A 138,091-nucleotide genomic window follows, 5' to 3' on the forward strand; every position below is an offset into this window, starting at 1 on the left:
GGTTGCTATGATATCCTGGGTCTCTAAAGCATCTCCATTTTCTATTTCTATTCTTTGGCTTTTTTTCAACCATAAGCATGCTACCTCACACTTTCCCCACTGAATTTCATGCTATTTCTTCAATACCATCTTTCTGTTTTATTAGGGTCACTGAGTTTTATTTCTGTATTCCAAAGTGTTAGTAACCTTTCCAAGCACAAGAACTGACCCTATTCATCCAGTTCCAAAATAGTTCTATTCTAGATAACACGAAAAAACAAATAATTCATCTGGAAGCTCATATCAGGTTATCTGCTTGATTGACCTAGATGTCCATCATTGCTGCTTCTCTCAGCTGAACACTATATAGATATAGATATATAGATATCTATATATATAGTAATATACATATCTATCTATCTGTCAATCTCTCTCTCTATATATCACCATCCTCTAGCAGTGTACATCCAGATCTCTTACTTGAAAGTGAGCATAGTTTTGAGGACAGAAATATCTGTTACTTGCTAACTGAGAAAGATGAAGATGTAGTATCTGGTGGATCACTAGGCAATCAGCTTAGGGAGTAGTAGGAGGGTCCAAACTAATGCCTCCGTTAAATTTGTCATCCTAAATCCAGACCTCATTGGCCAGTAGAAAAGTATGTCACTGCTAAGCCTCTAGACTAAGTTCCTTGTGGACAGGAAATGTGTCTACCAACCCTGTTGTATTGTACTCCCCCAAGCACTTAGTACAGTGCTCTTCTCACAGTAAGCACAATATATGCCTTGATTAATGAGCAAAAGGATACTTGCTCCCTTCAGTATGGTAAAATATAGCCAGTCAAATCTTCTAGCTACACCTATTTGATGCGGGGTTACCGAAAGGTTTGTTCTGATGACAAGATATGAACAGCAATCCTTCCAGAGTTGAAATTTAAGCAACTAAAGCTTCTTTTAGGAAGAAGAATATGGAAAAAAGATGTGGGAAAAGAAGACCTAATATATGTTTAATATGTTTCTACTTAAGGGACTGTTGAAGGCACTCAAAGAATAGCTACATTGAGCAGTGGAAATGAAAACATTAAGGGAAATTTTATAATGCTCCTAAAGAGAATGTGAGTGTAGCGATTTGATTCAAGTTAAGCTAAAATGATAGGTTTGGTGTTAAGCATAATTTGCTGAAGTGACACTTACAAACAGCCATATTTTTGAGGTAAAATTTTATTTTAACTTCACATCTTTCCTCCTACACTGTATGAGAATGAATGTATTTACATTTTCACTCCAAGTCCCTAAAACCTACCTATGGAGCCAATCTCTTTTGAATGCTGTATCTACAAAGAAAAGATGGATGAATAGAGGAATTATTCAGTAAATGAAATCAATGTAGGCGATCAGCTTGACAATTTAGAGTAAGTAAAACTCATTGTCCTCAATGCCAGATTTTCTGACCTGAACAAGATTGGTACAAATTTCCTTTTAAATTTGCCCATTCAGACACAGTCTTCAGTTAGGTAATCACGAACAGATTTTCCAGATAATTACCCAGATAAAGCATATTTTAACTTCTGTTGGATTTTTTTCAATGGTATTTGTTAAGCACTTACTATGGGACAGGCACTGTGCTAAGCATTGGGGTAGATACAAGCTAATCAGATGGGACACAGTCTATGATCCACATGGGACTCACGGTCTTAATCCCCATTTTACAGATGAGGTAACTGAGGCACAGAGAAGTTAAGAGACTTGCCCAAAGTCACACAAAAGACAAGTGGCAAAATCGGGATTAGAACCCATGACCTCTGACTCCCAAGCCCTTGCTCTTGCTGAAATCTCTTGCACTTCCAAAAATCCTACCACTGAAATCAATCATATGTAATTATCCCAAAAATGTTCTCCAGGCTCCAGGAAAAGGAAAATGATAAAAAGAGAAAATGCTTATCAATTGCTCAATCAATAGTACTTATTGAGCGCTTACTATGTGCAGACTTTACTAAGCACTTGGAAAAGTACAATACAATAGAGTTGGTAGATATGATCCCTGCTCACAATGAGCTTACGGTGCAGAGTACCTAGTACACTTATCATCACTCCCTCCTCCTCAAAACTTTCTCAGGCCTAGGTCTTGCTGATACAGAACTAACCTGATTCTCCACCCACCTCTCTGATAATCACTGGCTCCTCTTCTGTCTCTAATCCTTTTACTATGGAGATTCCCCCCAAATTTTGTTTTTTGTCCCTTCTCTTCTCACTCTATACTCACTCTCAGAAGCTCTACGATTCACATGGCTCCAACCACCACCTCTATGTAGACAAGTCCTCAATCTACCCGTCTTGTTCTAACCTCTCATGTGGTCTGCAATCTCACAACTTTTGCATTCAGGTCAGCTCCCCCTTGGATCGAGCAATTAATCAATGGTATTTATTGAAGACATTGGGCCAATGTCCTTCTTCCCCCTCAAACTCAACATATATAAAACAGAACTCCTCACCTATCCCCCTAAACATTCTCTTCCCCATAATTTTCCTATTTCAATCTATAACACTACCATCATCCCTGACCCAGAAGCCTACCCAATTCGTCCCTCATTAATTGTAATAATTGTGTTATTTGTTAAGCACTTACTATGTGTCAAGCACTGTTCTAAGCACTAGGGAAAATACAAAATAATTAGGTAGACACAGTCCCTGTCCCCCACAGAGCTCACAATCTAAGAAGGAAGGAAAATGGGAATTGGACCTCCATTTTACAGATGAGCTAACTGAGGCATAGATAACTTAAGTGACTTGCTCAAGGGCACAGAGCAGGTATGTAGCAGACTTGGGATTCAAACCCAGGTCCTCTGACTCCCAGGCCTGTGCTCTTTCCAATAGATTATGCGCTCCTCATTACCTACCTGCTCACTCAAATCACTATTCACTAACTCAATCTCTTGGTTTTTCCCCAAGCTAATCTTGTTGCCATCCTTATTCTCATCTCTTCTGCCTCCAACCCATCAGTCATATGCTTCCTCCAGCTAGGAAGTTCCCTCTATTCACAATTCTGACAGACATCACAGACATTCAGAGGCCTCATAAAATCCCATCTCTTCCAGTAAGCCCTTCCTAATTAATTTACCATCACCCTAAACCATGTAACACCACTGGCCATCTCTAACATATCTGAACTTTTTTCCCATTCTCAGCAGTCAGGTTAATTTGTTTATTCAATTTATTTTGGCCACTCTGGTTATAAATATTTTTATGTTTATCTTCCCCCGTAAGGGTGTAAGCTCCTTGTGGGCATTGCACTTATCACTGTGCTTTTCTGTACTTCCCAAGCACTTATTTAAAAACTGTGAGCCAATAAGGGACAAGGACTATGTCCCACCTGATTATCTTATACCTACCCCAACGCTTAGTAAACACTTGATACAATAGTAAGTGCTTAACAAAAATGCCATTATTAGTACAGTCCATTGCATCAAGTGAGCTCTCAATAAATATGACTACGAATATTGTCAGTTCTGCAATGCCTGGCCCTCAGTAGATAGTCAATAATTTATTAAATACCATTGACTGACTGATTGGAAAAGGGAGGAAAAAGGAAAAAAAAAGAGAAAAGTGGAAATCTGGAGGAGAAAAAGGAGGGAAGGGAAAAAGGACAGAGAGGAAAAGAGGAAAGCAGAAAGAAGGTGGTAAAGGAGCCTGCCATTTGTCATGCAGTTGAAACACTGAAGAATAAGGCTGAGAGCTCCATGTGGGATAAGGGCTGTATCCCATCTTCTATTGTGGCTACTCCAGTGCCTGGCCCAGAGTAAGTACTTAACAAATACCGGTTATTATTATTAGACTATTTATCCAGTTATAATGCAAAATAAGATTGTTTGGATTTGGGTTAGAAGAGTATTCAGTGACTCTTTGAACTACCTTGAAGTTGATTAGGTAGCTCTGAGTATAAGGTAGAAAGGTGTAAGACAACGGGCCCTACCTCCAAATTTCATCAGAATGCAAGCTTGATTGAATCCCCTTTCTCTATATTCAGAACAATTTATGATGAAAAACCACGTCCCCGTACTCAACAGTGCCCCTGAAGAAAAGGGGGCATTTCCACTTGTCAGCCGTTAATAACCAAGGGGGTAATTTTTCTCAGAGTGTATTACAGTACTGGCAGAACTAATAAAATTACTGACATTTGATCACATTAATAGTAGACAATTAAAAGGAAAATTAACATATCAAACAGAGGAAAAAACATGACATTGTTTCCATTTCCACGCTGATTAATCATAGACCTCCAAAAGAATAGCTCATTTCTTTAAACAGTTTTTGATTATTTGAAGAGAGAAGCATGAAATGACCAGGACTAATTTTATTTTGGCCTATTTTAGAGAACAGCAAGTTGATGAGTAGGAGATCCAGGAGAAATAATCTAGCTTTGATTGATCATTAATCAATTTTCATTGGTTATTCTGGCTAGACACTTCGAATGAAGTTATTAATAATAAAAGTGCATCAATAATTTAACTAAGTATTTGACATAATTTATTTTAATCACATGTGAAAGACAGCTTGTTAATATTCTGAAATGAGTAACTTTACTCGAATCACTTTAAATATAAATCATACTAAGAGGTTTAGCTATGGAGTGATTTGCATTTTGTTTGAATTTATTAATGTTGCATAAAACCAGTACTCTAATTTAGAGGCATTCTTACATAATCACCTCAAAGGTTTGAAATCTATCTGCGGGCATACATTACTGTTCAGAATTCACTTTTTTTAATGGTACTTATTAAGCGCTTATTATGAGTTAGGCATCTTATAAAGCGCTGAGGTAGATACAAGATAATCATGCTGGACACAGTCCCTATCCCACATGGGGCTCACAGTCTAAATTGGAAGGAAGAGGATTTAATCCCCATTTTATAGAGGAAGTAACTGGAGCTAAAGGAAGTTAAGCTGTGCACAGGGACTGTGTCTACCTATTCCATTTTATTGTACTCACCCAACTGCTTAGTACAGTGCTCTGCCCACAGTAAGCCCTCAATAAATACCACTGATAGATTGATGAATTAAGTTACTTGCAGAAGCTTGAGTCAACATTCTGATTTTAGAAAGTATTTCTTAGCTGGGGGAAAGGGAAGGAGAGATTTGTATTTACTTGAAATTTTGAAGTCTAGAAATCCCTCTGATGGAATCCTGTGGCTAGTTACACCTCTTTTGTTATGCTTTCCAAATATAAATGGAAAATCAATTCAGCACCCCAAAGGTTGATTACGGATAGTACAACAGTTTTATCTTAATTGTTGGGCTCTGTCGGATATCTTAAGACAAGTTGCCTTTTCTGTTGCTAGGAGAAATAATGACTTTTCCAGTAGCTGAATGAGTATATTAATTCTGGTGCTAGACTGTATGTAGCAAGGGAATATCCAGTGTTATTAAGGGTAACATTTTATTTAAAAGACACTTCAATTGTCATGACCATAGAGTTCCTGTTGATTTATCAAGCACACGGAAACTATGACAGTTTTGTCTGGAGGGCAGAAAAGCAAGTAAAACTGCAGGAGCTCCTGAAACAACCACTTTTTCTCCCAAAGGACCTCATGTTCCTTGGCTCCCAGCTGGAAAGGTAAACCTCAGTAGAAGACTTTCATGCATTACTTTGATAGCTCTCTGTGAACCTAATGAGATACCTCTTCCTGCTGTCATGGATTCTGCCTATGGAAAGCCTTTCTCAATAAAGTCAGTGTTCCCTATAACTTAATATAAAATACAGTCATTGTGTTCTTCTAATCTAGGCAGTCAGTTCAATCCCCAAGGCCTTTGTTCTTGTGGATATATCTTTGCACAGTCACTGAAACATTCTTTGCCTCAAATCAAATTCCAAATATGATTTGGGAGAGTAAATATTCCATTGCAAACCAGTAAGGCCAGAGGCACAGAGTTAAACCCAAAACAATCTGAATGGAGGAGGACCCCATGCCTATAATTATTTATCCTCTGCAGCAGCTGCACCAACAACGTTATTAGCACCATCAAACGTCATTATTAAAGTAGCAACATTCAGCTTGGTATTTTGTAGGATAAATAAACACGGCTCCTTTGCTCCACAGAGTTTGTAGTCTAGATTATGGTACAAAATGGAGGCAGGAACAACAGTTTAGTAACACAGTCTGGGTACACAGACAGCCCATCCTATCTGTCTGTTGGTTAGTAGATCAGTTGTATTTATTGAGTGCTTACTGTGTGGAGAGCACTGTACTAAACACTTGGGGGAGTAAAATATGGCAATAAACAGTCACATTCCCTGCCCACAGTAAACTCATAGTCTACAGTCTGACACATTTTCAGGAGTCAGTGTGGTTTTCCCTAAAGCTACCAATCACTTCCTTATTTTTATGAAGAGAACCCTATAGATACAGTACCAGAAGGATTGCAGATGGAGGTGGGGTGTTCTGGGAAGAGATGTGTCCACAGCATCGCTAGACGACTTGACAGCATAAGAAGCAGCGTGGCTCAGTGGAAAGCACACGGGCTTTGGAGTCAGAGGTCAGGGGTTCAAATCCCCGGCTCCGCCACTTGTCAGCTGTGTGACTTTGGGCAAGTCACTTCACTTCTCTGTGCCTCAATTACCTCATCTGTAAAATGGGGATTAAGACTATGAGCCCCCAGTGGGTCAACCTGATCACCTTGTAACCTCCCCAGCACTTAGAACAGTGCTTAGCACATAGTAAGCACTTAATAAATGCCATTATTATTATTATTATTAACCTGGTATGGGATCCTGTAGGTCTTAAGGAAGTTTAAAGGGCAGGGAAAGTAAAGAAGAAAAAGAAGTGTTAACTAGCAGAAAGAGCCCAGACCGGGCAGTCAAAGGGCCTGGGTTCGAATATCGCTCCAATACTAGTCTGCTGTGTGACCTTGGGTGAGTCCCTTAAGTTCTCTGTGCCTCAGTTTTCTCATATGTAAAACAGGGATTCAATACCTGTTTTCCCTCCCACTTAGGCTCTGAGACTCATTTGGGACTGTGTCTGAACTGATTGTATTGTATCTACCCCAGTGCTTAGTACAGCGATTGGCACACAGTAAATGCTTAAAGACTGTTGTTATGATTATTATTAGAGAAGCAACTTGGCCTAGTGGAAAGAGCACAGGCCTGGGTTCTAATCCTGACTCCACCTGTTTATTTAATCGTATTTATTGAGTGCTTACTGTATGCAGAGCACCGTACTAAGCACTTGGGAAGTACAAATCAGCAACATACAGAGTTGGTCCCTACCCAACAATGGGCTCACCGACAACAAAACAAAACAAGTAGACAGGTGTCAATACCATCAGAATAAATAGAATTATAGCAATGTAGTCATCATTAATAAAATGAATACAGTAATAAATATGTACAAATATACACAAGTGCTGTGGGGAGGGGAAGGAGGTAGGGCAGAGGGAGGGAGTGGGGACGATGGGGAGGGGAGGAGGAGCAGAGGAATGGGGGGGGCTCAGTCTAGGGAAGACCTCCCGGAGGAGGTGAGCTTTCAAGAGGGCTTTGAAGGGAGGAAGAGAGCTAGTTTGGCAGATGTGTGGAGGGAGGACATTCCAGGCCAGGGGAAGGATGTGGGCCGGTGGTCGATGGCGGGACAGAAGAGAATGAGGCATAGTGAGGAGGTTAGCGGTAGAGGAGCAGAGTGTGTGGGCTGGGCTGTAGAAGGAGCGAGGGGAGATGAGGCAGGAGGGAGCGAGGTGATGGAGAGCTTTGAAGCTGAGAGTGAGGAGTTTTTGCTTGATTTTGGTTGATAGGCAACCACTGGAGATTTTTGAGGAGGGGAGTGACATGCCCAGAACGTTTCTGTACAGAGATAATCCGGGCAGCAGAATCTCCAATTCTCTTCCTCCCTGTTGCCCTGTGTTTCTATCAATCATATTTATTGAGTGCTACACTGTGTGCAGAACACTATACTAAGTACTTGGGAGAGTACAATGTAACAATATACCAGAGTTGGTAGACACAGTCTACGGTCTAGAAGGGAAGAAGCAGATTTTCATTGCCCTTGCTGAGGAGAAGGCTCAGTCTCTTTTGCGTGTTCCTCCTCCCCTTCCCAGCCCCTTACTGTAGGGGTTCCTCAAGGGTCATTTCTTGGTCCCCTTCTGTTCTCCACGTATACTCATTCCCTTGGTGAACTCATTCACTCCCACGGTTTCAACTATCATCTCTACGTAGACTATATCCAAATCTACATCTCCTCCCTTGTTCTCTCTCCCTCCCTCCAGGCTCTTATCTCCTCCTGCCTTCAGGACATCTCCACCTGGATGTCCGCCCACCACCTAAAGCTCTACATGTACAAGACTGATCTCCTTATCTTCCCTCCCAAACCCTGTTCTCTCCCTGACTTTCCTATCACTATGGATGGCACTACCATCCTCCCCGTCTCACAAGACCGCAAACTTTGTGTCATCCTTGACTCTGCTCTCTCAGTCACCCCACACATCCAATCCATCACCAAAACCTGCCGGTCTCACCTTCACAACGTCACCAAGATCCACCCTTTCCTCTCCATCCAAACCGCTACCTTGTTGGTACAATCTCTCATCCTATCCAGACTGGATTACTGCATTGGCCTCCTTTCTGATCTCCCATCCTCCTGTCTCTCCCCATTTCAGTCTATACTTCACTCTGCTGCCTGTATGATCTTTCTACAGAAACATTCTGGGCATGTCACTCCCCTCCTCAAAAGTCTCCAGTGGTTGCCTATCAACCTTCTCATCAAGCAAAAACTCCTCACAATTAGCTTCAAAGCTCTCCATCACCTTACCCCCTCTTATATCATCGCCCTTCTCTCCTTCTCCAGCCCAGCCCGCACTCTCTGCTCCTCTGCCACTAACCTCCTCACCGTGCCTCATTCTCGCCTGTCCTGCCATCGACCCCTGGCCTACATCCTACCTCTGGCCTGGAATGTCCTCCCTCCACACATCTGCCAAACTAGCCTCCCCTTTTTTCCTCTGCTCCTCCTCCCCTCCCCCTCTCCCCATTCCCTCCTTCTGCCCTACCCCCTTCCCCTCCCCACAGCACTTGTGTATATTTGCACATATTTATTACTCTATTTATTTTATTAATGATGTGTATATATCTATAATTCTATTTATCAATTTTGATGTTATTTAAACCTGTCTACTTGTTCTGTTTTGTTGTCTGTCTCCCCTTTCTAGACTGTGAGCCCGTTGTTGGGTAGGGACTGTCTCTGTTGCCGAATTGTACTTTCCAAGCGCTTAGTACAGTGCACTGCACACAGTAAGCGCTCAATAAATGTGATTGAATGAATGAATGAATGAGAAGGGTGTGGGGCCTCTGGGGCATTAGGTCAGGGAAGTTACCTCCATTTGCCCTACCTTAGGGCGGGTCCTGTCGATCAGTTCTTATTTGTATTCTTCTCTGAGGAATGAACCATGTTTCAACATTCAGGAAGATATTACTAAACTCACCTGTATCCTTGAATACCAACGGATAAGACCCATTTATCTACTGAAATTCTTCTGTCAAAATAAAGAGCCAATTTAAACTAGTACTGCTTTGAATTTTTGCAAAGGGGGCTCCAATATAGTAGGACACCACCTTATCTTTAATTTTTACTGTACATATATGCTCACTTAGAGAATTAGTGACATGCTTTAGATTGCTGTAGCTTAAGCTGAAATTACTACTTCTAAAAATAGTAATGATAATAATAATAATAATTGTGGTACTTATTAAGTGTTTACTATGTGCCATGCACTGTACTAAACGCTAGGGTGGATACAAGCTAATTAGGTTAGACATAGTCCCTGTCCCACGTGGGGCTCATAGTCTTAATCCCCACTTTATAGATGAGGGAACTGATGCACAGACAAGTAAAGTGACTTGTCCAAGGTCACACAGCAGGTCACACATGGGTTTTTGACTCCCAGGCTCCATGCTCCATACCTGTATATATGTATATACCTGTATATATGTATATATGGTTGTACATATTTATTACTCTATTTATTTATTTTACTTGTACATATCTATCCTATTTATTTCATTTTGTTAGTATGTTTGGTTTTGTTCTCTGTCGCCCCCTTTTAGACTGTGAGCCCACTGTTGGGTAGAGACTGTCTCTATATGTTGCCAATTTGTACTTCCCAAGCGCTTAGTACAGTGCTCTGCACATAGTAAGCGCTCAATAAATACGATTGATGATGATGATGATGCTCTTTCCACTAGGCATACCACTTCTCTTACTCATCAACTTCATTTCATTTGCATTTAATTCCAGTTCTGGAATTTCCATAACATCACCAATATTTAGTTGAGTTCAGCTTGGAGTTAGGGTAACTGAAATTGTATTTCCTTAAATTCATTAGATTTTAAAAAAGAAAATGAAGGTTGGGGAATGTGATTATCAGGAGACAGATAATTACAGGGCTCATTCTACTAGAATTCTCTTTTCCACTGAGACGCATATTGGTTCAAATTTTTACCACATCAGTCTTCTCCAGACTGTAAGCTCCCCTCTAGACCATAAGCTTGATGTGGGCAGGGAGTGTGTCTACCAACTCTGTTATTTTGAACGTTTCCAACAGCTTAGTACAGTGCTCTGCTCCCAGTAAGTGCTCAATAAATCTAACTGATTGATTTCTCCACACTGATATTTCTGCCTTCTTTCTCTCCCCACTGTAGTCCATACTTCACTCTGCTGCATAAAAACCACAAATTGTTGCCCATCCATTCTGCATCAAATGGAAGCATCTTACCATTGGCTTTAAAACAGTCAATCAACTCACCCCCGCTCTTACCTTGCCTTGCTCATTACCCACAGCAACTCAGACCACGCACACTTTCATCCTCTAATGTTAATCTACTCACTGAACTTCAATGTCATCTACCTAACCGCTGACCCCTTGCTTACATCATCCCTCCGGTCAGGAACTTCCTCCCCCTTCATATATTGTTATATAGTACTCTCCCAAGCACTTAGTACTTTGGCTTTAAAGCACTTAATCTCCTTGCCCCCTCCTACCTTACCTCACTACTCTCCTACAAGCCAGCCTACACACTTTGTTCCTCTAATACTAATCTTCTCACTGTATGTTGATCTCGTCTATCTCGCCACCAGCCTCTTGACCACATCCTACCTCTGGCCTGGAACACCCTCACTCCTCATATCAGACGGATAATTGCTCTCCTCCACTTCAGAGCCTTATTGAAGGCACATCTCCTCCAAGAGGCCTTCCCTGACTAAGCCCTCCTCTCCTCTTCTCCCACTCCCTTTTGTGTCACTCTGACTTGCTCCCTTCATTCATCTCCCCTCCCGTCCCCACAGCACATATGTATATATCTGAAATTTATTTATTTATTTATGTACATTAATGTCTGTCTCCCCCTCTGGACTATGAGGTCGTTGTGGGCAGGGAATGTGTTTGTTGTCATATTATACTCTCCCAAGTGCTTAGTACAGTGCTTTGCACACTGTAAGTGCTCAATGAATATGATTGCTTGAATGAATGCAGTGCCCTATATCCAATAAGAATGCAAACACAAATGACTGAGGTATAACAGACCACCACTCTTCCCACCTTCAAAGTCACATCTCCTCCAAGAGGCTTTCCCCAACTAAACTCTCATTCCCACTACTCCCTCTTCCTCCTGCATAGTCCTTGCACTTGGATTTGTGTCCTTTAAACACTTGATATTCACTCTGCCCTCAGCCTCACAACACTTATGCACATCTGCATGATTTATTTTAGTGTTTGTCTCCCCAACTCAAATGTAAACTCCTGTGTAATGGTAACATGTCTACCAACTCTCTTGTATTATACTCTCCCAAGTGCTTAGTACTCTGCAGCCGGGAAGTGCTCAATAACTACCAGTTATTAATCATTGTGCCTTTAATTTCAGCTGTTAGTAGGAGACCTTTTGCTATCTTTATCAGAGGTTTCATCATTGTAGTAATCATCATCAGCATTTATTAAGCACCTGGGATCATGCCTAAAAACTTCTGTTGTTCTGTTGTACAGAACAATACTTGTACTTCTCCAAGTGCTTGGTAATGTGCTCTGCACACAGTAAGCACTCTATCAATACCATTCATTCATTCAGTCATATTTATTGAATGCTTACTGTGTGCAGTGCACTGTACTAATTGCTTGGGAGAATATAATACAACAAAAAACAGACACATTCCCTACCCTCAACAAGCTTACATGATTGATCGATGGTCGTACTTGTAATTTCACCTGTAACAAGGAACCCTTTTGACATCTATGTCAGAGTCAACCAGTCTGTTGTATTTACTGAGTGCTTTACTGTGTGCCGAGCACTGTACTAAGCACTTGGGAGAGTACAATATAACAATATAACAGACACATTCACTGCCCAAAATGAGAAGTTTCATCATCATCATTATCATCACCAACATCAGTATTTAATGAGCACCTGGGACCAAGTCTACCAACTCTATCCTACCATACTCTGACAGGCACTTAGTATAGTGCTTTGCACACAGTAAGTGCTCAATAAATAACATTGAGTGCTTTGCACATAGTAAGCACTTAACAAATACCATCATTATTGTTATTGATTGACCTACTGTGTGAAGAGGAGAGTACTAGGGCTATGGGGAGTATATGAAATAACTTTCTTCCCTGAGGCTAATGTCACCTCACCAAATTAAATTCCTATCATGCAACTCCAGACGGTAAAATAGTATCAACATAAAGCTACTCATTAAAAATTTACTTGAATTTTCATCTACTGCAAAATGGTGATTTGCATGCTGTCTCCTCACTGACTTTCTATTTGCTTTGTGCACAATCAGATCTATTAAACTGTAGTTTATTCTGAGGCCTTTTTTACCTTTCAGATTGTTAGTGTTTAGAAAATAAAGCAATTTATCTACCAATCAACTATATTAAGCAACCATCTGTAAATACCCTTTGGTAATAGCTACAATTTAATCAGTTAGTCAATTTGACAATAAAACTTTGTCTCCAAATCGTAGTCCATAACTCCCCACTCAAGAACCTCCAATGGTTGCCCATCCACCTCCACATCAAACAGAAACTCCTTACCATTGGCTTTAAAGCGCTCAATCAGCTTGCTCCCTGCTACTTTAACTCACAGATTTCTTACTACAACCCAGCCCACCCGCTTCACTTCTCTAGCACCAGGTAACGCACTGTGCCCCAATCTCATCTGTCTCATCACCGACTCCTTTCCCATGTCCTCCCACTAGCCTGGAAATCCCTTCCCCCACCATATATGCCAGTAACACCACTCTCCATACCTTCAAAGCCTTATTAAGGTCACATCTCTTACCAGAGGCCTTCCCCAATAAAGTCCTCTTTTCTCCGGCTCCTTCTCTTTTCTGCACCCACTTTGAACTTGGCAGGGAATGTGTCTGTTTATTGTTGTATTGTACTCTCCCAAGCACTGCACACAGTAAGAACTCAATAAATACTATTGAATGAATGATTCTATGATCTTTGGGCATTTGTTATTCACCCCACCCTCAACCCCACAACACTTATGAACACATCTATAAATAATATACTACAAACCATTCATTTATAGTAATGCCTGTCTCCCTCTCTAGACTGTAAGCTCAATGTGGGCAGGAAACTTGTCCACCAACTCTGTTGTATTGTACTCTCCCAAGCAATTAGTAAAGCTCTCTGCATATGGTTGGTGCTTAATAATAATAATAATGATGATGACGGCATTTATTAAGAAGCTTACTATGTGCAAAGCACTGTTCTAAGCACTGGGGAGGTTACAAGGTGATCAGGTTATCCCATGAGGGGCTCACAGTCTTAATCCCCATTTTACAGATGAGATAACTGGGGCACAGAGAAGTTAAGTGACTTGCCCAAAGTCACACAGCTGACAACTGGCAGAGCTGGGATTTGAACCCGTGATCTCTGACTCCAAAGCCCGTGCTCTTTCCACTGAGCCAGGCTGCTTGCTTCTCTTAATAAGCACCACTGATTGATTGATTGACAGACTCTTGGGTTTGGGTGGGCTCTTGTGGGATCATCCAATGTCATCCCCTGCTTCCAGGTAATACAATAATAATAATAGTAATTATGGTACTTGTAAAGTGCTTACTATTTGCAAGCACTATTCTAAGTACTGGGAGAGAGGTAAATTGATCAGGTTGGACACAGTCCCTGTCCCACATGGGGCTCACACTCTTATCCCCATTTTCCAGATGAGGTAACTGAGGCCCAGAAAAGTTAAGAGACTTTCTCAAAGTCACACGGAGACATGTGGTGGAGCCAGGGTTAGAACCCAGGTCCTTCTGACTCCCAGGCCTGTGGTCTATCCACTAAGCCACGCTGTTTCACCTAAATATGGTCAGATGGCTTATTTTCCTTGTTTTAGAAAATTTCCAGGGAAGGAGGTTTTACTTCTCTGTCAACAACCTGTTTAAGTATGAGCCTCTCTTGGCAGCTCTTCCCTTGATGGGGATGATCAGCACAGGGCCTGCAATGTTACTGGGTGGAGGAGGCTGCATTTGGGTAGGTTATCTCTTTCAGGAGAGCTTAATGAGAGTGGAGAATGAGGTTTCTGTGTGGAAAATTGGTGCCAGATTGTGATTCCTCCAGATATGAGGTGAAAAGGAAGGAAAATAGTTTTTGAATCCTCATTTTACAGATGAGGGAACTGAGGCACAGGGGATTTAAGTGACTTGCCAAAAGTCACACAGCAGACAAGTGGCAGAGCTGGAATTAGAACCTAGGTTCTCTCACTTCGAGGCCTGTGCTATTTCCACTACGCCATACTGCTTCCTAATATGGATAGTGCCAGAGAGGATAGTGTCAGAGAAATCAAGGATTAGGTTATTCTAGGAGAAGGATGTGGTTCACTGTATCAAAACCTGCTGGGTGGTCAAGGAGGATTGTGAAGGCCTATAGTCTCTTGGATTTGATGTGGAGGAGATCATTGATAACCTTGGAGAGAGCAGTGCCAGTGAAGTGGTTGGGGCAGAAACCAAATTTTATAGGATTAGAAGGAAGTTGGAGGAAAAAAAAAAATGGAGGCAGCAAGTATGCTTGTATAAATATGCAAGTATAAATTACCATTCAAGGAATTTTGACAGGAATAATAGGAGGGATATGAAACGTTATCTGGATGATGCACTGAAGTCAAGAGAAGATTTTTTTTTAAGGATAGGCCTGTTCAAAAGCCTGGCAGAAGGAGCCAACAGAGAGACTAAGCAGTTGAAGATGATAGTCTGGGAGGGAAGAAGAGTGGGCACAAGTGTCTCTATGAAGTGTGAAGGAATGCTAATAGCAGCATGAAAAGAGAGGAAAGGGTGGATTTGAGGGATGTTATGGGAGTAAATAATAATAATAATAATAATAATGGCATTTATTAAGCACTTACTATGTACAAAGCACTGTTCTAAGCGCTGGGGAGGTTACAAGGTGATCAGGTTGTCCCACGGGGGGCTCACAGTTTTAATCTACAGTAGAATTTAGTTCTGATAGAGCCCTGCATTGTCCAGAAAAAAATAGAAACTTTTCCAGCTCTACCTGAGACGAGAGCCAAGAGAATAGAGCCCCAAAGACCTTGCCTCTCTTCACTTTTACAGCAAGGTTTTGCCTGGAAATTCATGCAAGTTTGTCTGCTTTCTTGCCAATAAATGCACGTGTTTCTTCATGCTATGTAAACTGGATGTGCATACATGAGCACTGATCATGTGTATGTGAGAAGTATAGGCTGCAAAGATATATAGTAAAGATTATATATATATATATATATGTATGTATATGTATGTATAATATATACATAGTACAGATATATAGTTCCCTGTCCAGTGGGTAGGGAACGTGTCTACCAACTTTGCATGATCTTATGGATAGAGCACGGGCCTGGGAGTCAGAGGGACCTTGGGTTCTAATCCTGGCTCCATGACTTTGCTGTGTGATGTGGGCAAGTCACTTAACTTCTCTGTGCCTCAGTTCCCTCATCTGAAAATGGGGATTAAGACTGTGTGCTCCATGTGGGACAGGGACTATGTCCAACCTCATTAGTATCTACTCCAGGGTTTGACACATAGTAAATGCTTAACAATAATTATAACAATTGTGGTATTTGTTAAGTGCTTACTATGTGCCAGGCAAATAGCACCATTATTATTATTATTGTATTCTCCCAAGCTCTTAGCACATTGCTCTGAATACAGAAGTGCTCAATAAATACAATTGATTGATTGACTGCTTCATAGATTGCAGGGCATTTGAGCTGTATGCTGTGTCTGAGGATAGCTTATGTTTGTTTGCCTTGCTGGTGTGTGTATTTGCTATGTGAGCTGGGAGTTATTTATGCATGACACACAAGATGTACAGGTGAGTTGCGGAGGTGCATGCTGTGTGGCTACGTTTTTTATGAAATACGTTTTTGAGAGCTGAGAGTGTAAACCACATGTGAAAAATGTAAGGTAAAGCATGGGCCTAGGAGTCGGAGGACCTAGATTCCAATCCCAGCATGCTATGTGACTTTGGGCAAGTCACATTATCTGCTCTGTGCCTCAGTTTCCTCATCTGTAAAATGGGGATTCAATGCCTGTTCTACCTCCTTCTTGGATTGCGAGCCCCACGTAATAATAATAATAATCATAATAATAATTATGGTTTAAGTGCCTCACTATGTGTCAAGCACTGTACTAAGCACTGGGGTAGATACAAGATATTCAGGTCCCAAATGTGGTTCAGAGTCTAAGTAGGATGGAGAACAGGTATTGTATCCCCATTCTGCAAATGAAGGAACTGAGGCACAAAGAAGTGAAGTGACTTGCCCAAGGTCACTCAAACAGCAGAAAAGGGGTGAAACCAGGATTAGAACACAGTTCCATGCTCTTTCCACTAAGTCATGCTAACTCTCATGTGGGACAGGGAGTGCCTCCGACCTGATTAACGTGTACATACCCTAATGCTTAGAATGGAGCTTGATACACAGTAAGCACTTAACTAATGCTATTATTATTATTATTATTATTATTATTATTATTATTATTATTATTGATGCATGATATGAGAGTGCTTGTGTAAATCATATGTGGGCAGGAATGAGCATCCCCAACTTTCTGGTTATGCCATGACATCAGCCCTCATGTATTTGTCTATATGTAATAATAATACCTTGGTCTCCATATATCACTTTTATTACCAAAGTGCTCTCCCATAACTTGTCTTATTTATGGCCTTACAAGAGCCCCAAGAGGTAGGTAAAAATAGAGTATTATCGCCATTTTGCAGTTGAGGAAACTGGGGTTCAGAGAGGTTAAGTGACTTGTCCAAAGTGACACTAACCTTGGCATTATCCTTGACTCATCTCTCTCATTCAACCCACATATTCAATCTGTCACCAAATCCTGGCTGTTCACCCTTCACATAATAATCATAATAATGATGATAATGGCATTTGTTAAGCACTTACTATGTGCAAAACACTGTTCTAAGTGCTGGGGAGGTTACAAGGTGATCAGGTTGTCCCACGTGGGTCTCACAGTCTTCATCCCCATTTTACAGATGAGGTCACTGAGGCCCAGAGAAGTGAAGTGACTTGCCCAAAGTCACACAGCTGACAATTGGCAGAGCTGGGATTCGAACCCATGACCTCTGACTCCAAAGCCCGGGCTCTTTCCACTGAGCCACGCTGCTTCACATGACTAAAATCCACCCTTTCCTCTCCACCCAAACTGCTACCACCTTGATCCAAGTACTTATTATGTCGATCAGTAGAATTCTTGAGTGCTTACTGTGTGAAGAGTATTGTGCTAAGCATTTGGGAGTGAGTCACTGCTCAGGGGACCGTGGAGGCTGGGAGCCTATGGGCTGGGTTAGCCACCCCTTCCTCTGGGTCGGGGGCTCTGTCTGCTTTGAGGACCCCCACAAGGGGCAAACGAACTCTGGATTAATTGCCATCTCAGGGGGTGTGGATAAGGTTTATGGGACAATAGTGGTGTTGTCTACAGTGATGGGGAGCCCATTGTTGGGTAGGGACTGTCTCTATATGTTGCCAACTTGTACTTCCTAAGCACTTAGTACAGTGCTCTGCACACAGTAAGTGCTCAATAAATATGATTGATTGATTGAATGAATGAATGAATGAATTTGGGAGATACACCATAACAATATGAGACATATTCTCTGCCCACGAGCTCCTGCCTTGTCTACTGCATCAGCCTTCTAGCTGACCTCCTTGCCTCCTGTCTCCCTGCCATTCCAGTCCATGCTTCACTCTGCTGCCCTGATCACTTTTCTAAAACCCTATCTAGTCCATGTTCCCCCACACCTCAAGGAACTCCAGTGGTTGCCCATCCACTTATGCATCAAACAGGAACTCATTGGTTTTGAATCATCTTATCTCCTCCTAACTTACCTCTTGGATTTCCTACTGCAACCCAGCCTACTAGCTTCCCTCCTAGAATGCCAACCTACTCATTGTATTTCAGTCTCATTCTATCTCACTGCCAGCCTCTTTCCCATGTCCTGCCTCCAGCTTGGACCTCCCTCTCCCTTCATATATGACAGACCACTACTCTACCCACCTTCAAAGTCTTATTAAAATCACATCTTCTCCAAGAAACCTTCCCCAACTAACCCCTCATTTTCCCTACTCCCTCTCCCTTTTCTGTTGCCCTTGTACTTGGATCTGTATTCTCTAAACATTGGATATTCACCTCCACAGCACCCTCAGCTCCACAGAAGTTATATGTAATATCCATAATTTATTTTAATGTGCTTCCTCCTCTAGACTGTAAACACCTAGTGGCACCTGAGCCCGCCTTTTCCTCTGCTCCTCCTTTCCCCTCCCCATCGCCTCGAGTCCCTTCCTCTGTTCTACTATCCTCCCTGCCCCACAACATGTGTGTATATATATACACATTTACTATCCTATTTAATTTATTAATGATGTGTATATATCTATAATTCTATTTATATTGATGTTATTGATGCCTGTCTACTTGTTTTGTTTTATTTTGTTGTCTGTTTTTCCCCTTCTAGACTATGAGCCCGTTGTTGGGTAGGGATTGCCTCTATCTGTTGCCAAATTGTACTTTCCAAGCACTTAGTACAGTGCTCTGCACAAAGTAAGCACTCAATAAATACGACAATGAATGAATGAACCTGTCTACCAACTCTGTTATATTGTAATCACCTAAGTGCTTAGTACAGAGCTCTGCATATAGAAAGCACTTAATAAATATTATTTCATAATCAATCAGTTGATTGGTGTCAGAGCACAGACCCAAAACCCAGTCCTCCAGCTTCCAGATTGGCATTCTTCCATTATGTCCTGCTGCTTCCCCTGTATATGCATGCATTTAATCACTCGTATCCTCTCCTTACATCTATCCTCTCACCTTCAACTAGGTATGATCTCTTCAATTTATGTCTACTGTCTCTCCCATTAGTTTGTAAACTGTTGTGGGCAGAAATTGCATTTTACTTTTTCCATAGGTTCCCCCAGCAACAAATCCAGATTTCTTCACACAATAGGCGTTTCATAAAAAAAAACTATTGATACTGTTACTATCAGTATCAATGAAGTAGAAGTATCAGAGAAGCAGCATGGCTGAGTGGAAAGAGCATGGGCTTGGGAGTCAGAGGACGTGGGTTCTAATTCTAGCTCCGCCACTTGTCTGTTGTGTGACTTTGGGCAAGCCACTTAACTTCTCTGTGGCTTAGGTACGTCATCTGTAAAGTGGGGATTGAGACTGTGAGCCCCACGTGGAACAACCTGATTATGGAAGCAGCATGGCCTAGTGGCAAGAGCACGGGTTTGAGAGTCAGAGATCGTTGGTTCTAATCCTGGCTCTACCACTTGTCTGCTGCGTGACCTTGACCTTCTCTGCGCCTCAGTTACCTCATCTGTAAAATGGGGATTAAGATGGGGATTAAGAGTGTGAGTCTCATGTGGGACAGGGACTGGGTCCAACCTGATTACCTTGTAATAATAATGATAATAATAATCATGGTATTTGTTAAGCACTTACTATGTGCCAAGCACTGTTCTAAGCACTGGGGTAGATACAAGGTAGTTAGGTTGCCCCCCATGGGGCTCACAGTCTTAATCTCCGTTTTCCAGATGAGGTAACTGAGGCCCAGGGAAGTGAAGTGACTTGCCCAAAGTCACACAGCAGACAAGTGGAGGAGCTGGGATTAGAACCCATGACCTTATGACTCCCAGGCCCGTGATCTATCTACTCTGCCATGCTGCTTCTTGTACCTGCCCCAGTGCTTAGAAGAGTGCTTGGCACATAAGAAGTGCTCAACAAATGCCATTATTATTATTATTGTACCTACCCTAGCGCTTAGAACAGTGCTTGGCACATAGTAAGCGCTTAATAAATACCATTATTATCATTGTATCTACCCCAGAGCTTAGTACAGAAATGCTCTGGGCATGTCACTCCCCTCCTCAAAAAACTCCAGTGGTTCCTATTAACCTTCGAACCAAGCAAAAACTCCTCACTATTGGCTTCAAAGCTCTCCATCACTTCGCCCCCTCCTACCTCACCTCCCATCTCTCCTAATCCAGCCCAGCCCACACCCTCCGCTCTTCTGCTGCTAACCTCCTCACTGTGCCTCGTTCCCACCTATCCCACCGTCGACCCCCGGCCCACGTCCTTCCCTTGGCCTGGAATGCCCTCCCTCCACACATCCGCCAAACTAGTTCTTTTCCTCCCTTCAAAGCCCTACTGAGAGCTCACCTCCTCCAGGAAGCCTTCCCAGACTGAGCCCCCCTTTTCCTCTGCTCCACCTCCCCTCCCCTCACCCCCCTCCTTCTGTCCTACCCTCTTCCCCTCCACACAGCACTTGTCTATATTTGTACATATTTATTACTCTTTTATTAATGATGTGTATATAGCTATAATTTTATCTATTCTAATGATATTGACACCTGTCTACTTGTTTTGTTTTGTTGTTTGTCTCCCCTTTCTAGACTGTGAGCCCATTGTTGGGTAGGGACCGTCTCTACATGTTGCCGATTTGTATCTCCCAAACGCTTAGTACATTGCTCTGCACACAGTAATCACTCAATAAATACAATTGAATGAATGAATGAATGAATAGTGTGCAAGAGAAGCAGCGTGGCTCAGTGGAAAGAGCCTGGGCTTTGGAGTCAGAGGTCATGGGTTCAAACCCCGGTTCCGCCAATTGTCAGCTGGGTGACTTTGGGCAAGTCACTTCACTTCTCTGGGCCTCAGTTCCCTCATCTGTCAAATGGGGATTAAGACTGTGAGCCCCCCATGGGACAACCTGATCACCTTGTAACCTCCCCAGCGCTTAGAACAAGAGCTTTGCACAAAGTAAGTGCTTAATAAATGCCATCAAAAAGAAACAGTGCTTGACATATAGCAGGGGCTTAACAAATACCATAATAATAATAATAGTTATTATTATTATAATTATACAAGGTATTTGCGGGTATTGTGTGAGCTGGGTGAGCCTGAAAGAGAAGCAGCATGGCTCAATGGAAAGAGCCAGGGCTTGGGAGTCAGAGGTCATGGGTTCAAATCCTGACTCCACCAATTGTCAGCTGGGTGACTTTGGGCAAGTCACTTCACTTCTCTGGGCCTCAATTCCCTCATCTGTCAAATGGGGATTAAGACTGTGAACCTCCGTGGGATAACCTGATCACCTTGTAACCTCCCCAGCGCTTAGAACAGTACTTTGCACATAGTAAGTGCTTAATAAATGCCATAAAACCCCCCCCAAAACAGTGCTTGACATATAGCAGGGGCTTAAATACCATAATAATAATAATAATAATAATTATTATTATTATACAAGGTATTTGTGGGTATTGTGTGAGCTGGGTGAGCCTGAAAGAGAAGCAGCGTGGCTCAATGGAAAGAGTCAGAGGTCATGGGTTCAAATCCTGACTCCACCAACTGTTTCAAATCCTGACTCTGCCAGTTGTCAGCTGGGTGACATTGGGCAAGTCATTTAAGTTCTCTGTGCCTCAGTGACCTCATCTGTAAAATGGGGATGAAGACTGTAAGCCCCACTTGGGACACCCTTATCACCTTGAATAAGCGTGGCTTAGTGGTAAGAGCCCCGGCTTGGGAGTCTGAGGTCATGGGTTCTAATTCCGGCTTCCTCACATAGCTGTGTGACTTTGGGCAAGTCACTTAACTTCTCTGTGCCTCAGTTCCTTTGTCTGTAAAATGGGGATTAATACTGTCAGCCCCATGTGGGACAATCTGATTACCTTGCCCTAGTGCTTAGAACAGTGCTTGGCACATAGTCACTTAACTTTTCTGTGCCTCAATTACCTCATCTGTAAAATGGGGATTAAGACTGTGATCCCCACGAGGGACAGCCTGTTCACCTTGTAACCTCCCCAGCACTTAGAACAGTGCTTTGCACTTGGTAAGCGCTTAATAAAGCGCTTATTGAAGACTGAGCTCCTTGTCTTCCCTCCCAAACCTTGTCCTCTCCCTGACTTTCCCATCTCTGTTGACGGCACTACCATCCTTCCCGTCTCACAAGCCCGCAACCTTGGTGTCATCCTCGACTCCGCTCTCTCATTCACCCCTCACGTCCAAGCCGTCACCAAAAAATGCTGGTCTCAGCTCCGCAACATTGCCAAGATCTGCCCTTTCCTCTCCATCCAAACTGCTACCCTGCTCTTTCAAGCTCTCATCCTATCCTGTCTGGACTACTGCACCAGCCTTCTCTCTGATCTCCCATCCTCGTGTCTCTCTCCACTTCAATCCATACTTCATGCTGCTGCCCGGATTATCTTTGTCCAGAAACGCTCTGGACATATTACTCCCCTCCTCAAAAATCTCCAGTGGCTACCAATCAATCTGCGCATCAGGCAGAAACTCCTCACCCTGGGCTTCAAGGCTCTCCATCACCTCGCCCCCTCCTACCTCACCTCCCTTCTCTCCTTCTACTGCCCAGCCCGCAACCTCCGCTCCTCCACCGCTAATCTCCTCACTGCACCTCGTTCTCGCCTGTCCCGCCGTCGACCCCCCGGCCCACGTCATCCCCCGGGCCTGGAATGCCCTCCCTCTGCCCCTCCGCCAAGCTAGCTCTCTTCCTCCCTTCAAGGCCCTGCTGAGAGCTCACCTCCTCCAGGAGGCCTTCCCAGACTGAGCCCCTTCCTTCCTCTCCCCCCTCGTCCCCCTCTCCATCCCCCATCTTACCTCCTTCCCTTCCCCACAGCACCTGTATATATGTATATATGGTTGTACATATTTATTACTCTATTTATTTATTTATTTTACTTGTACATTTCTATCCTATTTATTTTATTTTGTTGGTATGTTTGGTTCTGTTCTCTGTCTCCCCCTTTTAGACTGTGAGCCCACTGTTGGGTAGGGACTGTCTCTATGTGTTGCCAATTTGTACTTCCCAAGCGCTTAGTACAGTGCTCTGCACATAGTAAGCGCTCAATAAATACGATTGATTGATTGATTGATTGATTAATAAATGCCATTATTATTATAAGCTCTTAAATACCAACATTATTATTATCACCTTGTTTCCTCCCCAGCGCTTAGAACAGTGCTTGACACTAGTAAGCGCTTAACAAATGCCATCATCATCATCTGCGGGTGAATTGTGTTTGGGTGCATGCCTGCAAAGTAGAGTAACCTCTGGGTGTGGAGGGTGAGGTGAGTGGGCGTGCCCCAGAAACCCGCCCAGATTTGGGGTTTAGCTAAAGCCTCATCGACTTTGTTGATAGGAGTCTCCCCAAGGTGGTTTCCTGGGCTAATCCAGGCCCGGACGAGGACCTCGTCCTTTTGGTGGCCACCTGGGCCTCCAGCCGCCCCTGGGCCGGAGAGTTTGGAGCTGGGGCAGCGGCTCATGAGCCCGGCGCTCTTCTCCCGACGGCCACTAGGGGCTCGGGCAGGTTGGGCGCCGGCTCGTTGCTGGCCGGCCTCCCCCGCAGGCGGGTGGAAATGGTAGAGTCCGGGCTCAGCCCCGCCCCTCGCCTGAGGCTAGGGGCCAGGGGGCGGGATTTTTAAATATTGGCGGAGGGGGGGGGACGGCACCGCGCGCCGGACGATGGAGCCGCGGAGCCCCGAGAGTCTCCAGCGGCAGGTGAGTGGAGCCGGGGGCAGCCGGGTCAGGGGGCACCCAACGGCCCAAAGGCGGGCACAGGGACACCCCCGCTTTCCCGCTCCGTTCCGGAGGCCGGGAGGACCCGGGCGGGAAAGCAATAATAGTAACAATGATGGAGTTTGTTCATTCAATCGTATTTTTTAAATGGCATTTATTAAGCGCTTACTATGCGCAAAGCACTGTTCTAAACCCTGGGGAGGTTACAAGGTGATCAGGATGTCCCACGTGGGGGCTCACAGTCTTTATCCCCATTTTACAGATGAGGTAGCTGAGGCACAGAGAAGTTAAGTAATAATAATAATAATGATGATGGCATTTATTAAGCACTTACTATGTGCAAAGCACTGTTCTAAGTGCTGGGGAGGTTACAAGGTGGTCAGGTTGTCCCACTGGGGGCTCACAGTCTCAATCCCCATTTTACAGATAAGGGCACAGAGAAGTTAAGTGACTTGCCCAAAGTCACACAGCTGACAAGTGGCAGAGCCGTGATTTGAACCCATGACTTCTGACTCCAAAGCCCAAGTTCTTTCCACTGAGCCACGCTGCTTCTCTATTGAGCGCTATCGTGTGCAGAACACTGGACTAAGCGCTTGGCGTGGCTCACTGGAAAGAACACGGGCTTTGGAGTCAGAGGTCATGGGTTCAAATCCCAGCCCCGCCGTTTTTCGGCCGTGTGACTTTGGGCAAGTCACTTCACTTCTCTGGGCCTCAGTTCCCTCCTCTGGAAAATGGGGATTAAAACTGTGAGCCCCCCGTGGGACAACCTGATCACCTTGTAACCTCCCCAGCGCTTAGAACAGTGTTTCGCACATAGTAAGCGATTAACGAATGCCATCATTGTCATTATTATTGCAACTCGGCAACGGATAGAGACGGTCCCTACCCAACAACGGGCTCACGGTCTAGAAGGGGGAGACAGACAACAAACCAAAACTTGTAGACAGGTGTCAAAACCGTCAGAACAAATAGAATTATAGTTATATGCACGTCATTAACAAAATAAATTCATTCATTCAGTCGTATTTATTGAGCCCTTACTGTGTGCAGAGCACTGTACTAAGCGCTTGGGAAGTACAAGTTGGCAACATATAGAGATGGTCCCTACCCAACACTGGGCTCACAGTCTAGAAGGGGGAGATAGACCACAAAACAAAGCATATTAACCAAACAAAATAAATAGAATAGTAAATATGTATAAGTAACATAAATAGAGTAATAAATATGTACAAACATATATACTTTTAGACTGTGAGCCCACTGTTGGGTAGGGACTGTCTCTATATGTTGCCAACTTGTACTTCCCAAGCGCTTAGTACAGTGCTCTGCACACAGTAAACGCTCAATAAATACGATTGATGATGATGATATATGCAGGTGCTGAGGGGAGGGGAAGGAGGTAGGATGGGGAGGGGGAGGAGGGGGAGAGGAAGGAGGGGGCTCAGTCTGGGAAGGCCTCCTGGAGGAGGTGAGCTCACAGTAGGGCTTTGAAGAGAGGAAGAGAGCTAGCTTGGCGGATGTGTATATATGTGTGTACGTATTTATTACTCTTTATTTTAGTTGTACATATTTATTCTATTTATTTTATTTTGTTAATTTGTTTTGTTGTCTGTCTCCCCCTTCTAGACTGTGAGCCCGCTGTTGGGTAGGGACCGTCTCTTTATGTTGCCAACTTGTACTTCCCAAGCGCTTAGTACAGTGCTCTGCACACAGTAAGCGCTCAATAAATACGATTGAATGAATGAATGAATGAATGTGTGGAGGCAGGGTATTCCAGGCCAGGGGTAGACGTGGGCCGGGGGTCGACGGCGGGACAGGCGAGAACGAGGTACAGTGAGGAGGTTCGCGGCGGCAGAGGAGCGGAGGGTGCGGGCTGGGCTGGAGAAGGAGAGAAGGGAGGTGAGGTAGGAGGGGGCGAGGGGATGGAGAGCGCTTACTGTGTGCCGAGCACCGTTCTAAGCGCTGGGGTAGATACAAGGTGATCAGGTTGTCCCACGTGGGGCTCAAGGTCTTCATCCCCATTTTCCAGAGGAGGGAACAGGGGCACAGAGAAGTGAAGTGACTTGTCCAAAGTCACACAGCTGACAAGTGGCGGAGGCGGGATTAGAACCCACGACCTCCGACTCCCAAGCCCGGGCTCTTTCCACTGAGCCACGCTGCTTCTCTGAAAAACGGGGCGACCCTCGGGCATCTGCTGCAGCGCCCGCCTCGGCGCGGGGGGGACGGGGAGGCGGGGACGCCTGGGTCCCCATCTCCCGCCCTCCCCCCACCTGCTGACCCCCAACCCTCTTTCTCTCCTTCCCTCCCGCCCCTCGACACTGAAGGCGGGAGTCTGTGCCTCCACTTGCACCTGCTAATAATAATAACGAGGGTATTTGTTAAGCGCTTACTATGTGCCAAGCACTGTTCTAAGCGCTGGGGGGGAATACAAGCTTATTCATTCAATTGTATTTGTTGAGCGCTTACTGTGTGCAGAGCACTGCGTTGCTCAGTGGAAAGAGCACGGGCTTTGGAGTCAGATTTCATGGGTTCAAATCCCGGCGCCGCCACTTACCAGCTGTGTGACTTTGGGCAAGTCACTTCACTTCTCTGGGCTTCAGTTACCTCATCTGTAAAATGGGGATTAAGACTGTGAGGCCCACGGGGGACAACCCGATCAACTTGTAACCTCCCCGGCGCTTAGAACAGTGCTTTGCACATAGTAAACGCTTAATAAATGCTATAAAAAAAACCTCACGTCCTCTCACTCCCAAGCCCGGGCTCTTCCCACTAAGCCACGCTGTTTCTAATAAAAATAATGATAGTATTTGTTAAGCGCTTACTATGTGCCAAGCACTGTTCTAAGCACTGGGGTAGATACAAGGTAATCAGGTTGTCCCACGTAGGGCTCACAGTCTTGCAGCGTTTAGAACAGTGTTTGGCACGTAGTAAGTGCTTACCAAATGCCATTATTATTAGTAATATCATTTAATCCCTATTTTACAAATGAGGGAACTGAGGCACAGAGAAGCAAGGGACTTGCCCAAGGTCACACAGCAGACAAATGGCAAAGGTGGGATTAGAACCCACACCCTCCGACTCCCAAGCTCAGGCTCTTGCCTGTAAGCCAGCTAACGCAAGGGTCTACTTGTTTTGTTTTATTGACTATCTCCCCGCTTCTAGACTGGGAGTCCATTGTTGGGTAAGGATTGTCTCTATCAGTTGCCGAATCATACTTTCCAGTGCTTAGTACACTGCTCTGCACACAGCAAGCGCTCAATAAATACGATTGAATGAATGAATGACAAATGCAATGGGAGAGAAACCGGGATCTGGTCTCCGTTTATTGAAAGTCTGAATCAATCTCATTGGTCGCACGTTTCCTGGGTGCAGAGCACCGCAGTGAGCAGTTGGAGAGTACAATAGAGGTAGCCTTGTTCGTGCATAATAATAATAATAATAATGTTGGTATTTGTTAAGCGCTTACTATGTGCTAAGCACTGTTCTAAGCACTGGGGTAGATACAAGGTCATCAGGTTATCCCACTAGGGGCTCACAGGCTTAATTCCCATTTTACAGATGAGAGATCTGACACAGAGAAATTAAGTGACTTGCCCAAAGTTACACAGCTGACATGTGAGGGAACAGGGATTAGAACTCTGCTTCAAAGGTAAAGCGATTTTTAAAGGTCCAGGAAAGCCACCCAAGTCAGTTGTGAGCAGGGAATGTGTCTGTTTATTGCTCTGATGTACTCATCTATGTGCTCAGTACAGTGCCTTGCACACAGAAAGCGCCCAGTAAATGCGATTGAATGAATGAACAAGCCAGCGTACCCCTCCACTTATTCAGAACGAATTTATGTTTAGCTTCAATTCCAAAATCTTAGGGAAAAAACCCCCTCCCTCCCCACACAAACTCAATAGATGTTCAGAGTGAAGGTTCTTTATCAACCAAAATATTTATACCATCAGAATGGACAGAAAAACCTTGCATTAGGAAAAAAAATTCAGAAAGCACTCAAAAGCTTTCACTTAAATTATACAAATTACTACTTTTTTTCCTAGCTGGGTTGTAATCGATCTCGGGGCTCTTGTCTTTTATATATGCAGGTAAATGCATGCAGGATTTTCAGTAGAATACAACCCAGTCTGTAGTATGTAGGTAGGTGGACGTGAACTGGATTTTACTTAGGGCAAAGGGATTGTGGACAAACTAAAAAAGATTGTTAGAAGTCAAAGTAAATCGGCCCCCACTGGCTGCCCAACATAATTCTCTTGAGACAGCTAGTTCACTGAAAATGGGACCAGTGACAACAAGATAATATAAAATGAAATGAAAAATCCTGGTTTTCTAGTACCTATTGAACTTTTAGAGTTCTAAGAGAAAGAGAATGGTGACTGAAATCGGAAGGCTTAAATACAATTCAGATTCTAAATTGCACTTGTTTCTGCCATATTTTAGTTATAGACACACCCAAAGTTTCAACAAACAGCTTGGGTTTCCCAACACTCTAGGAAGTAAATGATATATACAATTAAGGCTGTGAAGACAGGTTCCTGGATGCCTTTAAGGTAAACAGCTATTAAGACTCCCCCTAACCAGTAACTCTGTTAATCATTTACTATTCAATTCATCGCAGAATATCAGCTAATAACATTTCATGCCTGTTTGTATTTGCAGAAGCTTGTTTTTATTTTGACTGCTTCAAATTTCTGGTTCATAGCTTGGAGGGGATCTGTCCAAAGTAATTCTTGTACCCTTAAGGTGCTGATTTCAACTGGCAATGCTTAAAAAATGAATACATATTAAACTGTAGAGTGGTATCCTGAATTTATTACCAACCTGGAAAGCAAAATCTGCATTTCCTTTGCTTCACTATTAATAGGTTCTCATGTCCCTAGTTGAAAAATGGAAATAACTACATGGATTCTACTTGAAGGGGATTTTGAGAATGGGATAATTTTATTCAAGAACCCAGAAGAAATATCTTTTCAGGAGGGACCCCTTATAACTGGTGCTGGAACACAAGAATTTTATGTATAATTTGTCCACGTTATAATGAAACATACAAAACTTATTCCCGAATTCACCGTATACTATTGCTGGAATTTTTCAAGTCATGTTCTGCCTGTTACATATCACCCCAGAAGGGGATGTGTGTTGGGAGCTGAGAGGGAAATGCTCAATGTAATGGGATTAAGACATGGTATCTGCAATGGGACTGGATTGTTTTCTTGGGGGACATGCTTTAACTCTACAGAATTACAGTAATAATAATGTTGGTATATGTTAAGCACTTACTATATACCAAGCTCTGTTCTAAGCGCTGGGGTAGATACAAGGTAATCGGGTTGTCCCACTTGGGGCTCGCAGACTTAATCCCCATTTTACAGATGAGGGAACTGAGGCACAAAGAAGTTGTGACTTGTCCAAAGTCACACAGCCAACAAGTGGCGGAGCCAGGATTAGAACCCATGACCTCTGACTCCCAAGCCTGGGCTCTTTCCACTAAGCCACTCAGCTTCTCGTTATAACGTTACAAGCCACTTAATAGCAATTCCCATGGTTTGATAAATGCTTGCACTAATAGGTTCACACTAAAAATTTATTTGGGCACTGAGGGATTTGGATGGTAGTTGGTTTAGGGACGTGGGAAAAAGGGACAGGAATTTAAAGTTACTGTGAGAGTAAATATAGAATGAAAGATAATTCTTTATCCTCTCTCTGTCTTTCCAGTCCTTGTTTTCACCCATCCTTTTGCTCATTTTCATTATCTCAGTTGAAAACATCACTGTCATAATCACAGACATTGACATCAACTTTGATAATTCACTGTTATCTTTGCAGAAAAATTATCTGTGCTACTGATTCTAGACTGTGAGCCCATTGTGGGCAGGGATTGTCTCTGTTGCTGAATTGTACTTTCCAGGCAATTAGAACAGTGCTCTGCACACAGTAAGTGCTCAATAACTATGAATGAATGAATGAATTGTAAGAAAGAAGGGTGGTAGGAAGATCTTCAAGGTGGCTGTTTCAGTAATCTGGGCATAAATGGGAAGTCTATGCACTTCAATCTGCAACCTTTGGCCATTTGATATTCACCCTACCTCCAACCCCAGAGCATTTATGTACATATCTAAATTACATATTATAAATTACTTATTCAGATTATTGTCTGCCTCCCCTCTTATACTGTAAACTCATTATCGGCAGAGAAGGTATCTGCTAATTCTGTTGTACTCTCCCAGGTGCTTGTACAGTGCTCTGCAAGTAATAAGTGCTCAACAATAGTATTGCTGAGCTTTGGAAAGTTTGCAAATGAGAAGGCAGAGAGGGGGCATTTGCTTTGTGGTTTTGAAAGAACTGGACATAGCCTCTGAGAACTTGGATGAGATGGTGGGAGGGTTAACTACAGTATGAAGGATGGTGAGAAGCAAAGCTAGAGAGAAAAATAGGTGTGTGTTTTCGGAGAGGAAATGATATGATAAAATAAGAGTTGTAAGAGGTAGGAGGAGGAAACCAATTAAGAGTTTTAGGTAATTGAGGATGATGCTAAACCCCTCAAGGTTTTTAAACAGAGGCATCAACTGAACGAAAGAAATACAGGGAAAGTTGCCACTGTGGTGAAGGCTAGTGAAGTTACCAGAACAAGGAGATTGTATATAACTGGGAAATTACATAATCTAAAAGGGAAACAACTTTGGTCCAAATGAGGAATGTGATGTTTCAAGTCGAGAAGGGCATGTGTGAGATACATTGAGATCTGTTGACAGGAAGATGTAAATATAGTCAAAGGAGAGGCCGTCAGAAAAGGGAAGCAGAGGGGGGAGACCAACTTCAATAAACGCTGCTCTTAGACTAGCACTCTGTCACTGTTCATATCAAAACTAATGATAATAATAATAATTATGGTACTTTTTAAGCGCTTACTATGTACCAAGCTCTCTTCTAAGTATTGAGGTAGATCCAAGTTATCAGGTTGGACACACTCCCTTTCCTAGATTGGGCTCACACTCATAATCCCAATTTTTTACAGATGAGGTAACTGAGGCATAGGAATGTTAATTCTCACGTTAATTAGTTCATTTCAACCCTCAACAACCCTGTGAGGTAGGGCGACAAGGCAGGTATTATTTTCCCCATTTTACAGATGGGGAAACTGAGGTACAGAGAAGTTAAGTGATTCTCCCACAGTCACACAGCAGGCTAACAGCAGAGCTCAAACTCGAACCCAGGTCCTCCGGCTTCTGGACGGTGCTCTGTCGCTTCACCACACTGCTAGTGTTCCACTAGCTGGATTCCTCAGGCTCTTCAGTTTTCCCACATCCCCCAGAGACTGTGCCCTCTGCTCTGTCCAAGCAACCTCACTGCCTCCTGTATCTGCTCCATCACTCAAGCCATTCCCCCTGCCTGGAATGTCCTTCTCTTCTTCGCCTAACTCTCTTTGCCTTACATCAAAGCCCTTCTAATAATAATAATAATAATAACAATAATAATAATAATAATAATAATAATAATAATGGCATTTATTAAGCACTTACTATGTGCAATGCACTGTTCTAAGCTCTGGAAGGTTACAAGGTGATCAGGTTGTCCCACAGGGGGCTCACAGTCTTAATCCCCATTTTACAGATGAGGTAACTGAGGCACAGAGAAGTGAAGTGACTTGCCCAAAGTCACAGAGCTGACAATTGGCGGAGCTGGGATTTGAACCCATGACCTCTGACTCCAAAGCCCGTGCTCTTCCCACTGCTTCTGAGACTTCCTTGCCTACATGGCACTCTCCCAGATTAACTTCCTTTTCTCCCTTCCCTTGTCCTACCCTGGTTACACTAAGCGCAGTATTTTAGCACAGATATCCGTAAATTCTACTCTATATTTCTACTCTTGTATTTTATCGGTATGTTCATGTTCTTGGTGTGCTGGCGTCCCTGTATGATTGTAAGCTCTCTTAGAATAGGGAGCACCTTTGTCTCTTAAAATTATCCTCAGTCCTTAGTATGCACAGAGGAGCACAATGAATATGGTTGCTGATGAAACAAACCACAGAACAGGATTACAGGACAGGTATCAGACAGAGTCTCAGGGCTTGGAGGAGCAGCTAAACCCTGTGGAGAAAAGATGTTTTCTGGGCAGCTTTCCCAATGCTGCTGTGACTCTCTAAGGCTTCATGTTGTGAGGGAAAGGGAAGGGAGAAAAGACATGAGAGCCAAGGAAGATCGTCCAACCCTTAGATCTATCTTTGGGCCTCACTCTGGCCTTGAAGTAGCCAAGTGGAATTTGTTCGCTCTAAATATTCTCTGTGAGTTAGAACTGCTCATTCCAGACCTGTGAGTCAAAGGGATCAAGGTTCTAATCCTGCCTCTACCACTTGTGATGATAATGATGATGGCATTTGTTAAGCGCTTATTATGTGCCAAGCACTGTTCTAAGCGCTGGGGGGATTCAAGGTAATGAGGTTGTTCCACATGGGGCTCACAATTTTAATACCCATTTTACAGATGAGGTAACTGAGGCCCAGAGAAGTTAATCAATCGTATTTATTGAGCGCTTACTGTGTGCAGAGCACTGTACTAAGTGCTTGGGAAGTACAAGTCGGCAACATATAGAGACAGTCTCTACCCAACAGCGGGCTCACAGTCTGGAAAGTTAAGTGACTTGCCCAAAGTCACACAGCAGACGAGTGACTGAGTCAGGATTAGAACCCATGTCCTCTGACTCCCAAGCCCATGCTCTTTCCCCTGAGCTACGTGCGCTTCTCCACTTGTCTGCTGTGTGATCTTGGGAAAGTCACAACTTCTCTGGGGCTCAGTTACTTCATCTGTAAAATGGAGATTAAGACCGGGAGCCCCACTTGGGGCAGGAACTTGTATTGAAACCAACACTTAGTAATAATGATGGTATTTGTTAAGTGCTTACTATGTGTCCAACACTGTTCTAAGCACCAGGGTAGATGCAAGCTAATCAGGTTGGGCACAGTCCCTGTCCCACACATGGGGCTCACAGTTTCAATCCCCATTTTACGTATGAGGGAATGGAGGCCCAGAGAAATTAAGTGACTCGCCCAAGGTCGCACAGCAAAGTGGCAGAGCTGGGTTTAGAACCCATAATGATAATAATAATAATGATAGCATTTATTAAGTGCTTACTATGTGCAAGGCACTGTTTTAAGCGCTGGGGAGGTTACAAGGTGATCAGGTTATCCCACCGGGGGCTCACAGTCTTCATCTCCATTTTACAGATGAGGGAACTGAGGCGCAGAGAAGTGAAGAAGTGACTTACCCAAAGTCACGCAGCTGACAAGTGGTGGAGCTGGGATTTGAACCCATGACCTCTGACTCCAAAGCCCGTGCTCTTTCCACTGAGCCATGCTACTTCTCAACCCATGAGTCCCAGGTCAATATCTATCCACCAGGCCATGCTGCTTCAAGGCAGTAACCATCTCTGGCTTCTTGCCCTGCAGTGCCTGGTACATAATAAGTGCATAAATACCATAAAAAGGCCCCTTATCCTCCTACCACTGACTCACTTACTGGACTGTGATTTTTTAAACACCACAGATATATGGGTAATAGGTTTCTAACAAGATTATCCCATTTCTACTTTAGACAATGTAGATGATTTCACAGTGTTCAAGAGAAAAAAATGCACTCGGACATTTCCTAGCGTGTCTTGTCAGATAGTTCACAGCATATTTAATGAGTGAATTTACCTATCTTACCTAGTTTGGTGGTGCGATATCATGCTTTTCACTTGACATGGTTGATTTGCCTCATGAAGACAGGTTGTTCGAGGTTTTCTCCTTCGCATTTTTATCACTTGTTTTCTGGATTCTTCATTGAAGGGCAAGAAAGTCCATTCATTGTCAGTCATATTTATTGAGCGCTTACTGTGTGCAGTGCACTGTACTAAGCACTTGGAAAAGTACAATGCAACAATGAACAGTGACATTCCCTGCCCCAAATGAGCCCAACTCAGTCCTCTAGAGTACTATGGTCAGTCATGTGAATGTGGGGAAACGGAAGTGGGTTGGGCAAGGTAAGTGTCAAAGCAGCAGCAGGAAGAGCCTGATAATGGGGATAGAGGAGGTGTCTGGCTCTCATCGACTCCATTCATTCACTCATTCGATCGTATTTATTGCACACCTACTGTGTGCAGAGCACTGTACTAAGTGCTTGGAAAGTATAATACAGCAATAGAGACAATCCCTGCCCACAATGGGCTTTCAGTCTAGAGGGGGAGAGACAGACATCAAAACAAGTAAACAGGCACCAATATAAATAAATAGAATTATAGATACATACATATATACTTAAGTGCTGTGGGGCGGGGAGATTGGGAGAAGATTGAAGGCAATGAGTTGAGATGACACGGAAGGGAGGAAAAGGGGGCTTAGTCTGGGAAGGCTTCTTGGAGGAGATGCCTGCAGTAGGGCTTTGAAAGGGGGGAAGAGTGATTGGCAGATTTGAGGAGGAAGGGCGTTACAGGCGAGAGGTAGGATGTGGGCCAGGGGTCAGGGACAAGACAGGTGAAATGGAGGCACAGTGAGAAGGTTAGCACCAGAGGAGCAGAGTATGGCGGCTGGGATGTAGAAGGAGAGAAGCGAGATGAAGTAGGAGGGGGCAAGGTGATTGGAGGGCTTTGAAGCCAATAGTGAGGAGTTTTTGTTTGATATGGAGGTTGATAGGCTACCACTGGAGATTTTTGAGGAGGAGTTCATTTCTGTAGAACACCAAGGACAGCACAAATGTGCTAATAGTATGTATGAGTTAAAAAAAAAGCTTGGAGCTAAAAGGACAGCCACCGTTGGAGATCATGAACCTCCTTTCTGAGGATGGCAGTTTTCCAAGTTAATTCATTTAAAACTAACTTTAGTGGCTAAATGATATGTATTCTAAGGGTGTGGTAAAGATGGTCTCTACTAATTGCTGTTTATGGTAAATAAATCCTCATTTGCAAATCTTACAAGGAGCAAAATATACAAACTTTGAAGTGGAGTAGTTGGAAGTATAGAAATAAAAATATAGAAATATATCTGAAAAATAAAAATCAAAAATAAAATCATCTTTCAGTGAACTAGTTACAACACTGCAAAATAATGTTTTTGAATGTATGTAATTACACAAAATGACAATATAATTATACAAAAACCTGTTGCTCTGCATGCATTAATTCAGCTGATTAGCTTGTAGGAAATATTTGCTCATGCGGTTTGCCTCTTAAAGTAAGTGTAATGCAGAACATCAGCTTGTTCATGGCCTTCTTTTTATATTTAAATGCTTACTATGTGCCAGGCACTATACTTAGTACTTAGTAGAGTGCTTGGCACATAGTAAGTTCTTAACAAACACACCATTATTATCATTATTACTTGAATGCCTGGTGAAATCACCAGGGAGGATCAACATGTCCATTTTACTTCTGATGAAGTGAATGTTGGTCTCGTAATATTAGAAATTCTCCGATTCAACACAAATACCATAATATAGCAATTTTACTCAGCTACAATTAAATAGGGAATCCTGGGCAGTTTTGATAAAATGGGGTCTTTGACTGTGGCTGAGGAACCATTACCTCATTTATAACATTGTTCCTGAGGGGAAATTGATTCTGACTTTCAACATTTTTACATGATACAATTTTCATGAGCCAATTGGGCATAAGTCCTAGGATTTCTAATAATTTGAAATTCCTTTTTGGGCTAATACTGTAATTTTATTATAATCAATATATAATAACCCAATAGTCAGTGAGTACTTCTAATATTCTCCATCTACACCCACTCCCTTGGAGAACTCATTCATTCCCATTGCTTTCATTACCACTTCTATGTGGATGATTCCCAAATTTACAATTACTCTCCCCTCCTTCAAATCCTTATTGAAGGCACATCTCCTCTAGGAGGCCTTCCCCGACTAAGCTCCCCCTTTCATTCATTCATTCATTCATTCATTCATTCATTCAATCGCATTTATTGAGCGCTTACTGTGTGCAGAGCACTGTACTAAGCTCTTGGGAAGTACAAATCAGCAATATATAGAGATGGTCCCTACCCAACAACGGGTTTTCCTCTTCTCCCACTCCCTTCTGCGTCACCCTGATTTGCTCCTTCTGTTCTTCTCCCCTCTCAGCCCCACGGCACTTACGTACATATCTGTAATTTACTTTTTTTATATTAATGTCTTTCTCTCCCCTTTTAGACTATAAGCTTGTTGTGGCCAGGGAATGTGAATGTGTTTATTGTTGTATTCTCCTAAGTGCTTAGTACACTGCTCTGCACACTGTAAGCACTCAATAAATACAGTTGAATGAATGAATGATCTCTCATCCTCTGCAACGTCGCACTTCCTCCTGCCTTTGGGACATCTCTATTTGAATCTTCCGCCAACAATTTAGAGTTAACATGTCTGAGGCAGAACTCATCTTCCCACACAAACCCTGTCCTCCCCCTGATTTTTGCATCACTGTAGACAGCACCACCATCCTCTCTGGCTTACATCTTCTCTGGTCTTATCCTTGACTAATCTCTCTCATTCAACCCACATTTTCAATCTGTCACCAAATCCTGTCGGTTCAACCTTCATTGCTAAAATCAGCCCTTTCCTCTCCATCCAAACTGTTGCCACGTTAATCAAAGCACTTATCCTATCCTGCATCAGCCTCCTTGCTGATCTTCCTGCCTTAAAATTTTATCTCCCTACCCCGGTTCATACTTCACTCTGCTGCTCAGATCTTTTTTTACAAAACCATTCAGGCCATGTTTCTCCACTCCTCAAGGACCTCCAGTGGTTACCCACATTAAACAGAAACTCTAGACTGTGAGCCTGCTGTTGGGTAGGGACCGTCTCTATATGTTGCCAACTTGTGCTTCCCAAGCGCTTAGTACAGTGCTCTGCACACAGTAAGCGCTCAGTAAATATGATTGAATAAATGAACGATCAGCTTTAAAGCACTAAAGCACGCTGCCCCCTCATACCTTACCTCACTGCTCTCCCATTACAACCCAGCCCACACACTTAACTCCTCTACTGCGAACCTACTCACTGTACCTTGATTTCTTCCATCTCACCATGAATCTCCTGTCCACATCCTGCCTCTGGCCTAGAACACTTTTCCTCTTCGTATCCGATGGACAATCACCCTCCCCACCTTCAAAACCTAGTAAAAGCACATCTCCTTCACTGATTAAGCCCACATTTCCTCTTCCCACTCCCTTTGGCATCACTCTTGCACTTGGATTTGCACTCTTTATTCACCCCTCCCTCAGCCTCACAGCACTTATGTTCATATCTGTAATGTATTTATATTAATTTCTGTCTCCTCCTGTAGACTGTAAGCTTGTTGTGAGCAGGGAACGTGTCTATCGTGAGAAGCAGCGTGGCTCAGTGGAAAGAGCCCGGGCTTTGGAGTCAGAGGTCATGGGTTCGAATCCCGGCTCCACGACATGTCTGCTGTGTGACCTTAGGCAAGTCACTTAACTTCTCTGAGCCTCAGTTACCTCATCTGTAAAATGGGGATTAAGACTGTGAGCCCCACGTGGAACAACCTGATCACTTTGTATCCCCCCAGCGCTTAGAACAGTGCTCTGCATATAGTAAGCGCTTAACAAATGCCAACATTATTATTATTATTATCGACTCTTACATTGTACTCTCCGTAGCTCTTAGTACACGCAGTGCTGTACACACAGTAAGCACTCAATAAATATGATTATTTGACAGACTGATTTTTTTCAAGAAGTTGCAGAAGCTTGTACTGTTGACAGTGGTAGTTTATTCAACTTTGATGAAACATTTGTTCAATTTAGGTTGAAAGTCAGCCTTCTTTTCTACCTCTGCCTACATTTGAACTTTTCTTTCCTTCAAGATTTTCAATCATGTTTGTTTTTCACTTTACAATGAGTGCAAGACTTTCTAGATGGAAGATTTCAGCAGGTGATATTGAACCACAGCTACTTAATCTGTTGGACATCTTTTAGTGAAGCATTTGATTGTCCCAGTTTGATGAGGTGCTTGTTGAATAGTGTTTCTTCTGAATGAGAACTGTTAATTTAACATCCTTCTCCTCCTGTGTACAGGGAGTGTATCTAACAACTGTTATATTGTACTCTCCTAAGCATTTAGTACAGTGTATTAGCACTCAATAAGAGCTCAATAAATACCATCAAATGATTGATTGATTACCCATTTCTAAATTAAACTCACCCTTTTGTAAATTTCCTCCTTCTTTGGTTCTCTGCTCTGGACCACTCCAGCACAAATTATGGCAAAAGCTTCCTTTAAATTCCATTTATGATGAAGAGGAAGTTACTTTTCTGAAACACTTGGCCAGAACTTTGGGGACAATCTGGGACATTCTTAGGTTAAAGCATCCACCAATGCAGGTCGTATCCATGGGGTGGATGTAACCTGGTTACATCAGTACAGTATTGGCTTCCTCAGAGAAGCAGGGTGGCGTGGTGGAAAGAGCAAGGGCCTGGGAATCAGACAACTTGGATCCTAATCTTGGCTCCACCACTTGCCTGCTGTGTGACCAATGGCAAGTCATTTAACTTCTCTGTGCTTCAGTTCTCTCATCTGCAAAGTGGAGATTCAGTACCTGTGCTCCCTTTTCTTTAGACCATGAGTCCCATGTGGGACCTGATTATCTTGTATCTACCCCAGTGCTTAGTACAGTGCTAGGCACGTAGTAAGCACTGAAATACCACAATTATTATTATTATTCCTTAGTTTTCCTAAATATTACTGGCTTTGTAAGTACTTGCATTTGTTTTTCACTTTTGTTTCCAATTTCTTTTTCCTCTGCTTTCCATATAGATACATAGATATATAATATGTATTTAAATGGTATTTGAAAGTGCTTACCATATTCCAGACACTGTACTAAGCACTGGAGTAGATATAACTGATTAGGGTGGACAGAGTCCATGTCCCGCATGGGGCCCACAGTCTAAATCCTCATGTGGGGATTAGAACCCATATCCTCTAACTCCCAGGCTCATGCTTTATCCACTAGACCACACCGCTTCTCAATATATTTCATCACCCTGTCTTGACAACAGAGAGTGTGTTCCATTCATTATACCCTTCCAAGCAGCTGATTCATTCATTTAGTCATGTTTATTGAGCGCTTACTGTGTGCAAAGCACTGAACTAAGTGATTGGGAGAGTGCAATATAACAGACACATTTCTTGCCCACAATGAGCATTCAAAGCTCTGCATACGGGAGTTGCTCAGTAAATTCCAAGAAGTGACTTCTAATGGACATTATTAAGTTTCATTTCATTTTTCTTACCTTTAAGCACCTAGTACAGTGCTCTTCACAGAGTAAGTGTTCAATAAATGCTATTGGGTGATTTTAATTTTAGCTACCCAAGAGTTCATTCCATTTGAGTAGGTTTGCTTTTTCTTCTGAATAAGCGCTTAGTACAGTGCTCTGCACACAGTAAACACTCAATAAATATGATTGATTGAAATAAATGCATGGTGCTTGTTTTAGGCTTTTCCCTTCGGGTGTTTACAAAATGACCTCCGAAAAAGTTTTCATAACAAAGGAGTTGCCAAGCTAGGAGCTATCTGGTCAAAATACCGAATCTGTGTTCAGGTGATTACACTCCTATCCTCACTCTAGCTGGAGCCTCATTTCTTCTCTGGCTCCTGCAGAAATCCCTCCTCCCTCTGCTGCCAGACTTTCTCCTCACAGACTAGCTCTGCTGCTCTCCTCTTCCCTCCCACTATCCTGATGGCTCCAAGCTCCTGGATGGTGTTCTTTCCTCAATAATTAATCAATCATATTTATTGAGAATTTACTGTGTGTGGAGCACTGTACTAAGCACATGGGAGAGTACAATATAAAAAAGTTGGTAAACCCCTTCCCTTGCCCACAACGAACCCAGTTCCTCTCTTCCTTGCTCTTCTTCCTTTCCCCTCCAATTTGGTCTTGCTTGGAGCCTGGTTTTCCTGTGACGCAGTCTCTCCAGCCAGTTATCAGTCAATCAATCATATTTATGGAGCAATTACTGTGTGCAGAGCACTGTACTAAGCGCTTAGGAGAGTACAATGCAACAGAGTTGGTAGACACCTTCCCTGCCCACAACGAGCTCACAGTATAGAAGGGGAGACAGACATTATTATAAATGAATTAATTACGGCTACTCAATCATTCAATCATATTCATTGAGTGCTTACTGTGTGCAGGGCACTGTACTAAGCACTTGGAAAGTACAAATCGGCAACATGTAGAGACGGTCCCTACGATATGTTCATAAGTGCTGTGGGGCTGAGTGAGGGGTGAATCAAGGGAGCAAATCAGGATGATGAAGAAGGGCGTGGTGAAAGAGGAAGTGAGGGCTTAGTCCGGGAAGGCCTCTTGGAGAAGAGACTCTTGCCAGCCAAGCCAAATACCTGGTGATAGTTGAACCAAAGACAGCTTGTCTATTGACTGTAGAAATAAATATGTGTGAAAACATATTATATGAACATATACATGCATATATATAAATATATTTATATCACACACATAAGTACTGAAAAGTGTGGCCAAGTATCTAGTGCTACACCCTGTACTAAGTGCTGGGGTGGATACAGGCAAATCGACTTGGTCACAGGGACTCTGCAGATGAGGTAACTGTGAGCCCGTTGTTGGGTAGGGACCGTCTCTATATGTTGCCGACCTGTACTTCCCAAGTGCTCAGTACAGTGCTCTGCACACAGTAAGCGCTCAATAAATACAATTGAATGAATGAGGCACAAAGAAGTGAAGTGACTTGCCCAAAGTCACACAGCAGACAGGTGGCAGACCCAGGATTAGAACCCATAACCTTGTGACTCCCAGGCCCGTGTTCCTGTGATGATCACTATATCTTAGTGGGAGAACTGGGAGTTTGTTATTAATAATTTGATTATATAGTGGTAGAGAATCATTAAATATTCAGACCACAAAATGTTCAATAAAATTGCAGGGTTTTTCAACATATAGGTCAGTGGTTTCTGAAGACCTTGTATAGTTTGTGGTGGATCCACAGAATAATGAGATGCTGAGGTTTGAATCAGGGAGGGAAACAGGGGGCGTCTTTTAAAAGTTGGGATGGAAAGGAAAGGGGAATGAAAGTTAATTATGACTAGAATCGAGGAAACAGTGAAGACTTGGAGAAATTCTGAAGGTAAAGAAACATTGATATGTGGCAGTGGCACCTTAGGCACAGTAATTGAAAGATGATCTGTGAGTTCCTATACTGTAGATGAATATGAAATACAGGTCTTCAACAAAAAGTTTTGAAATGAGGCAATTTATACTACATGATGTATTGAAAGCCTGGAAAGGTTGTGAAGTGAAGCAGTATGGTATAGTGGATTGAGCATGGGCCTGGGAGTCTGAAGGACCAGGGTTTTAATCCTGACTCTGCCACTTGTGTGCTCTGTGACCTTAGGTAAGTCACTGAACTTCTCTGTGCCTCAGCTGATCTGTAAAATGGGGATTAAGACTGAGCCCCATGTGGGACAGGGACTATGTCCAACCTGATTACTTTGTACCTACCCTAGCGCTTAGAACAGTGCCTGGCATATAGTAAGCACTTAGCAAATACCATTTAAAAAAAGTAATTTTTTTCCTCACTGGTAGAATTAAACATGACATAAGATTAATTAGTAGAGATATTTGAGTGATATATATTAATAAACTCTGTAATTCCTTTTAGTAGGACAATCAATCCTGAGGCTTTTTTGTAATAAAAAAATAGTTCTTTTAAAAGGTTTTAGACATTTGATATTTGCCTCACCTCCAACCCTACAGCACTTATGTACATATCTTGAAATTCTGTCATAAATTACTTATTCATATTAATGTCCATCTCTCCCTCTACTCTCTAAGTTCGTTTTGGGCAGGGAATGTACTCACCAGTTGTTGTATAGTACTCTCCCAAGTGTTTAGTACAGTACTCTGCACATAATAATAATGATGATGGCATTTATTAAGTGCTTACTATGTGCAAAGCACTGTTCTAAGCGTTGGGGAGGTTACAAGGTGATCAGGTTGTCCCACATGGGGCTCCCAGTCTTAATCCCCATTTTCCAGATGAGCTCACTGAGGCCCAGAGAAGTGAAGTGACTTTAATGTCATTTATTAAGCGCATACTATGTGCAAAGCACTGCTCTAAGTGCTGGGGAGGTTACAAGGTAATCAGGTTGCCCCACATGGGGCTCACAGGCTTAATCCCCATTTTACAGATGAGGTAACTGAGGCACATAGAAGTGAAGTGACTTGCCCAAAGTCACGCTGACAGGTGGCGGAGCCGGGATTCGAACCCATGACCTCTGACTCCAAAGCCCGGGCTCTTTCCACTGAGCCACTCTGCTTCTCTGAGCCACACTGCTTCTCTAGTAAGCACTCAATAAATACCATGGGTTGGATGATTATTTGTTAAGCAACTTACTATGTGCCAGGCACTGTACTAAGCACTGGGGTAGATAGGAGCTAATTAGGTTGGATATATCCCACATGGGACTCAGTGCCTTAATCCCCATTTTACAGCTGAGGTAACAGTCATAGAGAAGTTAAGTCAATCAATCAATCAATCAATCGTATTTATTGAGCGCTTACTATGTGCAGAGCACTGTACTAAGCGCTTGGGAAGTACAAATTGGCAACACATAGAGACAGTCCCTACCCAACAGTGGGCTCACAGTCTGAAAGGGGGAGACAGAGAACAAAAACAAACGTACTAACAAAATAAAATGAATAGAATAGATATGTACAAATAAAATAAATAAATAAATAAATAGAGTAAAAAATATGTACAAACATATATACAGGTGCTGTGGGGAAGGGAAGGAGGTAAGATGGGGAGGATGGAGAGGGGGATGAGGGGGAGAGGAAGGAAGGGGCTCAGTCTGGGAAGGCCTCCTGGAGGAGGTGAGCTCTCAGCAGGGCCTTGAAGGGAGGAAGAGAGCTGGATTGGCGGATGGGCAGAGGGAGGGCATTCCAGGCCCGGGGGATGACATGGGCCGGGGGTCGATGGCGGGACAGGCGAGAGCGAGGTACGGTGAGGAGATAAGCGGTGGAGGAGCGGAGGGTGCGGGCTGGGCTGTAGAAGGAGAGAAGGCAGGTGAGGTAGGAGCGGGCAAGGTGATGGACAGCCTTGAAGCCCAGGGTGAGGAGTTTCTGCCTGATGCGCAGATTGATTGGTAGCCACTGGAGATTTTTGAGGACGGGAGTAACATGCCCAGAACATTTCTGGACAAAGATAATCCGGGCAGCAGCATGAAGTATGGATTGAAGTGGAGAGAGACACGAGGATGGGAGATCAGAGAGAAGGCTGATGCAGTAGTCCAGATGGGTTAGGATGAGAGCTTGAATGAGCAGGGTAGCGGTATGGATGGAGAGGAAAGGGCGGATCTTGGCAATGTTGCGGAGCTGAGACCGGCAGGTTTTGGTGACGGCTTGGATGTGAGGGGTGAATGAGAGCGCGGAGTCGAGGATGACACCAAGGTTGCGGGCTTGTGAGACGGGAAGGATGGTAGTGCCGTCAACAGAGATGGGAAAGTCAGGGAGAGGGCAGGGTTTGGGAGGGAAGACAAGGAGCTCAGTCTTCGACATGTTGAGCTTTAAGTGGCGGGCAGACATCCAGATGGAGATGTCCTGAAGGCAGGAGGAAATGCGAGCCTGGAGGGAGGGGGAGAGAGCAGGGGCAGAGATGTAGATCTGGGTGTCATCAGCGTAGAGATGATAGTTGAAGCCGTGGGAGCGAATGAGGTCACCAAGGGAGTGAGTGTAGATTGAGAACAGAAGGGGACCAAGCACTGAACCTTGGGGAACCCCCACAGTAAGAGGATGGGAGGGGGAGGAGGAGCCTGCAAAAGAGACTGAGAAAGAACGACCGGAGAGATAAGAGGAGAACCAGGAGAGGACGGAGTCTGTGAAGCCAAGGTCAGATAGCGTGTTGAGGAGAAGGGGGTGGTCCACAGTGTCAAAGGCAGCTGAGAGGTCGAGGAGGATTAGGACAGAGTATGAGCCGTTGGATTTGGCAAGCAGGAGGTCATTGGTGACCTTTGAGAGGGCAGTTTCCGTGGAATGAAGGGGACGGCAGCCAGACTGGAGGGGGTCGAGGAGAGAGTTGTTGTTGAGGAATTCTAGGCAGCGCGTGTAGACAACTCGTTCAAGGAGTTTGGAAAGGAATGGTAGGAGGGATATGGGACGATAACTAGAAGGTGAGGTGGGGTCAAGAGAGGGTTTTTTTAGGATGGGAGAGACATGGGCATGTTTGAAGGCAGAGGGGAAGGAACCAGTGGAGAGTGAGTGGTTGAAGATGGAAGTTAAGGAGGGGAGAAGGGATGGAGCGAGAGATTTCATAAGATGAGGGAATGGGGTCAGAAGCACAGGTGGCCGGAGTAGCACTTGAGAGGAGGGAGGAGAGTTCCTCAGAGGATACCGCTGGGAAGGATGGGAGAGTAGCAGAGAGTGTTGAGAGCCGGGGGGTTGGAGAAGGGGGGGAAGAGACTTTGGGGAGGTCGGACCTGATGGATTTAATTTTGTTAATGAAGTAGGAGGCCAGATCGTTGGGGGTGAGGGAAGGAGGAGGGGGAGGAACCGGGGGCCTGAGAAGGGAGTTGAATGTACGGAAGAGCTGGCGGGGGTGATGGGCATGGGTGTCAATGAGGGAGGAGAAATAGTTTTGTCTGGCAGAAGAGAGGGCTGAGTTAAGGCAGGAAAGGATAAACTTGAAGTGAATGAGGTTGGCATGGTGTTTAGACTTTCGCCAGCAGCGTTTGGCAGCTCGAGCATAAGAGCGAAGGAGGCGGACAGTGGCAGTGATCCAGGGCTGTGGGTTAGTGGTGCGAGAGCGGCGAAGGGAAAGGGGAGTGAGTGAGTCTAGCTGAGTAGAAAGGGTAGAGTTGAGAGGAGTAATCCGATCATCAAGACTGGGTAGAGAGGAGAGGGCGGCGAGGTGGGGTGTGAGGCGCTCCGAAAGATGGGTGGGGTCCAGAGACTTGTGGACCTTAAGTGACTTAAGTGACTTGCCCAAGATCACACAGCAGACAAGGGGCTGAGCTGGGATTAGAATTCAGGTCCTTCTAACTCCTACCTTTGTGCTCTACCTTCTAGGCAACACTGCTCCTCTATTTATATAATATAAAATATATACACATAATATGTAATGTGTAATTATTTTGTATATATATATATATATATATATCTCAGAGAGAGACACACACACACACATTCCAGCACTTAGTACAGTGTCTGGCACTTAGTAAGTGCTTAACAAATGCCATTATCTTATTATTATAATTATAATTTGTATATGTATACATACATATATAGTATTGATAGTATTTGTTTATTGAGCACTTACTGTGCACAGAGTACTTTAAGCACTTAGGAGACTCCAATACAATAGATTTACTTGGTAGATGTGTTCCCTGCCCATCAAGAGCTTAAATTCTAGAGGGATAGCCAGCCATGAAAATAAACTACAGAGAGGGGAAGTGGCAGAGTATAAGGATATATACATAAGTCCTGTGGGGCTGAGCGTGGGGTGAACATTCATTCAAAAATATTTATTGAGCGCTTACTGTGTGCAGAGCACTCAAGTGCTAAAGGGGTATACATTGAAGTGCATAGGCAATGCAGAAGGGAAAGAGCACAGGAGAAGTGAGGGCTTAGTTGGGGAAGGCTTCTTGGAAGAGGAATTTTTAGGGTGTCTTTAAAGGTGAGGAGAGTAGTAGTCTGTCATATGTGGAGGGTAAGGGAGTTCCAGGCCAGTGAGAGGATATGGGCAAGAGGTTGGTGGTGAGAAAACCATTTAAACTCACTGTTAGCAGGGAATGTGTCTTCCAACTCTTGTATTATATTCTCTCAAGTGTTTAATAATGCTATTAATAATGATGATGATGGTATTTAAGTGCCTACAATGTGCTAAGCACTGGGGGAGATACAAGGCTATCAGGTTGTCCCAGGTGGGGCTCATAATCTTAATCCCCATTTTACAGATGAGGTAACTAAGGCACAGAGAAGTAAAGTGACACACCCAAAGTCACGCTGACAGGTCGCGGAGCCGGGATTAAAACTCATGACCTCTGACTCCCAAGCCCATGCTCTTTCCACCGAGCCATGCTACTTCTCATAGTACAGTGCTCGGTACACAGTAAGCACTCAATCAATATGATTGATTAAATTGATGATGATGATGATATCAAGATACAATGAGTAGGCTGGCAGAGGAGCAAAGCATTGAGGCTTGGTTGTAGAAGGAGTTCAGTGAGGTAAAGTAGGATGGGTAGAGCTGATTGAGGATCTTAAAGCCATTGGTAAGGAGTTTGTTTGAAGCAGAGATGGGTGGGCAACCGTTGGAGGTTTGAAAAGTGGGGCGATACGGACTGAAATATTTTTTAGAAATTGTCTGGAGAAGGAGAGATAGGAGGCAGGGAGGTCAATGAGGAGACTGATTCAGTAATCAAGGTGGGATATGATAAATATTTGAATACATGTTAGCAGTTTGGATGGAGAAGAAAGGGCAGATTTTAGCGATGTTGTGAAGGTAGACCCTACAGGATTTGGTGACATTAAATATGTGGGTTGAATGAGAATGATGAGTTAAGGATAATGCCAAGATTATGGGCTTGTGAGATGGGGAGGATGGTGCTGTTGTCTACAGTGATAGGAAAGTCAGGGTTTGGATGGGAAGATGAGGAGGTCTGTATTTGATTTCCTTTGTTGTTTAAAGAAGCATCTAAATAAAATAAGCTCTCAATTTTCAGGCTCAAACTGATCAGAAAGCTGAAAAGAATGGTGAAATCCAGAGATTTGTTGGCTCAGGTGGGCCATTTCATTAACCCTCAACTTCCCACAGGTCCATCCACTACATGGATGATCCAAATCCAGATAGGGAACTTCCTTTGCATTATCTGGACGTATTCTTTATCTTTCATAGGTAAATTTAGAATTCACTATGTATTTAGAGAAGTAGCGTGGCTCAGTGGAAAGAGCACGGGCTTTGGAGTCAGAGGGCATGGGTTCAAATCCCCACTCTGCCAATTGTCAGCTGTGTGACTTTGGGCAAGTCATTTAACTTCTCTGTGCCTCAGTTCCCTCATCTGTAAAATGGGGATTAAAACTGTGAGCCCCCCATGGGACAACCTGATCACCTTGTAGCCCCCCCAGCGCTTAGAACAGTACTTTGCACATAGTAAGCGCTTAGTAAATGCCATTAATATATATGTATATATATATTTATTTATTTCTGTTCTACAAAAAGTAGTAAATGTTTTAATAAGCAATATTATTGTACAATCACATAAGATGTGATATTTTCTGAAGTGTGGTAGCCTGGTTTCCAAACTTTGTAAAGCCCATGTAGTATTGCAATAATTTGTTTTTGCTTTCTACAGTGTTTTCTGACAGTCTGTTTTTACTTTGTGAAGGAGAGCAGCATTCAAGGAAAAATTGACTTTGAAACCCGGATGCGAGAAGGAATATGCAAACTCCTTTCGTTAAGTACTCAGAAAGACCAAGTCCTACATGCGGTTAAAAACTTGATGGTGTGCAATGCTCGCATAATGGCTTACACATCAGAGCTACAAAAACTAGAAGAGCAGAATGTGAACAGAATGGAAAGATGGTCAGTAATGGTTTCATATTTACTCTTCCAACTTTAATCCGGAGTTTTCAGTGGGTTTATATGTTTGACTGACTAAAGAAAAATTATAGAATGGAAAAGTAGGCATAAGGCGAAAGTAAATTTACCAGCATTGAGGGTCAGAAGAAGTCCAAAGGGAATATTCTAGGAGAAGGAAGACATGATCATGGGTGGTAATTTCAAGAATGAAGAGAAATAAAGTGCACCTGCCTGAAGGTGATGTGATGGTAAAGATGGCTGACAGTCAAGGAAAAAATTGTTACAATAGATCTGTTAAAACTAGCACCAGGGGCTAGTTGAAAGATCACTGGCCTGGGATTCAGGGGACCTTGCTTCTCATCCTGGCTCTGTCGCTTGCTGTGGGGTCCTGGACAAGGCACTTAATTTTGTGAGCTCCTGGAGTCACAGGGAACTTGTCTAATTAATAATATTAATAATGATGGTATTTGTTAAGCACTTACTACTACTACTAATAATAATAATGATGGTATTTATTAAGCGCTTACTACGTGCAAAGCACTGTTCTAAGTGCTGGACCAAGCACTGTCCTAAGCACTGGAGTAGATGCAAGGTAATCAGGTTGTCCCATGTGGGGCTCACAGTCTTAATCCCCATTTTACAGATGAGGTAATTGAGGCACAGAGAGGTTAAGTGACTTGCCCAAAGTCACACAGCTGATAAGTGGCAGAGTTGGGATCAGCACCCACGACTTCTGACTCCCAAGCCTGGGCTCTTCCCACTAAGTCATGCTGCTCACAACTGTATTCCCCCAAAGTGCTTGATGTAGTGCCCTGAACACAGTAAGCACTTAAACAGTCTTTCCCTAATCTCTTATTTAATCTTTTCCCTCTTCCTCTGCATCACTCTTGTACTGTATTTGCACCCCTTCCTCAGCCCCACTGGCTGATGTACATATCCGTAATTTATTTATATCAATGTCTGTCTCCCCCTCTAGACTGTAAGTTTGTTGTGGGCAGGGAACATGTCTGCCAGATCTGTTGAATTGTACTCTCCCAAGCGCTTAGTACAGTGCTGTACACACAGTAAGCACTTAAGAAATATGATTGATTGAAATAATATTGTTACTCAGTTTCATCAACAGTAAAATAGGGATTCAATACTTGTTCATCCTTCTTCTTAAAACCAGAAGCCCCATGTGGAACAGGGACTATTTCTGATCCAGTTATATGGTATCTCTCCTAGTGCTTAGTACAGTACTTGACACAATAATAATAATAATGGTATTTTTTAAGTGCTTACTATGTGCCAAGCACTGTTCTAAGTACTGGGGTAGATACAAGGTGATCAGGTTGTCCCACGTGGGGCTCACACTCTTAATCCCCATGTTACAGTTGAGGTAACTGAGGCCTAGAGAAGTTAAGTGATTTGCCCAAAGTCACACAGCTGACAAGTGGCGAAGCTGGGATTAGAACCCATGACCTCTGACTCCCAAGCCCGGGCTCTTTCCACTAAGCCATGCTGCTTCTCTAGCAAGCCCTTAATAATAATAATAATAATAATAATAATAATAATAATAATGGCATTTATTAAGCGCTTACTATGTGCAAAGCACTGTTCTAAGTGCTGGGGAGGTTACAAGGTGATCAGGTTGTCCCATGGGGGGCTCACAGTTCCCATTTTACAGATGAGGTAACTGAGGCCCAGAGAAGTTAAGTGACTTGCCCAAAGTCACACAGCTGACAAGTGGTGGAGCCGGGATTTGAACCCATAACCTCTGACTCCAAAGCCTGTGCTCTTTCCACTGAGCCACGCTGCTTCTCTAATATCATTAACAAGATATAACTCCATCTCCAAATATTAGACTCACTCATTTTGTGATACAGCTCCAACATCCCAAAGGTAGAAAAAGTAGCAAAAGGAACCCTTATTAATCCAGTCATTCAAAAGGAAAAAAAATACCCAAAAAACACAGGAAATCGACTAGAATCCTAGAAGAACATGGCCTGAATCATATGGAGAGTTGTTAAATTTTACCTTCGCACAGCAAATGCTATTTTAAATGGAGATACAATGGAAGGAATGCAAGAAAATACATTCAATATGAATTTCTAACCACAAACTAATATTTAAACTAGACATCTTAAAAATATGTCACTAATCCCTATTTCTCAGCCTGGCCTTCCCAGCAACTTAATTGGCTGACTGATAAAGCCTTCTTCACACTTGGAGTTGTTTGTCCTGGGCAGGTTTGAAAGATTTCTCCATCCTCTTTTCTTCCTCTCCCCAAGGGAATTTTGGGGCCTTGGCTATAACTAAGAGCACCCCTTGTTATTGAAAAAGTGGCAAATCAGCCTCTTTGTTTCCTGGGAAATATCGTTTCTTCTTACCCTATCTGCAATTCTATTTCCAATTTCCAACAGGACCTCCTACCGGATGATGATGATGATTATTATTGTGGTATTTCTTAAGCACTTGCTTTGTGTCAAGTACTGTACTAAGCAGTGGGGCATGATGTAGTGGTTAGAGCATGGACCTGGGAATCAGGTCATGGGTTCTAATCTTGGCTCCACCACTTGTTTGCTGTGTGGCCTTAGGCAAGTTACTTCACTTCTCTGGGTCTCAGTTCCCTCATCTGTAAAATGGGGATTAAGACTGTGAGCCCCATGTGGGACATGGACTCTGTCCAACCGAATTTGCTTGTATCCACTCCAGTGGTTACTACAGTGCGTGGCACATAGTAAGCATTCATTTAGTCATTCAATTGTATTTATTGAGCACTTACTGTGTGCAGAGCACTGTACTAAGTGCTTGGGAAGTACAAATCGGCAACATTTAGAGATGGTCCCTACTCAACAAATACCACAATTATTATTATTATTAGATACAAGATAATCAGGTAGGATTACAGTCCTGCCCAAATGGGGCACACAGTAATTCATATTCTGAAAGTTTGGCTTTTACTAAAGACTGTAATACAGTGCAGCCAAACACCCCAAAATTTTATAATTTGTGTGGAGGAAACTGGAACTGTTACCCTGGGACATAAAAAATCAGCACTGCCACTGACCCTAATTATTGAGCACCTACTGCCACATAGCTCTGAAGATTTCATTCATTCATTCAATCATATTTAATGAGAGCTTACTGTGTGCAGAGCATTTCATCATCGATGGACTCTTGAAGAGATGGCAATATTTCTACAATATCTGTAAGACATCTTTCACACTGAAGATAAGGTCTTAGGAAACAAGGAAGGATTGCAGTACATGTATGAGAATTTGAAAATGTGCCATAGGATTTCAAACATGTCACCCTTATTGCCATTTTCCAGAAGAAAGGCAAGAAAGCTGCTCTGTTGTACTTTTAAAATTCCCATCTCATAACTCTCTACAAACTTGGAAGGGATGGTAATAGCTCTGCAGTATTAACAGTGTGCCAGTTCTAGGACTACAATCACTAGTCTCAGCCAATAAAACATCACTTCAAGGGGACCACTGATGACCTATTGAGTAGATTGCATTTGTTTCTCAGCGTGCCAAACTTTGGTATGCTTATTGATTTCTTTTGCAGAGAGGTTCATGTGTGCTGTGGAATAAAATACTTCCTTCCACAACAGAAAAGTAGTTGAAAAGCAGCGTGGCTCAGTGGAAAGAGCCTGGGCTTTGGAGTCAGAGGTCGTGTGTTCAAATCCCGTCTCCACCAATTGTCAGCTGTGTGACTTTGGGCAAGTCATTTAACTTCTCTGTGCCTCAGTTACCTCATCTGTAAAATGGGGATTAAGCCTGTGAGCCCCCTGTGGGACAACCTGATCACCTTGTCGCCTCCCCAGCGCTTAGAACAGTGCTTTGCACATAGTAAGCGCTTAACGAATGCCATTATTATTATTATTATTATTTTCATATCCTATCATAAAATTGACAGGTTTGGGGATAAGGACTTTGGAGCCTTGCCTTCATAGTCACTATGAGAGTCTCTTTATTCCTTCATTCAATTGTATTTATTGAGTGCTTACTGTGTGCAAAGCACTGTACTCTGTCTCTTTAGTACGTCCATTAGAGGGGGGGAAAAAGCATTAGATGAATTCTTTATTGTATCTTATTACAGTAAATTTTTAATTCCAGCTAAAAGGTACTCCTTTAAATTCCTGAATAGATTTTAAATCAACGTTTGCTCTGACTGGTTAGTACAGAGTTTGAGACAATGGCTAATTGGTACCCTCTGCTGGCCATTTGATTTAACTACAGTAGTGTTTCATTCCGAATAATCATTCTCACACATAAAAAATTCCCTAAATGTTATTTAAAATAGAACTTCATTCCAGAACAATCCTCTGTTCAGTGGAGTTCTAAGAACGTCAGGCCACCACTACTGTTTTTTGTGGGGGGTTTTCCATGTTTTCCCTCTTTTCCCCAAATTGGTCATTTGAATGCAGTATTCTGAAGTGGTTAACCTAGCAACTTTTCAAGTGAATGTTTATTTGGTCGTAACAAACTGTCGCCATAGCAACACATTGTTAAGCAAATATTTTCCTTCTAGGTGTTTCAAATATAGCTACGGATTTCGGGAACATTTTGAATTAAAATGTTTAATATCTATAACCATAACAAGAAGAAAATCAATTTTGAAATTTCCGAGTTGGAGGTAGATAAATACTTTCCAATTTTATAAGGTTACTCCAACACATCTTGTTATTAGTACAGATGAGTGCTTTTGACCCAAATAATGACTAATATTGCCAGATAATTTATAAAACCTGATCAGAGCAATGAGCAGCTATGAGTAGCACCTTTCCGTTCAAAAATAGGCTCTCTAAGTAACTTGATTAACTACATCAAAATTACACTGAAGAACCAGAGACCGGTTTGTTTTATGGTACCTGTTAAGTGCTTACTATGTGTCAAACAATGTTCTAAGCTCTGGGATGGTACAAGTTAATTAGATCAGATCCAGTCCCTGTCCCTTATGGGGCTCACAGTCTAAAGTAGAAGAGAAACAGGCATTGAATCACAATTTTACAGTTGAGGAAACAGGTACGGAGAAGTAAAGTGATTTTCCCAAGGTCACAGAACAAACAGTTGGCAGAGCCAGGATTAGAACCCAGGTCCTCTGACTCCCAGCTCCTGCTTTTTCCACTAGGCCATGCTGCTTCTATTTTGTGGCAACCTTGTACAGATTGGTTGCTACATTTTTTTGATTCCCTAGTCAAATTACAACAAATATTAATGTAGCCATTTTGGTGATTCCCTGAAATTTCATTTCATTTAAGTTTTTCTTTTAAACAGTATTTAAGTGCTCGCTATGTGCCGGGCACTGAACTAACTGCTGGGTAGATACAAGCTAATCAGGGTGGATGCCGTCCATGTGCCCTGTGGGGCTCACAGTCTTAATACTCATTTTACAGATGGGGTAACTGAGGCACAGAGAAGTGAAGTGACTTGCCCAAGGTCACACAGCAGTCAAGTGGTAGAGGCAGGATTAAAACCTAAGTATTTTTGACTCCCAGACCTCTGCTCTGTACTGTGTCCACTAGGCCATGCTATTTCTAGGCATTTGAAATTACCATTCGGTCTTGGGTCAGATCCTCCACCTTTCAATACAGAGAGCTCTCTAAGGGCCAAGGAAAATTAGGCCCTATGCTGTACCACATGACTGTTTCCCAGAGGAAAAGGTCATCACATAATTCAGTAGTGTGCCCTTCGTGGGCTGAGTGGTGCTTACAGGTCACCATAAAGCTACACAAGGAAATATGTTGGTTTTTGATCCCAGAAGCTGCCGATGTCATTCATTCATTCAATCGTATTTATTGAGCGCTTACTGTGTGCAGAGCACTGTACTAAGCGCTTGGGAAGTACAAGTAGGCAACATATAGAGATGGTCACCAACGGGCTCACATTCTATAGAGGAGTGAGGGAAGAGGGAGGATTTTTCTTGTCTCTTCAATTCTAGAGAGAGCATTGTGAAGGCCCCTGGAAGCAAAAGGAAAAAGGGAAGTGTTTCCCAAATGAAAACTTAGTAAGTGAGAGAGATTTAGCCTGCTCAAGGGTTGAAAGGGATAGTTTAAGAAATCATCAAGTAGGGAAATGAATGCTGGATTAACCTTATGCTGTATGTTTTAGAAATTAATCTTCCTTTTCAAATCTGAGTAGCTGTCAGATTTAAGGAATCCATACTTCAGAAGAGCCCATTGTTGGGTAGGGGCCGTCTCTATACGTTGCCGACTTGTACTTCCCAAGCGCTTAGTACAGTGCTCTGCACATAGTAAGCGCTCAATAAATACGATTGAATGAATAGTGCAGGAACTACTCCATTGCTCCCATTCAGCTGTCTAAATGATGATGGCATTTGTTAAGTACTTACTAGGTGCTCTCCTATTATTTACTATTACTTACTCTCTCATACTATTTCCTCTGATGCTAACCTTCTCACTGTACCTTGATTTGGTCTTATCTTGCCGCCAACCCCTTACCCATATCTTACCTCTGGCCCAGCATGCCCTTCCTCCTCATATCGGACAGATAATTGCTCTCTCCCACTTCAGAGCCTTTTTGAAAGCACATCTCATCCAGGAAGCCTTCCCAGACTGAGCCCTCCTCTCCTCTTCTCCCACTTCCTTCTGCACCGCTCATACTTGCTCCTTCATTCATCCATCCTCCCCCACGGCACATATGTATTTATCTATATATATCCGTAATTTATTTATCTATCTATTTATATTAATGTCCCTCTCCCCCTCTAGACTTCACAGTTCATTGTGGGCAGGGAATGTGTCTGATGTTATATTCATTCATTCATTCATTCAGTCGTATTTATTGAGCTCTTACTGTGTGCACAGCACTGTACTAAGCACTTGGGAAGTACAACTTGGCAACATATAGAGATGGTCCCTACCCAACAACGGGCTCACAGTCTAGAAGGAGGAGACAAACAACAAAACAAAACATGTGGACAGGTGTCATCAGAATATGTACTCTCCCAAGTGCTTAGTACAGTGCTTTGCACACAGCGCTCAATAAATGTGATCATTATTATTATGTGCCAGGCACTGTACTAAGCGTGGGGTGTTTACAGGCAAATTCATTCATTCAGTCGTATTTATTGAGCACTTACTGTGTGCAGAGCACTGTAGTAAGTGCTTGGGAATTACAAGTTGGCAACGTATAAAGACGGTCCCTACCCAACAACGGGCTCACAGTCTAGAAGGGGGAGACAGACAACAAAACAGAACATGTAGACAGGAGTCAAAGTCGTCAGAACAAATAGAATTAAAGCTATATGCACATCATTAACAAGATAAATAGAATAGTAAAATTGAGTTGGACATAGTCCCTGTCCCAAGTGGGGCTCACAATCTCAATCTCCACTTCACAGATGAGGTAACTGAGGCCCAGAAAAGTGAAGTGACTTGCCCAAGGTCACACAGCAGATGGAGCCGGGATTAGAACCCATGACCTTCTGACTCCCATGCCCGTGCTCTATCCACTATACCATGCAGTTAGTTTTATTCCCTTGAATCTTCTGGATAGAATGCGTGTTTTAAGAAACTGACTTGTTACTCATTATATGCCTAAAAGAATGAAAAGAAATCATATATAATATTAAGACCGAGTGCCTCTGGATGACATTTGTTGCTCTGATTCTTTAATGAGGGTTGATTTCTTTTTGGTGGGTGTTTTTCCTGATTAGTTAAAATTTCCAATAAAAGATCCTTTTAACTACTTTTCATTTTGGGACCAACCAATGAACTGACTGGCTTCTAAAAGCTTTACTCCCGTACAGTTCTTAAACATTCAACTTGACATAGTACTTTCTTTGTTATTAGAATTTATGGATGCTAATGGATTAATATTTCTACATCAAAAAGACAGAGTACCTTTGAATTTATGAATGGGGACTCTGTTTTCTAGAAGAGAAATTTCTATTTATAAATTACAAGTTAAAGCAGGTAGTTAGTTATGTTGATAGGAGAAAGCTTAAAAGACCCGAACATATTAAGTATTTAGTTTCAAGTCCCTTCTCCAAGTCCTCTGATTTAGAATCAACTGAAGCTTCTCCCCCTCAGCTCTTGCCTTTCTCTGCGATGCTCTTGCTCTTCAATTTACGGACCAAGTGTTATTAAGCACTTACTTTGTGCCAGACACTGTAATAATAATGATGGTACTTGTTAAGCGCTTACTATGTGTCAAGCACTGTTCTAAGACCTGGGGAGGATATAAGGTAATCAGGTTGTCCCACATGGGGCTCAGTCTTAATTCCCAGTTTTACAGATGAGGTAACTGAGGCCTAAAGAAGTTAACTGACTTTCCCAAAGTCACACAGCTGACAAGTGGCAGAGCTGGGATTAGAACCCATGACCTCTGACTCCCAAGCCCATGCTGTTTCCACAGAGCCACACTGCTTCTCTGTAGGTAGGCACCAATCAGATTGGACACAGTCCATGCCCCTCGTGGCTCACAATTTACAGATGATGTAACTGAGGCACAGAGAAGTTAAGTGACTGGCCCAAGTTCACACAGCAGGCACATGGCAGAGCCAGGATTAGAACTCAGGTCCTTTATTGGACATTTTGCGCAAAACATTGTACTAAGCATTTGGGAGAGAACAATACAGTTGGTAGATCCTAACCTCAAGAAGTTCACAGTCCTACAGCTCTTCATCGTTCTTGTGTTTCTTTTAGTCTGTCTCAATTTATATCTCAGTTTGTTTATGGATTGAGGCATATCTCCATTCTATCTCTTTGTCTCATTTGCCTTCCATTCTCAGCTTGTCTATCGAATAGCTGCATGGCCTAGAGGAAAGGGTATGGCCTGGTAGTCAAAGGATCTGGGTTCTAATCTTGCCTCTGCTACTTGTCTGCTGTGTGACCTTGGGCCTCAGTTTCCTCATCTGTAAAATGGGGATTCAATAAATCTTCTCCCTCCTATTTGGAGTGTGAGCCCCATACGAGACAGGGACTGTGTGTGATTTAATATCTGATATGTACCCTTAGTGCTTTGTACAATTCTTGCAAAGAGTGGGGGCTTTACAAATACGATTATCATTATTATTATCACTACTAATATTATTATTATGATGTGTGGGATAGGGGAACAGATCTCTGGCCTCACCCCCAGGGTACCTGCTATTATGGGACTCCCAGATGCATTGCCAGCTTTTGATCTCTTTAGGGAGGCTTCCTACCCGACTCTCCCATATGGTGGTGGGGGTAAGGGAGGGGAAAGGCAGTTTACATCCCACAGGACTCCCCTTTTCCCCCCAAAAGCACAAGATCTGGTCATGGAGAGGTGCTCCTCCTCCTCCTCCTCTTACCACTCTTTTCTACCCTCTCTTCTTCTCTTTCTCCTGTCTCACTAAATCTACATGTCTCTCCCCTACCAACTTCTACTTCCCCCATATCCCTCCCCTGACTCTTTTTGTTCATCCCTCCTCACCTTCTGTCCTTCCTTTTCTCCCCCTTGCCCTCGTTGTTATCTCCCTCTCCCTTTCTCAGCTCTCTCTGTCCCTGACTACCCCTGTACAACTAACTCATGATATAACCATTGTTGGGTAGGGACTGTCTCTATATGTTGCCGATTTGTACCTCCCAAGCGCTTAGAACATTGCTTTGCATACAGTAAGTGCTCAATAAGTAATATTGAACGAATGAATAACTGCTTCTGTGGAGCTTCTACCAGAAATATGAACATTCCTTCTCACCACTGGAGTTCTTCATGATGATAATAATAACAAGAATAAGAAGAATAGTGGTATTTGTTAAACTCTTACTATAGGCCAAGCACTGTATTAGGCACTGGGGTAGATACAAAATAATCAGTTTGGCACAGTCTCTGTCCCACATAAGGCTCACAGTCTTAATCCCTATTTTACAGATGAGGTAACTGAGGCAACAGAGAAGTAAAGTGACTTGCCCATGGTCACACTGCAGACAAGTATCAGAGCTGCAGTTAGAACCCAGGTCCTTCTAACTCCCAGGCTTGTGCTGTGTCCACTATGCCACATTGTTGGTCTCACTCTTGTGCAGTTTCTGTAGAAAAGGCAGGAAGGAGAGGGCAGCCGTGTTCTAAGGTGCCATGTGTGACTTCCCTTGCTAACACAAGTGCTTAGTACAGTGCTCTGCACACAGGAAGCACTCAGTAAATGTGCTTGAATGAATTCACTGTGCCTCGATCTCGCCTGTCCCGCCGTCAACCCTGGCCCATGTCCTATCTCTGCCTGGAATGCCCTCCCTCCTCATATCCACCAAGCTAGCTCACTTCCTCCCTTCAAAGCCCTACTGATAGCTCACCTCCTCCAGGAGGCCTTCCCAGAGTAAGCCCCCCTTTTCCTCTGCTCCTCCTCCCTACCCCATCACCCCAACTCCCTCCTCTGCTCTACCCCCTTCCCTGCCCCACAGCACTTGTGTATATATTTACATATTTATTATTCTATTAATTTTATTAATGATGTGTATATATCTATAATTCTATTTATTTTGATGCTATTAATGCCTATCTACTTGTTTTGTTTTGTTGTCTGTCTCCCCCTTCTAGACTGTGAGCCCGTTGTTGGGTAGGGATTGTCTCTATCCATTGCCAAATTGTACTTTCCAAGCACTTAGTACAGTGCTCTGCATACAGTAAGTGCTCAGTAAATAAGATTGAGTGAATGAATGAATTAATGGAAAAAATGTGCTGCATGGACTCTTGCTATTCCAACCAGTGGTTAGGATGAGTGAGTACCACAGTATTTCCAAGTGTACACATGTATGCACACACACATGCATACCTACACCAACAAACATATATTAATATCATACTCTTTCTTTTGACAGCCGAGCGGATTTTGAAACTAAGGAACGAGTAGCATGTAGAGGAAAGATTGCATTATCAGGTTTGCAGCTCTTATCTTCTCTTCTTTCCTAAGATTTAGATTGAAATTTCTGTAACACAAAAATGTAAGAAACTTTGCATTACCCTGCTTTAAAAGACACTTTCAAATATTAATGTTTGAGACCTATTTTTCTAGTTGCATTAGTCCAGTAATGTAAATTTAAGTGCACAAGAGCAGAAAATTACTAATTGTTTTAATCTCTGGACTGTGAGCTCTTTGCAGGCAGGGAATGTGTCTGATAATTGTTATACTGTACTCTCCCAAGTGCTTAGGACAGTGTTTTGTACTCAGTAAGTGCTCAATAAATCAAATCAAATGAATGAATTGCCTAAAAGAGAAATGCTTCTTCAAAAATGCTAACTTGGGCGGAATCTATGCTAGCAAATTTTCCAGGTACTTTAGGTCAGAGTTTTCCAGTGTAGATTTGGCCTCATTCTCAGTGAATGTTAAGCGATAACATATTCACTTAGAAATAATATTTTCAAAGAAATTCTTTTGGAGTGATTTTTTTCATTGCTAAGATGGCTCAAAAATAAATTCCAAATAATTTTAGGAGCAAATATTAATCTGTTGTATTTATTTAGCACTTTTTTTGCAGAGCACTGTACTGAGTGCTTGAGAGAATACAGTTCGAGTTGGTAGACACATTCGCTGCCCTCATGGAGAGTAAAAAAAATTGCCAGCAAAGTATCAAGTCAATAAATCAGTGGTATCTGTTGAATGCTTAATGTTTGCATGGCACTATACTAGCACTTGGGAGAGTACAGTGAAACTGAGTTGGTAAATGTGTTCCCTTCCCACAAGGAGCTTAAAGTTTATAGAAAAAAAATTGATTCATAAAATTAACCTAGCTCAAATAGAGTAGCTGAAACTTCTGTGCATCATGTCTCATGTGTTCAAATTAAACTCCAGGTTGAACTGGAAGCCCCCAAATATGTTTCTTTTTCTGCCTCTCCCACACTAAGTGGTACTTTTTCAATTTGAGTGTTTGGGAGCATAAAAAAATTTACCCTCCAACATATACTTTGTTGACTCTGGAATGGACATTTATAATCTTTTTTTTTTCCACAACTATAAGGTTTTGCAGTACTGATGAAATGTTACATGGTTAATTGTCCAAATGAAAATTTAGCCTTTGAGAAAGATCTGATTTCTCTTTTTGACTGGCCACATCTCCTCTAATAAAGTTAAAAATTGAGGTAATTGGATATTTCAAGTCCAAAACGGCCTTTGCCTTGAATTATCTGGATAATTGCCTCAGCCTCAGTTTGTTAATGGATGTTTTGGGCAGGGAATGTGTCTACCAATTCTGTTGTATTGTACTCTCCCAAGCGCTTAGTACAGTGCTCCGCACACAGTAAACACTCTATAAATACCACTGATCGATTGATTGATCGACACCTGACCATGCAGATGGCAACTGTGACCCAAACTGTAATCCACATTTTCTGGGGTCATTATGGTCCTATGTCTCGTGACAATACCGAACAGCATGTTCACCTTTCCAGCTGTAAATTATGGTTAAAACTAATGTGCCCCTCTGATGGCAAGATAGTTGGGGGCCCAAGGCAGGACCTCCATGCAAAAAAGAGGACAGGGCCGGGACAGACTCCTAGATCCCAGGCAGGGCAGTCCAATTCCAGCCTTTTCTCAGATCCGGTTTGTAGGATGGTGGCTGGTTACTAATCCCTGGACACCATCCCCTTTGGTTTTCACCTCCCTTTACCACCCCTTTCCACAGCTGAGGTGCGCACACATCCCAGCTGGACAATTCTTTTTATCCTTTTGACAGTATCCCTGATAAATTTTGTTTTTTTTCAGGATATTGACCTGAAAACCTTTAAAATGATTGGTGGGACAGACCCATACATCTTGGGACTTTCCCACCGAAACTGGAACATCTGGTCATGGTTTGTGTGCTTTGTTTCACACTGTTTTTAGAGAAATAGCTACTGCGTAGGTACAAATTTAAGCCATGTCACTGCTTGTTCCTCAATTTCCTTTTTTGAAAAAAGGAATTGGAAGATGGATACTCTATCTTCCTGGCAGGGATAGTGAGGAAGATTTTTTTTTTAAATTTGATTTCTTCATTAGCAGTGATTAAATGTAAGACATTTTTCAATAGTATGCTACATTGAAATGTTATGTTTAGATCAAAATTGAAAATAGCCACTAAAACTAAACTATCAAATAAGCTTAAACAGTCACAGGGTTATCTTGGATTAGAAGATGAATGGACTTCACCAGTATATCTTGTTTTAAAGTCACCAGATTTGCAAACTAATTGTAATTTGTAATTCATATGTATTTGCTAAGTGATAAGAAAATGCAGGAGAGTTGAATTGCCTCTACAAAGTAGAAAGTTGAGATAATTATCTGTATTATTTCAGGTAAATATTCAGTCGTTCTTGTAAAAAATGTTTGAGATCTTTATTCTGAGTAATCCAAATAATTGTCTCCCAGCTGTACTTTGCTTTGCCTGTGGAGGTGCAGCCTTGCAGAATTCTACTTAATAATTGTAAAAAAAAAATTGTGGTATTTGTTAAGCACTTACTCTGTGCTAAGCATTGTACTAAGCCTTGAGGTAGATACAAGATAATCAGGTCCCACATGGGGCTTGCAGTTTAGGAGGAAGAACAGGTATTGAATCCCCATTTTGCAAATGAGGGAACTGAGGCACAGAGAATTCAAGTGACTTTCCCAAGGTAAACATACCTGCTGTGTGTGTGGCAGTGCTGGGATTAGAATCCAGGTCCTCTGACTCCCAGGCCTGTGCTCTTCCCAGGGTGGCCTAATGGATCATATCATTTGATCTGGGTAATCCAGTTTTGATTTTGGTGTCCTTAATAGGAAGGGACAAAACCAACTAGGAAAAAAAAAGGAACTACCAGCATAAAGGCCTATATATGGTTTCCCCTGCCAAAGTAAAGAATTAACTAATCACCCAAATACTTAGCTCTAGAATCTCCATGATTTGTAGGATCAGTAACATCATAAACTTATTGGTAAGGTGCAGGAAAAATAATGACAGAGATGAACCTTAACTGTCCCTTCCTTTTGCTTTGCCCATATGAGTCTTTTATCTCATTTTCCAAATTATCCATGCCACTGATGCCTATGATAAATAGAAACACTTGGGTAATAGATTTTCCCACAAGGCTCTCTGCTTCAAAACTGCAAAATGGAAGTTCTATATTGCAAATTTAAGCCAACAGTTTTGTTTCACAGGAATTTCTTGCATAATAGCTTTGATAGATTATTACCAGCCAATAAACATTGCAAAGTTGAAGGCATGATATTGCTGGTTTATAGGCAGCTTTGAAGGAGAATGATGTCTCACAATAGTTAAATTGTGAATTTTCTTTTGGCAGTCATGGTTAGAATTAAATTGTTATGGAATTCTGGGAACCCAAAAATAGGGCAGGTTGGTTTCAGAAATAGAATGTGGAGAAAAACAAATCATATTGTTATGTGTAATAATTTCTCTCTTTCTCTCTGTAGATATTCGAATACCTCTAATGTGGAAAGACACTGATCACTTCAGCAGTAAAGAAAGTATGCCTTTTTGTTCATTGTTTTCTCCTCTAAGAAAATTCAATAGGATATTATTGAAACCTATGTCCATTGGTCTACTTTGTGATCAATTTGATAAATTGTTAGCTTGATACTGTCTCTTTTCTACAGTTGAAGATAATGTTAATTAGGGTAAATTGTAAGTGCCATTTTAGATGGGAGAGTGGGCAGAGACAGCAGAAGCAGAATGACTGAGAAGCAAGAAAAATAACATTTAGAGAACGAGTGGTACTATAATTGTCTAGAATCTAGGAAGTTGAAAGAATAAGGTTTTTTTTCCCCCCAGTTATCTCAAATTTTATGGCCGTTCTCTTCTGCCTCTATTTCATTCCAGGACACTCAGGTCTGCCATACCGTGTATCCTCACAACACATTTTAGCTGGGATGTGGTAGCATTCTTCTGACATATGAGCCGGCTTGGATATAGTGCATTCCTATTTTTAGTAGAAAGAGTTACACATATGGATGTGTGCAAGTCTGTAGCATCAGACATAGAGAGTATACTAAAAATGCAAACTCCCTTAACATGGAGTTTTGCAAGAACTCAGCCTCTGGGGTAGTGGTAGATAATAATAATAATAGTATTTGTTTCCAAATTGTACTTTCCAAGCACTCAGTAAATACGATTGAATGAAAGAATGAATAAAGCTTGCATCAGCTTCATCTTTTACTCAGAATTCAAAGTTCTTGTTAAATGTTAGAATTTCATAAGGCTAATAGATAAAATATATAATCATTATTTTGGTATATGTTCTACTAATAATTGAATCACATTCAAGCGCAATTATATTTTGTGCAATGAAGCTGAACTTTTTTGTATTAGAGGGAGCATGGACCAGCGGGAAGAGCCTGGAACTGAGAGTCTGAGGACCTGGGTTTTAATTCTGGCTCTGCCACTTGTCGGCTGTGTGATCTTGGGCAAGCCACTTCTCTGAATCTGTTTCCTCGTCTGTAAGATGGGGAATAAATCCTATTCCCTCCGATTTAGAATCTGAGCCCTGTTTGGGACAGGGAATTTGTCCTACCTGATTATCTTTGATCTGCCCTAGCACTTTCTACAGTGCTTAGCACTTAGCTTATGTTGCTGATTCGTATTTCCCAAGTGCTTAGTACAGTGCTCTGCACACAGAAAGCGCTCAGTAAATACGATTGAATGAATAGCACCATAATTATTTATTATAATTTATTGTTCATTTTTAGAATTCTATGTAACTTTAGAAGGGAACACATGATTACAATGGAAGTTAAAATTAATCTTTCCCTAGGGATTTTGTTATTACATGGAGATAATTCTGCTACAAAATGTGAATCAGTAATGTAAACATTTTGGGAGGGGAAAAATCCATGAGTCTTTTGACTATAACTTGGGAAAAAAAAGTAATTTTAGCCTACTTATGGGAAATACCTAACATAGTGATATCACAACAACATCTTTGCTACAATATTGTTTTGTTTCTTTTCTAGGATCTCAGCGTTATGCAGTTTTTTGCTTATTCAAAATGGGAGCTGAGGTTTTTGACACAGACATGGTGATTGTGGATAAAGCCATCACTGATATATGTTTTGAAAATGTCACAATATTGTGAGTACTCCTGAAATTTGTATGCTGAAGTTAAAATAATACCCTACTTTTTTAAAAAAAGAATATAATGTAGTATAAGTACTTAAGAAGAGGTCATTGAATTCTTTTGGAGGCAGTAGAACATTTTATTCCACTTTAGTTCAATCCTCTTAAGGCGTAACGCGTGCTGAGGAGTTTATTTTTGTAATTTGGATAATGACCATAGCTAAACAGGAAACACATTTTTACAATAAGTGAGAGATTAATATAGGAAAATGTTTTTTGTAAATATTTTATAAAACAAGATTCATTCATTCAATTGTATTGAGTGCGTACTGTGTGCAGAGCACTGTATTAAGCACTTGGGAAATACAAGTAGAGAAGCAGCGTGGCTCAGTGGAAAGAGCCTGGGCTTTGGAGTCAGAGGTCATGGGTTCGAGTGCCAGCTCCTCCACGTGTTTGCTGTGTGACTTTGGACAAGTCACTTAACTTCTCTGCGACTCGGTTCCCTCATCTGTAAAATGGGGATGAAGACTGTGAGCCCCATGTGGGACAACGTGATCACCTTGCATCCCCCCCAGCGCTTAGAACAGTGCTTTGCACATATTATATTATTATTACAAGTAGGCAACATATAGAGACAGTCCCTACCCAACAACGGGCTCACAGTCTAGAAGCGGGAGACAGACAACAAAACAAAACATGTAGACAGGTGTTAAAATTGTCAGAACAAATAGAATTAAAGCTATATGCACATCATTAACCAAATCAATCAATCGTATTTATTGAGCACTTACTGTGTGCAGAGCACTATACTAAGCACTTGGGAAGTACAAGTTGGCAACCTATAGAGACGGTCCCTACCCAACAGTGGGCTCACATTCTAGAAAAAATGGAATAGTAAATATGTACAAGTAAAATAGAGTAATAAATCTATACAAATATGTACTAGTGCTGTGGGGAGAGGAAAGAGGTAGGGCGGGGGGATGGGGAGGAGGAGAGGAAAAAGGGGGCTCAGTCTGGGAAGGCCTCCTGAAGGAGGTGAGCTCTCAGAATACAAATACTCAAAGATGGAAAGCTTGTAGCTCTGTTTAATTTTTAAAAATTCTATTTTTGGTATCACTTCTACTAAATAATCTCCTCTTCCCTCCTAGCTATATTCACTTTTTCAAGGAAAAGATTGCCTGATCCTTAGCACTTCTTTCATCCCCCCTACTGTTAGTCAGTCAATCCTAGTAACTGAAGAAACTTGGCAATTAGAACAGTGATTATTTCTTGGCCTTCCTCTGGTTTTATGAAGCAAAATAACAGTCTATTATGCTTTGATTATTCTTCTGAAACTCTTAAAAACACTTCACCCACTACATATCCCTGACCCGAATTCTGCTTCTTTGCATTGTTTCCCAGGTAACTTGACACAGAGTTCAGTTTAACTGCTCAGGTTCACACAGTTGGTCAGTGACATGGCTGGAATTCCTCAAGCCTTCTGACTCATAAGAAAACATTTCCCAAACATGCTTGCTCTGCAAAATTAAAATCAAACTTTTTGGGGAAAAGGACCAATCCAAAGACACTTTTAAAACTTAAAGTGTGATTTACAATATTAAAAACCCATTGTAAATATTTAAAATTGTTTAAAAATAAACCTGACAAATGTTTAAAATGCTTTTACAGTGTGCTTTTTGTTATGATTGTTTCTTTTAATACAAATTCAGTATTTATGAATCTCTGGTTTTCCTCTAAATATTGACATTTGATAGTCATTACTAGGAATACTGTATGTTTAAAATTTGCCAAATAATAAACAGTAATGGAACTTAACTGTATTTAACATTCAAAACTACAGAAATATCTGGGAATGATTCCCTTGCTAAATCCAGACTGCATGTTGGTCACTGAAATTTTAAAGCTGCATATTTTAAACCTAAGAGGCTGTTTCACTCTTGTGTCAGCATGCAACATCTGCTGGCAATGACTCTTTTTTGGTCCAAAAAGTGTACCACTTACTGATATAGAAACACTGAGATTTTCTACAGTAAAGATAAACTCTAAAGGTATTATAGTCAGTGGAGAGAGTGTAGTCTGAAGAAGGCCACCTTTACCCCAAAGCTTGGCTAAATTGCCCAAGCACATTATTTTAAGCTGTCACTCTCTTGGGTATCATCTGCATCTACCTGGTAAAGTCCCTATCACTCCTATCCCATCTGCAAAATAAAACTGAAAGAAGAATTATTACTCACTACCATGAGGTAATTTTCCTCACCAACTTAAAGCATTAGTTTCAAAAGCAGGTTGAAGACTACAAGTTAATCTTAGTATGACTGAATCATAGGGCAGTCATCTAGTCCAGCCCTCTGTCTCCAGGCAGGTGAATAATAATTATATCATATAATGATATATGATATAATTATATCTACTGAGAGCTCACCTCCTCCAGGATGTCTTCCCAGACTGAGCCCCCTTTTTCCTTCCTCCTCCCCTCCCATGCCCCCCTCTGCCCTACCTCCTTCCCCTCCCCACAGCACTTGTATATATTTGTACATATTTATTACACTATTTTACTTGTACATATTTACTACTCTATTAATGGTGTGCATATACCTATAATTCTATTTATTCTGACGGTTTTGACACCTGTCTACATGTTTTGTTTTGTTGTCTGTCTCCCCCTTCTAGACTGTAAACCCATTGTTGGGTAGGGACCGTCTCTATATGTTTCCGACTTGTACTTCCCAAGCATTTAGTACAGTGCTCTCCACACAGTAAGCGCTCAGTAAATATGACTGAATGAATGAATATGTTCATTCTTAAAAGACTTAAATTTGGTTAGCCCTGTTTCATCCATTTCAGTAGCTTCTATTATTATTATTATTGTATTAAGTGCTTACTGTGTATCAAGCAGTGTTCTAAGCACTCTGTAGTCTGAGAACTTATTTTGTCATCACTAAACCATCAGTCAATGGTGTGTATGCTAACTGTGTGTGGAGTAATTGGGTAGGGACCGTCTCTATATGTTGCCGACTTGTACTTCCCAAGCGCTTTGTATAGTGCTCTACACATAGTAAGCATTCAATAAATATGATTGAATGAATCAGTACTGTTGCTAAGTGCTTGGGGGAGAGTACAGTATGATCCCTACCATTGTATCCTCCCCAGCACTTAGAACAGTGCTTTGCACACAGTAAGCACTTAACAAATGCCATCATTATTATTATCCATAAGGAGCTTTCAGCCTAGGGGTGGGGACATTAAAATAAATTACCGATAGGGAAATTGCTGGGTATAAGAATGGGCTGTGGGGCTGAGGGTGGAGTGGCTAGCAAATGTTTAAAGGGTATGGATCCAAGTGCATAGGCAATACAGAAAGCAAGAGTGTATAGGGAATATGTGGCTTAGTCAGGGACGGCCTCTTGGAGGAGAAGTTAGGGAGGATGGTGGTCTGTCAGATATAAAGTGGGAGGGTTTCCCCGGCCAGAGGGAGGATATGACCAGGGGGTTGGCAGCAAGATAGATGAGATTTAGTTACCTCTCCAGCTCTGACCTTTCTCCATCTCTGCATTCTCGTATCTTCTCCAACCTTCACAGCAGCTCTACTAGGATGTCCTGCTGACACCTCAAATTTACCATTTCTGAAACAGAGCTCATCTTTCCACCCAAACCCTGTCCTTCCCCTGCCTTATCCATCACTATAGACGGTACCACCATCCTTAGCTTTGGCATTTTCCTCGACTTATCTCTCTTATTCAACCCAAACATTCAGTCTATCCCAAAATCCTGTCAGTTTTAGAATCCACCCTTTCCTCTTTAGTCAAACTGCTACCACTCTGATCCAAGCATTCATAATTTCCCACATTTATTGCATCAACCTCTTCACTGACCTTCCTTTATCATTACTATTATTATTATTATTGTATTTAAGTGCTTACTGTGTGTCAAACCCTATTCTATGCTCAGAGGTGAATGCAATTAAACAGGTTGACTACAGTCTGTGTCCTACATGGGAATTCTTCTCCCACTCCCCTTTGTGTCATCCTTGCACTTGGATTTGTACCCTTTATTCTCCCCTCCCTCAGCCCCACAGCACTTTTGCACATGTCTGTAATTTATTTATTTATCTAAATGTCTGGATCTCCCTCTAGACCATAAGCCCGGGTGCAAGAAATGTGTCTACCACCTGTTATATTGCACTTTCCCAAGTGATTAGTACAATGCTCTTCACACAATAAGTGCTCAATAAATATGATTCTTTCACTGGGGCTCACAATCTAAGTAGGAAGGAAACTAGGTATTGAATCCCCATTTAATCTGTCATTCATTCATTCAATCGTATTTATTGAGCGCTTACCGTGTGCAGAGCACTGTACTAAGCGCTTGGGAAGTTCAAATTGGTAACATATAGAGATGGTCCCTACCCAACAATGAGATCACAGTCTAGAAGGGGGAGACAGACAACAAAACAAAACACGTGGACAGATGTCAAGTCATCAGAATAAACAGAAGTAAAGCTAGATGCTCATCATTAACAAAATGAATAGAATAGTAAATATGTACAAGATACTAACTCCCAGGCCTGTGCTCTTTCTACTAGGCCACACTGCTTCTTCAAAATGGGGAGAGACAAAGATTAAAAACAGGGATTTAGGAAGAAGAAAGGAAGAGTAAGTAGCAGTGTGGCCTAGTGGAAAGAGCCGAAACCAGTGAGTCAGAGAACCTGAGTTCTAATTCATTCATTCGATCATATTTATTGAGCACTTACTGTGTGCAGAGCACTGTACTAAGCACTTGGGAAAGTTCAATGCAACACTAAACAGACTCTGCCACATGACTGCTTTGTAAGTCACTTAATTTCTCTGTCCATGATCTCATCAGTGAAATGGGTGCCTCACTAATTCCTCTATATCCTTTTTAAGGTGACATAGCCAAGACTGAATATGGAACTCTATTAAGGGTTTGGCCAACTGTTGTGGCCAAAATTAAACTCCTCATCTATCTTCCCAAATCTCCTCGTCATCTAATTTTCCTGTCACCAGTGACAAGACCACCATCCTCCCTATTTCTGAAGTAGTATTCTTGATTGCTTTCTCTCATTCAATTCCCATATTCAGTTTGTCAACAAATCTGACCTAATTAACTTGTACCTACTCCAGCGCTTAGAAGAGTGTTTGACACAAGGAAGCACTTAAGTACCATAGAAACAAATAAAAACAAAATCCTGTTGTTTTTTCCACCCCAAAATTTCCAGGATCTGTTCTTTTATCCCCAAACATACACCATGCTGATCCAGACATTCGTCATATCTTGGCTTTGACTACATCATCCTCTTCACTGGTCTCCCATGTATCTCCACCTCAAGACCATACTTTATTCTGCCTATTAGATCATTCCTCCCCATCGTCCAGTATTTCCAAAACTCCTGAGCTTTGTCTCTAAGGCACTCAATCAACTCTATCTCCTACCTACCCACTTCACCCACTTTATTCCTCTCAAGCTAACCCACTCACTGTGCCGCTTTCTAGTCTCTCCCATTGCTGACCTCTTCCTTTTGCCCTCTTCTTGGAAGTCCCTCCCCTTTCAAATCCAAACAACCAGGCCCTAATCTTCAGAGCCCTTTGGAAATCACAGTTCCTCCAAGGGTACTTCCTTGATTAATTTCAAATCCCCCTTTTTTATGTCCCCTCATTTGCCACTTCAACACCTCTGCCACCTAAGCATTTTAAGTACTTATAACCTCCAGTAGCACTTACATAGTTAATCTTATATATTATATTACTTAAGCACTAACTTCTTCCTCCTTTCTGAATTTACTTCAGGGTCCGACTTCTCCACCAAACTGTAATCTCCTTGAGGATGGGGTTCTTGTCTACTGATTCTCTTGTATTGCCTCCAAAGTTAGTATGGTGTTCTGCACACAGTAGGTCCTCAATAAATGCTAATGACACAGTATATAACATAGTAAAAGGATTCCCATCTCTCCTTCTTCTTCTTCTTCTTCCTCTTCTTCCTTCTTCTTCCACTGTTCTAAGCTTCTAAGCACTGGGGTGGATACAAGCAAATCAGGTTGGACACAGTCCCTGTCCCATGTGGGGCTCAGTCTCAATCCCCATTTTACAGATGAGGTAACAGAACAACAGAGAAGTGAAGTGACTTGCCCAAGGTTGCACAGCAAAGCAGTGACAGAGCTGGGGTTAGAACCCATGACCTTCTGACTCTCACGCCCGTGCTCTAGCCATTGTACCATCCTGCTTCTTATTGAGTGTCCTGTGGTGTTGGAAGTACCAGTTGTACATGTTGCCATCTGTCAAGGTTGTGGATTGTAACAATTCTTGCTTCCCTCAACCTGTAATGTATTTCAATGTCTCTCTCCCTTTCTAAATGCTCCTTAAGGGCAGGGATCATGTCTGCTAACTCTTTTGTTCCTCCCAAGTGATCATTCATTCATTCAGTTGTATTCACTGAGCGCTTACTGTGTGCAGAACACTGTACTAAGCGCTTGGGAAGTACAAGGTGGCAACATATAGAGACGGTCCCTCCCCAACAACGGGCTCACAGTCTAGAAGGGGGAGACAGACAACAAAACAAAACATGTGGACAGGTGTCATCAGAATAAATAGAGATAAAGCTAGATGCACATCATTAACAAAATAAATAGAATAGTAAATATGTACAAGTACAATAAATATGGTAATAAATCTGTACAAACATATATACAGGTGCGGTGGGGAGGGGAAGGAGGTAGGGCAGGGGGGATGGGGAGGAGGAGAGGAAAAAGGGGGCTCAGTCTGGGAAGGCCTCCTGGAGGAGGTGAGCTCTCAGTAGGGCTTTGAAGGGAGGAAGAGAGCTAGCTTTGCAGATGTGTGGAGGGAGGTCATTCCAGGCCAGGGGGGAGGACGTGGGCCAGGGGTTGATGGCGGACAGGCGAGTATCATGTACAGTGAGGAGTTTAGCGGCAGAGGAGGGGAGGGTGCGGGCTGGGCCATAGAAGGAGAGAAGAGAGGTGAGGTAGGAGGGGGTGAGGTGATGGAGAGCCTTGAAGCCGTGAGTGAGGAGTTTTTGCTTGATGCGTAGGTTGACTGGCAGCTACTGGAGATTTTTGAGGAGGGGAATAACATGCCCAGAGTGTTTCTGCACAAAGCTGATCTGGGCAGCAGCGTGAAGTATAGACTGAAGTGGGGAGAGACAGGAGGATGGGAAATCAGAGAGGAGGTTGATACAGTAATCCAGTCAGGTTAGGATGAGAAATTGAACCAGCAAGGTAGCAGTTTGGATGGAGAGGAAAGAGCAGATCTTGGCGATGTTGCGGAGGTGAGACCAGCAGGCTTTGGTGACTGATTGGATGTGAGGGGTGAACGAGAGAGCAGAGTCGAAGAAGACATCAAGGTTGCTTGCTTGTGAGATGGGAAGGATGGTAGTGCCGTCTACAGTGATGGGAAAGTCAGGGAGAGGGCAGGGTTTGGGAGGGAAGATAAGGAGTTCAGTCTTGGACATATTGAGTTTTAGATAGCTGGCAGACATCCATATGGAGATGTCCTGAGGGCGGGAGGAGACCCGAGCCTGAAGGGAGGGGGAGAGAGCAGGGGCAGAGATGTAGATCTGGGTGTCATCAGCGTAGAGATGATAGTTGAAGCCGTGTGAGCGAATGAATTCACCAGGGGAGTGAGTGTAGATAGAGAACAGAAGGGGACCAAGAACTGACCGTTGAGGAACCCCTATAGTAAGGGGATGGGAGGGGGAGGGAGGAGCCCGCAAAGGAGACTGAGAATGATTAGTATAGTTCTCTACTTCCCAAGCGCTTAGTACAGTGCTCTGCACACAGTAAGTGCTCAATAAATACGATTGATTGATTGATTCTCTGCCCAGAGTAAGAACTCAATAAATATCATTGATTGATTGTCTTTATTAATGTAGATTTTGTCAAGAATTTAGCCTCCTAGTTGTAGAACTGACTGTACATATAAGTACTAGCAGCTTCTGGGTTAAATATTTTCTCCCCATTTCTAATCTTCAGAACCTCTTTAAGTTTTCAAAATTGAGAAATTACATTTTTGCCATGATAGAGGAGTAAATAGTTTGAGTATTGCAGTCATTTCTGAAAGTGAAGCATTTCGTAAAAAACATTTAGAAGTATTGGGAAATACCAGGAAGACAGTCACCATTGGCCAGAGGAATCAAGTGGCTCAGGGCATAAGGTTATTTTTGTTTAAACACTATTTCTATATGTACTCGATACTCTTTAAACAGATTTCCTATTAAATAAAATACTGGTAATGTTAGTTGTGTGAAATCTTTTAATAATAGTTTTATTTATTGAACACATATTTGGTATAGTGAACTATACTAGAAACTTGGGAACTAGAGAATTAAGAAGTGACAGTCTCCCTGGCCTATAACACCTACAACCATGAAAGGACTAGTAAATAATAATGATAATAAATAAACTATACCCAGTAATAAATAAGAAGTAATTGAATGCACAGTTGAATATAAGAGCTGAGATTGGGTATAAATGAGTTCACAAGTATTAGAATTGGTTGATGGGTTTATAACAGCACGGAGTGCTGGGAAATTAATTGGGGAAGGCATATATATATCTGTATATATATATATACAGATATATGTATATACAGATATATATATATATATATATATACAGATATATATATATATACAGATATATATATATATAGGAGGCAGGGTTTTAAGTGGGCTTTGAAAGTGTAGAGACATGTGGTCTGTCATATTTGGGAAGGGAGGGAGTTCCCAGTTTAGGTAACAGAGTGAGCGAGGGAATAGCGGCGGAAGAGATAAGTGTCGGGAATAACTAGAAGGTTGGAGTGGGAGGAACAGAGCTAATGATTGGGCAACAGTGGGTCAAGTCACCCTATCTGAATAAGATGAAGTGAGTTGAAGAACCTTGAAGCTGGCTGTGAGGCATTTCAGCCCATTTAAGCAATTCATAATCCCCTTCTAGTCTGTAAATTCCTTGTTGGTAAGTGATCACGTCTACTTACTCTTATTTTATTGTACTCTCCCAAGTACTTAGTATAATGCTCTGCACACAGCAAGCATTCAATACACACAACATCATTTTGTACAATCAACAACCAGAATCCCTGCTCTTGAGGGTACAGTAGGAGGAAACACTGAAGGTGCTTTGAAAGAAATGAAATCATTGAAAGTTTATTGGCTATGATAAATAGTAATGGTATTTGTCAAGCACTTTGTGCAGAGCACTATATTATAGACTGGGAAAATATCTTTAAGTAAATTATTTCTAAAAGGTACTTTCATTTTCAGCAGAATTAGTTACTAATGATGAAATTGTATTTTGTTACTAGTAATGAAGCCGGGCCAGACTTCAAATTAAAATTGGAGGTATATAGTTGGTGTACAGAAGACTCATCTATAATAAACACTTCCAAAAAGCTAGCCAAGAAATTCAAAACATCCATCAGTAAAACAACAGGGAAAAAAATAAATTTGGTGGTACAAGGAGATGACCATGATTCGTGTTTTCGCTCTAACCCAGCTATAGCGTGAGTAATTTAATTGAATAAGATGATTTCATTTATATAAATTGTATTTGTATAGTATAAAAATACATTTTTGTTATGTAATATGTGTTCTAAATTTATTCATGGGGAGAAAGGATTTGCATTTAAAACAAATCAGACCGAAATGAAAGTGCTGTCTGTGATCCTAGTTGATGCGCTAACATTACCTTCACTTAGAAGTCAGCATTCTACTCACTGAATATTTTCATTGAGGGGGTGGTAGATGTGGAATTTTAGTATGCCAGAGTCGGAGTGAACATTTATATAAGCTTATCTAGTTTTTAGATGTTTGCTTATAAATTGGGGATCTTGAAGTCTGCGGATTGCAGTGTATTCTGAAGCTTTACTGTGCTTATTTATTAGATTCCTTAACGATACACAATATTTACAAAAACGTTGATTATGTGGGTTTCAGACCTGCTATTTAAGATCCAAATTGTTTGCAAACCATTCAGCTGGCTGTGAGATCATGATTCTCTGCATTTTTAACATTGTTGGTGCTTAGGCAGATTATAGGTCTTGAAAATCCTGGATACTAAAAATGCTGAGTGAGAACTGTTTCCCTTGAATGAGTATCTTTTCAAACTTGCTTTTCAGTACTAGACTTTGGATCAAATCTAGATGATAATGGCTGTGGTGTTTTGAAAATCATAGGGCTTAAGTCTTCCACAGAATAAAGTTTTTTAAGGAAACTAATATTTTTCCATCCTTCCAAACTGGATTCCATATGGATAAAAATAATCTTGCTATTGGATTATAAGCAAGAACTAGCTCACTAGAAGAGCTTTTTTCCTGTGGGTAAACACAACTAGAAAGCCTGAAAGCCAAAACAAAAATTTCCTACTTATTATTTAAAAATTAATACCCAATTGTACTTAAATTCATCAATGAAACCCTTTCTCTATTTTAACAACCCAGGTGTATTTCCCTACCTTATTTGTGGACATCTGTATTTCAATATAAAATACTTCACAAATGTATTGAGCAGCTCATAAGATGTGTTAGGGCCAAATATATAAATTTACAAAGGGTTATTTTTCAAAATCACGGCGTTAGTAAGTTGTTCTTTTCAGTGTTCCAGGTCTTAAGTACATTCTCAGAAATGATATCTGGTTTTCATTAAATATTGCAGTTTTAAAATTTGAGAACATTCCCAAGAATCATAACTTTTTAACCGCAACCTACCAAGCCCAAGATAGAAAGTGTGGGAAATCTGATTTAACTCAGGTCCAGTTGGTTTCAACCCTGCAGTACCCATGCAGTTTCCTGGTTAAGTATCAGGAATTGTATCTGATTTCAAGGTTTCCTGATACAAGTCACAGTGTTTTAGGAGTGTTATTCAATCAGGATTTTTTTTTTTCTGGAAGGACTGGGAGATTTATTTCTGCAATCATTTATTCTATTTGACACCACCAGACATTTGTGGAGCATGTTCACTTTGACTAATTGTTTGACACTCAATCCAAATCTTTTATTAGTGAACTAAATATTTTGATATCAGCTCTGATCACTTCTTTAGTATCTGTATCTGACATTGTAATATCTTTGAAAATGAGATTTCAAGAGTACTTTTTTATGTTTTCATGTACTTGTCAAGTGCTTACTATGTGTCAAACACTGTTCTAAGTGCTGGGATAGGTACAAATTAATTAGGTCAGACAAAGTCCTACTTCCACATAGGGCCCACAGTCTAAATAGTAAGGAGAACAGGCATTTAAACCTATTTTACGTGGAGAAAACTGAGTCACAGAGAAGTTAAGAAACTTGTCCAAGGTCACACAACAAGCAATTGGCAGAGCCAGATTTAGAACCCAAGTCCTCCGACTCCCAGGCCCATGCTCTATCCACTAGGTCATGATGCTGTTTTAAGTGCTTACTAAGTGACAGGCACTGGTCTAAACACTGGGGTAGATACAAGGTAATGAGGTTGGGCACAGTCCGTGTCCCTCATGGCGCTCAAAGTCTTAATCCCATTGTACAGATGAGGTAACTGAGGCAAAGAGAAATAAAATGACTTGCCCAAGGTCACACAGCATTTAAGTGACAGAGCCAGAATTAGAACCCATGATCTTCCAACTCCCAGGCCTGTGCTCTATCCACTAGGCCACATTGCTTCTCAAAGTCCCTTCTCAAAGGGAAGCAGCGTGGCTTAGTGGAGAGAGCATGGGCTTGGGAGTCAGAGGACGTGGGTTCTAATCCCATCCCACCACTTGTCTTGTATATGAACTTAGGCAGATCACTTCATTTCTCTGCTTCAGTTACTTCATCTTTATAATGGGGATTAAGATTGTGAGCCCCACTTGGGACAATGTGATTACCTTGTATCTACCCCAACACTTAGAACAGTGCTTGGCACATAGTAGGCATTTAACAAATACCTTATTATTATTATTGTTAGCTTTTGGGGTAATACAATGGAGAAGTGTCATGACCCCCACCTGGGGATCGCTCTCTCACAATATCAGGCACCTGACCTACGAGCCCTTGAACAGGAATTTTACTCTTACTAATTTGGGCACTCAAATGACATGTCAAAGTAAACCAAACACCACTGTTTCAGTGGAAGGCTTTATTTTAAACTAAAGCAGGGGTTAGGCGTGCGCGCGCGTACACACACACACACACACACACACACACACCCCACCCCCCCCCCCCACCCCCACCACCACCCCCTGTCCGTCCGTCCGTCCGTCCCCCCATAGTTGCCATTCCAACTGGTTTGCCCCAAGTCTTGGTGAAGCTGATAGTTTCGAAGAGTCAGACTGCCTGCAGCTCATCGCTTTCCTGTTTTTCCCTAAGTCTTGGTGAAGATGATCTCACATTGGAGGAGTTTCAAGGAGTCAGACTGCCCACAGCTCGTCATTGTCCTGCTTCAAGTCTTAGGTGCTAGGCCGCCGCAGCCTTAGGTGTCTTAGAGCATGGCTTAGATGGTTCCACCAGGGCCAAGAAGGCCAGTTCTTTCCCCCTTTTATCCATTGTTCTCAGGGGGTATTGCAGCAGGGAGCCTAATCGGGATTGCATGCTGTCTTCAGGATTGCCTACTGTGTTTAGGATTGCCTGCTGTCTTCAGCTCAGGGCTTGGCTAGTTAGCTCATTACAGGGTAAGCCAGAGAGGATGGCAACCCCTCCCTCTGGGTTTATCCCCTCGTGGACATAGCCCCATCTGACAGTTCTTTTCCTGCCCAGCAGAGCAATTTAGCCCCTCCTTAATCCCTCAGCAAGACAATTCAGTTCCTCTCCTCAAAATTCTCCAAAGAGATAATACAGTTTCTCTTCTAAATCATCCTTTGGCCTTGTTGCTCCCAGAGTCAAATAATACAAGATGGAGTCACTTTTGCCTTGTTGCTCCCGGGGTCGAATAATACAAAACAGAGTCACTCTCACTCCCCACAAGGATAGTGAAGAAATTCCTCGAAGAGTCTTTTGGCCAGTGTGTCACTCCTTCCCCAGTTTTCCACTGTTACTTGTAGCAGACATTGGATGCAGGTATCGGGGAATATGTAAGAATTAGAGCAAGAGGACATTTTCTCTCTGCATCCCCAACTGCTCCCTTGCAAGTGAAAATAAATAGATCTGGTATTTGTTAGTTACCTCAACCCCCATTTCCTTGGGTGCAGAAGCTCATGTTTGTAGAAAGTGTAGGGGGAGAAAAAGAGAAGGGGTTGAGAATGTGAGGAGTCCATTTCAGGAAGACAGTTCCCTTCTGTAATCTTCTCTCTCACAAAGGCACTCTTCTCCCCCTTTCGTAGTGCCAGATGCCTAGAGCCTCAAAGACCTAGATTTTTCTTCCAGATACCCCACATCTCAGTTTTCTCCAGCCTTTCTCATTCAGAATGTGTTCCTAATGCCTGGAGATGGAGTGTACTTATTATTATTAATTAGTATGCTATTCAAGTGCTTACTATGTGCCAAGTACTGGACTGATCGCTAAGGTAAGATACAAAGTAATCAGATTGTCCCATGTGGGGCTCATAGTCTTAATCCCCATTTTACAGATAAGGTACAGATGAGGCCCAGTGAAGTGACTTGCCCAAGGTCACACAGCAGACAAGTGGCAGAGTTGGGATTAGAACCCATGACCTTCTGACTCCCAGGCCTGTGCTCTATCCACTTGGCCATTCTGCTTCTATAGTGTAGTGGGGAATATGAGGGCGGTCAATAATTCACCAGTTATGCTAGCTGTGACTATGGAGTCCTAATCACCAATTTCCCAGGCAGCAACAACATACACTGCCTCATCTCTAATAAAACGGTAAGAAGGCAGAAGGGGAGGAGGAACACCTGACACAGCTATGTGAGTTTTTATGAAACACTAACAGTTCGTTATGGATTTTCCCACTGGAATTCAGTTCTGAAGAAGTAAGTTATTTCCACACCAGCTAACATCCCTGCCTCTACCCTTGCCAAGCTCACCATTAGTTCCACTTCCTGGGGATGAGTTATTACAGCTCTATATCAATCAATCGTATTTATTGAGCCCTTACTGTGTGCAAAGCACTGTGCTACGTGCTTGGGAGAGTACAATACAACAGAATTAGCAGAAACGTTCCCTACCCATAACTAGTTTACAGTCTAGAGACTGTAACTAATAACTAGTCTTCAGTATCCTGGTCACCACTGATAGCCAGTCATTTGGCACCAATCAGCTGAGTTCAGAGCACTTTGAGAGAGTACAGTACCACAGATGAGTAAGCACATGACACCTTGTCATTGAACAAAAGAAACCTTGTGTCTTAAAGATGTTATTTGTTAGGCATAGGGTAATGTAATTGGTAGAGCAGATCACATTTCAGCTCTGGTTCTTTCTTAAAAAAATGAGAAGAAAGCTGAACTTGAGAATACATGTTAGAAGAAGCAGCATGACCTAGTGGGTGGAGCATGGGCCCAGGAGTCAGAAGGACCTGGGTTCTAATCCTGACTCTGTCACTTGTCAGCTGTGTGAACTTGGGCAAGTCACTTAACTTCCCTGTGTCTTAGTTACCTCATCTGTAACATGGGGATTAAGACTGTGAGCCCCGTGTGGGATATGGACTACATTCATTCATTCATTCAATCATATTTATGGAGCGCTTAATGTGTGCAGAGCACTGTACTAAGTGCTTGGGAAGTACAAGTTGGCAACATATAGAGGCGGTCCGTACCCAACAGTGGGCTCACAGTCTAGAAGGGGGAGACAGACAACAAAACAAAACATGTAGACAGGTGCCAAGTCGTCAGAACAAATAGAATTAAAGCTAAATGCACATCATTAACAAAATAAATAGAATAGTAAATAAGTACAAGTAAAATGAATAGAGTGATAAATCTGTACAAATATATATACAGGTGCTGTGGGGAGAGGAAGGAGGTGGGGGGATGGGGAGGAGGAGAGAAAAAAGGGGGCTCAGTCTGGGAAGGCCTCTTGGAGGAGGTGAGCTCTCAGTAGGTTTGAAGGGAGGAAGAAAGCTAGCTTGGCGGGTGTGTGGAGGGAGGGCATTCCAGGTCAGGGGCAGGACGTTCATTCATTCATTAGTATTTATTTAGTGCTTACTGTGTGCAGAGTACTGTACTAAGCGCTTGGGAAGAGCAGAGGTTGACAGCGGGACAGGCAAGAATGAGGTACAGTGAGGAGGTTAGCGGCAGAGGAGCGGAGGGTGCGGGCTGGGCTGTAGAAGAAGAGAAGGGAGGTGAGATAGGAGGGGGCGAGATGAGGGAGAGCCTGGAAGCCGAGAGTGAGGAGTTTTTGCTTGATTTGAATGTTGACAGGCAGCCGCTGTCTACATCCAATCTATCTAGTGTGTACCCCAGTTTTCCCCCTCTCAAGATTGCACCTGGAGATTTTCCAGTTCTCTACAAGTCTCAGCTATAGGAGGGAGACTCAAGTAGAGACATATCCATTCCATTCTTAGCTTGGGCAGTGGCTAGGAAGTGAAAGGCAATCAATCTGCCACAAGTCAAAACTCACCTGAGCTGGCCAGCAGTGGCATGGGAGAGAGAGTGTGGAGACTCAAGTTTATTGCATGGAAGAAAGCAATGGTAAACCACATCCATATTTTAAGAAGAAAACCCTATGGATGCACTACCAGAATGATTGCAGATGAAGGTGGGGCGTTCTGGGAGAGATGTGTTTGTGGAATTGCTACGGGTCAGAGACGAACTCGATGGCATAGACAAGTTACTAGTGTTTAGTCAAGTGCCCGACACCTAGTGAGTGCTTAACAAATAGCATAAAAAAATTGGAAATCCTTAGTGAAAGGAATTCTAAGTACACAAGATTTCTCCATAGTTCGCTATAGCATTCATAAAAGCTGGTGGTGTCTATGGCGCAACACCTGATTTTCTGTTCTTGATTGTGAATTGGGGTCCTGCCTAATAGGCTTCATAAAATATTTTATGCTGAAATGAATTTTTCTTGGTTTAGGATTTTTTTCCATTTCCTGTTATTTCACCAGTAATCTCGGCTTCCTGGTCTGAGAAGAGGGGTTTCTAATACAGCCTTTTCATCTTTTAATTACCAGAACAGGCCTAAAGGATCAAAGCTATAGAAATATGAATCTCTCCTAAAAATGTGGCATTCAACCAAATGTTATTTCTCCAGAAAAACTGCCATTTAAGGCGTCGTTTTCTCAGAAACATATGGACAGAACAGTATCTGTTGATTAGCCTATTAGATTTAAAAACAGATACTGATAAAATTTTGGAAACTGTATTGAAGTTGGCTGAAAGGAATGACTATAATGCTTTAGAAAGAAAATATTATTCTTACAAGAATTTTTTAAAAGTGAAATAGTTGTTTTTTTTGGCAGAACTGCTGTAATTAGTCATGCTTAAAAAACTATGTAACTTGAAATATCAACACAAATATTGTTTTATCTGAAAGAAGACACTGAACTTTTTTGGTAACCCTAGAATATTTGCTGATGTGATTTATTTAACCATTTTACTTTTGGTTTTTTAGACTGAGAACTTTGGCTCAGCACAACCCTTTAAACCAGATTTTCCCAGTACTTATATTACAGTAAGGTACTTTCTGAAGCTGCATTAACTCATTCATTCCCCTGATGTATAGTAGTATTTAGTAAGTTGCCATTCAGTGTACCAAATAAAAATCTAGTGACATTGAAGAGTTAACACAGATTCCAAACGTGTACAGCTTACAACACATTTACGCACTGAGTGACTCTGGGCCTCTACCCCTTAACACGAGCAGTATTTTCAGTTGAAAAAATTATTTCTTGATTTGTCAATTCTTGATATATTAACTGGAATTACCCTCCCCTGCTCCCATCATGTTGCCTGACAAATCTCTCATCATTAGAAATAATTTTAAACTGTTCGCTCACCCTCTGTGTCACTGGCTCCCAAAACAATGGTAGTTTTCTAACCTGCTTCTCTCCACACTCCCTTGTTCTCCATTATTCTCTCCTACCCGGCCAATTTACACAAAGTCTCACATCTTTAAAAACTTTCACAGCCTTCACAAGTTAGACTTGGAAGCAGTGCTATAAAAGAGCCATCGATGACACTGGCAGCTTAGAATACCTTGCCCTTCCACTTGCCTCTAGCAGTGAGAACAGCTTAGGTTCTACCATGGATGAAGTGCTAGTGGTGAAGTAATCTTCCCTGGCCACTTAATTCATTCAGTTGTATTTATTTAGTGCTTCCATGTGTACATACCTCACACTAAACTCAGCTTTGCACTTTTTGGAAGAAGCCCATATCATTTGGCCACTCAGGAACTAGGTACAAGTATTCTGCCTACCTATATGTATTCTTTTTAATGAAATGAAGCAAGAAATACTAGAAATGGTATTAAATTGAAGTGTGAAAGCTTTTCTTGACAAGTCTCATTTTCCAATCACCCAGCATGTTTTTCAGTCACTCCTGGAGCCAACCTACTCTTTTCATGAGACGAAACAGAAAATTTTAAATTATTTCTCCATTTCAATACTTTGTGGAAGTACATTTTTGTTGGAACTTTGTTCTTTGTTGCAACCTAGTACCACCTTGCATGAGGAGTGTCTGTTGAAAAGTAGAGGCCATGACTCTTTGTTAAGTATGTACCTGATGGTGTAAGATAAGCAGTCATTTTAGTTCATGTTATTGGGCATCCTTATATTGCATACTAGGTAATGGTTGGAAAACATTCAGAATTACAGTTGGTGTTGAGAGGTAGGAAAGCTGAAGATTCTCTACAATGTAAACTCTTAGGCAGGGAATATGTCTACCAACTCCTTATTGTACTCTCCCAAATGCTTAGTTTAGTGCTCTAGACAGCAAGTGCTCAACAATACCGATGACTAATTGACTGCTACTAATAATTGACAGGGGCTCTATACAGTCTTTATAACCTTTGCTGTGCAAGGCAGCTTCACGCTTGAGGTCACTGGGTGATGAGAGAGAGAGAGGGAGGGAGGGAGAGAGAGAGAGAGAGAGAGAGAGAGTGAGTATAATAGTCAAACACCTGGCTGGGATGAGATAAAGATAGAAAGGATCCTTGGCCAATATGAAAATAACCTAAAAATCATGGGGTGTCAGCTGATGACCTGTACTTACTTTTCAAAAGGAAACAGCCTCCAATCCCAAAAAGTATAATTGTTCTCAAACTGCTTAAATATATATATGTATATATATTTACTTATTTACATATATATATGTATACACACACATATATACACACATATATATATATATATATACACATATAAATAAAAGCAAATTCTTCCTTGCACATGGAATGGTTCAAAGGGGCTTCTAAGCACCTGGGACCTAGAGAGCTGTTCATCAGCCAGGGGGCAAGTTATTTTGGCAGCACAAGGAAGAGTCAGGGTGGCCTCTCTGTTTCTAGGCTCTGAGCCAAATTAACATCCTGAGCCAGTGGATGCCCACCTAACCCAGCAAGTCTGGGCCTGTTACCTGAACTATAAGGAGATATTTTCCACCTTTTTTGTTCCAAAACACACCGAGGATACTAGTACAGGAGAGGCCATGGGTATAGTCTTTCCCACCCTCTGTGGGAGCAGAATGCTTTTGAATGAAAAAAATGATAAGCTTTCACTGTGGAGCCATGTGGTCACTTGGGTAGCATATGTCCAATAAAATTAAACACGAGGACCCCCAAGATTTAATAATAATAGTAACAATAATAATTATGGTGTTTGTTAAGCACTTACTAAGTGCCAAGTACCGTTCTAAGCGCTGGAATAGATATAAGGTAGGTTGTCCCAAGTGGGGCTCATAGTCTTAATCCCCATTTACTAGATGAGGTAACTGAGGAACAGAGAAGTGAAATGACTTGCCCAAGGTCACATAACAGACAAGTGGTGGAGCCAGAATTAGAACCCATAACCTTCTGACACCCAGGCCCTTGGTCTATCCACTAAGCCATGCTGTTCCCTCCAAAATAATGATATTCATTAAGTGATTACTATGTGCCAGGCACTATACTAAGTGCTGGGGTGGATACAACCTAATCAGGTGGGACACATTTACCTCAAAATACAGTTTGTGAAACTGCTCTGTTATTAATAATCAGTGATACTTATTGAACGCTTACCATGTGCAGAATACTCTCCTAATATTTGGGAAGGTACAATACAATAGGGTTGGTAGACACATTCTCTGCCCATGAAAAGTTTACAGTCTAGGAGGGGAAACAGACATTAAAATAAATTATAAATATGTACAAAAGTGCTGTGGGGCTGAGGATGAGGTGAATATCAAGTGCTTAAAGAATACAGATCCAAGTGCATAGGTGATTCATTCATTCATTCAATCATTTATTGAGCGCTTACTGTGTGCAGAGCACTGTACTAAACGCTTGGGAAGTGCAAGTCAGCAACATAAAGAGACGGTCCCTACCCAACAGTGGACTCACAGTCTAGAAGGGGGAGACAGACAACAAAACAAAACATGTAGACAGGTGTCAAAATAATCAGAATAAATAGAATTGATGCAGATGTGAGAGGGAGTAGGGGAAATGTGGGCTTATTCAGGAAGGCCTCTTAGAGGAGATGTGATTTTAATAAGTTTTTGAAGTTGGGAAGAGTGGTAGTCTGTTATCAATCAATCAATCAATCGTATTTATTGAGCACTTACTATGTGCAGAGCACTGTACTAAGCGCTTGGGAAGTACAAATTGGCAACACATAGAGACAGTCCCTACCCAACAGTGGGCTCACAGTCTAAAAGGGGGAGACAGAGAACAGAACCAAACATACCAACAAAATAAAATAAATATGATAGAAATGTACAAGTAAAATAAATAGAGTAATAAATATGTACAACCATATATACATATATACAGGTGCTGTGGGGAAGGGAAGGAGGTAAGATGGGGGGATGGAGAGGGGGACGAGGGGGAGAGGAAGGAAGGGGCTCAGTCTGGGAAGGCCTCCTGGAGGAGGTGAGCTCTCAGCAGGGCCTTGAAGGGAGGAAGAGAGCTAGCTTGGCGGAGGGGCAGAGGGAGGGCATTCCAGGCCCGGGGGGATACAAGCAAGGGGTTGATGGCACAGCAGATGAGATCAAGGTACAGTGAGTAGGTTGGAGTTAGAGGAGTGGAGTGTGTGGGTTGACATAGTAGGAAATCAGTGAGGTCAATAAAACAATGTCGCTGAATTTCTGAATTTTTTAGTTTTAGGGAGTTCAGGTGAGATTTTAATGCACAGAAAAAGAGCAGAGGATTTTCATTCGCACAAAATAAATGCATCAGAAAAATAATAATCCAAAAGGCTTTTGAGTTCAACACTCAGTTCTAATTTAGAATCTAGTCAGTACAGGGGGTTACTATCATCATAATTCTGATAAGCATTGACAAGTGTGTTAGTTTAGCACATAGCTATATAAAAGAGGCTAAAACCAAAGGGGAAAATAGTGGCTTAGTTACCAGCTTTCCAACATTTCCTTGTTCCATTTAGGAAATTCACAAACTGGGGAAGAAAAGCCTCGGCAGGCTATAATTGTGTCTCTCCCTCAAAACTATGTGCTTTTCAAAAAGCTCCCAAATAATTTTAATGTACTAAAAGAAAAATATTGTATTGCTAATAGCAATACAGGTGACTAGATCATAGTTTCTGAATGTTTATCTCAGAGAATAGACTTGCTTGAGACAAACTTCAGCCAAATATTTAAAATATGTCTTTTCTCTCCTTATCAGTGGTGCAAAGTATAATTTGCTGGCACATACTACTTTGACATTGGAAAGCACTGAAGACAGCTTCAGGACACATAACCTTGCTATTACTGGAAATGGTATGTATGTGACTCATATTGGCATTGTTGCGGGATCCTCAAGGGGATTTTAATATTTTGGGGGTTGGAATTTTATGATTATGAAATTCCTATGGGCTGTGCAATTCTGTAGTACAGAGACCTGGGAAGACAACTGAGAACGAATAGTGTCAGTGAGTTGGTATGTACATGAGTTACTAAGGAGAATATATGTCATCAGAGATAAGGAATTACATGTAAAACCGGGATTGTAGAAAATCATTATTTTTGATTAGTGCTCCCTAAAGTCTAACCCAATGACAGTGTCATGACCATGTAGTGCCATGTTGCCTTTGTTTCTTATAGCCAGACTAAAGTCTCATGATAGGCTATCATTTTTATCAAAGTTTGTCATTCATTCATTCAATTGTATTTATTGAGCGCTTACTCTGTGCAGAGCACTGTACTGAACGCTTGACCCTAAGAAGTAGGAAGTTGTTTGTGTCCAAGGATTCAAAACACAGACATTAAAGGTTAAGCACAGAGGAAGGATTGCCTAACTACTTGGAACTATCCATACGTCATGCCGCTGCCCAGATTGTCTTTGTCCAGAAACGCTCTGGGCATGTTACTCCCCTCCTCAAAAATCTCCAGTGGCTACCAATCAACCTATGCATCAGGCCGAAACTCCTCACCCTCGGCTTCAAGGCTCTCTATCACCTCACCTCCCTTCTCTCCTTCTACAGCCCAGTCTGCACCCTCTGCTCCTCTGCTGCTAATCTCCTTACTGTGCCTCGTTCTCACCTGTCCCGCCGTCAACCCCCGGCCCACATCATCCCCCTAGCCGAATGCCCTCCCTCCCCACATCCGCCAAGCTAGCTCTCTTCCTCCCTTCAAGGCCCTACTGAGAGCTCACCTCCTCCAGGAGGCCTTCCCAGACTGAGCCCCCTCCTTCCTCTCCCCCTCCTCCCCCCTCCATCTCCCCCGCCTTACCTCCTTCCCTTCCCCACAGCACCTGTATATATGTATATATGTTTGTATGTATTTATTACTCTATTTATTTTACTTGTACATATTTATTCTACTTATTTTATTTTGTTAATATGTTTTGTTTTGTTCTCTGTCTCCCCCTTCTAGACCGTGAGCCCACTGTTGGGTAGGGACCGTCTCTATATGTTGCCTACTTGTACTTCCCAAGCGCTTAGTACAGTGCTGTGCATACAGTAAGCGCTCAATGAATATGATTGAATGAATGAATGAATGAACAACAGAAATGTGGAACAACAGACTTTGGCAATATTGAAATACCTGAATAAGTAGCCGAAGTTATCTGGGATCCAGAGTGCAAAGACTTTTCATATATAGAATAAAGATCAACTAATAGTTGAACACCTGACTAGGATGAGGTAAAGGTGGAAAGGATCCTTGGCCATTATGAAAATAACCTATAAATCACAGGGTGTCAGCTAATGACCTTAATTTACTGTTCAAAAGGAAACAGCCTCCACTCTCAAAAAGTGTAATGGTTCCTGAACTGCTTCACCTGTTGGGATTTCTTCACAGTATGAAGATGGTTTGATTTGTTATGGTACTAGTCTTAATGTAACATCATCTGTAAGAGATTCTCAGGACTTCCGACATTAACGTTCATGACCATGCTGCTAAGTCCCATTGCCCCTTTCATCCCCCATCAGCCCAAAATCAATGTGGCCATTCACTTCACCTCATTATCACTAGACAGTGCATCATTTTCATCTCTGACCAAAACCTCCTAATCTAGCCCATTACCCACATCCTCACATCCCTCCTATCTGCCCAACAGAGACCTCTGAGTTCTAGACCCTCTTAGTCTGTCTGTCCATCATATACTTCTGGCTGTAAGCTTGTTGTGAGCAGGGAATGTGTCTGTTGATTGTTATATTGCACTCGCCCAAGTGCTTAGTACAGAGCACTGCACACAGTAACCACTCAATAAATATGACTAATGAAAGAATGAGTATACCATCTAATAATAATAATAATAATGGCCTTTTTAAGTGCTTACTATGTGCCAGGCACTGTATTAAGTGCTGGGATGGATATAAACAAATCGAGTTGGAAACAGTCCCTGTCCCATATAGGGCACATATTCTCAATCCCCATTTTACAGATGAGGTAACTGAGGCACAAAGAAGTTAAGTGATTTGCCCAAGGTCACACAGCAGGCAGGTGTTGGAGCCAGGATCTGGACTTCCTACCATTCCTCCCTTGTTTTGTTTTTTTTGTTTTGTTTTTGTTTTGTATTTTTAAGCACTTTCTATGTGCCAGGGACTGTACTAAGTGCTGGGGTGAGTACAAGCTAATTTTGTTGGAAAACAGGCCATGTCATGACCCTTGCCATGTCCCACTTGGGGCTCACATTCTTACTTCCCATTTTACAGCTGAGGTAACTGAGGCACAGAGAAGTTAAGTGACTTGCCCTAGTCACGCAGCAGACAAGTAGTAGAGCTGGGATTAGAACCCAGGTCCTTCTGACTTCCAGGCCTGTGCTCTATCCATTAGGCAACACTGCTTTTTCAATCATTGCTGAAGCTCTCACAAACTGTAGTTATTTTTCCAGACATTTAACTCCCACCTGAAGCCAAAGTGCCCCTGCTGTCTCCATCCCTAATCCATGAAGACTTTGCCAGTTGCCTTACTGGTAAAATAGACAAAGGACATGAACTTGACCAACTCCTACTCTGATCTCTCCGTGGTCCTCAGACTCCCACAACCTCTTTCTCCTTCCCAGATGCTCCACTAAGAGTCATGGGTCATGGGTTCCAATCCCAGCCCTGCCACCTGTCTGCTGTGTGGCCTTGGGCAAGTCACTTAACTTCTCTGTGCTTCAGTTACCTCATCTGTAAAATGGGGATGAAGACTGTGAGCTCTTTGTGGGATAGGGACTGTGTCCAACTCAATTTGCTTGTTTTCACCCCAGCACTTAGTACAGTGCCTGACACGTAGTAAGCACTTAACAAATACCATAATTATTGTTATTACTGTCAAACTCAAACCCCTTCACCTGTACCTTAGGCCACATGGCCTCCTATCTCTTTCTCCCAATGGCTTTCCCTTCCTCAAAGACTCCTTAACCTCAACCCCTAGACACCTGTAGGATTTATGTACCCATTTAAGCACTTATTCATTTATTCAATTATATTAAGCACTCACCATGTGCAGAGCACTATACTAAGCACTTGGGAGAGTACAGTATAACAATAAACAGACACATTCTCTGCCCACGAGCTTACAGTGTAGAGATTTTTTCACTTATAGCCCTAATGTTGGTCCAGCACTGCTTGGGGAATCAGGGAACTGGGATTCTGAGTCCCTGAAGGGGAATGCCTTTTGGGGCAGGTCATCAGGGGTGAAGGTTGCTGACTGATGAATCACCCAGGACATTCCACGAGGTAGACAGAGTCTGTAGAAATCCCGAAGAAGGAGGCTAATGTGAGTAGCAGTGTTCACAGTGGCTACGAGAGCAACCATCTGCTGGGTTATGATGCTACAGCCCAGCAACAGCACGATGCTGCAGTCATTTCAGCTCGTTCATAAACCTTGGTGTGCGCTTTATGAGGTGCTACACTTCATCTACCTACTTACTCATTACATCCCATGCCCTTAGGGGGAACATGAGTAGCAGGAACAAGAGAGTCCAAATGGTGCTAAGAAAACCTATATCAGTATGATCACTTTCTACATAAGTTTTTTTATGGTATTTGTTAGGTGCCTACAAAGTGCCAGGTATGGTACTAAGTGCTGGGTTAGATACGAGATAATCAGGTTGGATACAGTTCATGTCTCATATGGGGGCTCACAGTCTTAATCCCCGTTTTACAGATGAGGTGACTGAGGCACAGAGAAATTAAGTGATTTGCCCAAGGTGTCACAGCAGATATGGCAGGGCTGGGAGTAGAACCCAGGTCCTTCTGATTCTCAGGCCATTAGGCCACACTTCTTATTTATAGTGCCATTCCTGATCAGAGATTCCACATTCGCTTACTCAGTTTTCTATTCCTTTTCCTCCTATGTGGAAATAATCGTGTTTTTTTACCTCTGTTGTCTTCTCCCAAGGGATTTTTATAGTGCTCAGCATACAGTATATGCTCAACAAATCCGTTCATTGGCTATTGAAGTGCAAGTAGGGCTTAATTTGTATGCCTTTACAGAAAGTATCAATGTAATAATAATAATAATGATAATAATGGCATTTATTAAGTGCTTACTATGTGCCAAACATTGTTCTAAGCTCTGGGGAGGTTACAAGGTGGTCAGATTGTCCCATGGGGGGCTCCCAGTCTTCATCCCCATTTTACAGATGAGGTAACTGAGGCACAGAGAAGTTGTGACTTGCCCAAAGTCACACAGCTGACAATTGGCAGAGCTGGGATTTGAACCCATGACCTCTGATTCCAAAGCTCATGCTCTTTCCACTGAGCCATGCTGCTTCTCTAGTAGTATTTATTAAACACTGTGTGTCAAGTATGGTGCTTAGCATTGAGATAGATACATCATACTCAGAGCTCACAGTCTTAGAGATAATGGAGAATGAATGTTTTCTCACCATTTTAGAGGAAAGGAAACCCAGCCCAGAGAGATTGTCTTTTCCAAGGACACACAGCTGCCAAGAGGTGGAGCAAAGATTAGAACTCACAGTTGTGAATTTCTAGACTCTTGCTCTTTCCACTAGGCTGTGGGCAGGGAACGTGTCTACCAACTCTAGTAAGTGCTCAGTAAATACCATTAATAAACTGATAGAGGGGGATTCAGACAATAAATTACAGATGGGTGAAAATGGAAGAGTATAAGGATATGTACATATATTCTGTGGGGTGAATATCAAGAGCTTAAAGGGGGCAGATCCAAGTGCATAGGGGATGCTAAAGGGAAGATGAATAGGGGAAATGAGGACTTAGTGAAGGAAGCCCTCTTGGAGATGTGATTTTTGTAGGGCTTTGAAGGTGGGAAGAGTCGTCTGTCAGACATGAAGGGGGAAGGTGTTCCAGGCCAAAGGGAGGGCGAGGACATGGGCAAGGGTTTGGTGGCTAGAAATCTGAGACTGAGGTACAGTGAGTAGGTTGGCATTAGAGGAATGAAATGTGTGATTTGGTTTGTGTAAGAGATCAGTGAGGTGAGGTAGGATGTCGGGGGAGCTGATTGAGTGCCATAAAGCCGGTGGTAAGGAATTTGTATTCAATGTGGAGGTGGAAGGAGTCTTTTGAGGGCTGGGAGGAAATTTTTCTCTTAGAAAAATAATCCAGGCAACAAAGTGAACTATGGAATAGGGAAGGGAGCAACAAGAAGCTGGGAGGTCAGCGAGGAGGCTGTTGCAATAGTCAAGGTGGGATATCAATCATTTATTGAGCACTTACTGTGTGTAGAGAACTACACTTGGTACTTGGGAGAGTACAGTATAAGAGTTGATAGACACATTCCTTGCCTATACCGAGCTTACAGTCTAGAAGGGGAGATAGGTATTAATAAAAACAAATAAATTATGAATATGTACATAAGTTCTGTGGGGCTGAGGGAGGGGTGAATAAAAGGTGCAAACCTAAGTGTTAGTAGAGAAAGGAGTGGGAGAAGATATGAGGGATGTGATAAATGCTTGGGTCAACATGGTAGAACTTTGGATGGAGAGGAAGGGATGGATTCAAACATCCCTCGCTCATTCAACTAGTGTTAATTTGAAGATTTGCATTAAAGTATCTAATCTTGGTAAAAATTAATAAAAAGTAAGCAAATGTACCAAAGTCTAAAAGTGATATTTAAATCCACTAACAGAGTTTTACTAAATTGGCCATTCATATTAACCTGGGAGAATTTCTGCATGTATAGTGTTGTAACTATTTCCTTTTTTCCTCTCTCTCCCTCTCTCTTTTTTTTAAATAGAGGAATCTTCATTTTGGCTTCCCTTGTATGGCAACATGTGCTGCCGATTAGTTGCTCAGCCAGCTTGCATGGCTGAGGATGCGTTCAAAGGATTTCTTAACCAGCAGGTTTGAATGCTTTGAAAATATTTCTGTAGATTTGTTTTTAAAGTGAAAGAAAATCTGCCCCCGAAATCTCCATATATTGCCTCCACTTCTTAAGATAGATTAAAGCAGTGACAAGTGTTTCATAGCGAGATGAAAATTCTTTTGAAAAATAATGTATATTTTCCTAAAGAAGTTGATAATAAATTTCAGAAACTAAACACAGAAAAGTCAATCATCTCTTGTCTAATTGTAGTCAGTCCAGTTGTCATCTGACCAAATTGTCAATGTCTTGCCCTAACCTGACCCTTGTTTCAGCCTTTTGGATATACATTTATCCAGATATTTGGGTTATAGAGGTCTTTTATTAATATTGATGACTCTAGTTGATGCACAGATTTATCATCTACCTTCCAAAGGTGATCGGTCACAGAAATAGGTTGTGAGGCACTTGAGAGTTCTGAAGCTACAGAGCAATGGGATCAGCTTCAGTTGAACAAAGTCTTGTATTAGAGGATGACAGAGAACAGATACTCATTTAAAAATAATTAATTCCCTCTTTCCATGCCTGTGGTTCGGGGTTCTGCTAAGGACTATGAACTGAGAGGGTTCCAGCCTTCCTTTGCATCTACCAGATCAGTATCTGGTCGAGACTATCAGTATCAGGAATGCACACTCTTTCAGCTGTACTTCTCAAGCGCTTAGTACAGTGCTCTGCACACAGTAAGCACTCAGTAAATACCATTGAATGAGTGAATGAATGAATGCTGGCCTTGTTTTGGGAACATTTTCCATTGTCACTGCTATTGCTCCTGGGGCAGCAGGGGGAGCTCAGACATATCAGTTAGTTGAAGCAGCCAGTCTCCATTCCTCCACATCAGAACCCTGCTCTGATGGAGCTGAAGAGCCTTCAGCATCTTCCATGTCTGGCTGGCCTTAATGTGGCACATTTCAGTCTTTTGGGCTCCCAGAACTACCCTGGGGCTTTCTACTACTGCTTTTTGTTCATCTACCACCATGTTATGTGGCTATTGCCCTTTATTTAGAAGTAGCTAATTGAAAGCCATAATGATGGGATAGGATTTTCTCTGTTGAAAGAATTCACTAAGAAAATTTGCATTCTTATCAAGGCGGTCATATTTCAGTATTCTGAGTGGAACTGAACATCGCTGAGAGCTCTTATTTGACTAATTTTGCCTTGATGGATTATAATGTGTTCCCAACACTCAATAATTTAAATAGACGATATTTCACTCATTTAAAGATCTTCTGGAACAATGCATTGATTGATTATTATCTCACGGGTCTAGTAATTTTTTGGCCACTATTGCCTGCTTTGTAGTTTCTTGATTACTTTGAGAATTAACTTTAGTCCATGACAATTTATTTACCATGTAATATAAGAAGTTCATTTACTCCATTAATATTTGCATTGCTCATTAGCAATTCATAGAGAATGTTTGCTCGCAGGGAATTTCTAGGTGGTTCTGCAATGTTATTTAAATTCTCAAAATAATTTAATTAGTTGCTCACTTGAAACTTTGACATTTTGTGTAAGAGCTAATGTTAGATGGTTAAGAAATAGCAATTTTAAAATTGGTAATTTACTGGATTTTTTTTTCTTAGCAAATTGTGGGAAGCCTGATTAGCTGGAAGAGGTTATACTGTGTACTGAGAGGTGGGAAACTCTCTTGTTATTACACTCCAGAAGAAATTGAAGCTAAAGTGGAACCAGCTTTGGTAGTTTCCATTAATAAGGTAAAATATAATACTGTTTTACAAATAAGAAATCCAGGCACTCAGAGGCTGAGGCATCCTGTTGTTTTTTTTATGTTGGCTTAATACCTTGCTTGCTTTAGCTTACTGATCACCTGGGAGAGTAGCATGGTACAGTGGATAGAGCACAGGCCTGGGAATCAGAAGGACAAGGGCGCTAATCCTGGCTCTTCCACTTGTCTGCTGTATGACCTTGGGCAAGTCACTTCACTTCTCTGTGATTCAGTTACCTCATCTGTAAAATGGGGATTGAGACTGTGAGCCCCATGTGGGAAAGGTAATGTGTCCAACTCGATTTGCTTGTAACTGACCTAGCGGTTAGTACAGTGCCCGGCACATAGTAAGTGCATACCAAATTCCATTAATATTATTATTATTATGGCTGTGATCCAGTTGGGAAGAGGAAAGCTTAGTGTCTTGCACACAAAAGGTGCTCATTAAATAGGTTGTTTTTTTTTAACCATTCCAGCTCTTAATTATTCAGAGGAGAAATATCTTGCATCTTTCAGTGAATCAAACTGGTAATTTGCATTTTGTGCTGCTCCAGTAGCATTTCTGCTGGAGCATAAAGTGTTATGAAGTGCATTGCTAGTGCTTTTAAAATACATGTTCTCCCACTTCCCCTACATTGCGACCCCTGTTGGGACAGGGACTGCATCCAAACTAATTATCCAGTATCTACCCCAGAGTGTAAGTACTTAGTACTTAAAAAATGCCATCATTGCTGTTATTATTGTTAGAGTTTAAAACCCCAAGAAGTTATATTTGGGTTCAACCATTTTTTGACTAGCTGTAGAAACTTGCTGAAATTCTCTGTCAGAGATAAGGGAGCTTGAGAACTGATTAGGAATGCAGATTTGTTCTTCTCAGTGTATTGTCCCAGTTAACTCTCCTTATAGCGACAGCATATGGGAAAGGAGATGATCGATTATCTATTTCAATTCCTAGAAATCCAAGGTGGTTATAAGGATCATAGGTATCTATGTGCCCACCTACTGCTCAGCAAGTACTTATTGCTTTCAGTATCTTCCATTTTTTCTACATTCCCATTTTTTTCTTTTTCTATAGACAGGCATGCCTCTCAGGCACCTTTGTTCTCTTTGCAATTGCTTTTATACCTGGAAAATCCCCATTTCTCATTCACTAGGCTACCTCCTGCCTCTCATTCTAAATCTTCTTCTGATGCCTCACATGGGTTTGAGAGCGGTAATCCCCCTCTAGACATCATTGTTAAACAGTTGGTTCAACCTAATAGCTCATAAAAATAGTTTTATTTCAAAACTGAAAGGGGAAAAAACAGAATGCCTGTTCCATTGTTTTCTTTCAGATTTTAAATTCTTATAGTTCAGGGATTATTGGCCTTTTCTTAATTGCATCTAGCATATCAGGGGCATGATAAAAGTCCATCAGCAGGGCTTGAGATTAATTTTAGGGTGGAAAATCCCAGAAAAGAATTTAATTCTAAACGTAGGTAAGAAATTGCCATATTATTAAAACTCCCAGAGGAAAAAAAACTGGGTTTTAGTTCCATCTAAGATTTTCCCCCTTTGGGGTTTTTAAGTTGTTTTGGGAAAGGAATGCTTAATGTTGCTAATAGCTAGCTACTTAGAAAATCAAAAGAACAAACTGATCTCTCCTATCTTTGATTTTTTTTAAATTACTTTTTATAAAGTATGTGAAATCATACATTTTCGTAGTTGCAAAGTTTCATTTAGAACAGACAACATTGTTATTTTAGTCACCAAGTTTGATCTCTCACCATAATTCTTGTTCTTCTTCCTAATAGTGTTTCCTGTAAAGCTAAGTCAGTTCATTAATTTTCACAGAAGCCATCTGTGGAAAGAGTCACATTAAGAAAAAAAAAAACCCACAAGCTATTCCCTTCTTCTCAATTCGAATTTGAATGGCTGATTAACTTCAAAGGCTTTGCTTCAACTTCAAAAAAACTTTAGTGCTAACATTGTTGAGTAAGACATTCCTACTAACACATACTTAACTGGAGTCATAAAATCTCCTTTACATTGTAGAAAACATTCTTCCTATCAACTATTTTTCTAAGCCAAAAGATAAAGACCATAAGTGTTTTTGTGATTTAATAAATTTGTAATAAACTAGGCTAACAAGGCTAAGTCTCAGAGATGCTTTTGAAAGGTGAGTTTAAAGCAATTGACCAAATATAAAAGTTTATTATATTCTTTGGGATAAAAAAAGTGACTGGAACTTTGTTACTCACCTTGATGTTATCAGAAAGAAGAATTTTAAAACAATTATTAGACTAAGGAGTTGCCCAAAGGTAGATAGAATCTGTAGTTATGCAGTATGTGTATTTTGAACATTTTAGTCTAATGGGTTAGAGGAAGTTAAGATTACTTTAGAATCATTGTTTAAAAGTTTATTTCTAAGCTAATTACAACATGTAAACTGCCAAGCTTGAGAACGAAATGAGAGAAGCTGCAGTCAGCATATGCTAACAAACCATTGGGAAATATCCAGCTCAGCAGGCCTCCAGTATCATCCAGAGTCTTTGAGAACTACTCTTTGCAGGTAATTTTGCTCTTGAGGCACTGCACAAGAAGTCTTGCAGATGATTGTCAGCAAATAGCATTTATTGAGTTCTTACTGTGTGCATAGCACTAGCACTTGGGAAAGTACTATACAACATAATTGGTGGATGTAATCAATTAATCGTTGGTGTTTGTTGAGCAATTACTATGTTTAGAGCTTTGTACTAAGTGCTTGGGAGAGTACACTGCAGTAGAATTGGCAGACATGTTCCTTGCCTATAATGAGCTTACAGTCTAGAGGGGGAAGTGGGCAGATCTATTTCTTTCCTGGCGACTTTTCTAGTGGCGGCAATCATTGGCATACATTGAGCACTTTGTGCAAAGCACTGCATTAAGAGCTCAGGAAAGTACAATACAGCACAGTTGGTAGACATAATCCCTGCCCACAAGAATCTTACAGGCTACAAGGGAAGACAGACATTAAAATAGATTAGGGTTAGGAGAAAACCTGTCTGCTGTGTGACCTTGGGCAAGTCACTTAACTTCTCTGGGCCTCCATTGCCTCATCTGTGAAATGGGAATTGAGACTGTGAGCCCCATGTGGGACATGGACTCTGTCCCACCCGATTAGCTTGTATCTACCCCAGTGCTTAGTACAGTGCTTGGCACATAGCAAGTGCTTAAACAAACACCATTAAAAATAAATAATGATAATAATAATAATATTGGTAAGGGAAACAGCACTAAATTTATCTATGCCTCAGTTACCTCATCTGTAAAATGGGGATTAAGACTGGAAGCCATATGTTGGATAGGGACTATATCTAACTCAGTTACCTCATCTCTACGCCAGTGCTTATAACAGTGCCTGGCACATAGTAAGTGCCTAAAAAATCATTGTTATTATGATTATTATTAGACATGAGCCTTGTCCACACGGAGTTCACAGAGGTCTGCCAATAGGAGATAAAGAACTTTTTCTTCTATTTAGAATTACTGTTTCTCTCAAATCCCATTTGTCTTTCTCCCAGTTTTGGTACATACTTTCCTTCCCCTAATTGAAAGAAATGCCATGAAAAAGCCATTTGGAAGGGAAGTAACATATTGCCTAGGTGAACTTGCTATTTCCCCAGCTTTCTCGATGGGAGGAACCAAACCCCTGATTGGTCAAAGTAATGTACCTTCCCTCTCATTAGTAACTTGACCTCTCTCCTATTTTATATACCATTTTCATTTGAACTGGCCTACTCTGAGCAACAATGATACCATATGAGTTTGTGATAAAACATATAAATTGATTTAAATGGTATATCCTGCATTTCATTTGCACCTTGGTTCAACCTTGTCAAATGCTAAACATTTTTTTAGGTATCTGTGGTTACCTAAATTAATGACATGTATAGATTACTACATTTCATACTTTCTAAGGCAGAAACATTTAAATGAGCAAATTCATTGGAATTGCTAGAGAATTGTTTTCATATGAAGTGTTGTCATAATTGTTTTATTTAAATGTGCAGCCTCAACTACAAAATCACTTTTTATTCTTTAAAAACTACATTGTTTAACCCAGTAATATCAAATTTAGACATTTTGGATTGTGCATATTAAATATAAGTGTATGGGGAAGTTTGAATTAAAACAGACCTAGAGAAGGAAAAGATAGCATACTCTTTTTGTCATAGCAAACACCAAATGTTACTCCAACCATGTGTTTACCCTGGCAGATTTTTTAAAAATCATGGAATCTACCTGTCTGAACAGTTTTAAGTGGGTCAATTAATGGTATTTACTGACTGCTTACTTTGATGCAGAGCAGCTGGTAGTTGGAGGTGGTAGAATGGTCCCTTCCCACAAGGAACGTATCAATCGATCATTTATTGAGTACTTTGTGCAGAGCACTGTACTGAGGGCTTGGGGAGTTCAGTAAAATAGTAATAGTAATAATTGGGGTATTTAAGTGCTCACTGTTCCAGGCACTGTACTAAAAGCTAGGGTGGATATGAACACATCGGGTTGGACACAGTCCCTGTCCCACATGGGGACCACAGTCTTCATCCCCATTTTACAGATGAAACAACTGAGGACCAGAGAAGTGACTATCCACTTGGCCATGCTGCTTCTCAAAAGAAACATTCCTTGCCCACAACAAGTTTACAGTCTAGAGATGTGCTTACATATAGTGTAATTTTCCCAAGTGCTCCTTACAGGGCTCTCCACAAAGTAAGTGCCCAACAGGCAGCTAATTATGTGTGGATTTGTCACTGGAACTTTTAGTTGGAATTTATTATTATTATTATGGTGTTTTTTAAGCTCTTACTGTGTGTCGAGCACTGTTCTAAGCGCTGGGGTAGATACAAGGTAATCAGGTTGTTCCACTTGGGGCTTACAGTCTTATTCCCCATTTTAAAGGTGAGGTAACTGAGGCACAGAGAAGTTAAGTGGCTTGCCCAAGGCGACACAGCAGACAAGTGTCAGAGGCAGGATTAGAACCCATGTCCTCTGATTCCCAAGCCCATGCTCTTTCCACTGAGCCATGCTGCTTCTATATTTAATTTAGCATAGAGGGGTGAATTTGATGGATTGTATCATGCACAAATTGTTTTCTGTGTAGAATTTGCAATTCATAGATTGTAAGCTAGTTGTGGGCAGGGAATGTGTCTGTTTATTGCTAAATTGTACTCTCCCAAGAGCTTAGTAGAGTGCTTTGCACACAGTAAGTGCTCAGTAAATACGATTGAATGAATGAACATAACCTTTTTAACTCAGGAGTCTGCCAAATTGACAGGTACTACCAATGAATGCATTTCTAGGAGATTTGGTCTTTGGAGAATATCTTATGGCTGCCATGAATGGCAATGTGGAGAAGAAACATAGCTTGGAGATGGAAATCCAAGAATTGCTTTCCGTTAGGTGGATGTGTTGACATCAGGTTATTAGCCTCAGTTGCAGGACCAGTGGTAACTGGCTCCCACAAGGTTGGTGACATGTATATAGGCATTCCCTACTAGCATTGGTTTTGCACTTAGCACTAGACTTGCCCTGTGCAGATCTGGGTCAAGATAAAAGTTTTGAACAGGCTGGATTTTGGAAGTCCAAAGTTCCCTCTTGGCTCAAGCCCAGCCTGAACCTATAAGCATCTCTACTTGGAAGTGCCAGCAGCACCTCAAATTTAACATGTCCAAAACAGAACTCCTTAGTTTCCCACCCAAACCCTGTCCACCCCCTGCCTTTCCCATCACTGTAGATAACACCACCATCCTCACTGTCCCACAAGCCCATAACTTTGGCCTTATCCTCAACTTTTCTCTCTTCTTCAGCCCACTTATTCAATCTGTCACCAAATCCTGTTGGTTTAACTTTCACAACATCATTGAAATCAACCCTTTCCTCTCCAAACTGCTACCATGTTATTCCAAGGATTTATCCTATCCCGACTTGAGCGCTGCATCAGCCTCCTTGCTGACCTCCCTGCCTTTCGCCTCTCCCCACTTCAGTTGATACTTCAGTCTGCTGCCAGATCGTTTTTCTACAAAACTGTTTAGTCCATGTTACCATGGGCTTTAAAGTACTCAATCACCTCGCCCCCTCCTATTTTCCCCGATTTCCTAGTAGAACACAACCCACACACTTCACTCTGATCCCAACCTACTCACTGTACCTCATTCTTGTCTATCTTGCTCCTGACCTCTCACCCACATTCTGCCTCTGGCCTGGAACACTCTTCCTTTTCATATCCGATAGGTGATCACTCTCCCCATCTTCAAAGCCTTATTAAAAGCACATCTCCTCCAAGAGGCCTTCCCAACTAAGCCCTCATTTCCTCTTCTCTCACTCCCTCCATGTCCACTTGCAGTCGGATTTGCAGCCTTTATTTATCCCTCCCTCAGCCCCACTCCACTTATATTCAGATCTGTAATTCATTTATTTATATTAATGTCTGTCTCCCTCTCTAGACCGTAAGGTTGTCGTGAGCACGGAATCGTGAGCACAGAATGTGCATACAACTCTGCTGTATTTTTCTCTCCCAGGTGCTTAGTACAGTGCGTTGTGTGAGATTTTGCTTCACTGCATCTGTCCACCCTATTTACAATCTCCCTATTTCAGCTTACCTTAAAACAACTGTTTGGCTGACCTGCTGCTATTCATTCCCTTCACATCTCCCACCCAGCAAAATGTGACAGTGGATCAGTTGCATTCCAGGACCTTAATGTTCTTAACCCTGTCTTGCCGTTTGATGAATTTCACCATCTGGGCCATCTTCTTCCATTTCGAAGAACTATATATCTGATGGGTCTACTTTAGAAGTTAGACGAGGAGTCTCTGATAAGTCCCAGTTTAAATGCCCAAAAGACGATTGGTTTAGTCCTTCAGCTTGGTCAGAAACTTGAAGCCAGGCCAATGCTATACTCTTTCTGCAGCCACCAAAGGGTGCATGCACCTGTCTGATTTGCTTTTCTCCCTCTTTGCCTACTGTTGCATCACTAGGGAGTAGTCAATCTTTGTACTTGCATTCAGTCTTGGGCGTTCGGTGTAGATCCTTTGCAGTGTGTTGCATTTGCTAGGCTCTTTGCTACTTAATAATTTCAGCCTTCTTCTTGGTGACTATAAGTACCCTGCACTTTGCTGGTGACAAAAAGCAGTTCATAATCAAATGCAAGTCATATTGCGTGTGCTTGTAGAAGATCATCCTAATTTTATCAGTGGTATTTATGGAGTGCTTACTGTATGCGGAGCATTGTACTAATGGTTTCCAGTTTTTTATGAATAATTCTATGACTTTTAGTGATGCTCTTGGCATGTTAGATCGGAAAAGTTTTCCAAATGAGCAAAATTGTATTCTAATGCTAGGTTCCAAATTTCTTGTTACTTCCTTGAGCCTAGCAGCCTAGAGTAGGTTGAAAATCATATTCTAATGTCTGTCTCCTCCCCGCCGGTCCTGTAGTAGGGATCATTTCTATCAACTCTATTGTGTTGTACTTTTTCAATCACTTAGTACAGTGCTCCTTACACAGTAAATACTCAACAAATGCCATTGATATATTGATAACAAGTCTGGCCTAATACATCATATTTTAATTTGTTGGTATCAAATAAGGCTCCCCAATTCTGACACAACTTGCCATATCATTGTGGAGTAGTCTTAGGATCTTAAACTTTGCAGGGCAACCAAACGTTTTAGAAGTTGCTAGAGCCTTGGTCTACTTACAGTGTCAAATGTGTCTGTGAGATCTTCACCCCACCATCAGCCCCATAGCACTTTTGTACAAATCCATAATTTGTTTATATTAATATCTATCTCCCCCTCTAGATTGTAAGCTGCTTGTGGGCAGGGAATGTGTCTACCAACTCTGTTGTATTGTACGCTTCCAAAGGGCTTGGTTCAGTGCTCTGCACACAAATGCTTAATAAATACCATTGATTGTTCTAAAAGAGCAGTGAGATTTCCCAAATTAGTCAGCAATCTCACCTTTCATTTTTAAGATGGTGAGAATGGTGGTGACTTAAGCGGTACTACAGAATTTTCTTAGTTTTGCTTATGTTGAGGAGGCAAAGCAGTGTGGCCGAATGGAAAGAGCAGGGCTTAGGAGTCAGAGGACCTGAGTTCTAATTCAGCCTCAGCCACTTGTCTGCTGTGTGACCTTAGGCAAGTCAACTTTCTGTGCCTCACTTTCCTCAGCTATAAAAGGGGTTTGAATACTTAGGTACACCATCAGCTCTGTGTGGTATTTTTCATGGCTTAACTGAAGTAGTGACCTCATAAAGAGATGGAACTAGAACTATGTCTTCACATGCTGGTGGGTTAATCACTTGAGTTAAATATCCTAAATAGTGTTAGGTGATTTAAAGGATATCTCTGAAGTATTATTTGCCATCTCTGTCTTGGTTAAGAGTAGCAATAGCTCTATTCGTCAGGGGTGCAACAGTGGAACGTACTCCTATATTCCACCTCTGCGGCATAGAAAACACATTGAAAACTTTAGTCTTATATCAATCCCTGAAGTCTTCCATCTTTTAGGCCTTGGCATTCTTTCAGTTGTCACACACATCCTATAATTTGTTTTGGATTCCTCAACTATTGTTTCAATGAATATCTGTTTGCAGGCACAAGAGTATCTGGAAGATCTTTGATGCCTGTTGTTGGGTAGGGATTGTCTCTATTTGTTGCTGAATTGTACTTTCCAAGTGCTTTGTATAGTGCTCTGCACAGAGTAAGTGCTCAAATACAATTGATTCTCATCAAACCAGTCAGTGTTGTCTGCTAGCAGCACCTACAAATTTATGGCTGGCCAGGAGATTGTGTTTAAGAGAAATACCCATTTAAAGCATGCAGTAGTAGATGCAAATAGATTTCTTGCTCCAACAGGGCTGGTTTGGAATGGATAGAAATTTTTTTTTTTTGCAGTTGTCTTCATTTTCCAGGATGATGACTTACAGCCATTTGGATGGTTTAGATACTACTTTACACTGATAGCTCCAGGTTTAGTAGTGGAAAGATAGCTACACCTCAAGCCTGGCTGGCAGTTAATTATATATGCAGTTGGTTGTATCACTTCTTATTTGGGTGCCGCCTGAACTTTACCGTGGATTATCCTCGACTCATCTCTCTCATTCAACCCACATATTTCATATCATCTAATCCTGTCAATTCTGCCTTCAAACATTACTAAAATCCACCCTTTCTTCTCCCTCCAAACTGCTACCACAATGATCCAAGCACTTAGCCTATCAACCTCCTTGCTGACCTCCCTGCCTCCTGTCTCTCCCCACTCCAGTCTGTACTTTGCTCGGTTGCCCAGATCAATTTTCTAAAATCCATTTGGTCCATGTATCTCCACTCCTCAAAAACCTCCAGGGGTTGCTTATCCACCTCCACAACAAACAGAAGCCCTCAATCACCTTGCCCCCTCCTATATTACTTCATTAATTTCCTACTACAACACAGTATGTTCAATTCACTCCTCTAATGCCAACCTTATTGTACCTTGATTTTGTCTTGCCACTGTGCCCTTGTCCTATCTCTGGCTTGGTACTCCTTCCCCCTTCATATCTGACAGACTATTACTCACCCGACCTTCAAGGCCTTATTACAATCACATCTCCTCCAAGAGGCCATCCCCAACTAAGCCCTCATTTCCTCTACTCCCTCTCCCTTCTACATCACGCTCATATTTAAATTTGTACCCTCTTGTCACCCCACCCTTAGCTCCACAGAACTTATGTACATATCCATACTTTATTTTAATGTCTGTCTCTCCTTCTCTACTGTAAGCTCCTTGTGGGCAGGGAATACATCTACCAATTCTATTATATTGTACTCTTCCAAGCACTTAGTATAGTACTCTGCACACAGTAAGCAATAAATATGATTGAGAGTTATTTTCAGTAAGTAAATATGGTATTGGCATTTATCAACTGGTATTTAATACACATTGAGTACACCCATGCTGTATAGTTTTGCAATCTCATGTAGTCTATCAGTCAATCAATGGTATTTGAGTGCTTACTTTGTGCAAAGCTCTGTACTAAGCACTTGGGGGAGTACAATATAATAGAATTGGTCAACATGTTCACGGGTATATACATAAGTGCTGTGGGGCAGAGAGTGGAGTGAATATCAAGTGCTTAAAGTATACAGATCCAAGTGCATGAGCAACGCAGATGGGAGAATGAATAGGAAGTGGGATCTTAGCAGGGGAAGGCCTCTTGGAAGAGCTGTGATTTTAATAAAGTTTTGGAGGTGAGGAGAGTGGTGGCCTGCCATATATGGAGGGGAAGGGAGTTCCATGCCTGTGGGAGGATGTGGATAAGGGGTCTGTGGCAAGGTACACAAGATAGAGGTACAGTGAGTCAGCTGGTGTTAGAGGAGCGAAATATGCAGGCTGAGTTGTAGAAAATCAGCAAAGTAAGGTAGGAGGGGGTTAGCTGATTGAATTGTTTAAAGTCAATGGTAAGACACTTCAGTTTGTTGCAAAGATGGATGGGCAACTACCAGGGGTATTTGAGTTGGAGAGATGTGTATTAAACTTTTTTAAGAAAAATGATCCAGGCAACAGAGTCAAGTATGAAGTGGGAAGGGAGAGGAGGCAGGGTGAATTCCCAAATTTGTTTTTACATTTGATTATCAGTCCTCAGGGTGCATCAGAAATCCCCTGTGGCAATTTGTCAGGTATCACCACTTCTGTGACTAGTCTGTATACTTAGCAAGACCTCTCTTTGACAGCAGGCGATTTGCTAGATTGTTGGGGCTGCTTGGGGCCATTAACCTCTGGCCAAGACCAGAGGAGATAGAAGAGGCTTAAGTGGTAGATGTAGTGATGCTATTTTACTTAAAGCCCAATGTTCAGACAAGCGATGGATTCAGTTTGTAACCCTCATATCCTGACCTTCCTGGTGTTGGGGAAATCCAGGTGTTGCTGTTAGTATTTGCAGGTGACAGAGCAAGTCAAGAGCTGCTTTGGGAGAAGCAGCTTCTGTTGAAACGTATGGCATCTTTAGGCATCACTAATATGTCTTAGGTGGTTTGGAAGGTTTAGCATATGTATAGTGATAATAATAATAATGGTATTAATTAAGTGCTTTACAATGGGCCAATCACTGTAGTAAGCGCTGGGAAGCAGCATAGCCTGGGTCTGGGAGCACGGGCCTGGGAGTCAGAAGGTCTTGGGTTCTAATCCTGGCTCTGCCACTTGTCTGCTTTGTGACCTTGGGCAAGTCACTTCACTTCTCTGGGCCTCAGTTCTCTCATCTGTGAAATGGAGATTAAAACTGTGAGCCCCATGTGGGACACAGACTGTGTCCAACCCAATTATCTTGTAACTACCCCAACACTTAGAACAGTGCCTGGCACATAGAAAATGTTTAAATACCATAATAATTAATAATAATTAATACACAATAATCAGGTCAAACACCACCCATGTGCCAAAATGCCTGAACCATTTGTTTAAGTTTACTCCCTACTTCTTAGAGGCTTCAAGCGGAGGTTTGATGACCTCAAAAAGAAGGTTCATGTAGCCCCCTTTTTCAAAATCTGTTCGTCATCAGGAAAAAGGAACTGTGGTGCTTATAAAAGCTATTACAGTACCAGATTGTGCAGTAGTAGTCAAAAGCATTCAATTTCTACTTTGTTCTGTTTTTCTCTTCTGATGTGTACTCAGTAGGAGGTACGAGATATGTATAAGGCCAAAACAAATAAAATGCAGGTGTGATGTGCCCACAATGGTCAGAATCCAGGAAGAGATTGGGGAATCTTCAAGCGTGGCCTGAGGGCTAGGCCCAACCCATGTTGACCATCACCCCAGCAGATTCATCCTAAGTAACCCAGAAGAGTTTGGGCATCACCATAATTGTTCATTAATATCAGGAAAAGACATGAGCAAGAAAAAAACCCACAGACAATGGAGAGACTCTGACTTCCTGCCCTTTTTTCCTTTTTATGGTATTTTTAAGCGCTAAATGTTTGCCAGGCACTGTACTAAGCACTGGGATAGATACAAGCTAATTAGGGTGGGTACAGTTCATGTCTCAATTGGAGCTTACTGTATTTTTCCTTAACTGAGGAACAGAGAAGTGAAGTGACTTGCCCAAAGTCACACAGCAGATAAGTGGTGGTTGTGGAATTAATACCCAGGTCCTTCTGAATCCCAGGACCGTGCTCTATCCACCAGACCACACTGCTGATAGGCATGCTAGAAGCTGGGCCTAAAAACCCCCCAAAATAATTATGAGCATGGCAGAGGATTTTTTTAAATAAATTATTTTTACTGGAACAAGTGTGCTTAATTATTACTAGAGGGAAATAATAATAATATAATAAAAGTAATAATAATGGCATTTGTTAAGCACTAAGTGCAAGGCACTCTACTAACTGCTGGGGTGGAGAGAAGCAGCGTGGCTCAGTGGAAAGAGCATGGGCATGGGCTTTAGAGTCAGAGGTCATGGGTTCAAATCCCAGCTCCGCCAACTGTCAGCTGTGTGACTTTGGGCAAGTCGCTTAACTTCTCTGTGCCTCACTTACCTCATCTGTAAAATGGGGATTAAAACTGAGCCCCATGTGGGACAACCTGATCACCTTGTAACCTCCCCAGTGCTTAGAACAGTGCTTTGCACATAATAAGTACTTAACAAATACCATTATTATTATTATTATTATACAAGCAAATTGGGTTGGACACAGTCCCTGTCCCAAGTGGGGCTCACAGTCTCAATCCCTATTTTACAGATGAGGTAACTGAGGGCTAGTGAAGTGACTTGCCCAAGGTGGCACAGCAGACAAGTGGCAGAGCCAGGATTAGAACGCATGATCTTCTGATTCCCATGCCCATGCTCTATCCATTACACTATGCTGCTTCTCAAAATCCTAGGGATAGTTCATAATACATTCCTGATAGAGAAGCACTGTGGCTTAGCAGAAAGAGCCCAGGCTTGGGAGTCAGAGGTCATGGGTGGTAATCCCAGTTATGCCACTTATCAGCTGTGTGACTTTGGGCAAGTCACTTAACTTCTCTGTGCCTCAGTTGCCTCATCTGTAAAATGGAGATTAAGATTGTGAGCCCCACGTTGGTCAAACTGATCACCTTGTATCTACCCCAGCACTTAGAACAGTGCTTGGCAAACAGTAAGTGCTTAAATACTATCATCATCATCATTAGGGTGGATATCAAGGAGGGTAATTGTAAAACAATATGTTACCACTGTTGGAGACAGAATACTGATCTGAAGGGGCAAGTGATGGTATTTCATAATTTCTTAGAGGAACTGTGGAGTGGATAAAAGAAAACAATGGGAAATCCACATGTACAGACAGCACTCTTCTCATTTCCCTTCAACCCCATGGTCTCTCTCTTGATCACCCCCACTTTAACGGGAATGTTGACCACCACCACCCCTAGATGGGTGGCAGGGTAAAAGCTATCCTAAGAGTCTTTTTTGCAAGAGCAACTAGCCTGTAAGTATAGTAGTGCCAAGAGGGAGAAAACTAGCCCCGGTAACCTGTAGCATAATGACAGAGGCCCAGAACGGTGGAGAAGCAAACATAGACTTTCAAGAGATTAGCATAACGATTTTGAAGCTAAGAAAATGATTAGAGAGTCGGTAATGTAAGAGATACCTGGGTGTTACTGTTTCAGAGTGAAATATTTTGCTTTAAGTAGAATATGATCTTTAAAAAAATTGTACTTGTTGCAGAGTATCCTCCATGCTAATTCATTCATTCAATCGTGTTTATTGAGCACTTACTGTTCGCAAAGCACTGTACTAAGTGCTAGGAAAGTACAATTTGGCAACAAATAGAGACAATCCCTACTCAATAATGGGCTCACAGTCTAGAAGGGAGAAGACAGACAACAAAACAGGTAGACAGGCATCAATAGCATCAATATAAATAGAATTATAGATATGTACCCATCATTAATAAAATAAATAGAATAATAAATATATACATATATACACACAAGTGCTGTGGAGCGGAGAGGGGGGTAGAGCAGAGGGAGGGAGTCAGGGCGATGGGAAGGAGGAGTGGAGGAAAAGGGGGGCTCAGTCTGGGAAGGCCTCCAGGAGGAGCTGTGCCAAGATCCGCCCTTTCCTCTCCATCCATACCGCTACCCTGCTCATTCAAGCTCTCATCCTATCCCGTCTGGACTACTGCATCAGCCTTCTCTCTGATCTCCCATCCTCGTGTCTCTCTCCACTTCAATCCATACTTCATGCTGCTGCCCGGATTATCTTTGTCCAGAAACGCTCTGGGCATATTACTCCCCTCCTCAAAAATCTCCAGTGGCTGCCAATCAATCTGCGCATCAGGCAGAAACTCCTCACCCTGGGCTTCAAGGCTGTCCATCACCTCGCCCCCTCCTACCTCTCCTCCCTTCTCTCCTTCTACAGCCCAGCCCGCTAATCTCCTCACCGTACCTCGTTCTCGCCTGTCCCGCCATCGACCCCCGGCCCATGTCATCTCCCGGGCCTGGAATGCCCTCCCTCTGCCCATCCGCCAAGCTAGCTTTCTTCCTCCCTTCAAGGCCCTGCTGAGAGCTCACCTCCTCCAGGAGGCCTTCCCAGACTGAGCCCCTTCCTTCCTCTCCCCCTCGTCCCCCTCTCCATCCCCCCATCTTACCTCCTTCCCTTCCCCACAGCACCTGTATATATGTATATATGTTTGTACATATTTATTACTCTATTTATTTATTTATTTTACTTGTACATATCTATTCTATTTATTTTATTTTGTTAGTATGTTTGGTTTTGTTCTCTGTCTCCCCCGTTTAGACTGTGAGCCCACTGTTGGGTAAGGACTGTCTCTATATGTTGCCAATTTGTACTTCCCAAGCACTTAGTACAGTGCTCTGCACATAGTAAGTGCTCAATAAATACGATTGATTGATTGATTGATTGATTCAGTAGGGCTTTGAAGGGGAAAATGTGCTAGTTTGGCAGATGTGGAGGGGAGGGCATTCCAGGCCAGAGGTAGGATGTGGGCCAGGGGTCGACAGCAGGACGGGCGAGAACGAGGTACAGTGAGGAGGTTAGTGGCAGAGGAGCGAAGTGTGCAGGCTGGGCTGTAGAAGGCGAGAAGGGAGGTAAAGTTCGGGGGGGCAAGGTGATGGAGAGTTTTGAAGCCACTAGTGAGGAGTTTTTGCTTGATACGAAGGTTGATAGGCAACCACTGGAGACTTTTGAGGAGGGGGCTGACATGCCCAGAGCGTTTCTGTAGAAAGATAATCTAGGCCGCAGAGTGAAGTGTAGACTGAAGTGGGGAGAGACAGGAGGCTGGGAGATCAGAAAAGATGCTGATGCAGTAATCCAGTTGGGATATGATAGGTGATTGTAGGAATTTATTACTTCAATCCTGGGAAAAATAGAGCCAGTATGGGCCTAGGTTAATTATGCTCAAATATAGACAAAAGGCCTTAACAACTTGAATACACTTAACAACTACAAGTGTTCTGATTCTGCTGCAAAATTATAATAATTCAACACTTCCTTCACTCATCTAGATTTAGAGGGATAAAGGACTTCTCTCTCTAGCAAGATGGCACAGGGTTGGGAGTTAGAGGGCTTGGGTTCTCTCACATACCTGTTGCCTGACTTTGAATAATCAATCCATCAATGCTATTTATTCACTAAATCGTATTTATTGAGCACTGACTTTGTGTAAGCACTGTACTAAGCGCTTGGAGCTAACAGCTCTGTGCTAAGAACTAGGGAGAATGCAAGAGAACTGGTAGACAGAATCCCAGCTACAAGGAACTTATAGTCTAGAAGGGGTGACTTGACATTAAAATGTTACCAAAAGGGAAATGGAAGAGTTTAGGAGTATCGTTCTGTGCTGTGGGGCTGAGGTGAGTATCCAATTGCATAAAAATTACAGCTCAAGTGCATAGGTGATGGAGAAGGGAAGGTGAACGGGTTAGGGGCATGAGTTGTTAATCAGGGAAAGTCTCTTAGAGAAGTTATTTTAATAGGGCTTTGAAGATGGGGAGAGTGGTAGTCACTTAACTTCTCTATGCCTCAGTTTTCCCTTCTATATAATGGGGATTCAATACATGTTCTCTGGGTTCTAATCTCAGCTCCGCCACATCAGTCAATCAGTAGCATTTATTGAGCACTTATTGTGTGCAGAGAGCACTGTACTAAGCACTTGAGAGAGTACAACATAGAGTTGGTAGACACATTCCCTGCCCACAGCAAGCTTACCGTCTAGAAGATGTCTGCTGTGTGATCTTGGGCAAGTCACTGAACTTCTCTGTGCCTGTTACCTCATCTGTAAAATGGAGATCAAGACTGTGACCAATCTGATTAACTTGTATCTATCCCAGGACTTAGAACAGTGCTTGGTACATAGCGCTTAACAAGTATCATTATTATTTCCCCTCCCCCCCACTAGACTATGAGTTTCATGTGGGATAGGGACTGTGTCTGAGTGGAATATCTTGTGTCTAGCCCCTCTAGACAAGCCTGTTGTGGGCAGGGATGGCCTATTTTTATTGCCATATTGTAATAACAATGATGGTGTTTGTTAAATGCTTACTATGTGCCAAGCACTGTTCTAAGTGCTGGGGTAGATATAAGGTTATGTGGTTGTCCCACATGGGGCTCATAGTCATAATCCCCATTTTACAGATGGGTTAACTGAGGCACAGAAAAATTAAGTGATGTGCCCAAAGTCACACAGCTGACAAGTGGAGGAATCAGGATTAGAACCCACAACATCTGACTCCCAAGGCCGTGCTCTTTCCACTGAGCCATGCTGCTTCTCTTTCCAAGCGCTTAGTATAGTGCTCTGCACACAGTAAGTGTTCAATAAATGATTGAATGAATGAATAGTGGAGTGCTTTGTACGTAAAGCAAAACAGATGCCACAGTTATCACCATCATCATCTCTATCTTCTACCCGCCCTGCCTCCCCACCAAAAAAAAAAAAAAAAGAAAGAAAACCTTCAACTATGTCTAAATGTGGATTTCTAAGTGTGAATTCAAGGGATAGTTGCTCACAGGTAGACTACATGACTGCCAGAGAATTAGCATAAAGCCAGCTACATTGAGAGTAGCAGAATTTCTTCCTATTGGCTTCCGTGAGAGCCCCCTCGTTTAATGTTTTGGGGCTGGAGTATGTTGGGGTGTTGCTGTGCCAAATAATTTGGGGAAGGAAGTGACAGTCTCCCTGCCTCTTCTACCCAGCACAGATGCTTGCTATTGCCTTGGCCCATGCTTCCCCCTCCTCCCTCCCTCCACCTCTCCCCTCCTTCCCCCAGAACAACACACTCCTCTTCCACAGGGATTAGATTTAGGTTGATGAGATTGGTGCGTTTCAGCAATCCATTTGAAAAAATATTCTTTAATTCAGTTTTTCATAGAAGGAAATATTTTACTAGTCTTTAGTTATTTTGTTGAAAGTGAATGTTACATTTGGAGTAAATGTTAAATAACTTTCTAAAGATATTTCCCTACAATGGATTCTATTATTGTTTTACTCAAACTATTCATATATATATGCACCAATATTGGAATAAGAAGCACACATTACTGATTCTTTTCCATTTTATTACTGTTAGAAATATAGCTAACATCTGTATTCCAGTTAGGACATGCAGTACTTGTTTTATTACAGGTTTTTAGAGGAATTTATTAAAGACTGCACAATCCTACTCCCAGACGGCAAAAGATCAAAACAGAGGCGATATTTTAATCTTGAGGAATTTTGCATTTGGCAGTAGGCATACTGTATTTTTAATGTTGCTATTCATTGCTAAAAGAATTTGTGATATGAATGTAAATTTTTGAGTATTGAAAAATCAGTTCCAGGTCTTTGGATCCTTTTGAAGTTGGATCGATCATCAGCCAGATTTATAATTGTATCCTTTATAAATGTACTAACTAAACGGTATAATTTCAAGAACTGAAGTCTTGTGGTTTGTGCAATAACTGATTACAGTGTTATACGTGGGTTTGTTGTATCTTAATTTTTAGGAAACGAGAATCCGGGCAATGGATAAGGATGCCAAGAAAAGGACTAATAACTTTTCTGTTATTAACCCATTGGCTGGACAGGCTGCAACTCAAGTTTTTGCAGCTGATGATCGAGAAGAACTTCAGAAGTGGATGGAAGCATTTTGGCAGCATTTCTTTGATCTTAGTAAGTAGACAGTTTGGGCCTTCTAGTAATTTAGCTGGTGAGCATCAAAGGAACCTTGGCACAATCTGAGTTTAAAAATTATATCCTAATCCTGTAATTTGTATAGAAGAGGAAAAGAAATTACTTTTCATGCCTTGGAGCTGATAAGTATTGTCAGTGGTCTTTGGAATCGTAAGATTTCTACCCCTTGAGTCCCAAACGTTCAATAAATGAGGTTTAAGCTCCTCAAAACTATGTGATTTGAGCTTCCATAGTAACCAAGAGGTAAAAACAGTTTTAAATAGTCCAGAGAATCCCAGGTCAAGGCCATCAAACAGCCCCACTTAACACTTTTTCATGTTCTCAACCTAAATCCTTTCATATTTCCATATTTTGGCTCTAAACATTTAGCGCAAAGTACAGTGCTCCAGTGCTGAGTCTGGTGTTCTCCTCACAGTAAGTGCTCAGTATATGCTATTCCTACTAAACGCAAATTGCATTTCATGAATGTCTTATTTCTTGCACCTGTCAGTCTCTTGTCTGTCACCCTTATTAAAAGGTAAAGCTCCTTGAAGACAGGAATCATGTCTCTTGTATTCTTCCAAGTGTTTGCTACTGTTCCACAAACAATGGGCATTCAATGAATACTACTGGTTGAAAAGAAGGCTTTTAATTCATTCAATCAAATTTACTGAGCGTTTACTGTGTGCAGAGCACTGTACTGAGTGCTCGGACCAAATGACACCTGCCTTTTCAAAATAAGTGAACTTGTAGTATCCAAATGTAAAGATCATTGGGTGAGTTCACAAGTAATGTTTATTACTAACAACGTTAAATCTTTATTTCTAAAATTCGCATCAAAATGACGGGCCAACTTATCACATTTCATTCATTCATTCAATCGTATTTATTGAGTGCTTACTGTGTGCAGAGCACTGTACTAAGCGCTGGGGAAGTACAAGTTGGCAACATATAGAGATGGTCCCTATCCAACGGGCTCACAGTCTAGAAACATTTCTAACTAAAACATTAAAGAGCCTATCAGTTGAGCTGTTTTAAAAACAAACTCTTCTGTTCCCTCTAAAAAATGTATGTGCCTGTGGAGTGGGTGGCAAGTGAGTCTTGTGTCTCCCCTCCACCACTTTCTGCATTCTCTGGGAGTCAGTGTGGCTAGTGGAAAAAGAACAGGCCTGGGATTCAGAGGCCTTGGGTAGTCTTGGGCAAGTCACCTAACTTCTCTATGCCTTAGTTACCTCATCTGCAAAGTGGGGATTCAATACCTTTTCTCCCTCCTACTTACTCAGTGAGCCCCATAGACAAGATTGAGTTCAAGTGAGTAGATTGGCATTAAAGGAGCCAAGTGCATGGACTGGATTATAGTAGGAATTCAGTTATGTATGCTAAGAGAAGCAACATAATAATAATAATAATAATGGCATTTATTATTAGAAAGCACTGTTCTAAGCGCTGGGGAGGTTACAAGGTGATCAGGTTGTCCCACGGGGGGGGCTCACAGTCTTAATCCCCATTTTACAGATGAGGGAACTGAGGCCCAGAGAAGCTAAGTGACTTGCCCAAAGTCACACCGCTGACAATTGGCAGAGCCGGGATTTGAACCCATGATCTCTGACTATATTTTATTTTGTTAGTGTGTTTGGTTTTGTTCTCTGTCTCCCCTTTTTAGACTGTGAGCCCACTGTTGGGTAGGGACTGTCTCTATATGTTGCCAACTTGTACTTCCCAAGCGCTTAGTACAGTGCTCTGCACACAGTAAACGCTCAATAAATGTAATTGATGATGATGATGATGATGACTCCAAAACCCGTGCTCTTTTCCACTGAGCCATGCTGCTTCTCCAACATGGCCTTGGTGGAAAGAGCACAGGCCTGGGAGTCAGAGGACCTAGGTTCTAACTGCTCCTCTACTACTTGTCTGCTCTGTGACCTTGGGCAGGTCATGTAACTTCTTTACGCCTCAGTTCCCTCATGCAAAATGGGATTTAAGACTGTGAACCCAGTGTGGGACGGGGACTGTGTCCAATCTGATTACCCCATCACTTAGTACAGTGCCTGGTACACAGTAAACACTTAACAAATACCATAAGAAAATGAGCTACAGAGCTGATTTGAGTGCCCTGAAGCCGAGGTTAAGGAGCTTCCATTCAATGGTGGAGAAGCAGCGTGGCTTAGTGGATAGAGCACGGGCCTGGGACCCAGAAGGACCTGGGTTCTAATCCCGGTTCCACCACTTCTCTGCTGGATGACCTCAACTTTTCACTTTTCTGTGCCTCAGTTACCTCAACTGTAAAATGGGGATGAAGACTGTGAGCCCAGTGTGGAACAGGGAATGTGTCCAACCTGAATAGCTTGTATCTACCCCAGAGCTTAGAACAGTGCTTGGCACATAGTAAGTGCTTAATAAATACCATCTTTATTATTGTTATACTGAAGTGAATAGGCCGTTACTGGGAGGGTGTCCTGGTTGCTTCCCAAAACTGGGCCCTTGCCTGGAGTGACAGTTGACAGCAGCGCCCTCTCCATGGACACATATCGGGGCAGAGAGAAAAATGCCAGGCAACTGAGAAGTCATCCCAGAGGACCACGGGGCCTGCAAGAACCCTGAACCAGCTTCCACTCCATCTTGCCTCACCACAGATCCTACAGTGTATGTACATAGCTGGAGAGAAGTATTCTATGCCAGCACAGATTTACCTAATCCCATGCGTGCTTCCCTTCCCCGGCTTAACAGTTAGTTAATAAAAGGCAAGAATTTAGGTAATCAGTCAATCATTGGTATTTATTGAATGCTTATTGTGTTCAGAGCACTAGACCTGGCTCCACCACTTGTCTGCTGTGTGACCTTGGGCAAGTGACTTCACTTCTCTGGGCCTCAGTTCCCTCATCTGTAAAATGGGGATTGAGACTGTGAGCCCCATGTGGGACAGAAACTGTGTCCAAACTGATTTGCTTGTCTCCACCCCAGGGCTTAGTACAGTGCTGGGCACATAGTAAGTGCTTAGCAAATACCATAATAACAGTAATAATAATACTAAGCACTTGGGAAAGTAGAGTATAATAAAGTTGGTAGACGTGATCTGTGTCCACAAGGAGCTTACAATCTATAGGCAAACAACAAGTAGATTGGATCTTTTGCCTCACTTAAACTATATTAGACATGAAGAGAATTATGAAGTCCTTTAAGTCATAACTAGCAGGCTTGAGTGGGTTTAAGGAGAAAGGTGTGGACACAGTTTTTTGTGCCAAAGCATGGATTGAACGAGGATGTCTGCTTTTTTTAAAAAAAAAACAAACATTTATGGGCTTCGGCATTCTGCCAAGATTCCCAGTAGTTAGCTGTTTCAGCATGCATGGAAACAGCTGATGGATTCTGGGCAGAAGGCTCAGGGCTCCAAAGTAACTGATGCCTGCTAGCCACTGCAGAAGTGAGCATCAGTCCATGGTAGCTTCTGCTGCTGTAGCAGCTATTCCATTGGTCAGTGGGCACAGGAATGCACCACATGTCATAGGTCAGTGCTGATGAAACAACCAATCATGTCATCAGGTTTCCACCCATCAGCCTACCACAAGCCCATGGCAACATCCACACTTACAGACTATATAAAATAGAGAGAGAGAGAGAGATTATAAATATCAGGATCTTATTCAAAATAAAGCCACTAGTTTAAAGTGAAGCAAATCGTGTGATCTGATAATGCAGTGAGAAAATTCTGGACTTTAAAATGTGTGCAGGACTGTAGAAATGCAAAAGTCAACCTTGCCCCAAATTTGGTCTACAAAATATTTGGAGGTTTTACCATTCCAGCAAAAAAGAAAAAGTTAAGCCTTCTGCTCTACTTTGCATTGTTCAGCCTATCATTTGAATGGTATTCCAGTTTGGTGTGCCCCATTTTAAAAGGAACTTGGGAAACCATAGATGGTCCAGAAAAAAAAATTCAAAAATGATTGAAGTAGGGGAAAATTGGTCCTCTGAAGAAAAGTAGTGAGAAGAAAAACCTAAGAGGAGACTTAATAACAGTGAAGAGGATGTTCACCTGCTGTTTTGCTCATCCACAAAGTACCAAACAAGAGAAGATTACTTTAAATTATAGCAAGGGAAATTTCAATTGGACATAAATAACTTATTTACTGTAAGAAGTAGAAAATACTGGAACTGGCTTTTGAGAATAAGGTTGGGGAGGATCTCCCTGGAGATTTTGGTTAACAATGAATAGACAAATCATCTGTTACACTGGTTTAGTGATTCATCTGCCTGAAGTCAGAGGAACAGACCAGATGCTCTCTTGATGTCTCTCTCAGTCCGATGATTCTTTGATTTTGCTAGAGATCTTAGCTTCAGGCTTTTATTCCATTTCCAAATTCTATAAAGCATGTTCATCTTTGTTATGCTGTACATTTTTTTTGTTTTTCATGTTAACTGCTCTCCTTAAAATGGAGGATTTAGAAGTGGAAAATGTTTTCGAGTAAATTTGGAGTAAAACAAAAGTTTGCAGATGATTCACAAACTGAAAAAGAAATATCTTGAAAAAAATTCCACTTTCAGTTAAGCAACAGAAAACTGGTCAAACAGGATCTTTAGTCTCGGAGCCTTGGTGTTAGTTTTAGAACATAATGATATAGAGAACCGTAGATCACATTTTCCACAAAAAGATAAGTGCCGATTGTATTTACTATCGTAATGGTATTAAAAAAATTGAAAGCCTCCTGAACAGGGATAAGATGTCTTTGTGTGGCAGGATTGCCACTTAATTGGTAATCAGCGAAGAGAAACCTCAGGGGTTGAAAACACAATTTGTCTTTCTCACAAGCCTTTAGCTGTTGAAACTGGATCCTCATATTACAAATATTTAATTATTAAAAATCCTCTCAAAATATTTGGTCAAGTTGAAAATCTATTGTATGATCCTCGTTCCCTTTTACCCCCTTACTAAAATAAGTTTTTTAGTTTTATATTAATGGCATTCACAAAAAATTCATAGGTCTCAGAATATAGATAATTATTTTAGATATTAAAGCAACAATTTAAGACCAGTTTCATTTCTTCAGCTTGTAAGCTCCTTTTCCAGACTCTACACTTCTGGTGTCCAGGGAATGCGTCTGTTGTTATTTACTCTCCCAAACACTTTATTACAGTGCTCTCTGCACACAATTAAGTGCTCAATAGGTACCACTAATTTTGTTACATATTGCTATTGTCAAAACCTTAATCATATTTCAAGGCCACCTGCGTTTACTTTTTTTTACCCTTAGGTAATTTTGTCTTGACTAATTTGTTTTTAATTTTGATTGTATGAAAGCATTGTTTTTTAAACGATGTTAAAAGTGAATTTTTTTAACTCGTGATTAAAATATAAAAAGTGATCACTATCCTGTTAATCTAGCAAGGGAATTTAGCAATGAACTCGAGACTATGGCTTATTAACTGTACACAGAATTTTCATCTTTTTCATGTTGTTCTTAGGATTTCAGCTTTAAGAACAAGGACTGTCACTATTTCATCAAAGCTATGCTTTTCAGATCTATTCCAGATGTGACCATATAGCCAATACAATTTATGGTATCTATTTCAAGTAAAGCATACAAATTTACATATATATTTTAGTCTAATCTGTTTTCTCTCTCAGGCCAGTGGAAACATTGCTGTGAAGAACTTATGAAAATTGAGATTATGTCACCACGGAAACCACCTCTGTTCTTAACAAAAGAGGCGACCTCAGTCTACCATGATATGAGTAAGTGGGATTGTCTTTTGCAAGCTGCAGGGTAACAAAAACAACATTGCCTTTATTCAAACCGCTTGTTCTTTTGACATTAAAATACTGAATTTTTCAGGGGCAGTCAAGAAGAATGAAAAACGGACAAGGATTTTGTACCACGTAGTTCATGTTTAATATATGAATTAATAATACAACATTAATGAATACACATTTTTCATAGCTGGAATGTTTAAGATCAAACAAATTCATGGCTTTGGTATGAATAAAAGAGCAGAGGAAATAAGCATTAACTCGGAGTAGCTGATAATTTCAAAAATGAAAGCCTACAGTATTCTATTCTGAAATGCAGTTGTATACTGTAATCTTTGCTCTGCTCTATTAAATTCATTTTAAGTGATGTTAGCAAATGAATATTAATGAATCAAAAGCTTTCATCTTTGGCCAAAAATTTGAAATGTTTGATTCTTAGAGAAATTTGAGACTTCTAGGCTCATTGTCTAGGAGATATTTAGCCTTGTTCTTTTCTGTGCAGTTGACTATTAACTATGCACCTTTGTAGGCTTGATGGGAGATAGGCTGGGAACCCAGAACCTCTCTTTATTCTCCCCAGTACATCCCTGGCCAGGGTAGAAAATATCATATCTTCCCAAGACTCCTGAGAGAAAAGATAAGATGAAGTTACCTACCTGTTGAGCATATGCCTGTCCATACTATTCTGGGTCAATAATACGTGTTCAGTCCCAGACGGTATTTAAGTGCTTACTATGTGCCAAGCACTGTTCTGAGCACTGGGATAGATACAAAGTTATCAGGTTGTCCCACATGGGGCTCGCAGTTTTAGTTCCCATTTTACAGATAAGGTAGCTGAGGCACTGAGAAGTTAAGTGACTTGCCCAAAGTCACACAGCTGACAAGTTGCAGGGCTGGGATTAGAAGGGCCTTCCCCTTGTGGGTAGGAGGGAAAAGATTTTTCCCTTCAATTTGAGTCTATCTTCAGCAATAGCTTCAGGAGAGTATCAGGCCAGCCAGTCCAGACCCAAACCCATTGGTTCAGCCAATATCACAGCTGTCTGTAGTTAAAGTCCCCATCAAGAAGCAAAAAATTGGGCTTTCATTGGTTTAGGTTCCTGCGGTGGAATAATCAGTACCCAAAATGTGTATACCCTTTCCACATTTGAAAGAGCCAGCTCAGCATTACTGCTGGACAGTATGACAGAAGCTCAACTGCATTGCTCTCCTCCCTATTCTGCTTAGCACTTCTGACCTCTGAGGAAGCTTTGCTTTTCTCTCAAATGCAACTGTGTAAACACACCTTTTAACAGTTTATCTCCCTAGTTCCAGGGAGAGAATAGGTTCGTTTTAATTTTCTTTTAAGTAACGCTATTTTAATATTTTCTAAACGAACATTTTGTTACATCTTTCAAGCCTACAGTTTTCCCGGGTCATTTTGGATAGTCCATTCAGGAATTCCAACAGAGTGAAGTGTCTATGGCTTTTGGGTTTTAGCATCTGTTAAAGTGCTTTGAATTCATTTTAGGCATCGACTCTCCACTGAAACTCGAGAGCTTAACGGACATAATACAGAAGAAAATTGAAGAGACTAACGGGCAGTTCCTCATTGGTCAACAGGAAGAATCAGCATCTCCTCCATGGGCTGCACTGTTTGACGGCACCCATGAAATGATCATCCAGAAACACGGGGTCATGGTCAGTGCGAGCGACACTTCAAACCCTAGTGATGGGAAGGGCAAGAAGCGACGAGCTCCTCTTCCCCCTCCTAAGTCTCCGTCCATCCTGAAAGCCCAGACAAGTCCAGATAGATTTGACGAGGAAAATTTCTGGGAAAAAGCAGGTGTCACATATAGGACCTCATCTTCAAATTCCAAATTATCCTCCTTGATGCACCAGTTTCAGAAACCCATCGCTGCCCCTCGAAAACTATTTCCTAGCAAGAAAGTCAGCTTAAATGACAGTGAAAGCATGACAACTTTGAGCATTGGAACCACTAAAGCAGATTCAGAAGCCAAGCCAGTGCCAGCTCCTAGGCAGAAATCTTTCAAAGGTATACTAGACCCTAGGTCCTGGCTGCAGTCTCAGGTGTAACACTTTGTATGCTTAAAGCCTATCAGGTATTTGGCTTCACTGACATGTATACTTAATAGCACCTTGAAGCATTCAACATCCAGAGTATTGGAAGAGGAAGGTACATATTTGTAGTAAAATCTTGGTGCCAAGTAGTATTGACTTGTATCCACAACTGGTATCATTAAACTGTAAGAAAATTGTAATTCGACAATGGAAAAATCTGATTTCTATTGTAGAATCCAAGGATACAGGTCATTTCCCAAGCACAGTGGATAACATAATATTTAAGCCAGATTCTGAAAATACCCTCCAAGGAGGCCAACTTTTCATTTTGAGTATGGGGGTGAACTTGTGGGCAGAGCTTTGTGGGAACAGGGGAGGAAGAATGGAAGGAGAGAGAATGAGGGGTGGGAAGAAGAACCAAAAGGTACAACCTGCCACCTTTTCATTGATTGATAATAATAATAATAATAATGACATTTGTTAAGTGCTTACTATGTGTGAAGCACTGTTCTAACACAGGAGGGGTACAAGGTGATCAGGTTGTCCCACGTGGGGTTCACATTCTTAATCCCCATTTTACAGATGAGGGAACTGAGGCACAGAGAAGTCAAGTGACTTACCCAAAGTCAGACAGCTGACAGTGGCGGAGCTGGGATTAGAACCCATGACCTCTGGTTTACTGTGTGCAGAGCACTGTACTAAGCACTTGGGAAAGTACAATATAGCAGTAGAGTGGCAATCTCTGCCCACAGTGAGCTCACTGTCTGGGGTTGGGGGGAGACAAACATCAATACAAATAAATAGACATCAATATAAACAAAATTACAGATTATACATAAGCGCACCTTTTTTCTCCACACCTTTTCCTCTGGATCTCACTGGGATTGGGCCCCAGCAGCCCCAAACCCTGGAGATGAACACCCATAGCTGCCCTCACTCTCTACCACATGTCCCACAGGACTACGCAAGCACCGTCACTTTTAGTCAGGGTACACTAACCAGTCACAGCCATGACTGTTGTGTCAGCTGATCCTGGTCTGGCAGCAACTCCAGTGGGGTGACGTATTCTTGCAGAACACCAGACTTCCATCCCCTGGTCCCTCTGCAGTATATCCACACCCAGCTCCCACTCATGTCAAAGAGGATCGTCCCCAGGCTGCACTGCGAAGAACCACAACCACCCCAGGTGCCCTTGGAAGACCAGAAACATGGCTGTGGTGTTCTCCTCTTCCTATTGCTGACAGGCTGCATGAGGTGAAGCTACCATCTTGGTCCACCTCTGATCCTTTTCCAACTCTGGAAGGCAAGGCAGGCTAACTACAGCTAACTACTAGGGAAGCAGCATAGCTTAGTGGAGAGAGCACAGGCCTGGGAGTCAGAAGGACCTGGGTTCTAATTCCAACTCCTCCTCAGGTCTGCTGAGTAACCTCGGGCAAGTCACTTAACTTGTCTGGTCCTCAGTTACCTCATCTGTAAAATGGGGTTTGAGTGTGAGCCCCATGTGAGACAGGCACTGTGTCCAATCTGTTCATTCATGTTTACCCCAGTGTTTAGAACAATACTTGTCACAGAGTGATCGCTTAACAAGTATCATAATTATAATAATAATAATCATTATTATTATTACAGCTGCCTATCTTGCCCACAAAACTGTAGGAGCAAGGCTAATGACATCACCCCAAGGAGACCGTGAAGTTCATTCATTGTCGTATTTATTGAGCGCTTACTGTGTGCAGAGCTCTGTAGTAAGTGCTTGGAAAGTACAATTCGGCCACAAATAGAGACAGTCTCTACCTAACAACGGGCAAGTGCATGCATGTGTTACTACTCTACGAAAGAACCTACCTACATAAGTGCATAACCTATGCAGGTGCTGATTTGAGGGAGAGTAGGAACCTATATGTTTGGCTTTAAAGATGGAAATGTTTGTGCTGTGGCCTAATTTATTTAGCATTTCAGTCCTCTGCAATTTGTCACCTTCACTGAATTGCCAGTAATGAAAAATATCTGGTTAAATAATAAGGAAGATAGAATTTGAAATCAGTCATTATAAAATGTATTTTCATAAAGCCCTGAATTCCAGTACCCACCCAACTAAATGTTTCTCAATATTTTAGAATTCTCATATAATATTTTGTGGGCTACAAATTATTGTCAATTGTAATTTATAGACCTTTTATCATTCCTGGCATGCATTCTGTAGTATTGTAAATTTTTTAAATGAAGAATTCAGTGCTGCCTAAACTGAATTCCCTAATGGGCCTGTAGTTCCCCCTGATCTTTTGACATAATTTAAAAAAAAATGAAATAGTAAACTGTTAGTTTAAAGAAATAGTATAATGTAGAGAAACAGTACATATAATTTCCCACTAATAAATTAAAGACTAATTTGTTTTATAACAATGTACTTTCCTGTTATTAACCAGTAGGTAGCTTGAAAGTTTAAAGCAACTTTTACATTTAGTCAACTCTGTTAAACAATTCCTAGTAATGTGAGAGGCCTTAAGGATGTCAGTGTAGCTGAGTTTATTCCAACGCTGGTCTATTCCATAGGGCATTCTGTCAAGCACAGAACAGCACAACTCTTCTTCCCTAATCAATAACCCACCCCATATTCCATTGAATCACCATTTGCTGAACCAAATGAAAAACTGCAGAGCTTGTACAGGCACAGTGATTACTAATCAATCAACAAATGGAGTTTGAGTGCTTACTGTGTGCAGAGCACTGTACTAAACGCTTGGGAGAGTACACTACAACAGAGTTGGTAGATAGTAGACACTCAGTGGAGACCATTGATTGACTGAAAAGCATTCTAGGCTTATTAAGAGGAAACAAACCACCATTGTTAGCGGTTGCTGTTTCCACTACACCCTGCGCCTCCCACATTCCATCCCCCAATAAAGCCAAGCATAGATTAAAGTAGAATCTTGAAGTCATTCTTTTTCAGGATTTATTCATCATTGTTAAAAGTATTTGTATTAAGCTGACTCTGTTTCTTAGTTGAAGGTTGAATAACATTTGCTTTTGTAGTCCACCCATAGTCATAATTTTTCATAGTAATAATTTCCATAGGCAGAAATTTCCATAGCAACCAATCCCAATGAAACAAACAAGATTACAAATTCGAGGGATGAATTGTAAACAGCAGGACAAGGAGTACTTCATAAGGAACAAAAATCCTGTTTTTGTGCTAATGTTTCTTAGAAGCAAGAACAAAGAGGAATTTAGAAAAATCAACCAGTTCTAAATCAGTCTGCCTGTGAGATGGGAGTAAATTGCTCACATTTGGGTAAATCCTCTGGAGCATTGGACAAATAAATTTTATTAAATGTTATTTCTAAACAATTGTAGCAGGATCAGGGCTATGTCGGTTTTATGACTTATTCAATGAAGTAAGATGGAGCTTGAAGAATAGTGAAGGGTATAGTGTCTTTTAAAAGTGTTTTCTCCATCAGTGAAATTTTGTTAACTGCATGTCTTATAGAAGTCTCTGATAATTTCTGAAAGTACTACAGTAGAACAGGCTTATCGTGCAACCATACTACTGCCTATAAATCCAAAATGCCATCCTATTGAGCCAAAATACATGAGTGCAGAAAATGCAGTATAGTTGGGTACAACTGAATTATTTCCACGGTAAATCCTGGCAAGAGAATTGCATGTAAATACACCAGAAGAGGAAAAATATTGGCTGTTAAAGCTTGTGTCAACTAGTGGGTGCACATGTGGAATAGATGAATTAGTATCCTTTGTAGCAAACTTTTCACTAAAATTGTACTGCATTTGTTTAGCATCAGAATTCAGTCATATGAGGTAAAAAGACTGCTTAAGAAATGAGCAGTGCTACTAGTAAGATCAATAGTCCATCAAGCACAGTGTTCATGATGATGATGATGGCATTTGTTAATTGCTTACTATTTGCACTGTTCTAAGCTCTGGGGGATACAAGGTAATCATGTTGTTCCACATGAGGCTCACAGTCTTAATCCCCGTTTTAAGATGAGGTAACTGAAGCCCAGAGAAGTTAATTGACTTGCCCAAAGTCAAACAGCTGACAACTGGCAGAGTCTGGAATTAGAACCCATGATCTCTGACTCCCAAGCCCGTGCTCTTTCCACTGAGCCAGGCTGCAAGTATTCTTGCTCCAATAAGATCAAAAGAATACATAGAGGAGGGATAATTAAATGATTACCTTACTTGACCTTGAAGCCAAAAGATTTTCTCCCTCTACATTTTTAACTTTCCCTTTAGTAGTAAACCAGCATAAAAACCTATTTTCCTTTCATTTTTCCACTCTTCTTGCACCCATTGATAATTTTCCTTTGGTTGTTCCAGTTTCTAATGCTATTAATTTTTTTAAATGGTATTTCTTAAGCTTTTACTATGTGCCAGGCACTAATAAATGCTGGGGTAGATTCAAGACAATCAGGTTGGACACAATCTCTCTCCCACATAGGGCTCATAGTCTTAATACCCATTTACAGATGAGGCACAGAGAAATTAAATGACTTGCCCTTTTGTTTATCCCAATATTACTTTTTTTAAAGTTTCAGTGGGCAATTATTTGTTCTGGTCCTGTGACATGGGTGAACAATAATCCCATCTTTATTTTTTATGTACCTTTGTCATTTTGTAGACTTCATATCTCCCCCTCAGCCTTCATCTCTGAACACTGAAAAGTTCTAGCCTATTATCCACATACAAAAGAAGTAGCGTGGCTCAGTGGAAAGAGCCCGGGCTTTGGAGTCAGAGGTCATGGGTTCAAATCCCAGCTCAGCCAGTTGTCAGCTGTGTGACCTTGGGCGAGTCACTTAACTTCTCTGGGCCTCGGTTCCCTCATCTGTAAAATGGGGATTAAGACTGTGAGCCCCCCATGGGACAACCTGATCACCTTGTAATCTCCCCAGCACTTAGAACAGTGCTTTGCACATAGTAAGTGCTTAATAAGTGCCATTATTATTATTATTACAAAATGTCCCTGTTACCCAATCATCATAATTTCTCTATACTTTCTCCAGGTCTACTATGATTTGGAAAATAAGGCCACCAGTACTGCTTGCCATATCGCAGCGTGGGCATGCCATGATTTTCTGCCTCCTTTCTGTTGATGTTAAATTACTTGCAAATGTTTTTTGTCTCCTTTGGCCCTCATGTGCATGTCCTCCAGAAAAAAAACAACTAAATATTTTAATTGAATATGTTCTGGCTTTTTTTAATTTAAAACAATTGGAAAGGGATTGAAAAGTTTACTTTTCAACCATTTTTGAACTAAACTTTTATGGTACAATGTTTCTTATGCATCAAAAATTGATGCAATTACCTGTTAGAAAATTATCCATAGAAATCTAACCATTTGCATAATAGCTCTGTCAAGATGGTCAGTCAATCCAAAACAACATGTATACAAAACAATTGTTTAATTGTAAATGTCCCTAAACCTAGTGTCAATTAAATATGCTGATGGTTTCCTCTACCTCCAACTATTGGACTTAGAATTACAGTATTTTATTAGTGTTTAGTTGATGCTGTTAAAGCTAGAGTTGTTCTTTCATGTGTCTTGTTTACTCCCATAAATTATTTCTTAGTATATGATGCTTATAAAGGGAAGGGAGGGTTTTTATAAATCAACTTGCCATTGAATCATTGCAACACAGTGAGTTTAGTTGTCATAGTTGATGGAATCAGGTACTGTACATGGCAATTGCAGTGATTGTGCTATGATCAGAAGAGAATGTCGTCTTTGGTATTTAGTATTTAATGAATTGTTATACATTTTGCCCATTTAAACATAGGAATCCTTTTAGTATTCTAATGCAAGGAATATCACAGTTCATTGCAATAAAAATAATAAGGGGTGAGATTAAGAGGAAATGAATACAAAGATGTAAAGATATTTTGTTAGCAAATAATTCACATACCCTAACTAATGGAAAAAGCCTTTAGCCTTTCAGCAAATTACATACGCTAGTTTTCCAGTTCATTTTGCTGTACATTCACTTCTACAATATGTCCTGGAACAGCTTAGAGCTCTGGGAAAATTGCATTATAGTGACCAATGATTAGTGGAAATGAATAGGTTAGAGGATAGGTGGTTTGATGATCCAAATTCCAATATTATTACGTCCACCACTAGCAGAATTCTATACAACCTTACTCCTCATTTTACTGTCTAAATATTAAGTTGCAATAACACAAAGAACTGTTGGGTACAGCATGACTGAGCCAGAGGCTGCCAATTGTAGCAGCATTATACCCCAATCAATGCAACACACAGACGCACAGCTGTTTCCTCTTACACTGAACCTGCTTGCACAATCTGAGGATCGTGGTCTAGCAGCGCAAGAAATGTTGTGAAAAGAACATTTCCTAATCCTTCCATCATGTACATAATATTTGTCATGTAATGAAACCATTTAGAGAGCTGGATGTGGTTTTTTGTGGTTTTTGTTATGCGCTTACTATGTGTCAAGCACTGGGTTAGTTATCATTTCATTAGGTCAGACAAAGTCCTTGTCCCACATAGGACTTACAGTCTAAGTAGGAGGGAGGACAGGTATTTAAATCCCCATTTTGCAGTTGAGGAAACAGAGGCTCAGAGATGTGAAGTGACTTGCCCAAGATCACTTAGCAAGCAATTGGCAGAACTGAGATTAGAACCCAGGTCCTCTGACTCCCAGACCCGTGCTCTTTCCAGTAGGCTATGCTACTTCTCTGGGTTCATTTTGTCTCCAGTTTACCAATATATCAAAGAACCCTTCTTGTAAGCGGTTTCAGTCTGTGTAAAGTATATGTTTCACCTTTGGCTTCTAAGGTTTTCTTTGTAGTGTTCTTGTGAATACAGCAGGATGAAACTCAGGAGACTGAATGTACAGTAATCACTCTTTATAAAAGTTTTAATAATTGGGTAACTTGACATGAGTTTTGCATACATACCTAGAGGTGCCTTTGTTTTTTATTTCCATTTCACCCAGTCCTGAGTTTAAAAAAGAACAGTCTTTAATCAGTTGGAGAGAGAAAGAATTTTGGGTTTTGATTTAGACACTAGGTTCGCTGACCTTAAAGAATGAGAGCTTAGAGTTGTTGCCACTTGTCTTAGTCCAACATTGCTACTGTCCTTTGTCCTTGTTGGCCCTAAATAACTTGACAGCTCATAATCCATTAGCGTGTACCTTTGCTGTTGTTAAAGCCCTGGTTCTCCGGTGAGGAGTTTCTGCATATCTGCAAACTATCAATGTCAATTATCAGTGAAGAGATATTTCTGTTAGAGGTGAGACCATTTAATCATGATATTCAGTTTGTAATCTTGAACACAAGTCCCTTCCACTCTACTGTTGCCTTTGAAGAGCTTTGTTTTCAACTAATCTTGCATTCTATCACAGACTGAGCAGTTGGGTACCCAATTCCTGGACATCTTTATAAAATGTGGATAATAAGATGTGGTCATCATTCTTAATGTGTTATTAACATCTTAGTATACAATTTCATCAAGCTTGCATAAGCTAGGCTCTAATTGCACTAAATGGGATCCACAAATGTCAATGGAATTTTACTAAATACTATTTTCCTTTCAAGGCTTTCCTGTCTAATTCCCCACATACCTTACTCTCTTAAACTGTTTGCCTACCAGATTGTGTATCAGGATCTGGCAGGTCTGCCATGTGATCTGAGATTTCTCTACCACTTGGGTTATAGCACTAGTCTCGACGTTGGCTAGCTTCCCAAAATTATTGTTGAAACCTCACCTTCCTTCAGACATTAAACCAAAAGTCATATTTATGTTGACTGACCAATTCATTTGGATTTTATTATCACCTTTATCATTGCTAGTTTCTCAATTTTACCTCTGCCTAATTATCTGATGTACTTATAAAATCCAGTGGAAAACAAACCCTAAAAACAAAACAGATTTGCATCCAACTACTATAGCTTTTTTCTCAATATTGGCATTCCTGCCATGTGTATTTTCTTTTACTGGAAAAGAGCAGTTATGTCCTGTGACCCCCATTAGCTAACTTTAAAAGCCACACAAGGTAGGCTTTCAACCTCACTTTAATAAAATCAGGGCATTCAGGTGGTTAAATACAGGATTTTTCCACAATTCAGATCTCCTTTTTATCTTTAATAAAAATAATAATAATGACATTTATTAAGCACTTACTATGTGCAAATAATCTGTATCTTGGATTTTATTTGAAAGGGCACATGGCCATATTATTCACAGAGGATCAATATACTCCAGTCATGTGTCAGTATCAGTCAATTTTAAATTCCAGTGTGTTCCAGCATTTATTTTACTATGTACTAAATGTTCCATTGAAATTAGCACTTGGGAACATGTGGCTAAACACAGGTCTTCTTGATCTTTTATTCAGCTAGTCACTCTTTTGAGGATGTTGATTCTAGTCCTGGCTTTGCCACTTGTCTATCATGTGACCTAGGGCAGGTCACTTCTGTATGCCTCAGTTACCTCCAACAGTCAAATGGAAATTAAGTCTGGGAGCCCTGGGTGGGACATGGCATGTGTCCAATCCTGTTATCTTGTACCTACTCCAGCATTAGTACAGTGCTTGACAGTCAGCAGTGAACAAAGACCCTAAAAAAAAAAGCTGCAAAACAAGAGTGCTAACCTTCATATGGACGATTTGTGGAAGGCCATAGTAATAATAATAATAACGATGATGGCATTTGTTAAGCACTTACTATGTGCAAAGCACTGTTCTAAGCGCTGGGGAGGATACAAGGTGATCAGGTTGTCCCTCGTGGGACTCACAGTCTTAATCCCCATTTTACAGATGAGGGAACTGAGGCCCAGATAAGTGAAGAGACTTGCCCAAAGTCACACAGCTGACAAGCGGCGGAGCCAGGATTAGAACCCATGGCCTCTGACTCCCAAGCCCCTGCTCTTTCCATTGAGCCACGCTGCTTCACTGAGTGCAAAGCTGTTACTAACTGCTTGGAAAGGTGCAACAAAAGCATGAGACAAATTTTTTGCCCACAAGGAACATACACTCTTATGTCTCATATCTAGTCCTCTTTATACACGGTGAGTGCGTATGAAAGCTCATCTGCCATCTACTGTCATCGAAGCTCTATCTTTCTACATTTCTCATCTGATACAGATCACATCACAGCACCCAATGTAATCATTGCAACGATACCTTAGTGTTACCCTTTTATAGGAAATAGTAACAAGATTCCTCAGTGAAATATTTAAGAGGACATTTAGTCCAAGTTTTTGTGTTGCACCGTCAGTTGATCAATCAATCATAATTGAACTGTGTGCAGATCACTATACTAAGTGCTTGGGACAGTACTCAATACTTCTAAGTTGCAGAGAACCACGTTTTTCAGACCCAATTTGTCACTCTCCTATGCAACTTAAGTTCTTCATGTATTTGTTCTTCATACCTACATGGATGATCACTAAATTAAATAATTTGGTTAATTTGAAAACTTAGAACTAAAAGACTTACTCTTGGTCAGTGGTGGAAATGATAGACTCTCTCCAGGAAGCATATGTACAAGATCACCCAATGTGCATTAATAATTTCAGTCATTTAAAAATTATTTAATTTCAGTCATTTAAAAATTATTTTCACTAATTGAAAAATAACATTCTTTGAGCTCACAATTTAGGGAGATTGTTTTATGCTGAGAACAATAATTAAATTCCTTTCTCTTGAATGACTGCTTAAACCAAAAGATCATGCTGACTTTTTGAATAATAAAACACTTTGCTATACAATGGAATTAAGTAACCATTTGGAGGGAGAGTCGCATTATCCACCCAAATAATGCCTTAAAGTGAAATGAATGTAATTTATATTTTTCTCATTTTCAGGATATTTGACTATTTTCAGAATTTTTTTGATAATCTTTTTGATAATGAATTTTCTCAGACTACTAGAGTTTAAAATTTCATTCCACCCTTAGTTTGAATCTTTTAATTATAAAATCATAGTGTTCATAAATAACCTCCCTATTCACTCCCAAAGGTGAGGGTGAAGGTGAGGGTGACTCTTGAAATTTAAATTCAGGAACAGCTTGCTATTGTATCTTAACAGACAGCCCAGTTCTACTTTCAACCTACATTTGAGTATCAAAAGGGTCTATCTCTTCACCTCTAGTATGTATAAACTAGGTCATGATTGGTTAGAGTTGAAACACTAGGTTGAATTAAGATTCAAATCACAACAGTAATAATAACAATAATAGTGTTTATTGATTACTATGTGCCAAGCACTATTCTAAGCATTGGCAGGGGTTGGGGGATTATCCTATAGTTAGGATATAGTTAGAATAATTCTGTTTACAATGTCATTTCTACTCCAGACCTTAGCTTAAAATCACAGTGCCTTTTCTTAGATGTCTGTCTATTTAATCTGGGTTGTCTCTCCTTGTCTTAAATCTCTTGGCTAAAAATTGTATTATGTGGATCCTCCACCAATTTTGCACCTGAAACTGCAGCAGGAAAATACTCAAATCCAGGAAACTATTCAATAAAAAGGACATGATACAGTAATGACAAGTGCTTAGTACAGTGCTCTGCACACAGTAAGCGCTCAATAAATATGATTGAATGAATGAATGAATAGGGGAGAACAATAGTAAAAATGAGGAAAAATATCACATTTCATTAAAACAATAAAAAACTTTTGGGTGACAGCAAGACAGTTATGCAGTACAAATTCTCTGGCTAAAAAAATGCTATATATCTATGGAAATAGGCAATTCAGTAATTGCGCTATGCCCACAGCAAAATAATAACTATAAATCCTATAGTTAAGGTCTATCCACAATAGGAACCATTGGAAAATCAGTTAGGTCTCACTGTTATAGTTCAGATGAAGCAAATCAGTGTGTTGTTCTCTTCCTAAAGGTCTCACCTTTGAGTTCTATTTCTCCCTAAACACTTTGGGTTTTTACCCCAAGAGAACCATGGATGGCCCTATTCTTATACCCTAAATGTTGTCTAGGCAATGTATCACAAATTTATGTTCTCACTGTGGCTGCTTTGTACATAATTGCCTCAAACCAGCACACTCCCAGAGTAGCCTGTCATATAAGGAATTGTTTTCTACTGGTCATCTCTAGATTCTTCCTCTGCCCCAGAGATTTTCCTTTTGTTTCCACACACACCAAACACATCTCAACTTTTTTGGGGTTTTGGCTTTCTTGGATTATCCACTCTGGATTTTGTCTTTGATGAAGATACTGCCTGGCTTAGTGGAAAGAGCACGGGCTTGGGAGTCAGAGGTCATGGGTTTGAATCCTGACTCCGCCACTTATCAGCTGTGTGACTTTGGGCAAGTCACTTAACTTCTCTGTGCCTCCGTTACCGCATCTGTAAAATGGGGATGAAGACCGTGAGCCCCACGTGGGACAACCTGTTAACCTTGTATCCACCCCAGTGCTTAGAACAGTGCTCGGCACATAGTAAGCGCTTGACAAATACCAAAATTATCATTATTATTATTGAATCTGTTTTTTTGAGTCAGTTAGTGACTACACTTTCCTCTGACCTGAGATCATTTCTGGAAGGTTTCAGACCTTGGCTCCGGAACCTGACTTGTGCTAATTTACCTTGTCTCATTGTATGCCAAGCAGAGATTGCCCTACCACTCTAGTACTAATAAAACTGGAAATTGTGATTAAAGACCACTAGTTTAGGGTTGGTTAGTCATGTTTATAGAGTCTCAGAAGTCAAGTAGTTTTTCATTTGTGTAGTCAAGCACCTGAGCTACCCACTGACAAGTCAATTACTGTAGTCCAATGTAAAGTTAGAAGCTGTTTGAGTGGCATTTAACATAAATTGAACCCAAAACCCAATCATGTGGGATGAAAAATACTAAGGAGAGATACTGGAAATAGAACACTGTACTGTGAAATGCCAAATAGGTAGGACTTTTAGTAGAAATTTAACACATTATATTTTCAGGAGTGAAATATTTACTTCTAGTTAAATTTTAATGATGTCATAGCCTAAGTATTCCATTTGTTTTGAACTGGTTTTTTTGTACTTGAATTTCAAGGCATTAGATGAACTTTTACATAGTTACTTTTAATTACTTCATTGGTACTAATTAATACTGAAATGGATCATTCAGATATTCAGTTTTTCAACAAAGTTGTGTGTGCACTGTTTCATAGAAAAGTATCCATTTGGAAGTAAGTGTATAATGAAATGTCATTTTTGCTTTAAAAAAGTATATGGATTACTATTTTCTAGTTAAACTGTGACCTAAAGAAAATTTGTGAATTAAAATGATTCAGTATTCAACTGACTTGATTTTCTTTGTACTAACCATAAACATCCCAAGAGATTGTCCACATAATTCCATAATTTGAAGATGTAGTACATAATTACTTTCTACCTATGCTGTCTTTTTTCTTTAGAATATCACTGGCTAATAATGGTGAAAGTAAACACCATTAGAGAAGCTTAGAGAAGCACTGCTTAGAGAAGCAGTGTGGCTCAGTGGAAAGAGAACAGGCTTTGGAGTCAGAAGTCATGGGTTCAAATCCCGACTCTGCCACTTGTCAGCTGTGTGACTTTGGGCAAGTCACTTAACTTCTCTGGGCCTCAGTTCCCTCATCTGTAAAATGGGGATGAAGACTGAGCCCCACGTGGGACAACCTAATCACCTTGTAACCTCCCCTGCCCTTAGAACAGTACTTTGCACATAGTAAACGCTTAATAAATGCCATTATTATTATAAACACTGGTGGATTTAGCTCAGTCACAGCACAAATACCCAATCGCTAATGTTAACTGCAATATTTAACATTATGAAAGCCTGATAGGAACATTTAATCTGCTGTGTTCTTTGCACTTAACTGTATATTTCATCACTTTCTCTTTGTATAATAATTTACAGAATATATTATTTCTAGGTAATAGTGCACCCTAAAGGCATCTTTCATAAGCGCTTAGTACAGTGCTCTGCACAAAGTAAGTGCTCAAATACGATTGATGATCTGTGTCCTCAGCTTGAAAGAGTTCACTAGTCTCCAATCAATCAATTGTATATATTGAGCACTTAGTGTGTTCACAGCACTGTATTAAGCACTTGGAGAGTACAATATAACAGTTCACAGACATTTCCTGTCCACAACAATGCACCTAAGAGCCTAATATTTCCAGGGATACACACAGGCATTGGAAAGAGTCAAATCTATTCTTCTGCTTTGAAGTAGTTGTTTGCTCGATTGATGCATAGTGTTTCTGAATGGAATTTTCCAGTCTGTGAACTGACCTGGATGAAAATCAGAACGTTAAATATTTCCTTTTTGGAGTACTTCATTTATTAAATAATCTCCCTGCCCTACAGAGGTATGCCTGCTAATTCAACCATACATGCCAGGACAAATAAGATATGTTTTGGTTCAATTAGCATAAAAAACTAATAATAAGCCATTACAGAGCAATTATAAACATTTTAATTTCCATATGCTTGATTGATTTATCTGAGTTTATTTAAAAAGCCCTGGAATGTTTGATAATTACAAAGCAAAGTAATATAATTCCATGATTTACTGAAAACTGTGTTGCATTCAGAGTTGAAGCAGTTTGCTTTGAGGGCTCATGTCAAAATAGGATATGATCATCTCTTATTATAACCACTACTGAACAGAATTATAGTGAAACCTTCCATATGTATATTATGCATTCACATAAAATTCTGTCTTCAAGACATCAAAATAAATTGCCTTTTGTTGAAAATATATGTCTTCTGATGGTTTATATCAAAATATCTTTTACATTTTTTTTTCTTTCTGTAACCTCCCAGAAGATAAAAAGATTTAGGAAACAAGGAAAGAGGCTTTTGGGAGGGCAATTGCCTTCATAAATATATTTGAAAATCCTGCAAGATAATGAATCCTACTGACTCATAGGAAGGCAGGGACTCCAAATGTTATCTGATCCCGCCCCTACCCTAAAATGGCATTTTATAATTCAGATGGATAATCTGCCTACCCACCAATCATTCTGAAATGAGTTTTTATACTTTTTTTTATCTCCAGGCATTCTCAATCAGATATGAAAAGTTCCTTGACAAGGGTAGTGTATTAAATGTAGGGAAATATTGTTGGGGGGGGGCGGGGGTGGTGAGGGGAGTGGTAGATGTGAGAAAGTGTATACTCAGGAGAACAGTAACTTGTGATCTACCCCAATATATTATGCATTAGATTTGATAGTGTGAAATTTATGAAAGAAGGGATTTTTTTTGTGGGAGGACATTAGCAACAGAATGCCCAGGTGGTTAAAGGTTACAGTAAAAATAAGCTAGCTAAAACTTTGTCACTTTCCTCTCCCCCTTCTCTTTCCACCTCCCACCCTTAACCCATGCCCACTCTACTCTCTCCCCCACAGCCAAATGTCATCCTTCACAGAAATGGCCTGGTGATGTTGCTTACTGTGGACGAGCTCTCTCAGCTGCAACAAATGGTGTCCCTGGGAAAACATTAGCCAGAATTGACTTCTCGTTTTCGATCCAATTTGCTGCATCTCCATTTTAAGATATCTGTTTCTCCTTTAATAAACCTAATTTTTTATCTATACCAGGCAATCACCTTTTCCCCCAACTGAACCTTCCAGTAAGAAACTCCATTTTACACCACTTCTATACAGCATAAGCCCGTGTTCCATGTATCATAGTTCAGTCAATAGGGCTACAAAACCCCCAAAAAGAGGCCTAAACCACTTGGTCTACCTTAGGAAGGCTAGTCAATGTCAGCATATACCCCACCCTTCCCCTCCACTACTGTATTGGTGGCTTCATAAGAATCCAAGACCAGCAAGGAGACTGTTCACAGCTTAGCCCTTTTCTTGTGGAAATTGTTGTTAATTAGAAGTACTTACAGACCCAGCTGGAAACATGAGACAACTGTGTCAGAGACCCCCTGCTATTGTCTCAACAACCCTAACATTCTCAATTGTGAACTGCAACCAAAAATACTAACTCCTGTTAGGCTCTGTATCCTTTAAAATGTCTCAGACCAAGGTTCCAAGTACAGGACTGCAATTTCTACCCCATATGGCTTTTACTGAATGCTGGTGCTAGTGGTAGAGAAACCAGAAAAAGTGGCATAGAACCCTCAGATGTTCCTCAAACACTCAGAATTCAGACACAAAACTGCAGCTTGATGCGTAGAAAATAATAAAAGGGAAAAGCAAAATTCCTTCCAAATGTTCACATATCACTAGACTGGCTTTGACATATAATCTACTGTAGAATACACAAGAAAATTTCTTTAGATAGGCAAATTCCCAGCATGTGTACTCACGTCTAAATGTGTGGATCAGCATTTCCATGGAAGTCATCACATAAGGTGCCACAAGTCAGGAAAAAAAGAAGCAGGAGTGCCCTCTCTAGAATTTAAGGGCTCTGCCCACTTTACTGATTGGATCTCATTCCCAGGGGCTTCTGGGAAATATTGGTTCCTTGGGAGCAGGTGCTGCCAGAATAATCTGACTACATCCTTTTCAGTCAATTAATAGAAATTCTGTCTCCAGAATGGGTCTGAACATTCCAAACCTTGCCACGTTTCCAATATAGACTGTAAGCTAGTTGTGGGCAGCAAACTTGTCTACTAACTCTGTTATAATAGTACAATGCTTTGCACAGAGTGAGTGCTCAATAAATATGATTGATTCAATCCCCCTTGAGTTGCATTTAAATCAAAGCTAGAGATACTCTGGCATTTATTTAGTTTTTTTAGCCATTATTAGTTGGCCTCTCCTAGAAAAATACACCCCCATCCCAATATTACAAGAGAATGCTATTTTAAAATGTTGTTTAATCATAGATTTCCTTGATGTAAATTAGGATCTGTTCCAAAACTTCTGGAAAAGTGGTGTGAGCTACCTTCATGTGCTGTAAACTGTAATGATAAGCATTGCTAAACTATTGTTAAAATTTTATCGAATAAATTCAGAACATAATATCACAATAGTAAACAGAGCATTATAATATGATTTTGAATCTCTGCATGAGGCTGCTAAAGTAGAAATTTGTTCTGCTGAGTGTGGAAAAGGATTTTCCAGTTTTGTGAAGAATATATCCAAATGAAGTAGAACAGCAGCCTTCTTCTTGAGATTCATTCATCCATTCATTGAATTGTATTTACTTAGCCCGTACTGTGTGCTTACTATGTAATAAGCAAATACAATAATCAATCAATCAATCAATCGTATTTATTGAGTGCTTACTGTGTGCAGAGCACTGTACTAAGTGCTTAGGAAGTACAAGTTGGCAACATATAGAGATAGTCCCTACCCAACAGTGGGCTCACAGTCTAAAAATAAGTAGACACCTCCTGAATATCTCCACACATCTTTGAACTCCTCCCTCTATAAGGATCTTCCTGTCCTACCTCAATCAATCAATTGTATTACTGAGCACCTACTGTGTACAGTGTGGCTTAGTGGAAAGAGCCTGGGCTTGCGAGTCAGAGGTCATGGGTTCTAATGCCAGCTCCACCACTTGCCAGCTGTGTGACTTTGGGCAAGTAGCTTAACTTCTCTGTGCCTCAGTTACCTCATCTGTAAAATGGGGATTAAGACTGTGAGCCCCACATGGGACAACCTGATTACCTTGTATCTACTTCAATGCTTAGAACAATGCTTGGCACATAGTAAGCACTTAACAAATACCATCATTATTATTATTATTATTATTACAGAGCACTGTACTAAGCATTTGGGAGCATACAACAGAGTTGGTAGACTCGAACCCTGCCCACAGAGAGTTTATAAATTTATCCACTTACCTGATAATTGATGCCAATTTTTTTAATCCCCAAATTTCAACTGATGGAGGAGAAACCATAACTGCTCCATCTTTTTTGACATCTTGAAATAGTGCAATGACAATAGTGCACTAGTGCAGAACAATGATTCTCCTGCATGAAATACAATTAACTCATTGACACCTGCATTGTCTATTTCCAAATGAAATCATGTCCCCAGTTCAACGACATCTTTGGTTATCTGTTCAGAGGGCTATTTAATGTCTTAAAATTTTTCAATCAATCAAATTGTATTTACTGAGCACTAATTGTGTGCAAAACACTGTACTAAGCACTTGAGAGAATACAATGCAACAAAATTGATAGACTGTAATCTCCTTATGGGCAGGAATATGTCTACCAACTCTGTTGTACTGTTCCAAGCCCTTAGTGTTGTGAGCTAATTGTGGGCAGGGATTGTCACTGTTTGTTGTTGTATTGTTCTTTCCCAAGCGCTTAGTACAGTGCTCTGCACACAGTAAGTGCTTAATAAAGACAACTGAATGAATGAACAAGTGCCCTGCACACAGTGAACACTCAATAAATGCCATTGATGGATTCATTCAATCGTATTTATTGATCACTTACTGTGTGCAGAGCACTGTACTAAGCACTTGGGAAGTACAAGTTGGCAATATATAGAGATGGTCCCTACCCAACAACAGGCTCACAGTCTAGAAGGGGGAGACAGACAACGAAACAAAACGCGTGGACAGGTGTCAAGTCGTCAGAACAAATAGAATTAAAGCTAAGTGCACATCATTCTCAAAATATATAGAATAGTAAATATGTGCAAGTAAAATAGAGTAATAAATCTGTTCAAACATATACAGGTGCTGTGGGGAGGGGAAGGAGGTAGGGCGGGGGGGATGGGGAGGAGGAGAGGAAAAAGGGGGCTCAGTCTGGGAAGGCCTCTTTGATTGACTGATTGATTGATTGATTGAAAATCTGACACAAGCGGAGAACAGAGCTTTCTCTGAGATCTATCATTGTTGATTGCTTAATCTCAGCTCAGGGGGCAGAGGATGAGGAGGACTTCACTAACAGGTGAAGTGGTTGGCCAGAACTTTAGGGCCAGTTGGGTGTATGGGAGGGCCAGGCCTTAAGCAATGCAGGTTATGTAATAGTAATGATAATAATAATAACAACAATAATAGTATTTTTTAAGTGTTTACTGCATGATAAGCACTACTGTACTCAGCACTGGGTAGATACAAGTTGAGGTACTCCTTTTAAGCAGTAAGGGTAAGAAGCTGTAAGCACATGGCCTTTGAGGCACAGAGTCTCAGTAGATGAAACTAATTAGAAAGATGAAGTGTCGGCGGACACATTACTATTATTTTCTGAAAATCACTTCCATAACTGGATCTGACAGTTTGGTGGTGTTTGAGTTGAAACTAGAAGCTTCTTAGAATTCTGAACGAACAGTGAAGATAGGCTGAATCTTGAGCTTGTTACTGACAATGATTCATCTCCATTTCTGCCACAGGATCCCATATTATTCTCTGCTTTTCAGATTTTATATTTGGAAAAACAATCCATCATTCTTCAGTCATGCTCACTACTTACCTACCTCACAGGAAATTTGAGGTTGGGTGACTCGCAGTTTCAAACATTTTGATCCACTGCAAGGAAAGATGTTGTGTAAGGGCAAATCCTCATATTATTATTGTTACTTTAAATGCCTAGGAAAAGACATTTATGCCTTAGGGTGGCACTGGCATCTCGATTCACCTGAACTATTTCATTTAGTCTCTTGTGCTATGAGAGTGTTCTTCCAGAACTGGGCTCCCTTTTCGTAACATTTTTGCTCATGCCTTCTGTCAAGCAAAATTTTCTCAGCCTTTGATTTTTATCAAGATTTACTTGACTATGTTCTTCAAAGCATTTAATTCAAAGTTCACTCCTTTGTGGGTGGATTAGTTTAAGTAACTGAAATACCAGCTTTGAAAGCTATAATAGTCTGTTATTTATTTTTCATATATACTTACCAAAAATGTGGGTTTATTAACTAAAGGGAGATAGCCATCCAATTGACATATATGAAGTAGGTAAGCAAGTTAGCTGTTAAGTAGTGAATGAAATTTAATGTTTGGGGCATTGAAGTTCCAGGAAAATCAAAGGGGGTTGGGATTGAAGGAAGCTATGTTTCTGTTTCTCTGAAAGGGAAAGCTTTCTCACATGAACAAATACGTCCATATGTTTTAAATGCTCTATTTATGTTTCTTATTTATTCACTAAATGATTCTCAAGGAAATTTAGCAGACTTTGTAATTAATGAAGATGTGCCCAGATAGCTTGTCCAAGTCCATTAGCCTTAAACCTAATTAGGGCTTTCATTGAAAACTAGCAGTAACTGGTTAAATCCTGTTAAACTTTAAACCAGAATTTGCTGGTAAATATTTGTTTAAGCCCCCAGAGCCCAAATATCCATGCTCCTAGCCAAATGCTGACTACTTCTCAGGGCTTTACTGACTGCCATAAACAAAGCTTTTCCTGAAATGATTATCTGCCCAGCATGTGTTCTTTTAATATTTTGTTGAATCAACCAATCAATAATAATTATTGAGTGCTTATTGGGAGAGTTCAGTAAACTTGAGTTTGTAGACACAAACCCTGCCCTCAAGGAATTTACAATCCAGTGTAGAAAACATATTAAAATAAATTACGATAACGGGAAGCCACCAATCAATTAGTCGATGGTTATTTATTGAGTCCTTACTATGCTATATGGAGAACACTGTACTAAGCGCTTGGGAGAGTACAATACAACAGTTGGCAGAAACATTCCCTGCCTATATGTCCATAAGTGCCGTAAGGCTGCAGGTGAGGTGAGAATCAGAGTGCTTAAGGGACACAAATACAAAGAAAAAAGTGATACCGAAAGGGTAATTAGAGGAAGTGAATGGGGGAAATGGGCGATTAGTCAAGGAAGGCTTAATGGCAGAGCTATGATAATAGTAATGAATACAATAAGGCCTCCATGTAATTGCTACATATGGATAGATTAGGTTATGAAGTGATGTTTGATCTTCCTAATGCAGCACCCAGTTTCAGGTTTTGGTGGAGAACCCCTCACCAAAACAGGGAAAGTAGCCAATGAGGTCAGTGAAATTTGGAAGTGCTGAAAGGAAGGTGCATAATTTTTCAAGCAAAAAGAGTTCTGCTGTTGGGCCAGTGGAAAAAAAGCACTGCTCTAGGTATCAGAGACCT

General features: G+C 41.3%; 1 protein-coding gene across 1 annotated transcript; it reads left to right on the forward strand.

Moving 5' to 3' along the window:
• Positions 1 to 32,243: 32,243 nt before the first annotated feature.
• Positions 32,244 to 118,268, forward strand: RTKN2 (rhotekin 2). Its single transcript, XM_038743384.1, has 13 exons — positions 32,244 to 32,371; positions 46,797 to 46,854; positions 47,427 to 47,656; positions 58,443 to 58,501; positions 62,003 to 62,056; positions 63,539 to 63,656; positions 72,971 to 73,168; positions 84,321 to 84,415; positions 90,287 to 90,393; positions 91,996 to 92,127; positions 110,118 to 110,283; positions 115,904 to 116,011; positions 117,534 to 118,268. Exons 1-13 carry the CDS (start codon positions 32,244 to 32,246, stop codon positions 118,097 to 118,099), a joined length of 2,019 nt encoding a protein of 672 aa, XP_038599312.1. The 3' UTR covers positions 118,100 to 118,268.
• The last annotated feature ends 19,823 nt before the right edge of the window (positions 118,269 to 138,091 follow it).

The sequence above is a fragment of the Tachyglossus aculeatus genome, chromosome 3, assembly GCF_015852505.1.
Source record: "Tachyglossus aculeatus isolate mTacAcu1 chromosome 3, mTacAcu1.pri, whole genome shotgun sequence".
Classification (NCBI taxonomy): Eukaryota; Metazoa; Chordata; class Mammalia; order Monotremata; family Tachyglossidae; genus Tachyglossus; species Tachyglossus aculeatus.

What these genes read in the sequence shown, in the direction of transcription:
- RTKN2 (XM_038743384.1), top strand. Translation starts at nt 32,244, where the DNA reads ATGAGAGCCAAGGAAGATCGTCCAACCCTTAGATCTATCTTTGGGCCT. An exon ending in CGCTCTAACCCAGCTATAGC is followed by an intron (nt 73,169 to 84,320) that starts GTGAGTAATTTA and finishes TCTCCTTATCAG; the next exon opens with TGGTGCAAAGTATAATTTGC. An exon ending in TGGTAGTTTCCATTAATAAG is followed by an intron (nt 92,128 to 110,117) that starts GTAAAATATAAT and finishes CTTAATTTTTAG; the next exon opens with GAAACGAGAATCCGGGCAAT.